Source organism: Gambusia affinis, linkage group LG14 (assembly GCF_019740435.1).
Source record: "Gambusia affinis linkage group LG14, SWU_Gaff_1.0, whole genome shotgun sequence".
In the NCBI taxonomy this organism is placed as follows: domain Eukaryota; kingdom Metazoa; phylum Chordata; class Actinopteri; order Cyprinodontiformes; family Poeciliidae; genus Gambusia; species Gambusia affinis.
The window spans coordinates 356,393-494,609 of NC_057881.1; the positions used below are offsets into that span (position 1 = coordinate 356,393).

Here is a 138,217-nt window from a genome sequence, read left to right on the forward strand (position 1 = left end):
GTTTTATTAGTCCAAGTTTTTCTCTAGTCTCTGTATTATTTCCTGTTCACCTGTATTCTCTCCGTTGCTCTCACCTGTAGCCAGTCACCTCACCAGCCCAGGTGATTTTTACATCTTCCCAGTATTTAAGCTGCTCTGTCTCAGTCAACTCACAGTCCGTCTCCTTACCTTCATCCCTCCCTGGATCACCCGTCCCCTTCGTGTCTTCAGTTTTGTTTTATTTTTGGATCTTTCTTGTTTACTGGACTCTTGACTTTGAAAGTGGACTTAAGAATCCAGGGAACAAGAAAGTGGACTTTGTCAATTTTCTTAATTAAATTCTCAAAACCATCTGATGTCTCTGGCCTGCTGCATTTGGGTCGACTCAACTTCAACCTCAAGACATCTCTGTCCTTTAACGATCCGTCAGCAATCAGCAAAGATCCGACTCCAACCGAGACCCGGATGTTTGTGTCTGGTTTGTTCTGGTGGATGAAACTGTGAAACCATGAAACCATGAAACTAACACTAATAACATTAATGATAATAATAATAATAATGATGATGATGATGATAATAGTGAAGATGATGACGGCAGGCAATCATGATTCACCTTCTGCAGGTTAATAACGCCTTCAGGCACAATGCGAGCAGAACCGGCTCAGCACCGGTTGGACCGGGTTCATGACGGTTCTGATAGGTTCTGTTCTGGAGAGATGAGGAACTTTCTGTCTCAGCTCCAACATGGCTGCGTTCTGGTTCTGTTTCACCGGGTCGGATTCATTAGGTAACAAAGCGGAGAGGCGCAGTAATTACAGTTCTGCTGGGGCGGAGTACGGTGGCTCGGCAGGTCCAGTAATTATCTCTCATGGAGGAGAAAATAAAAAGTTTACAAAGGCTGCAAAACGCAGGGCAGAAAAGGAGGGAGTTGCCATGGCAACCAGCATGATTATGGCAACCATCTGACATTATGATTATATTCTGTCAGAACCGATTCCTAAAGCTGTGATGATTTTAGCTGAAGACGGTTCTGTAGCTTTAAACGTTTCAGAACCGTTGCACTCCGATTTCAATCTGTGCCGTTGTCAGAGAAAACATTCGGTGGTTCCATGTGTACATACACTGCGATCAACAAAACTCTTCCCTTTTCCCCAGAAATTGTTGTCGTGTTTTACTGAATAAAAGCTGCAGGGAATCACTTCTCTCCTGACCAAACACTGATCCGCCCAGCGCTTCCAGGAGAGACCGGTCATTAATCAGGAAATTAGTTAAAAAGATTGTTTTTATGTAACAGAAAAACAGATTATTCAGAAACTTCTCAGCTGCCAGTCAGGGCAAGGCGGTTTCCAATTAGGGGCAACATGGGCAACCGCCCAGAGCGGCAGCTTGTGGGGCAGAGGTGATTCATTTCATGCTGCAAACAATTTTGGGCAAAGATTGATGAGTTTTTGAACTTGGACCCAAAACCTGCAATAAATGATATGCAGGCATAAACATTACCACCCCAAGCCATTAGAGGCAGTATCAGGCCCGAAAAGATGCGACTAAAGAGCAGATTTAGAAGATCACAGAAAGCTACAGAATTTGTTAAAAACAGTGAGCTGAGCTGAAGGAAATAAAAGAGAGAAGTTTAAATACATGCTGAGAGTGAAATTCCTTCCTAAAGGTGAAGATATATCACAGATTTCTAAAGGAAATAAAAACGTAAGACCACAGATAATATAGGAAATAGCGCCCCCTTCACTTCTGGAGTGCAATGGTCCCATTTCCATATAAGGTCTGAGACTGACAGTGGACCATCCCGCCCTTCCTGTTAGCTGCAGAGAGGTGGACTTGGCCTTTTGTAGTGTTTAGGTGTGTGTTATGTGTGTGTTATGCCGGTTTAATAAATCCCGTTTCGAAGAATCCTGAGAATAAATCAGATTATTTTATTTTTGTTTTATTGAATTAAAAGTTTCCTGTTGGTTTTTTCACTTATTGTCAACCTTCAGGACAAACAGGCGGGATGAGGTGAGGACAAACAGTCTCTCATTGGACGCTCTGAAGCCCAGGACTGCTTTGTCTGAGTCCAGGCTGGACACCTGTTGCTTGGCAACCTGTCCCACCTGGCGGCCCTGCTTCCTGTTGAACAGGACCGTTTCCACAGGCGACGGCTGTCGGTAGAGGAAGACGCGGCGCAGACACTCACACAGCGCGGCGAAGGAGAAATCTGGAGCGCAGGTGGAGAACTTCCTGTCCCTCTTGGACGCCTGGACGTAACCTGGGAGGACAGAGACAAGCTGAGGGGACAGAGACAAGCTGAGGGGACAGAGATGTCCTCCTGCAGCTTGCTGTGATCAGCTCTGACCATTGTGTCATCTTATTATTGATAACTTTTTATCTGATTTTAAAGTTTTTAATGCTCAGAGAAAATATTAAAAATATATTTAATCTGTTTTACTTCACATGTTTACATCAACCCAGAACAATCCATGCTTTCTGTTAGGAACACTTCCTGCTTCTTGTTTCCTAGGAGGGGCTGCAGGAGGGCAATGCAAACATCTGGTGTAAGAGCCAGAATCCCGACTCGGTTCTGCCAGGACAAACAGACCAAAACTCCAAGAAACTGGTATAAAAAGTCCAAGTTTCTGCAGCCAGAGCTTCATTAGTCAGAGAAGCAGTGAAGCTTTTCTGAAACATCTCCCAGATCTGCAGCAGAACCTCAGATCTAAATCCGACCCGCTGGGTTCCTCACCTAGGGCGTTGAAGGTGGCGATGTGCTCCCAGAGGTCGCCGGGTCGGTCCGGACGTGGCTGCCAAACCAGGGCGTCCACATCGTGACGCAGACAGAGACACGGCATCTGAGACGGGTCCACGTTCACGGAGAACAGGAACTGATGTCCACCCAGGTTCACCTGGAGGACGGAGACAGACAGACATCCGTCAGAGAGACGGAGACAGACAGACATCCGTCAGAGAGACGGAGACAGACAGACATCCGTCAGAGAGACGGAGACAGACAGACATCCGTCAGAGAGACGGAGACAGACAGACATCCGTCAGAGAGACGGAGACAGACAGACATCCGTCAGAGAGACAGAGACAGACAGACATCCGTCAGAGAGACGGAGACAGACAGACATCCGTCAGAGAGACAGAGACAGACAGACATCCGTCAGCAGTCCTTTGCTGTCTACTGATGCTCATTGTTTCACAGCGCTTGTTGTTAGCTTGTTGCTGTTCAGAGTTAAACTTGTAGTTGATCACAAATCAGTTTGATATTTTTCAGTTTTATTCTGAATCAGAGTAAACTAATGATGCTCAGTTATTGATTTAATTTGTAACTTAATAATTAATTAATTAAACATTGTGGATTTTATTGAGCAGACCTTTAGCTTTGAGCTAATTTCATATTCAGTTCTGTTTCCCCTCTCCTTGTGCTGCCACCTTATGGTGGTGGAGGGTTTGAGGCCCCAATGATCCTGGGAGCTCTGCTGTCTGGGGCTTCATGCCCCTGGTAAGGTCACTAAGGCAGACAGGTCCAGGTGAGGGACCAGACAAAGTGCAGCCTGAAGACCCTGATGATGAGAAACAACTTTGGACTTGGTGTTCCCTCGCCCGGACGCGGGTCACCGGGGCCCCACTCTGGAGCCAGGCCTGGGGGGGGCAATGATGGTGAGCACCTGGTGGCCAGGCTTTTACCCATGGAGCCCGGAGAGGAAACATGGCCCCCCCTCCCATGGGCCCACCACCGGTGAGAGGGGCCAACGGGGTCGGGTGCATTGTGTGATGGGTGGCGGCTGAGGGAGGGGACCCTGGCGGTCTGATCCTCGGTTGCAGAAGCTCTTGGGACGTTGAATGTCACCTCTCTGGTGGGGAAGGAGCCGGAGCTAGTGTGTGTGAGGCTGAGAGGTTCTGGTTAGAAATAGTCGGTCTCACCTCGACGCATGGTTCTGGTTCTGGAACCAGTCTCCTTGAGAGGGGCTGGACATACTTCCACTCTGGAGTTGCCCAAGGTGAGAGGCGTCGGGCAGGAGTGGGCATACTTGTTGCTCCCCATCTCTGTGCCTGTACGTTGGGGTTTACCCCGGTGAACGAGAGGGTAGTCTCCCTCCGCCTACGGGTGGGGGGACGGGTCCTGACTGTCGTTTGTGCTTACGGGCCGAACGACAGTTCAGGTTACCCATCCTTTTTGGAGTCCCTAGAGGGGGTACTGGAGAGTGCTCCACCTGGGGACTCCCTTGTTCTGCTGGGGGACTTCAACGCTCACGTGGGCAACGACAGTGAGGCCTGGAGGGGCGTGGCTGGGAGGAACGGCCCCCCCGATCTGAACTCGAGTGGTGTTCTGTTGTTGGACTTCTGTGCTGGTCATGGATTGTCCATAACGAACACCATGTTCAAGCATAAGGGTGTCCATATGTGCACTTGGCACCAGGACACCCTAGGCTGCAGATCGATGATCGACTTTGTCATCGTTTCATCAGATCTGTGGCCGAATGTCTTGGACACTCCGGTGAAGAGAGGTGCGGTTCTGTCCACTGACCACTACCTGGTGGTGAGTTGGCTCTGCTGGTGGGGGAGGATGCCGGTCAGACCTGGCAGGCCCAAACGTGTTGTGAGGGTCTGCTGGGAACGTCTGGCGGAATCCCCTGTGAGACTTTAACTCCCATCTCCGGCAGAACTTCGAACACGTTCCGGGGAAGGTGGGGGTCATGGAGTCTGAGTGGACCGTGTTCTGTACCTCCATTGTCGAGGCGGCTCATCTGAGCTGTGGCCAAAAGGTTGTCGGCGCATGTTGTGGCGGCAACCCTCGAACCCGTTGGTGGAAACCTTCAGTGAGGGAAGCTGTCAGGCTGAAGAAGGAGTCCTATTGGGCCTTTTTGGCCTGTGGGACTCAGAAAGCAACTGAAGGGTACCGGCGGGCGAAGCGCATGCGGCTCGGGTGGTTGCTGAGGCAAAAACTTGGTTGTTCAAGGAGTTTGGAGAGGCCATGGAGAAAGACTTCAAGGCGATTCTGGTCCACCATCCGGCGTCTCAGGAGGGGGAAGCAGTGCAGCACCAACACTGTTTACAGTGGGGATGGTCTCCTGCTGACCTCAACTCAGGATGTTGTGGGCCGGTGGGCAGAATACTTTGAAGACCTCAATCCCACCAACATGCCTTCTATTGTGGAAGCTGAGCCTGGGGACTCTGGGTTGGGCTCTCCAATCTCTGGGGTCGAGGTCGCCGAGGTGGTCAAAAAGCTCCTCGGTGGTCAAAAAGCTCCTCGGTGGCAGGGCCCCGGGGGTGGATGAGATCCGCCTGGAGTTCCTTAAGGCTCTGGATGTTGTAGGATTGTGTTGGCTAACGCGACTCTTCAATATCACATGGACATCGGGGGCAGTTCCCCTGGATTGGCAGACCGGGGTGGTGGTCCCCCTGTTCAAAAAGGGGGACCGGAGGGTGTGCTCCAATTACAGGGGGGTCACACTCTTAAACCTCCCTGGCAAGGTCTATTCGGGGGTTCTGGAGAGGAGGGTCCGTCTGATTGTTGAACCTCAGATTCAGGAAGAGCAGTGTGGTTCTGGTTCTGGTCGTGGAACACTGGACCAGCTCTACACCCTCAGCAGGTCCTGGAGGGTTCTGGGAGTTCGCCCAACCAGTCTACATGTGTTTTGTTGACTTGGAGAAGGCGTTCGACCGTGTCCCTCGGGGAGCCCTGTGGGGGGTTCTCCAGGAGTATGGGGTACTGGGCTCCTTGATACGGGCTGTCAGGTCCCTGTACGACCGGTGTCAGAGTCTGGTCCACATTGCCGGCAGTAAGTTGGGCTCGTTTCCAGTGAGAGTTGGACTCCGCCAGGGCTGCCCTTTGTCACCGATTCTGTTCATTACTTTTATGGACAGAATCTCTGGACCAGCCAAGGTGGTGAGGGGATCCGTTTTGGTGGCCTTAGGATCAAATCTCTGTTTTTTGCGGATGATGTGGTTCTTTTGGCTTCATCAGGTCGTGATCTGCAGCTCTCACTGGAGCGGTTCGCAGCCGAGTGTGAAGTGGCTGGGATGGCGATCAGTGCCTCCAAATCTGAGGCCATGGTCTTGAGCTGGAAAAGGGTAGAGTGCCTTCTCCGGGTCAGGGGGGGTGTCCTGCCCCAAGTGGAGGAGTTCAAGTATCTCGGGATCTTTTTCACAAATGAAGGAAGAAGGGAGCGGGAGATTGACAGGCAGATTGGCGCAGCGTCTGCCGTCAAGCGGGCGCTAAAGAGAGCTGAGCCAAAAAGCGAAGCTCTCGATTTACCAGTCGATCTACGTTCCCACCCTCATCTATGGTCATGAGCTTTGGGTCATGACCGAAAGAACGAGATCACGGATACAAGCGGCCGAAATGGGTTTTCTCCGTAGGGTGTCTGGGCTCTCCCTTAGAGAGAGAAGCTCAGTCATCCTGGAGGGACTCAGAGTAGAGCTGCTGCTCCTTCACATCGAGAGGGGCCAGTTGAGGAGCATCTGGTCAGGATGCCTCCTGGACGCCTCCCTGGTGAGGAGTTCATGTCCCACCGGGAGGAGGGGAAACCCAGGACACTCTGGAGGGACAATGTCTCTCTGCTAGCCTGGGAACGCCTTGAGATTCCTGGGAATGCCTTGAGATTCCTGGAGGAGCTGGAAGACGAGACTGGAGAGGGAAGACTGGGCCTCCCTTCTGAAACTGCTGACCCCACGACCCGACCAGGATAAGAGGAAGAAAATGGATGGATGATTTCTGTTTCCTCTAGATGCTAGCTAGATGGTAGCCTTTTCTGTTTCCTGAGGATCTTGATCGTCTCTCCGCTCAGCGACAGGCAGCAGGATGCAGCAATGCATCATGGGCTTTATTTCCATCCAGGGAATTTATATTGTTATCCATCTGTTTTACGGTCCAGATGTTTATGCTGAGATAATTCCTGGAATGACGAAGAGGAAGAAAGATGAAGGCTGATGCTATCTGACCAAACTGCCGTCATAAACTGGGTCAGACCAGATATGGACATCAGAACCGTCTGGACCTTGAGCAGCACCAGCCTGCCACCTCATGAAACACCTCAAAAATATTTTCTGATCATAAAAATGATTAAAAATAAAATCTGTCTGAATTTACAGAACACATTATCAGTTTTTATTAATAAACCCATCAGACTGGTTGAACTCAGTCCGACCAGAGGTACTGATGGACCTCAGAGGTTCTGGTGGGTTTCAGAGCCCATCAGAACCTGGCTCTGGTACCAGAACTGCCTGATGCTTTCAGAACATCAGCTCCTCTTTTAGACCAATCAGAAACTTTAATGTTTGCTCAAAGTCCGACTTGGCAGAGAAGGTTCTGGTCCTGGTTCTGCTTCTCTGTCTGCTGTTGTGCCCAGCAGATTAAGGTTCTGGCTACTTTCTGACCCAGATGCTGGCCTTCAGAACCGAACTGGGTTCGCTGTCTGACCCACCATGAATCAGGCAGATTTCAGTTTAACGTCGTGAGGCCCACAATGCTTGGCGGCGCCGACCCGGGATGCTCGTCTGAGTCCAGGTTTCTCGCTACCGGACCTCCCTCTGGTCCTGGTTCTGGTTCCCCGTCTGCTGTGAGTCCCACTGTTTAGAGAGAAATCTGGTGCTGGTCCAATTCAGGACTCCATCATCAGAACCGCCATCAGGCAGGTCCAGTCACTAGAACCACAGCCTGCTTCTGTGGTTAGGAGCCGCAGTCAGAACCCCTGGGGTCGGGTCGGCAGGTTCAGCTGGGATGAATCCAGAACCTGCATCTCATTACTGATCAGCTGCTGATCAATAATCACGTTTCTCTTCCTCATCAACCTGAAGATCAATAATCCTGGTATATTTAGTCACCGGACCGGACCGGAACACAAACGAGTTTAGAATTTCTAAGAATACTTAGAAACCAGGTTTCTGTTTTCTAGAAACTTTTCTTGGATCCGATTCCAGCCTCTTAAGAGACGGGAAGACTGAACCCATGGACTGGACCTGGTCTTGTTCAGGTTCTGGTTCAGTGACGTGCGGTGAGGTTCATAGCTGGTGAGGCTCTGATTTAATCATAATCAGATTTACAAATATAGACCCCCTGCATATTATTGTTTACATAAGGAAAATTCGCGCATGCGGACAACGCTGGAGGGCAAAAAGATTATTCTTCAACATGTCATCCTTAGCCGCGCTGCCGCCGTACAATAACTCCGTTACTTTATTCAAACGTGGACATGTAGATATTATTAATTTCGTGCTATGCTCCACAGAAAAGGGAAAATCTTTTAAAGTACAATTCGACACCACTTCTCTCTCGCCCTGTGTATCAGCGCAGCGCAGACTCGTTGCCATAGCAACTGAAAACGCGACAAAAAAACAACAACAACAACACTACTCAAAAATTTCCCACACAGAGAGCAGGACATTCAGTAGTATGATGGTGCAGTAGTTTGGTTTTAGGTTATGGTTTTTGTAATTACCTTAAAAATGACCATAATAAGTGATTGAAGTGGTAAGAGGAGAAAACTATAAATATACCGCTGCACTTTACTGTAGGGCTAGCTCCACGGCTAGCTCCATTATTAGCTCCACGGCTAGCTCCATTATTAGCTCCACGGCTAGCTCCATTATTAGCTCCACGGCTAGCTCCATTATTAGCTCCACGGCTAGCTCCATTATTAGCTCCACGGCTAGCTCCATTATTAGCTCCGCGGCTAGCTCCATTATTAGCTCCACGGCTAGCTCCATTATTAGCTCCATGGCTAGCTCCATTATTAGCTCCGCGGCTAGCTCCATTATTAGCTCCGCGGCTAGCGGACTTGTCCATGACTTGTCCATGGCTAACTCCCTGGCCAGCTCCAGGGTTAGCTCCATGGTTAGCTCCATGGCTAGCTCCTTTGCCAGCTCCATGGCTAGCTTGCTGTTACTGTCTCTTACTCTGCAGTGGAGTCTGAATGTCTGGGATCATGAGCTTCTAAGCATTCGAATAGGAAAATGCTAAAATTCAGTGATTTTGAAGAAAAAATAATCAGAATTGGTTAAGCTAAATGAAAAATAAATACTTCATAGTACCATCCACAGTGTAGCATAGCAACATAAATAATTGTATCATTATATTTTTCTATTATGACAGGTGAGGCTCTGCCTCACTTGCCTCCCCTGACCGGACGTCACTGGGTTCAGATCCTGGTCCTGTTTCAGGTTCTGGTTCTGGTCTTGTTTCTGGATCTGGTACTCACCACCTGGGTCGGACTGAGCGTCTCCCCGTCGAAGTGTGTGAGGCTGAAGCCGTCGTCGGGGAAACCGTCGCAGTCCTCCAGCTCCTGGGAGCTGCATGGCGGCTTTTCCTGCTCGCTGTTCTGGACACAGAGGAGGAGAATCAGCCGCCGCGGATTAGCATCAGTTAGCATATGAAAAAGTGGTTGTGCTAGAAACCGGCCGGGCCGGAGACCCAGGCTACTCAGAGTGAGCTGGCACAACGTTGCCATGGCGACAGCTTGATGCTGCGGATCATCTCTGCCTCCCAGGTCTATAACCGCCCTCCTGCTGCTCATCCTGAGCATGGCGCTGCTCCTCACCGGGTCCTCAGAGGTTAGGTGAGTCAGGCGGTCGTGGATGAGCGCTGCCTGCTGGTTGCTCAGCACCAGCTCCCCTGTCCTGTTCCCCAGCACCAGCTCCGGCCACATGGGTCCCTCACTGAGCTTCTGCAGGCTCACCTCCAGGCTGGGGGCAACACACACAGCTAGCACAGTTAGCTCTGTTAGCATAGTTAGAACACAAATTGCTGTGTTAACCAGGATCTGCCATGAACAGCACAGAGTAGAAGACAAAGAATCCTGAGCCCCCAGAGCCACATAAATTCGGTTCTAAAGTGGGGCTTGTCCCAGCTGCAGAACCTTTCCAGAACCAGAGGACTAAAGTCTCAGATCAGAGAAACTCATCCAGGCTTTAGTTTCTCTTTAGTGTTTGATTCCAGCAGCAGCGTCTTCTCAAGTCTGATTGGCAACCCGACGGTCCAGAACACTGCTGCTGGAGTTCTGACTAGAACCAGGAGCATGGCTCCAGAACCAGACATGGAGAAACCCTGAGTTCCTTTCAGGCGAACTCGGCTGGTTGGAGTTTGATGGATTATTGATTCATTTTTTATTCTGCCTCTGAAATGTAAACGTTTTTTATTTGTTGTGTTTTTATCACGTAAAGGTGAATTGACTTGTTACTGAAATGTGACGCTAATAAATGTGACACGACTCCAAATTACACCTCAGCGTGTCAGAGGCGAGAAGCACTGACAAAGTGTCCTCGGTGGAGCCCACCTACCTCTGGATGAGAGGGAGGTGGGCTACACCAACACTATACATAGCAGAAGCTAATGCTAAAGGGCTGTAGTAACACTATATGTAGCAGAAGCTAATGCTAAAGCGCTGTAGTAACACAACCTCCAATGGTCGAAAGAACTGCAGGTCCAAACAGTGACTGCTGGAACCCCACCTGTTGCTGTCGCTGATGGTCCAGGCGCTGGCCTCAGGGTCCACAGACGCGTACAGCTGACCTTCCACTATCGGGGGGCAGCCCCGAACCCCGATGCTCAGGCTGTCCGCCGTCAGCCGGAAGCTCACGTCCTCCTTGGCCACGCCTCCAGGAAGGCGGACGCAGACGGTGAGGTCCTCTGCCGTCTGCTGCCAGAAGTACAGCGGATCTGAAACCAGAGCAGACCGGCTCAGGCCAGAAGCCCAAGATAACAATAGGAACTTCTATAGTGGTGGCATTTGATTGCAATTTTTCATCAAGTTAATTTCATGGTCTGTGATTCAGTTTTAGGGGTCTTTTGTGGCTCTAGTGTCCCATATTCGAAAGTAGGCTGACAGGAAAGGGGGAAGTAGAGGGGGGAAGACATGCAGCAAACGTCGGCCGGGTCCGAGAATTGAACCCGCGACCGCCACGTCGAGGACTCAAAGCCTCCAAATGTGGGTTGCGCTATCCCTTACGCCACCACATCACGCCCAGTTTTAGTCACATTTTAATCAAAAACCATAAAATTGACAATAATGGGCAACATTTTAAATTCTAAACATATTTGTGCTGCTAATGTATCAAATAATTAAGTTAAACTCCAAATACATTTAAAGTTTTTAATCTGTTCTTCCACCATCGAGCTGGAGCAGAGGGTTCATTCTGCTTCTTCAGAAATGGATGCTGACATTAGCGTTAGCTGCTACATGTTAGGATTCAAATAATTTTCAAAGTTTGAAACGAGTTTGAAACGAGCAGCTTCTTTGAGACCCTGCCTGCTCCGATTTATGAAATAAAAAAACGATGGTGGCGGCTGTAAATGTGAACAATCTCACATAAAGCACTGAGCAGACATTTTACTTCTGAAATCCAGGGATTATGAAAACTGAGAGGTTACATATTAAATATGATCAGCAGATATTCTCCTGCTTCCTCTGAGCTGCTGAGTGAACAGGGAAAACAGTTTGGAGAAACACATTTCATTTTATTTCCTTTTTTGTTTTGTAAAATAAATCTAATCAAAATAAAAGTATGCCACACTTTTAAGATTCTATTTCAACCTCTGTGTTAATTTGTTTCGCAGATAAAATCAAGAAAAACAATAGTTTAAGGCTGGATCCAATCTGACCTCTGACCCAGTCTGACCTTTGACCCACCTGTCTTGTCCAGCTCGCTGAGCTCCGGTGGCGGCGGCGGCTCCACAGGTCGGCCATTGACGTGCGTAAAGACAAACGGTTTCTCTGCAGCCAGCATCAGCCCTTCACCCCGCGGTGCCACGGCGGCGTAGTGCGGCACCGACTTCCCTCTCAGGACCCTCCTCTTCCTCACCTCGTACTTCCTCTCCTGTCCTGCAGGTGGAGACCAGCACAAGGTGCTTTCAGCCATCTTTAATATCTGCTTTATTAATCAGAGCAAATGTCAGGAAGCTTCCTGAAAATCCCCCGTCTCCGCAGGGATGTTCTGGTCCGGCTCACCCACCGGATCCGGCGGCGCCGCCCACTGTGACCCACTCCAGGGACACAGAGTAGCCGCTTCCTGTGGACTCCAGCGGTTCCTTCTGCACACGCAGCAGCAGCACCTCTACGGAGTGACAGCCACCCTGAACGTGAGAGACGCTGTGCAGGATGGTGAACGGCTCCCCCATGTGGTCGCTGAACAGAACCTGCAGGAACCGCATGAGATAAAGGAAGTGAACTAAACCCAGAGACAGAATGTTCTCTATATCTGTGGTCCCCAACCTTCTTAGTGGAGCGGACCGGAGGGTGCGCGCCATAATGTTGGTTCAATGTTAGCCTGATGGTGCCCTTATGCCAGGCTGCTGCTAACTTGATATTAGCCCATTGTTTGCCTGATGCTCATACCTTAAGATGGTAGCCTTTATGCTAGCCCAATGTTTGCCTAATGCTAGCTTGACGCTAACCTGATTTTAGCCTGAAGTTGGCCTAATGTCAGTCAGATGTTAGCCTGATGCTATCCAGATGTAAGCCCAATGCTAGCCTCATGCTAACCTGATGTTAGCCAATGTTTGCTTGACGCCAACCTGCTGTTAACCTGATGCTAGCTAGATGGTAGCCTGATGCTAGCTTGATGTTCGCATGATGCTGTCTGATGCCAGTCCAATGTTAGCCTGATGTCAGTGAGATATTTGCCCGATCCAAGCCAGATGTTAGCCCTATGCTAGCCTCATGCTAACTTGATGTTAGCATGATGTTAATTTGATGCTAACCAGATGCTAGCCTGGTGCCAGTTCGATATTTGCCCGATGTTCGCCTGATGTCAGCCACATGCTAGCCTGATGCTAGGCTTATCTTCAGATCTATCCCAGGTCTTCCTCATGGTTCTGGTGCAGCTTAGTCCAATGAAGCTAGCCAACGTTGTACATGCTGAGATGAGCAGTTGGGGTTGCGACCCCTCCATCTGTCTCTCTCACCTCCCACCTGCAGGCTCCGCCGTCTCCCCTCCTGCCGGTGCGGAGGAGCAGCAGCTGCCCGGTGCCGTCAGACAGCGCCGCCCAGGTGGCCGAGGTGAGGCTGATGGAGGCGCAGAGCCGATCCTCGGCCCGGCCGGACTCGGAACCAAAGCTGAAGACCTCCTTGGGCTTCCCCAGAGCCGTATCCTGGAACCAGAACCAGAGCAGAGTCCAGAGAGGAACCAGTTCAGGACCGGTCACCGGACACAGATCATCTCTGCAGTAACACTTCACTCAGAACTCGGGCCTGACTGGAGCTCCGTATCCCAGCCATCCGGTCCATCAGAACCACCAGGCAGAGTCTAACCGGGTCACAGGAAGCTGGACCGTGATCCACTTTCCAGCTTAATCTATTCCAGATTTTCTTCTAGAAAGTTCAGATCAGAGTGGTGATGGTTCTGACCCAGTAAAATCTTCATAACCTTCTGGATTCAACCAGTTTCTCCATCCAAAGGGTCTCAGGGCGCCTCGCTCTGCTGGAGGACTTCCTGGTTTCTGACCAATCAGAGCCCAGAAAGCAGAGCCATGCCCACTCTGGGGAAAATGGACCCAGAGGTTCTGGTGCTCATCTGGAGAAGATGTGGATAATCTGGGTTAATAATCTGGTACTCCCATCAGAACCTCAGGAGCTCCTTCTGATTACAGCCTAAAGAACACGGCCATCAGAACCAGAACCACTGTGTGGTTCAGCTCTTCAAACAGGAAGAGCAATTTCAGCCTCCTGTTTACCTTTCATACATTTCATTAGGACCATTAGAGCATCTTTCACCATTTACCTCATTAAACTTAGCTTCAGTGTGATCAGCAGGCATGTTTTCTAATTACGTTGTGCAGAAAAAAATATTTAAAAACTGAGTTATCTTTCAGGTTTTAATATAAAAAAAAAATATTAGACTAAATAGTTTGACGCTGGTGTTAACAAAGTGCCTAAATATGATTTTAAATTAATTTTTTGTCAAGTTGGCATATGCAATTATCATTTTTCTGTGTAAAACACTACAAACACGACAAAGGACTGTTGATCAAAGGTAGGGAGGGATCAGGCACATCTATATGGAGGATTAAAAAGGACAAAATTAATACATTAAGTCATTAAATAAATTCACCATAAAATAAACTCTTAATCAGATGATTACATATGTCATTAAATAATTTAAATACACACTTGTAATATCAGACAGTTAATCAGATGTATATTTATTTATTTCGCACTTCCCATTTCTTAGCATGAGAAGCTAAACGCAGCGGCTGCCAGTCAACCAAAGGACGGAGTCGTGTTCACCGACTTCAACAGTCTTGCCTGTCAGAACAGAACCAGACTGACTGGTTCTGGTTCTGGTTCTGGTTCAGTCCTCTGCTAACAGCGCAGCCGAAGCAGAGGACACAGGATGATCACCATTTAGTCATTATCTCTGATTACAGACGGACATAAAAGCAGCTCCGCAGCCGACCTGGATCAGAACCAGAACTCATTTCCGTAATCACTGCTGCGATTATTGACGTTGTTATTACCTGACAGAGTCCAGACCCAACAGAACTTCTTCAGAATCCTTTAATTTACCATCATTAATAACTGCCTGCTGCATCGAGCCAGCTGCAGAGCAACAGCACCCCCTGCTGGACCCTCAGAGCAACAGAGCCTTCCCGCAGAACCGGAGTGGGTCAGGTCCAGTAAGCCGGTTCTGGAGGTGCAGAGACTCACCAGGGTCACGCTGAGGCTCAGAACCCGTCCTCTGGAGTCCACAAACAGAACGCTGTCCTGGTACCACGGGTCCAGCTGCAGGTGGTTGAACATGCCGAACGCCTGCAGGTGCTCCAGGGTGTAGTGAGCGTCCTTCAGCTGCAGCTCCTCCACCGCTGCAGCGCAGAGGACAGGACCGGTTAGACCAGGGGTGGGCAGTCCTGGTCCTGGAGGACCGGTGTCCTGCAACTCTTAGAGCCTCCCTGGTCCAACAACCTGAACGCAACAGCTGGTTCTCTGGAGAACCAGTCGGGTTCTCCAGAATCCTGCTGATGATCTCATTATGCGACTCAGGTGCGTTGAAGTAGAGAAACATCTAAAGGTTGCAGGAGACCGAACCTCTGGACCTGCAGGACCAGGAGTGCCCAGCCCTGGGTTAGACAGAACCAGAACCACGGTTCATCCTGACCCACGTCCAGTAGCTTCATCCAGACCAGAGCCATGAATGAATGGATGAATGGATGAATGAATGAATGAATGGATGAATGGATGGATGGATGAATGAATGGATGAATGAATGAATGAATGAATTAATGAATGGATGGATGAATGAATGGATGGATGAATGAATGGATGAATGAATGAATGAATGAATGGATGGATGAATGGATGGATGAATGAATGGATGGATGAATGAATGAATGAATGAATGAATGAATTAATTAATTAATTAATGAATGGATGGATGAATAAATGGATGGATGAATGAATGGATGGATGAATGAATGAATGGATGAATGGATGAATGAATGGATGGGTGAATGAATGGATGGATGAATGAATGGATGAATGAATGGATGGATGAATGAGTGGATGGATGAATGAATGGATGAATGAATGAATGGATGGATGAATGAATGGATGAATGAATGGATGGATGAATGAATGAATGGATGAATGAATGAATGAATGAATTAATGAATGGATGGATGAATGAATGGATGAATGGATGAATGGATGAATGAATGGATGGATGAATGGATGGATGAATGAATGGATGGATGAATGGATGGATAGATGACTGAATGAATGGATGAATGAATGAATGGATGGATGAATTGATGAATGGATGGATGAATGAATGGATGGATGAATGAATGGATGGATGAATGGATGGATAGATGACTGAATGAATGGATGAATGAATGAATGAATGGATGGATGAATGGATGGATGAATGGATGGACGGATGGATGGATGAATGAATGGATGAATGAATTGATGAATGTATGGATGATAGATGAATGGATGGATGAATGAATGAATGGATGGATGAATGAATTGATGAATGTATGGATGATAGATGAATGGATGGATGAATGAATGGATGGATGAATGACTTGATGAATGTATGGATGATAGATGAATGGATGGATGAATGAATGGATGGATGAATGAATGAATGGATGGATGAATGGATGAATGAATGGATGGATGAATGGATTAATGAATGGATGAATGGATGGATGGATGAATGAATGGATGAATGAATGGATGGATGAATGAATTGAAGAATGTATGGATGGATAGATGAATGGATGGATGGATGGATGAATGGATGGATGAATGAATGAATGGATGAATGAATTGAAGAATGTATGGATGGATAGATGAATGGATGAATGGATGGATGGATGGATGGATGAATGAATGAATGGATGAATGAATGGATGGATGAATGGATGAATGAATGGATGAATGAATGGATGGATGAATGAATGGATGGATGAATGAATGAATGGATGGATGGAGTTAAAGTCCAGATAATTCAGGTCGACCCACAAAGGGAAAAACTGAAAATATTTTGACGTTTGTGATTTGTTTTGTAGAAAAGAAATAAATAAAATTGTTTCAAATGAAATTTGTTATAAAAAGTTTGTAGATTTAATGTTGCAGCTGTTGGTTGTTTTTTTAAAATCTGATTTAAACTTTTTATTTTGCTTCATTCAAAGTTAACATTAACCTCTTTTAACCTCTTAGTGTCCAGAACCACAGCTGGTTCTTTGGTTCTGGACCAGAAAAGGTGGAGGTCAGGTCAGTTATGATCAATCTGCTCCAAACAGCAAATATGACGTCAGACCAGGTCTGGATGACGTCAGAGGTTGTTAATTGAGTCGATAAGATATGAACAGAACCACGATTCTGTTGATCTGGGCCCTGAGGAGGTCCGCAGAACCTTTTGGTCCAGTTAAAGTTTACTGGAAATTCTGGCAGAAAGTCTGGACCACCATGATCCGGTCCAGGTCAGACTTTATTCTCAGGTTCTAAATGTTCTAAATCAGGGGGACCCAGAGTGGGTTCTGGAGGTCCGGCGTCCTGCAGGTTTTATTCTCTCCCTGGTTTTACTAACAACCTTTCAGCGGGTCCACGTTTCCTTTCACTGGATCCAGGTGCGTTAAACCAGGGAGACTAAAACATGCAGGATGCCGGACCTCAGGGACCCACTTTGGACACCCGGGTTCTAAAGGTTCCGCTCAGCTGCTGTCGGAACCTCACCCGCGTCCAGCTCCACGGTGTAGGTCGGGATGGGGTCCAGAGACAGCCGGTAGCTCTCAAAGTTCGGGTCCAGCAGGTCTCGGTTCACCTTCAGACTGTAGTTCGCTGCGGCCATGACTTCCGTCCAGCCAGAACCCAAACAGAACCCAAACAGAACAACGATGGTGAAGCGAAAGATTCACGTTTTCCTGTTTCCACACGGAGCCCATAAGCGGCGGACCTCCAGGTGCATCATGGGAGGAGGAGTTCTTGATCTCTCTGCCCGGTTAAACGCGCTTTAACCGGGATTTTACATTTAGGACTCATGTGATGTATTTTTAACTTATTTCTGGGAGGAATATGCCAGCTATTGGACCGGAACCACAAGGATTCCGAATCTGTTCCCAGCGGAACCATCCAGCTCCACCTGCCCTGTCCGAACCGAGGGACGCTTGAGAGAGAGAGAGAGAGAGAAGCGGCTTCTGAACTCAGCACCGTCACACAGACATTATGCAAAACGTTCTTCCCCTTGAAAACAACCTGAAGGTGAATCCTGGAGCGACAGCAACAATTCTGGCTCATCCTGCCGCTGATCCACTGCAGGAGAGACAATCAGAGAAGGAAACATTTCCTCATCCTCATCATCCCATTGGTCAGACTGAGAACTGTTAACAGCAAACGCTCTGAAGGAGTCTGGAAGAGAGGCACAACTTTCTCCTTTCAGCCTTAACTCAAGTCTGCTGGATGATAGATTGTCCATCAGACTGGCCACAGACGGCTTCCCTCTTATCGTACCAGATGAGAGGAGCCGTTTCCAACCAGAGGCTCTTCAAAAACCCACATTGCAGGTGTTGAATGAGTCTCTCTCTCAGAGGGGAGAATCTTCCAAGCATTTAGTACAGACTGGTAGAAAGGAGTCAGACCAGTCAAATCCAAAGAACCTGTCTCAGCAACAACAGATGTTCATCGTCCCCTTCGTCCTGCTTTCCTTAGCAGAAGCCGTGATCCGTGACACGATGTCAATAAGTCCTTGTCCTCCCTCCTCCTCTGGTCGGTTCAGGGCTGCAGCTCTCACCCAGTGGCGTCCAGACCAGAAGAATCCACTAGAGCAGGGGTTTTCAAAGTATGAAAGGGTGAGCCCCCCTCCAAGGAGCACAATGCCTGCTGCGCCCCCCCCCCCCCCAAGACTCTAAGAAGGATTTTAAAGCCCCCCCTCCCCCCAGATTCTGCGTTACGGCTCTGCGTTTGGTGTCAGCGCAGCGCACAGATCTCCTCCTGCAGCTCCACAGCTCAGATGGCTGCGACACTTACCGTAATATTAATAATTATAACGGTGCTAACTTGCCATTATAACTATTGCCAACTACGGACACGTTCATTCGTGGCTGTTTTCACGTTTATTGCGCTGTTCATATTGGTCTCGATGTTTGCAGTTTTCTGGAGCGCAACGCGAAGCTCGACGTCATTCAGAGGTAATACATTAACTTGACATTAACAAAGACACAGCGGGACGGATCATCCTGGAAATGATGAACAAGGAGAGACTGACTAAAACTACCTTAATGACGGACAAATTCTGGGATTTATTATGAGTCTCTGCTTATTTCCAATGAGGAACTTCACGTTCAAAAATGAGCCCAAAAAGGCGCAACCAGCAACTCGTTAAATTTTCAAGCGACTTAAAAAAAATGAAGCCCAAAGCCGCTTATAATAATCAGACTTGGCGACAGAAACTCAAAATAGTTCCAGTTTTTCCACCAACAAAATGCGCATCTCCCTCCATTGTTTACATTTCTGTTGCATAGAGACGTCGGTCACTCGACAAGACGAGTAGAGGAAATACGATTCAATAACAAAAGAAGACAGTAACGCAAAAATGATTTTGATAAGTAACTGTAGTCTGACTACTGGATTTGAAATAGCAACGCGTTAGATTACTGGTTACTGAAAAAGTGGTCTGACCAGTCAAATCATCACTGGCCAAAACATCCTCTAAGGTGGGAAACATTTCCACTGATCCCGCTCCACGCGCACCCCACAGTACCAACTTTTTCCTAAATCCACAGAGTTGATCGTGTGCGTAAAAGACGTTTCTCTCACATCAGTAGACAGCAAGCAGATAGCTTTTCCGGTTTACTTTTTCCCTCGCACCGCGCCTCCCCTAAAGTGCTCTGGCGCCCCCCAGGGGAGGCGCGCCTCACACTTTGAAAACCGCCGCACTAGAGTCTTTAGGAGACGTTGTATGAGGGAAGACGGAGCCGTTAACAGTCAGTTTATGGCACAGCGCTGAAGCAACCAAGTTATTAACTACCAAAACTCTTCCCCTGTCAGATCGCTGAGGCAGCAACCGTTTCCAGTTAGATAATCTGGCACACACTCTCTCCATCACACCCTCCCAGTTTCTGTCCAGAACAGCATCTGTTCCTAAAAAACACCCAAGAATGTTGAACCCCGACCAACCCAACGAGTTTTACCTGGTAAAACAGGAGATCGTCATCTTTTAAACTGGCACAACTTTCCCCCAGTTTACTTTAGCTGAAGAAGCTTTTTCATAAAGCTCCAAACAATGTTGAAGACCCATAACTGGTTTTTAATAAAGATATTTATATCATCAGCTTGAACAGGGACTGGAAGAACCCGGCCAGTAAGCGTGGAGCGTACTGTGTGCAAAAGGTTGAACTACAATAGAGAACCAGTGTCCAGATGTGGGACAGTTTGTCCAATGTGTCTGTGAACCTTGACAGGACAAGTTCATCCTCCCCCAACTTTAACAACACAAAACACTTCAGCATATAATAAACCCAGTAAAGAAATAAACCTTCACCAAGTCCAAACTCTCCTAATGTAGAGAAGAGAAAACAATGATCAACACTGTCAAAGGCTTTTTCTGTTGGGTTCTGGGGTTTTGTTTTTCTTTGTGTGCTTCTTTGCCCACCAGATGGCACCAGAGGGCTTCTTACCTGGAGAGGCGCATCCAAGGTTCACGCAGCAGGTTCCAATCATCTCATTAACTCCTGGAGCTTAAAGAAACGGACTGCCAGCACTTCGGCGCCCGAGTGTTATCCTCTTCAGGAGATTCCCTCGTGACGCCGTGGGTCTTACCCACTGGATGCCCGAGCTCCACCTCTTCCGTTTATTCTCTCAGTCACTCCGCTCATCAGGCTCCCTTCAGATCCAAACTTACCTGTCCGCCCTCCACCGCAGTCCACCCCTCCCTGACCGAGGCCGCCGCTTCACTAGTAAGATCAGTCCAATCTGTTTCATCACTCCAGTTTCTGATTACCTAAAACTCACCACGTCTGGTTTGTTTTGTAGAAAGCCGATAACCCCGTGATTCATCCCCTGGACATCAAACCTGTGTATTTCAATAAACCTCCTGTTACTGGTCATCTGTCCTCCTGTTCTGTTCGGCATGTGGGCCAGGAAAATAGAAGCCACCATGACATTTTCCTGATCAAGTCTCTTAAAAGAAAAAGATGATCTTTGACATATTTCTCAGGTACACAATATGATTGATCTGTAAGTACAATAAATTCAAGAATGTTGTTCAGCCTGTTGGAAAACACGTTAGAAAATAACTTGTAATCTTCACAAAGTTCTTCCACAGAGTCGAGTCTCCTGTTACAGGGACAGAACAGCTTATCGACAGGATGATGGTGCGATCCCTGTTGATGTCCTGAAGCCCCTCCCACCAGTCCTCAAAATGTTGGTGAAGATCTGCAGGTAAACCATCTGAACCTGGACTCTGGCCAGAAACCATCTGTCCAGCCGCAGCAGTCGGTCGGTTCTTCCACTGAAACTCCAGCATCCAGAATTTGCCGATCTGCAGCGGTTAGCTGAGGAAGACCAAAGAGGTCCCAGGACACGGCCATGCTCCTTCATGATGCCGGGATCAGCAGTCAGCGCTCCGTCTGCACGGCGGAGGCGAATCAGCTGCTTTGCCCGGCTGACGCTCTCCAAATGAAAAAGAAAAAGATGTTGGGGCGTCCAGATCCTTAACTGTGGCAAACCGTGACCCACTAAAGCCCCTGTAGCCCTTTCATGTAAAAAACCACTTACCTGATCTTCCTTTAGTGTAAGCTGATCATTATTAACATCTGTTAATAAATTATTTTCTAACTCTTTAATCTCATTTTCTAAATTCTGAATCACGTTTTGAATTTTAGCTGTAGAATAACTTGTATACTGTTGACTAAAACTCTTATTCTCCTTTCCAACCTCCCAGCGTTCAGGTAAAGACTCTGATTCTGTTTTCCACAGTTACCAAAAACGACTAAAGTTTTGGCAAAATGTCTTTAAGTATCTTCATATTAAAATAGTTTCATATTAAAATGCCAGTACCATCCTGATCTAGAGTTGCTTGAAAAAGGAAAATCCAGGTAAACTAGTGATGATCAGAAAACCCAAGTGGAGAAATGAACCAGTTGGATCATCTATTTCTAGAGTAATGTGTGATATAAAGTCTGTCCAGCCGGGTCACTCTGACCCGTTTCCTGCTGATCTCCAGGTTTCATCCTCCAGCTTCACTGAGCTGCTTCAGAAGATGATGGAGGATGAGGTTCTTCTCTGGTTCTGTTGGAAACCTCCAACCCCCAGCACAACACACTCATTTGATTAGACTGCTGCAAAAAATAACACACGTCCTGAAAAATGTTAACCCTTTGATCTCCCTGCTTTGGTGCATAAACATTAATAAAACAAAAAAAGATGTTTCTGTTTCTACTCCAATCACCAGGACCCTTCCTGGGACTAACTCAGTACAAGAAACTATGTTAAGGTCCAAACCTGGTGAAAGTAAAACTGCTACAGCAGCAGATGACCTGGTCCAGGAGACCAAACATGTTTCTCTTTCCCACTCAAAGCCGCTCCACCTGGTCTGTCTGGTAAAAACACAACATCAAGTTTCTCTTGCCTCATCATCTCTAAACCAACCATCTGTTTCTGTGGATCCCTCCACCACGGATATTTAATGTCCTGATGTTATTCATACAGGTGAAAAAGAGAGAAGATCAGCCAGTTACTTTAATCAGGATCTGATTTCTGAATTTTCAACAGTTTTGAACCTTTTACTCTCCAACTCTCTCTGGATGTTTGTCATCTGCTTTTTCAAACGGAACCGTTTCTTTTCATCCAACATTTCAAAACCAAATATTTTCTGCACCGTTAATAAACTCTTGATACATTTTTCCACATCAGGAAAATAATCAAGAACTTTAATATGTTTTCCAAACGTTTCATCCAGAAACTCGTTCATTTCCTCCAGAGTGAACAAATCACCAGTGGATGTTTGTGAATCTGCGGCTGAAACTGAGTCGCTGTCAGACTCCAGTTCTTCTACCTGCAGGTGGAGCTGCAGCCTGAACCTCTGCAGCTCCACCTGCAGGCGACGCTGCTGGGCAGCAACACAACCAGCTGATCCGTTTCTCAGTCCACACTACCTCCATTTGAGGAGTCTTTACTTCCAGTTTTCCCAGTATGCTCCAGTTCAGACCACTGCTTCCCTCCCCACCATCAGAGCCAGCTGACGGAGGAAACAGCTCCACCCGTCAGCGACGCCTCTGCACTTCCACTCACCTCAACCAGCGCTTCTGGATTTCTGTGAGAATCCAGTTTACATCCAACATTCCCAGTCAAAACATTTCATGTTCCCAGAGCTCATAAAGATTCTTCTTCATATTTAGATTAAGATCATAAAATCCTCAACATGTTTCAGTTTATCAACTTTACATCCCAAACCAACAGTTTTAAACCCACTGGAGCTCTTTCTCCAACCAAACATTAGGAATGACCGGAGCGATAACCGGGCGGAGAGCGCCACCTGCAGGCATCTCCAGCTGCTGACACCCACTGACAACCAGCTGGTTCACAAAACACTTTTTAAAATATCACTGCTCCCTTATTCATTCTGGAAGCAGAAACTAAACTGATGTGACCAACTAGAATCACCGACTGCCAGCAGAACCGTTTCAACTGGGATTGTCGGATCAGGTTGGACCCGTAAACAGAGCAGCTGATAACTCTTCCTCCATTTTTATTTTTCTGCTAAAACTGGAAAATAAACCCCAAAACGTAGAACCAACGAGAGTAAAGATTATTAGATTATTAGAAAACCAATGCATAAAAGAGAGGAAAGAAAACGTAGAAACACTTTCACTCTATCAGACTGAGCGTAACACACTGAGAGGGGAAAGGTCAGGGTCAAGGTCAGGGTCAAGGTCAGGGTCAAGGTCAATGTCAGGATGTAGAAATGACTGGAAAGTCCCCACAAAGATAGCTAGAGACACGTGTGTGTGTGTGTGTGTGTGTGTGTGTGTGTGTGTGTGTGTGTGTGTGTGTGTGTGTGCGTGTGTGTGTGTGTGTGTGTGTGTGTGTGTGTGTGTGTGTGTGTGTGTGTGTGTGTGTGTGTGTGTGTGTGTGTGTGTGTGTGTGTGTGTGTGTGTGTGTGTGTGTGTGTGTGTGTGTGTGTGTGTGTGTGTGTGTGTGTGTGTGTGTGTGTGTGTGTGTGTGTGTGTGCGTGTGTGTGTGTGTGTGTGTGTGTGTGTGTGTGTGTGTGTGTGTGTGTGTGTGTGTGTGTGCAGCTCTCGTCCCATTCAGAGGGAAGTACAAACTTCAACTCGCCGCGCCTCAGGGATCTACTTCCTGTCTTCCACTTCCTGCTAATCTGATGTTCTGACTTCCTGTTGCGTTCTGGAACATGAAGTTCTGCTCGGAGTGGAGCCAGACAGTCTGACCCGCTCCTACAATAATCAAAGTTATGACAGAAATGCTGTTGTGTGACAGTAACCCAGAGCGGCAGGAATGCAGAGGGCGGCTCTGGTGAACGTCACTCAGTCAGTCTACTCTTCATCACCTGTCTGGTCTCCAGCAGCCACACCTTCCTCTTCCTCTTCTTCTTCCTCCTCCTCCTTCAACCTCCTCCGCAGGTTGAAGACCCCTGGACATGATGGCAGCCCACAGCATGATGCTGCCTCTACCGTCTCACAACTTTATTTACATGAAGTAATGAAATAAATATTTCATCATGTTTCATCAGGGGTTCAAAGTGGACCGATCCAATCCTGGTACTGATGGTTCTGATGGATCATGTAGTTTGGTGGATCCGGTTCTGGTCGGGTTCAGGAGGATCTGGGCCGAATGGATCCAGCAGTGGTCAGGAATCTTTTTTATTTCCGTCTTTTATCAGGTTGAATCGTTCAGCTTGTGCTGATGTGAGTTTGTCACTCAGTCAGTGGGTTGCCAGGTTGCCAGGTTTCCGGGTTGCCAGTTCCATTCCCACTCTAGCATGCAGCAGTTTGCTCTGATTGGTGTTTCTGGTCTTATTGTGTTCAGAGGATGATAAGTAATGGCTGACGGATCGGGATGGTTCTGGTTCTGTCTCAGCTTGTTGCTGCAGAATCTCCTCCAGAACCAGAAGTTCTGACGTTCCCACTGAACCTGCTGGACCGCGTGTCGGCCTTTTGACAGGTTCTCTGCTGATTGTCTGACGAGACGAACTGGAGAAACGTCTCATTACCTGCAGGACGGAAGAACCAGCAGACAATGGCGCAGAGCCTCTCTTTGTGCTGCTCTCTGCTCTTTGTGCTGCTCTTTGCTCTTTGTGCCGCTGTGTCCTGAGTTCCCATCGTCCTGCTGGCAGGACCTGAAGATCACCGGTTTAAATGCGTAACCAGTTTTTGTTTGTTGAACTTTAGAGTCAGAAAAACTTGAGCAGTAAAATCAAGTTTAAAGATGAGTAAATGACCCGGTTCTGATCGGGTCCGAATCCGGTTCCAGGATCTTTGAGCCTGGAGGAAAACAGCAACAACTTGGATGAACTGAAAAAATGATCCCCTAAAACTAAATTTAAAATCTACAAGAAAACAAGTTTTATTGTCTGAAACTAAAATGGTAAGTTAATTTAATGAATTTTGTAAAAATTTAGAAAACAGAATTTTTTTCTTCTCTCTGCAGTGATAGATAGATAGATAGATAGATAGATAGATAGATAGATAGATAGATAGATAGATAGATAGATAGATAGATAGATAGATAGATAGATAGATAGATAGATAGATAGATAGATAGATAGTTGTCTGATGATTTGCTGACTCAGCTTCCGGTCTGAGCTCAAGCCCCGCCCCCTCCCAGGTGAGGGGCGGAGCTTCAGCGCCTATAAAGCGTGGCTCACCTGTCCGGACGCAGACAGCGTCTCGTTTCTGTTTTCTCCTCCAGTTTGGCTCCAGGTGCGTTCAGGTGAGTTCAGACATATTTTCTCATCTTTCAGTCTCCGTTTGTCATTTTTCACTAAATTCTGATGATTGTTCTGTAGTTTTGAAAATGACAAATCGAAGCAGATTATCACAGATTAAAGAACTAGCTACTGTTCTCCCTGCAGGACGTTCAGGTGCAGCAGCAGGGAATTCCGGGAATTCTCCAGGATGGAGGCATTGTGGAGGCTGGCGGTGCTCCTCTTCATCATCTGGAGCTGCTGCTGTAAGAAACCACAAAGACGCCTCGTTTAATTCGCACAGATTATCACAGATTATCTGTCCGTCTCTCTCCAGGTGCTCAGAGGATCCTCTGGGTCTCCCCCCACACAGGAAGCACGGCAGGAGCAACGAGACTCACCATCAGCGGAGACGGTAGGTGGGGTGAGGAAGAGGAGGAGGAGGAAGGTGGGAGACCTTCACAGCCAGAATCAGATTAACCAGATCAATACTTTACTGATCTGATGCTGATTATCAGTAGAGAGGATCTTTGTACTGATACAGTCGTTGCTGCAGCTCTGGGGTGTCCAAAGTGAGGGGTGGGGGGCCATCTGTGACCTCTCTGTGACCCCTTTGTGACCTCTCTGTGACCCCTCTGTGACCCCTTTGTGACCTCTCTGTGACCCCTCTGTGACCCCTTTGTGACCTCTCTGTGACCCCTTTGTGACCCCTTTGTGACCTCTCTGTGACCCCTCTGTGGCCCCTTTGTGACCTCTCTCTGACCCCTTTGTGAACCCTTTGTGATCCCTTTGTGACCCCTCTGTGACCCCTTTGTGACCCCTTTGTGACCTCTCTGTGACCCCTTTGTGACCCCTTTGTGACCTCTCTGTGACCCCTTTGTGACCTCTCTGTGACCCCTTTGTGACCCCTCTGTGACCCCTTTGTGACCCCTTTGTGACCTCTCTGTGACCCCTCTGTGACCCCTTTGTGACCCCTTTGTGACCTCTCTGTGACCCCTCTGTGACCCCTTTGTGACCTCTCTCTGACCCCTTTGTGACCTCTCTGTGACCCCTCTGTGACCCCTTTGTGACCCCTCTGTGGCCCCTTTGTGACCTCTCTGTGACCCCTTTGTGACCTCTCTGTGACCCCTCTGTGACCCCTTTGTGACCCCTCTGTGACCCCTCTGTGACCCCTCTGTGACCCCTCTGTGAGCCCTTTGTGACCTCTCTCTGACCCCTCTGTGACCCCTTTGTGACCTCTCTGTGACCCCTTTGTGACCTCTCTGTGACCCCTTTGTGACCTCTCTCTGACCCCTCTGTGACCTCTCTGTTACCCCTTTGTGACCCCTCTGTGACCCCTTTGTGACCCCTCTGTGACCCCTCTGTGGCCCCTTTGTGACCTCTCTGTGACCCCTTTGTGACCTCTCTCTGACCCCTCTGTGACCCCTCTGTGACTCCTCTGTGAGCCCTTTGTGACCTCTCTCTGACCCCTCTGTGACCCCTTTGTGACTTCTCTCTGACCCCTCTGTGACCTCTCTCTGACCCCTCTGTGACCCCTTTGTGACCTCTCTCTGACCCCTCTGTGACCCCTTTGTGACCTCTCTCTGACCCCTTTGTGACCCCTTTGTGACCCCTCTGTGACCCCTCTGTGACCTCTCTGTGGCCCCTCAACTTGTTTTCTTGTGAGTCCAGAAACTTTCAGTCAGAGGAAAACTTCTGCATCCAGATCAGTTTATAATTCAATAAATACAAAAAATATTTTATTTAATGAACACAGGAAGTGTGACTCAGATCCTGTATTTCAAAATAAAACAGGTATTTCTGTTTGTTTCGTGATGGAAGATGATTTACACGTCATTTGTAAATTAATCTAACTGGTTTCATAAAAGTATTACATATTTCTTGGTTACTGTTGAATAAGAAAAGTAACAAAATTTTTGCAATTTTATTTTTTTAACCATAAAGTTTAGACCTCATGGTTCCGATGACAATAATCTCTGCACAGACGCTGAGCACACCAACCCGTTTGTTCAGTGAGGAGCAACAACAAAGATAATCAATCAATAAAACAATAATCACTTTGATTATGTCAGGTTTTATTCCTTTTCATCTTAAACAATCTGCAGTGGCGCGTTCCTCTGAAATGTTTCTGGGATTATTCATGGACTATTCTGCTGCGTAATCGCCCGGTTTGACCCGGTTTGACCCGGTTTGACCCAGCAGATCCGACCCCTTTTGATTCTTTAAACCCAAAGGGATCGGATCAGAACGAGAGGGTGTGCTCCAGAATATTTGTGTGGTTTTGCTGATCGGAGCAGAAGTTGCTGGTTGGATTCCAGGTTTTGCTCAGGAGCATCAGGTCCAGCTGGACCCTGAAGACGGGCGGTTCGGGAACCGGGTCATCCTGGTGTCGGACACGCTGTCGGTGCCCTGCGACGTGGAGAGAGACTCCACCCACCACCAGCAGATCCTCTGCTACACCAGGTACACACACCTGGACCGGGTCAGTTGTGAGACCATGTGACCCGGTCCAGGTTCCTCTTACTGTTTGCTGCTCCCTGACAGGGCGATGCCGGAGGATCAATACGTGGTTCATGTCAGCGTAGATGGCGTTCCCATTCCTGACAACAACATCTGCAATGGCAACTACAAACCGTACCACTGCAGTTTCTACGTACGTCACTGGTTCCCCCTATGGTTCCCCGTCCGGTTCCCCCTCTGGTTCCCCCTCTGGTTCCAGGTTCCCCCTCTGGTTCCCCCTCCGGTTCCAGGTTCCCCTCTGGTTTCAGGTTCCCCTCTGGTTCCCCCTCCGGTTCCAGGTTCCCCTCTGGTTTCAGGTTCCCCTCTGGTTTCCCCTCTGGTTCCAGGTTCCCCTCTGGTTTCAGGTTCCCCTCTGGTTCCCCCTCCGGTTCCAGGTTCCCCTTTGGTTTCAGGTTCCCCTCTGGTTCCCCTTCCAGTTCCAGGTTCCCCCTCTGGTTCCCCCTCTGGTTCCCCTCTGGTTCCCCCTCCGGTTCCAGGTTCCCCTCTGGTTTCAGGTTCCCCTCTGGTTCCCCCTCCGGTTCCAGGTTTCCCCTCTGGTTCCCCTCTGGTTCCCCCTCCGGTTCCAGGTTCCCCTCTGGTTCCCCCTCCGGTTCCAGGTTCCCCTCTGGTTTCAGGTTCCCCTCTGGTTCCCCTCCGGTTCCAGGTTCCCCCTCTGGTTCCCCTCTGGTTCCCACTCCGGTTCCAGGTTCCCCTCTGGTTCCAGGTTCCCCTCCGGTTCCAGGTTCCCCTCTGGTTCCAGGTTCCCCTCCGGTTCCAGGTTCCCCCTCTGGTTCCCCCTCGGGTTCCAGGTTTTACCTTTCTGTTCTGGTTCTGATCTACCCCTCTCTCCTTCAGACCCGTTGGTGGCGCACTCCGACCATCTACTCCCTGAGCCCGGTCACCGGCCTCCCAGGTATCATCAGAACCTGCTTCTGGGACCGACCCGGCCCAGTTCAGCCTTCCAGTTTCAGTAATGGGATGTGAACTGTCCTGCAGGAACGCTGGTGACGATCCGAGGCCGGATCTACTCCGACGTTTACGGGAGCAACACGGACCTGAGCTCCAGCGGCCTCAACGTCAGGTTCCTGAGGTGGGCACATCAATCTATAGCAGGGGTCTCAAACTCCAGGCCTCGAGGGCCGCAGTCCTGCAACTTTTAGATGAGCCTCTGCTGAAGCACCTGAATAGAATCATTAAGGTTCTGGAGAACTGATCTACACCAGGTGGAGGTAATTAAGCCATTTCATTCCAGTGTTTTGTACCAGAGGCACATCTAAAAACTGCAGGACTGCGGCCCTCGAGGCCTGGAGTTTGAGACCCCTGATCTATATGGTTTACCAACACACAGGGGTTAAAGGTCACCTCCTCCAAGCAAAATCTATCCCATAAAAAGTCTTAAAAGCAAAGAACATAAAACAGGAGAAATGATTGTGTACGTTGGTAAAACTGTGATGATAGAACAGCAGCGTTGTGTTAAAAAGCTGTGACCCCTGTGACCCCTGATGACCCCTGCAGGTCCTACATGGGGGCGATGCCCTGTGAGCTGCTGAAGCCCAACTCAGATGAACTGTAAGTGTTGAGGATGTTTGACCGGATCGTTCAGCAAGCAGCTGCTTTAGCTCAGTCTGTCTGTGTGAAGGTACAACCTGCAGCTGGACTCTGAAACGTCAAACTGGGGCTACATGAGCTGCAGGATGACCGGGACCTACATTGGTAAAATGCTGCCCTGACCTTTAACCTTTAACCTGGGAGAACAGCAACTCAGCAGGGTTTTATTTCCACAGGTCACCACAACATGAGCTACATCCTGGACGCTGATTATGGAAGGTAAGCCTCTGCTCAGGAGCTCTGCAAGATATTTCATTTATTAATGTCAGTTTCAAATTAAAAACTTATTCAGCAATATTTAGTTTAGGTCATAAACTAAATATTTATCTCCATAAATGTTAAGTGAGTAAGCAAACTATTTAGCTCCAAACGAAATATTTAGCTCGGAGCTAGCTACATTTATTTAGCTAATACAGAAGTGAATATTGTAGTACTTGTATGTTTCTGCTTATGTCAGCACTATTTCCAATGCTTGCTAGGTTGATCTGAGTTTAGGTGCGTTACTGTGCATTTATCTCGTTAACGGAACTCTGCATGCAGTGGGTGGTTGTTCCAGGGGAATGTTTGGTGGTGGGACTGTTTTTCTGTTGGATGCTCGCTGACTGGTGTGGACACGTAAAGTTCGTCTGCATCGCGATAGAGCAAATAAACCACCCAGCTGTACTCCTGTTCCGTTATCTTCATTAAAGAAGGATTAACATTATTCCCTCCTGGAGTGGTTATTATCCTGCACCTTTACAATCCATCCGCGGGCCCCGTTAACAATATTTAGCTAACATGCAAACTCACTTTCCGCTATCAAAATAAAAGTTGCATCTTGAGAAGTTCTATATAAACTTTGCTTTAAACTGAAACATCGAACAACAAATATAGGGAAAAAATGATGATCAAACTAACTATTCAGCTTGAAATTAAATATTTAGCTATTAATTGTTTTAAACTATGACATCTATAGTATGACTGAAGCAATTAGCTAACTCGCCGCTAACTGAATGTTTAGCTAACTCAAATGGAAATATTTCGTTGGAGCTAAACAGTTAGCTTTCTAACTGTTTAGCTGTTTAGCAATATTTACAAATATTGCTAACTAAACAGCTTGAAATTATGATATTTACAGACTAACGAATAGTATGTTAAAAGTATGAACCCTCATTTATTTTATTACTGGCTATCCATCCATCCATCCATTTTCTTTACACCCTTTTTCCCTAATGGGGTCGGGAGGGTTGCTGGTTCCTCTCCAGCTGCGTCCCGGGCGAGAGGCGGGGTCACCCTGGACAGGTCGCCAGTCTGTCGCAGGGCAACACAAAGACAAACAACCATGCACTCACTCACACCTAGGGAGAATTTAGAGAGACCAATTAACCTGACAGTCATGTTTTTGGACTGTGGGAGGAAGCCGGAGAACCCGGAGAGAACCCACCATGCACAGGGAGAACATGCAAACTCCATGCAGAAAGACCCCGGGCCGGGAATCGAACCCAGGACCTTCTTGCTGCAAGGCAACAGCTCTACCAACTGCACCACTGTGCAGCCCTATTACTGGCTAAATAATCAAAATTATTGCTGTTAATTTTTGACTGTTTAACTTTACAAACAGCAACACTTAAATTCTCATCTACAAACGGCAGCAATAGTTGTAAGCATTTCTCTAAAAGAATCAGTAGGATATAATTCAATAATAGCTCACTTGAAGACCAAATTGTACTTTAGTTGAAGCTTCAGAGAGCGGATGAATGACAGCATTATTATTAACTCCACAATGTTATCGTTGTTGTCACTTTTTAATCTTTACTCTTGTTACATTTCAGGAGTTTCCCAGAGAAGAAGCTGTTCTGGGTTTCGTCTTTGTCCAAACTCTCCATGTTCCAGACGTTTGCAGGTATGTTAGTGAGAAATGCAGCATCAGATTTCTGCTCCTCTGCAGCCTGCTTGCTGACTTCCTGCTGACTTCCTGCTGACTTCCTGCCCAGAGGTGACCGCCGTCTCCCCATCCCAGGGCAGCGTCATGGGGGGAACCCTGCTCACCATCCAAGGCCGCTTCTTCGACCAGACCGATGAACCCGCCAGGGTTCTAGTCGGAGGTAAATGTGACCGTCAGGGTGGAAACTTTTTAAAACGCTGTCTGAACCTGTTTTCCCGAAGAATGGCAAAACAAAATGTTCAGCATGACCAGATGAATGCTGTCTGTCTTAAAGTCATGCAGCGGAGATAATCCTTTTAACGCCACAAAAAGCACAAAGACTTCAGACAAAGGAAGGAGTCACAGATGAAAGGAAATAATGTGCTGTGTCTCAGAGACTCAGCAGACCGAGACGACAACTATTCAGCTGATTGTCCTTCATTCGCTGCTGCTCACAGCAGCTGGTGACTGACAACACAATCTGATTAAAATAATCCTTCAAACCAGAGAAAACAATCCAAAATGTACAACTACCAAAGATCTTTAATAATGATAATCAGAAAAATGTCTTTCTTTCTCAAAGTCAGATGGATGGATTAAAGGTGCAAAATGTTTCATTAGTTTGAGCTGGTGCTGATCACTACCAGCTCATTTATCTTTAGACGTTTTCTCCTGCTGTGGTTTCTGTCTGCAGGTCGGCCCTGTGAGGTCCACAGCGTGGCGGACGACAGGATCACCTGCAGGACGGCCGGACGGCCGGTGGACGACCACCAGCAGCTTCACCCAGGTGAGAACTGGTGAGGCTGATACCAGCTAGCATGAAGCCTGCAGGAATGTAATCTGCCATCAAAGTGTCAGCATGGATGGAGCAGAACAGCCAATCTGTTATCAGAACCACGAAGCGGAGCTGCTGGGTCACGCTCCGCTTCTCACAGTTTCACATGTCCAAAATACACAAGCTAGGATTATTCAGAGCAGGAAGGGCTTTAGCCCAGCAGCATCACGCAGGGCTGTTTTTGAAAACGAAAAGGTAGAAATCTGCCAGCAACAGTGGTTGTTGGTTTGTTCTTGTACTGCAGGATTTTCTTGAGATTTGAATGCAATTCAAATCATGCATAATTTCCCGCCAACAGTTGCATTCAGAAGTTTCCACGGTTCCGATGTTTCATCTTAAAGATAATTTGCCCACAGCAAATTAATCCTGGGTGGATTTTCAGCCATCCTTTGTTTTTACAAACATTTGGGTAAAATCTGCAGGATGTTTACGGGTTAAAACGGTCTGGAAAGGTCGATAGCAACACCAGGCTCTGCTTGGGGCTGATGATATGCTATCTGACAGATGAACCTTCCTGTTTGAGCAGATTGTACAAAACATCAACTCAAACTGTGGGTTTCTCAGATCCGGTTCCATCTGGGCTCCAATCGCCGCAGAGGATTCAAACCGTCGCCTCCTCAGACCAACAAGGGCGAGCTTCACGTCAACGTCTCAGTTTCAGCCTCCAGCCTGTAAAACCGTCAAGAGTTTCGCTGGTTTGGCTGCAGAAAACAAAACCAAACACTGAAAGAAGAGACGGGCAGAAAACACTGATAGAACACAGAAAATTATAAAGATAGAAACAAAAAGAAACATTGAAGCAGCAAAATGAAACTAAATCTCATCAGCAAAATACAAACTTAAAAACAATCAATAAAATTTGAATATTAACAGATAAATATGAGAGAACCAGGAGAAAACGGGATCAGACTGGAACCAGTTGACTTACAATACCGGGTCTGGACCTCAGAACCACAGGTAGAACCGGTAGCCTGAGCAAAGGGCTCTGATTGGATGGTGGAAGTAGAACTCACACATAATCAGGTTTTCTGATAATAAAGGATCGTTTCCTCATGAAAGAGGGCGGGGCCTAAAGCAGGACCCTGAGGGACGCCATGACTGATGACAAAAGAAGATTTAGTTTACATGTGAAACTGGAATGCGTCTGGAAAATCAGACTTGAAGCGGATCAGAACCACTTTTCCCTAAAATCAGATTGCTGGGATCTTTTATTTTGTTAAAGACCGGAGCATCCGGCAGTACTTCCTGGCTAGCGAACAGCCTGAGCCGGATTCTGTACCTGATGCTGTCCCGTGCGCCTCCAGGTGGGCGGGGCCTGAAGATGGACTTGTGGAGCAACAAGCTTCCGCGCTCCTTGGACGAGATCTGGAGCTACAACCAGAACACGAGTGGTTACCGGTCCCAGTGGATCGATTTTCTGCCACACGTTTTCCCCATGGAAGACGATCTGTTCGCCTCTCGGACCAGAGGCTTCCTCGTTCCGCCGCTCAGCGGAAACTTCAACATATACCTGCACTGTGACGACAGGTGTGACCTGTACCTGAGCAACTCCAGCCGGCCAGAAGACAAGGTAGCAGCTGCTGCTGATTCCTGACGCGAGGCGGCTTCACTTCCTGCTTTGACGTTCCCACTTCCTCTCTCCAGGTGAAAGTGGCTTTCCAGCCCAGATATGTCAGGGACTTCTTCCAGCTGGAGTCCCAGAAATCTGAAGTGCTTTTCCTGGAGAAAGGAAAACCGTGAGCATGACTTCTCTGCTGATGTGTCAGAAAGCGGTTTGTTCGTCTCATCCGCTGGTTTCCGTCTGCAGGTACTACCTGGAGCTTCTGCTGCAGGAATATTACGGCATCGCTTCGCTCAACATCGGCCTGTTCCAGGAGGAAAGTTCCTTCACAGCTGCGCAGTCGGACGACGCCATCAATGAAATCCAGAACATCGTCGCTGAATATGAAGCGTTTGACGAGGAGCAGGTACCGGATCAGGACTCCAGATCAGGACTTCAACTCTTTTAAATTTGCTCCCAGTTTCCAAACTGGAATTTTAAAAAACTTGAAATGTAAATTTACCAGTTTAATTCTTTAAGGTTTGAAAACATCAGTTCTGTTTTTTAGTCCTGTTAACAGTAAAAAGGAAATTCTGCTCCAGGCTCCATGTTGGTTCTGGCCCAACAGGAACGGCCGGTCAGTGGTGAACAAGGTTTCTCTGTGTATCATAAGACTGGCGGGCTGCCAGGCTAAAGGTTCAGGTTTACAAAGAGCAGCAAGAGCCAAAATGGACTTCAGGGTTCATGCTTCCTGAGTCAAACTGTTCTTCAGGGGGGTTAGAGGTCACAGGACGTCTCACGGCTAAACTTCCCAGATTACAGCCGTCGCTTCTTCTGATGTTCAGATCCTAAAGTCAAAGACAAACCGCAGGACAGAATCCGTCCTCTGGCTCCTTCCTTCATCTGAGCTCCTCCATGTCTCATGTCCGCCGTCCCTCAGGTGCTGACCTTTGACTCGTGGTCCTCTGGGGTCGCAGCTGTCCGGGAGGTGCAGGAGGTCAGCGTCAGCAGTGGCTGTGCCAGCCATCTATGTGGAAGCACCTTCTTCAGTCTGCGCTATGGGAACGCCCAGACCGGTGACCTGCGTGCTCCGCCGCCTTCTCGCCGGCCGCTCTGTGCCAGTGAAACTCCTGACGTTTTGGTGTTTTCTCCTGCAGGACCTGTCCCTGTGAGCGCCTCAGCGGAGGAGCTACAGGCGGCTCTGAACAACCTGTGGTCCATCAAACCTGACAGCGTCACCGTCACCAAGCAGGAGGACGCCCAGGGGTCTCACTACACCGTCACCTTCAACTCTGACAGAGGTGGGAGAACGAAGCAACTGGCAGAATGACAAGTTCAGGCTGCAGCATCACTAACAGCTCTAGTCGCTCCAGTTGGTCTGAATACGTTCCTGTCTGAGTGATCAGAGTTCAGTCAACATCCTCCAGCTCCTGACTGAAAAACAGAGACTGGCCTAGTCAAAGTGTTCAATGATATCCATATAAATACAGACTGTGGGAGAACCACAGTGCTGGTTCTGGTTCTGTTGGACCTCAGTGTTGACCAGGACATATTACTGAATCGACTGGAGAGTTGGGTCGGACTCTCCGGTCCAGAGATTAACTGGTTTGAATCTTACATAAAGAACAGGGATTTCTTTGTTTCAATTGGAAACTTCTCATCAAAGAGGTCAAAGGTCACATGTGGGGTACCCCAAGGTTCAATCCTAGAACCCTCTTATTCAATATTTATATGCTCCCACTGGCTCAGGTTATAACAGGAAATAATATCAGCTACCATAACTATGCAGATGACACACAGCTCTACATTATGATGTCACCAGGTGACCTTTGACCCCATCCAATCACTGAACAGATGCTTAGAACAGATAAATGAGTGGATGAGACAAAACTGAGGTTATTATTTTTGGACCTAAAGGGGAACGATCTAGTCATAGATCTAGAGTTGTAGATCTAGAGTTACAGATCTAGAGTTGTAGATCTAGAGTTATAGATCTAGAGTCAGTGCACAGCTTCAGTTATTACAACTAAAAACCAGCGATCAGCCTGAAACCTGGGAGTAGTGATGGACTCTGACCTGAACATTCAGAGCCACATAAAGACAGTTACAAAGACGGCCTTCTATCACCTGAAGAACATTTCCAGGATTAAAGGACTAATGTCTCAGCCAGATCTAGAGAAACTCATCCATGTGTTTATCTTCAGTCGTATTGATTATTGTAACGGCGTCTTCACAGGTCTGTCCAACAAATCAATCAAACAGCTGCAGCTGATCCAGAATGCTGCTGCTGGAGTTCTGACTAAAACCAGGAAGATAGAGCACATAACAGCAGTTTTAAAGTCTCTCCACTGGCTCCCTGTAGCTCAAAGAATAGACTTTAAAATCCTGTTGTTAGTTTATAAATCACTGAATGGTTTAGCACCACAATACATTAAAGATCTGCTGCTGTTGTATCAACCTTCCAGAACCTCTTAGGTTCTGGTTCTGGTTCTGCTCTGCATCCAGAACCAGAACCAAACGAGGAGAAGCAGCATTCAGCATCTATGCACCACAAATCTGGAACAAACTTCCAGAAAACTGTAAAACAGCTGAAACACTGACTTCCTTTAAATCTCAACTAAAAACCAACCTGATTAGGATTTTATTTAAAACAATAATCAATTACTAATTTACTGATGGAACCTGATTTAATGTCGTGTTTTGATTATTGATTCTATGTTTCATTGTGTTTCTGTGTTTGATTTGATGTAAAGCTCTTTGAAATGCCTTGATGCTGAAACATGTTATACTAATAAAGTTTGATTGATTGATTGACTGAAGAGGTTCCAACATGGAGAACTCAGCCAGACCTTCAGTGGCCTTCAGGCTGTGGTTGGATGGAGTTCCTCGGCTATGGAGGAATTTTCCTGCCATTATCCAAGAGCACACATGTTCATTCTGAAAATAGGATTTCATGTCTTTCTTCTCAAAACTTTTAACTCTTGTACACAAAACTTCTCCTGGTGCTCACACTTAGTCTCTGCTCGCTTTTGGAAACACCTTTTAACACAGTCGCCTGGCAACCTCTCAGCCAATAGAATGAAAGTGTTGTACTGGGTCGGTTTATTTCCTTCTAGCAGATGTGCCTGTGTGGCTACTATTGATTGTGGCAACATGCGCCACCCACTGGATGTAACTATGTTGTCTTTGGTTGGGTGCACAAAATTCTGCCTAAGAACAGTAGCTATTAGTGACCAGCAGCTGTTAGCAAATCAGTAACTCTGCTGGCGGATGTTCAGCGTAACATGGAGCAGAAAGCTGACATTGTTGTTTCTCCCTGCATCCAGTAGGTGGCGCAGGTTGCTACAATCGATAGTAGCCATACAGGCACACTTGCTGTAAGAAAACAAGCACAACATTTTCATTCTATTGGCTGAGAGGTTGCCAGGCAACCGTGCCAAAAGGCAGGTCCATGTTTTGCAAGCGAGCAGAGACCAAGTGTCAGCCAGAGAAGTTTTAAGTACAAGAGTTAGAAGTTGTGAGAAGAAAGTCATGAAATCTTGTTTTCAGACTGAAAACTCTTGGATTATGGCAGGAAACTTCCTCCATACTCTGCGCCCTGAAGAGGAGCTGAGAGCTTAATGTGTCAGATAGAAGCAGAGTCAGACATTCAGTCCGGACCAGAACATATCTACGTTTCCATCAGTTTGTGCTCAACTGCCATTTTAACCATCTAAGCTATGATAAAGGATTGAAACCTTTGTCCTCCCCTACCAGGTGACTTTGCCCCTCTGAACTTTGAGGTCTTCGGCTCGGACACCAACATCTCTGTCTCAGAGGTCACCAAGGGTCAAAGTAACATGGCGGCCTTCACTCTGAGTTGGGCCGGGCTTCCTGCAGCACCCGTCACCTTCAATGCCACTGCGTCCGAGGTCCGTACCTGTCCACCTGATGGTCGTCAGACTCAGATCTGGTCTCCATTTCGTCTCCTCTGAGACGTCTCTGGTCGTGTTTCTGGACAGGTCCAGTTCGTCCTGGAGGACCTGATGAAGGCTGATTGTCCCGCTGAGGTTCTGACCACTGAGGGCTCCAACGTCAAGTACTTCAACGACTTTGAGGACCCTGAGGTCAGTGGACAAAGTGAAGCAGTGTGTGACCAGGCGTGAGACCTGCTGACTCTGTCCAACTGTCCCTTGACTGACCTCTGACCTCCACAGTTCATCGCTGCTCAGAGTGGGACTCCTGAGGACCACTCCGGGTTCTGTGGGTTCTGGTCACTGAAGAACGCCGACGCTCTGTTCAGGGAAACCTTCACCAAAGAGTCCGGAGGACAGTATGGACCGGTGTCCTTGGACCAGCACCCCACCGTAAGACGGATGGACTTTGATCTGAACACTTCCTTCATTTGAAAAATGTACAAGAAAACAGTCAAATTGGCTCCTCGGAGGCTTAGATCGGAAAACGTGACAGAAACGTGTCTAAACCGTACCGAGTCTAGGAGAGACCCTGAAGTCCTCCAGGTGTCAGAAGCCTTTCCTCTGTCTCCCCAGCTCTGCTTTGCTTATAAAGGCCGTCTGAGGGATGAGATGGGGGTAAAGTTCAGCTACAGCGACCGCAGCGGTCAGACCCAGACCCAGACCTCCAGGATCAGCACCGTGTTCAGCAGCGGGGACAGGTAATGAGTGCGCAGGCAAAGAGGCTGTGATGCCTCTGTGGCGCTCTGAGGCTGATTGGTTTCCCCTCAGGTGGAGCTATAAGTGTGTTGATCTTCAGAGTGCCCTTCAGACTGCCGTGGTCGGCAGCAGGTTCCTCCTGCAGGAGCTGCTTCTCTACAGAGACGCCTCTGCCGCAGACTACTACGTGGACACAGTTCACATTGGGAAGACTCCGACTGCCATGGATGAGAACGGTATGGGTCAAACTTTCTCCGAGTTGAGCTGGTACGGAGTTAAACCAAACTGAGAGCTCTGGTCTTCATGAGGAACTTAGTGACTCATTTCATCTCCTGTTGTTTCCCAGCTGTTCTCCTCAGGAGAAGACCTCCTCCCTTCGAGGACTCTGGGAAGTCCATCCAATCGTTCTCTGTCACCAAACACCAACCAACCGCTTCTCAGGTCACCTACAGGATTGTTGCAACGCCGCTGGACTGCGCTTTCGACTTCCCTCTGATGGAGATCAGCTTCATGCAGGTAGTTTCTACTTGATTTCTGGTTGGTTTCAGGTTGGTGCCAGGTAGGTCTGTTGCAATGATAAATCATCTTAGAGCTGTCGGCCGATTGTCGGCCCATTTCCAAAACCTGAGAGATCACACATTAGCCGACAGAAATCCTAGGTAGAACGGTTCCATCGGGTTCCATCGGGTTCCATCAGGTTCCATCGGGCCGTGTGGTGTCCAACAATGGGCACAAAATAATGGCTACAAGTCCAGTGAAGTCATTTTAAAACCAGACATTAATCAATGCTTTACTACAATCTACCTGCAGTGCATGTGTCTCTAGTGTCAGCGTAACGTCCTGACTGAATGAAAATCATTAGAACCTTTTTATGTCACGTTAACAAAGAACAGCTGAAAAGTTACCGGGTTCATCAACTGGTACCAATTTGGCTCCAACTCCTCCCCTCATCATTTCTATATTCTTTACACCAAATGTTTTATAAACATTAATGTTGTTTCCACATATCATCTCCAATGTCCGCTGGACTTCGGGTTGCTCCGTGTCAGCTGTTTGGGATTCCCCTCTGTAATTTCCCCTCAGAAAGCAGGAGGAGAATCCGGCTTTCTGATTGGCTACCTGTCACATTCAACAGGCTGCGTTAAGCTCCCAGTGGGGAAAACCCCTGATTTAGATCGGAGCGCCACAACGATCTACCGTAACACACCACACACTACAGGATGATCGGTTATGAAACCACAAGAGACAATCTGAGAACATCAACGTTCTCAGATTGTCTTAAGGGGAAAATGTAGGAGTGAACTAACGTGTAGTGTGAACTATTGCATCAGGTAGTCGATGTTCCATCTTCTCTATTTAAATCTAATGATTACTGAAGGACAATATGGTTTACAGACTTCATAATCTGAACTCTTTTGGTTGAATCCAGTATTTATTTACACTTTGGTGTTTTTATTCATTTTTGTTAATGGAGACTGAGAATCCATTTTATTTTTGGATGTTTATTTTATCAGTTCCAGTGTTAAATGTTCTTTTGAAAATAAAGTGTATCTATCTTTGGCAGGAAATCACACGAATTATTATGTCATTTCCATTAAATCAGTGTAAAAAGGTCTTCAAACAATATTATTGTCTATCGCAATAATTTTTGAGACAATTAATTGTTCAGTAAAATTTGTTATAGTGACAGTGTTACGACTTGCTCAAGGTCATAACAAAAACGGGAGACCATGCAGTGGTTAAAGTGCTTAACAAGAAATATTTATTAACAAAAACAACAATGGATTGAGAATGTCGGTATCAGTGGTGTAATGTGAATGTTTGGATGTGGTGCATGAGTGCATATGGAAGTGTTGAAGTGCAAAAACAAAGACAAACTCAAATGTGCAGAAGGAGGGGAGCTGAAGTCTGGCACCAAAACACAACAAGCATCAAGCGGCAGAGCGGACGCCGAAGGCGACCCAGAAGGTGGAGACGGCCAGGTTTAAATGCTCTGTGCTCCAAATGAACTAATCAGCAGCACCTGTAAAGGGGAGGAGCACAAAGACAGACAACAAGGGACCTGCAACTCAGCCCATAAGGCCCAGGGCCGTAACAACAGTCCTGGTTGGTTTCTGCTTGCAGCCATTTTTATGTATTAGTATAAACGTTTAGTTCAGGGTGAGGCCTGCAGCAGCTTGTTTGGATTTGACTTGACAGAGGCCCTAAAACATCTGAAGATAGGCAGAACTGACATCTGATTATCTGATTTAGTAGAAAAAATGTAAAGATCATGTTTTGCGTAGGCCATAGACTGATCCTGACCTGTTCAGGAAGCATGATATGTCGGTCGGCTTTGATTTGACTTGCTGCTTCTTCTCTGTGTGTCTAAAGATGTCTAACAGCAGTGAAGACGTCGCTGAGTTTGTTTCTGGAGGCGCCACGGTCACCGTGACCCGGCCTCACAGAGCCACGCCCCCTCTGAGCGGCACCTTTGATGTGGAGGTGTCCAGCGGCCAGGCAGAAGGTAGCTGAGCGCCGACTCAATCTTCACTGATCTGTAGAGCGAGCTGGAAGTTCCCCAGACAAATCCTCTGTCTGACGCCACGTTCTTTAGTGAGAACAAAGATGGAGATTCAGAACAGGAACGGCAAATCCTGGAGGGCGTCTGAGCTTTTCTTCAGGTGTCAAACTGATGACAGGAGCTGGACTAGCGCCAGAACTTTAAACAGAAGCTGCACTTTAAATCATTTACTGACCCGGTTCTCCTCAGCAGATTAAATACAAACCCTTCATCTGTTCCTGGACTGAAAAAACATATCCTGTAATCGCAATGTGGTTCCTGCTAACCATGCTAAACATCTCTGCTAGTCCAACCATGCTAACCATGCTAAACATCTCTGCTAGTCCAACCATGCTAACCATGCTAAACATCTCTGCTAGTCCAACCATGCTAACCATGCTAAACATCTCTGCTAGTCCAACCATGCTAACCAGGCTAAACATCTCTGCTAGTCCAACCATGCTAACCATGCTAAACATCTCTGCTAGTCCAACCATGCTAACCAGGCTAAACATTTCTGCTAGTCCAACCATGCTAACCAGGCTAAACATCTCTGCTAGTCCAACCATGCTAACCATGCTAAACATCTCTGCTAGTCCAACCATGCTAACCATGCTAAACATCTCTGCTAGCCCAACCATGCTAACCACGCTAAACATCTCTGCTAGCCCAACCATGCTAACCACGCTAAACATCTCTGCTAGCCCAACCATGCTAAACATGTCTGCTAGTCCAACCATGCTAACCATGCTAAACATCTCTGCTAGCCCAACCATGCTAACCATGCTAAACATCTCTGCTAGCCCAACCATGCTAACCACGCTAAACATGTCTGCTAGTCCAACCATGCTAACCACGCTAAACATGTCTGCTAGTCCAACCATGCTAATCACGCTAAACATCTCTGCTAGCCCAACCATGCTAACCACGCTAAACATCTCTGCTAGCCCAACCATGCTAACCACGCTAAACATGTCTGCTAGTCCAACCATGCTAACCATGCTAAACATGTCTGCTAGTCCAACCATGCTAACCACGCTAAACATCTCTGCTAGTCCAACCATGCTAACCAGTCTATCCAAGCTAACCATGCTAACCAGGTATCTCCCCTGTGGCTCCAGGTCTCCCTGTGGACGTCAGCGCGGAGGATTTGAAGTTTGCCCTGCAGGGCGTCCCCAGGGTGGGCCAGGTGAAGGTGGAGGACCTGGGCACCTGCAGGCTTCCCAAGTGGAGGGTCACCTGGCTCACCAGGCCTGGAGCCCAGCCGCTCATGAAGGTCTGATTTGTCTGGGATGTAAAATCTGCCTGAAACACGAAGCCGGAGCAGGAACAACTTCTTAATTTCCCTCCAGGTTGACGACTCAGCGGTCATTGGGAACAACGTGAACTTTGTGGTCCAGGAAGAGGTGAAGGGAGGGCTGCTGACCCGGGGCTTGACCGGGGACTTTTTCCGGGTTTGGGAAGCAGAGCCGCAGGTACGGCCGGAGCTCACCTGGCTGTTTCAGCCTGTTTGTGTTCACCTACTGTGATCCGACTGTTGGGCCTTCAGGGAACGTTAAACTCTGATCGCTTTGACCAGCTGCAGCCTTTCAGAACAGGTGTGCTGCTCTGCAGGTGGAGGTCTACATCAACGGCATTCCCTCCAACTGCTCCGGACGCTGCAGCTTCCGCTGGTCGGAGGAGGAGACGCCGGTGGTGACGGGAATCAGCCCGACTCAAGGTGAGTCTCTGCAGCAGCAGGTGGGATCTCTGCGCTCCGGAGTCACATGGAGGATCAGGAAAACACGGACAGTGAGCAGATTTAATGCTGACTGGTCCTAAATATACTTTAAATTTTAAAGTAACTTTTTATTGGAAAGATAAAAAGTTTTTAAAAAAAAGAATTATGAGAAAAATATTATTATCATAATATTTTGAGAATATTGTGTGAGAGTGAGTGGACATAACACAAGAATAAAGTCATAAAACACATAAATCCTAACAGCCAAACTTCCTTCGGCTCCATTTTGGTTTCTCTTGATCCACCTTATAAGTTTACTTTGATTGGAAAATTTCTATAATTCCCAGATTTTTACCAACTCTTCCTGGTCCTCTTCAGAAATGTGAATAGAAGATCTTAGCAGCTTTACCAGTCAGGAAAGAAACTTCCACCTGGACTAATATTCCTGATCATTCCAGGATCTGACGGACTGAGAACACTGATCACTATCACTGGGACGGGATTCAGCTCGGAAAATGCTTCCATCATGGTGGGAAGCTCCAGGTGTGTCGTTGAAGAGGTCACAGGTGAGGAAACGCTTCCTGCAACAGTCGAGGAGCTACAGCTTCTTTTTGGCATGTTTGGACCTCGATAGGTCATCTGGAGTGGTTTGTTTCTGATTCTGTCTCCAGTAACTGAACTGATGCTTGATGTGTTCCAGCTTCCTCTCAGGTGTGCAGAGTGGGTGGAGCTAGCGCAGGAAGATACCCAGTGTCTGTTAACTTTCCGTCTCTGGGCGACGCACGCTTTGCCGCCAACCGCCTCCTCTACTTCACCCAGCAGCTCATCGTGTCTTCGCTCTCGCCGACCTCTGGAGGCGTTGCAGGTGTGTTGCGGCTGACTGTCGCTCACCTGGAGCTTCTATGTCTTCATTCTGCCTCTGACTTCCTGCCCAGGCGGCACCTTGCTGACGGTGAGCGGCTTCGGCCTCGGACACATTGCCACGGTAACGGTCGGCGGCAAGGACTGCGAGGTCGTCCAAGCAGGCGACACCGAGCTGATGTGCAGAACCCCAGCAGTAAGTTTTCACATCCGATGGGAGTTTCTCGGCTTGAGGAGCCGGTCGGTTTTTGTGGTTTGTGTCTGATGTCAGCAGCAGGTGAAGCTGGTCTGACTGACCCGATGCGTCTCCAGAACAGCTTCAGATCTAATCTGACAGAGAACTTAACCGTGTCTCAACATCACACAGTGAGACATGGAGTCCCACAAGGCCGACTGTTTGGTCCTTCTAAAGTTAGACCAGCTGCGTTACTATGATGTCTCTTCTTCCAGGGAGCTGCGGGGTCCCATGTTGTCACGGTAACAGTGGGAAACATGAGCCAGACTGCAAACGCCACCTTCACTTACGATGTTGACCTCACAGCTCAAATCTGGAGCCTGAATCCTCAGACTGCCTTTGTGACAGGTGAGTCCTGCTCTCTAGTGGAGGAGGAGGAAGAAGGCTTTAAAGCATCATGCTGCTGCTGCAGGCCAACAGGCCACCGCATCTTTGACATGAAAACCAAGCTGGCTTCACTTCTGAGTGAGAAGAAAGCTGCAGTTTCACCCGCCATCATTAAAGGAATTTCCCTTGCTTTATGAATGCTCTTTGTTTCTGTCCACCTGTCACTCTGAGCCACCTGGGAACATTTTGTTTCCATTGTTGTTTTGTCCTGCAGCTGCAATGTTGACCTGCAGGTTTCTGCCTTTTGTTTGTTCGTAATCCTGTAATAACAGCTGCTGCCAGCCAGCAGCACCACATGGCACCTTAATGTCAACATGGCGTTTAATGTCAACATGGTGCCTTAATGTCAACATGGCGTTTAATGTCAACATGGTGCCTTAATGTCAACATGGCGTTTAATGTCAACATGGCGCCTTAATGTCAACATGGCGTTTAATGTCAACATGGCGTTTAATGTCAACATGGCGCCTTAATGTCAACATGGCGTTTAATATCAACATGGCGTTTAATGTCAACATGGCGTTTAATGTCAACATGGTGCCTTAATGTCAACATGGTGCCTTAATGTCAACATGGTGCCTTAATGTTAACATGGCGCTTAATGTCAACATGGCGCTTAATGTCAACATGGCGTTTAATGTCAACATGGCGCCTTAATGTCAACATGGCGTTTAATGTCAACATGGCGTTTAATGTCAACATGGCGCCTTAATGTCAACATGGCGTTTAATGTCAACATGGCGCCTTATCGTCAACATGGCTCCTTAATGTCAACGTGGGATCTTAATAGAGCGATTAGCTTCAGAACCAGACTGATTGGTTTCTTCTTCTTCTGTTCAGGAGATCAGCTTCTCATCATCCAGGGTTCAAACCTTGGAGGCGTGAGTAACGACAGCACTGTGTTTGTTGGAGCGAAAGAGTGCGTCACCGCCCAGTGGAGCAAGACGAGGATCAGCTGCCGCCTGCCTGTGCTGCCCCCTGGTGTCTACCACGTGGAGGTGCAGGTGGGGAACAGAGGGTTCCCCCAGGCCAGGTATGCACACCGGTTCTGGTCCAAGCTCAACCTGCAGTACTAGCAAACTAAGACCAATCTTTATGAAGATATTGGAGAGTTTAGTTCAGCCAACCAGAAACATCAGCTCAAGGAAAAATCACTGGATCCAGTTTATGTTTAATTAATAAGTAACTTAAACGGTTTGCTTACAGAAAGTAGTTATTCGTTGGATTCAAGAGGAATGACGAGGTTCATGATCTTTTACTTTGGAGAAGTTTGGGTTCATCATCAACTCTGAAAATATTTAAATATTCAGGAAATGTAAACGAAGCCAAATTAATTTTAAATGAATTAGTTTTAATTCATTAACTGACACAATTAATGTTACGACAGTAATCCACATGAATGGCAAGAAGTGCTAGATTCTTGAAGTACGGAGGGATGAAGCATATAAGGAGAGAAAATGAGGTATGATGGAGATGGGAATAAGGGACCAGGATTTCTTTATACCAAATTTATTGAGGATAAATAATTTTTTTATGTAGTTTGGGAATATTTCTGAGTTCTTGTGTCCTGGACATCAGCAGTGAAACATCCTCGTACTGTACATCGCTCTCTGGAGCATTAGCAGCTTAATTCCCTAAAAGTTCTGCAGAATGCAGCCCAATGTTTGTTTTAATCATCACCCTGACTCAGATGGTTCCTCCTCTCTAGCATCAACACCAGCATCGAATACATCCTGGAAGTTTACAGCATTTCCCCGCTGACCGGCTCTTTGATGGGAGGAACCACGCTGACGGTTTCTGGTTCCGGTTTCAGCAACGACACGGCTAACATCCAGGTTTCTGTTGGTGAGTGTCATTCTGTATCGCGCCTGCTGCAGCAGCGATGGCGAGGTGACTGATGACCCGTCCGGCGCTCGCTGTGCGACAGGAAGCAGAGCCTGTGAGGTGGCGTCTGCCTCGGAGAACCAGCTGCTCTGCACCGTTCAGTCAGAGGAGGAGACGCACGTCGTCACCAACCAGGGCTCCCACCTCAGTACGTTCCCTCGCCATCCCCCTGGAACGAAAACCTTTTGGACCTGGAGCTCCGCAGGTCCAAGTGGGACCAAGGTGTGTGTCTGATATGTGTGTCTGTGTTGCAGCTTATGGATCGGGATACGCTTGGAGCCCGTCTTCGCTGCGAGTGTTTGTTGGAGACACAGTGAGGTGGCGGTGGGAGGCACCCGCCTTCCAGAGCGTCGGGTACCGAGTCTTCAGCGTTTCCAGTCCCAGCGGCTCCCAGTATGAAGGAGGAGCTCTGAACAGCGGCGAAGCTCGAACTGCTGAAGGTAGAAACACGAAAACGCAGAACAGATTCTGATGAGTCCTCACTGCTCCGCTTTTCCTTCCTGTCGTCCAGAATTTCCTTCTTTTGGAGTTTTCTTTTTCACTCCTCTGCTTGCCATCTGTCTGCCACTGTGACCCGGATCATCTCCATACTTCCTGCTCAGGGTTCTTCAGCTACCGTTTCACCGTCCCTGGTACGTACTACTACAGCAGCGGCTACGTCAGCGCCTCCATCCTGATGCAGGGAGTGGTGAAGGTCCTGAGTCGGGAGGACAAGAACGCCGACGTCTCAGTCACAGTGGGAGGCGTTGTGGCCAGATATCTGCCAGAAGGTAAATGTTAGAGACATAAAGAAGCCCCAGAGGAAGATGAGGAGGCTGATGATGAAGGTGTGGCTGCAGGTTCACCCAGAGTCTCCAGATCAGCAGCAGACTGCGTGGCGTCCACACGCTGCCCTCCAGCCAATCAGACTTCAGACAGTCTTTCCTTCAGCTTCTCCGCCTGCTCCACCCCCACCGTCCGCTCCATCTCCCCCAACCAGGGCTCCTACCACCAGCTGATCCACATCCAGGGACAAGGCTTCAGTGACATCACCTGTGCTAACGAGGTCAGCAGGGTCATGGGCGTCTACGGCAGGAACCTGTCCTCTTTAGATGGAGCTGCTCAGAGCAGCTCGAGTCTAATTAGGGCTGCGGCTCTGGATTATTTTAGAAATCAATGGAATAATCGATTATTTGACGATTAATTGTTTATTCTGGCGATTAATCATCCATCCTATGGTCCTGCAGGTGACGGTTGGCGGTGAGCCGTGTCACGTGACCAACAGCTCCTGGTCCGGAATCAGCTGCCGGCTCGGCTCCAGCTCAGAGCTTCCAGTCGGCGTCGCTCTGCCCGTCTCCGTCAGAGTCAACAACCTGGGCGCCGCCGTCGTCGCCGTATCTGATGAGTTGAAGCGTCGATTCGTGGTCCTGCCGGTGGTCGACTCGGTGGCGCCTCCTGTTGGCAGCACCACCGGCTACACCCGGCTCCAGATCGGCGGCTCGGGGTTTTCTGAGGGTGGCGTGACGGCGGCGGGCGTGTCCTGCAGCGTCGTGATGCTGAACTACACCCACATCCTGTGTGACACGGCGCCGTCGGCGCAGCGCTCCGGGGACGTGGTGTTCCACCTGGGCCAGATCCGGAGCTCCTGTTCCTCCCTCTGCTCCTTCAGGTTCTCCTCCGCCGACACTCCCAGCGTCAGCGGCGTCTCGCCCAGCAGCATCAGCGGCCCCACCGACGTCCTGATCTCCGGCTCCGGCTTTGGCAGCATCGTGGACGACGTGTCGGTCCTGGTGGGCTCCACGCCTCTGCGGGCGGTGGCAGTGAGCGACGGGAACGTGACGGTGCGGGTCGGCGCGCTGCCGGCCGGAGACCACCCGGTCAGGCTGCTGGTGAGGAGCAGAGGCCTGGCGTCGGGCCAGCCGACCCTGAGCAGCCGCCCGCTGGCCGCGCTGAGGCCCGGCGTCGGCAGCATAGCCGGGGGGACGCCGCTCGTCCTCACCGGGAACGGCTTTGCTCCGGGGAACACCAGCGTGGCGGTGGGCGGGAAACCCTGCAGCATCCGGGACGAGACTCCAGACACGCTGCTCTGCCTCAGCCCCGCTCACCCCGAGGGTCCGGCCGCCGTCAGCATCCAGGTGTTCGCCGTCACCTTCCCTCTGCTCAGCTTCAACTACTCTGCAGCCCACACCCCGGTGCTCAGCGCCATCAGCCCCCACACCGGTACATACACACTGGACCCACAGGAGCAGCGTCAGAAACGATCCACAAAAATCCAAAACGATTGCAATTAATCGAAATATACATTAATAAAATTAATATTTTCAATTCAAAAACCCATTTTGCTGATAACTTATTGTATTATCTGTTCTTCAGGTTAGCATTAGCTGCTACCTGTTAGCATTTAGATGCTATTTTAGGCTAGAACAGCTTCAGTGCTGGGCTAATGCCTTTTAGCACAACTTCAACAGAAACGTAGAGTTTCCATCGTCCAATCAGATCGTTCAGAAGCAGGATTTAACCCCTGGTGGACCAGAGAAGCTGCTGCTGTTAGGGGATGTAGCTTTGTGTCAGATTTACAGGCGTTCTAGAAACACGTGAATACAAAGGTTCCTGCTTGGGGTGTTTGTATGTTACAAAAGCTTAATTTGTTTGATTGTGTTAAAGATGTAAGGCATTAAATTTGTGTGATTAAAAATTAATGCTGGAAAGTCCTAGTCCAAACCAAACACCAACTTCAGCCTCTGAGCTGATGACCTCAGCTGAGCTGTTCTTGCTTCCTGCAGGGCCGAGCGGCGCCGTCATCACGCTCAGCGGATCGGGGTTCAGTTCCGACCCTGAGCTCATCTCCGTCACCATCAACGGCGTTTCCTGCAACGTGTCGGCCGTTTCCGACTCCCAGCTCCGCTGCACGACGGGAAGCAACCCGGGCGGCACCTATCCGGTCGTCCTGCACCACGGGGTCAAAGGTCACGCCCAGTCGGCAGTGGAGTTCACATACGAGCTGACGCTCAGCGGCGTGCAGCCCAACGAGGGTGAGGACGGAACCGGAGCGGAGACTGACGGTGGAACCAACCAGAGCAGGACACGTAAAACCAAGGAGGACAAAATCTAAAAACGGAGGCAGGAAATGAGAAGCCTGAGTAAAAAAGAACAGAATTAGAAGAAGGAGAATCAGTTTAGATGAGAAACCAAAGATGGAAATGAGTTTCAAACAAGAAGACCTGAAAAGGTCCGCTCTGCTCGCAGTTTTCTTAAATCAGTTTAGATTAAATCAGTTTAGATTAAACCGGTTTAGATTAAATCGGTTTAGATTAAACCGGTTTAGATTAAACCGGTTTAGATTAAACCGGTTTAGATTAAACCGGTTTAGATTAAACCGGTTTAGATTAAATCGGTTTAGATTAAATCAGTTTTGTTGAACTCTGACCTGTGTCTTTCTCTCGGCGCTGCAGGGAGTTTCGGCGGCGGCGCTCTGCTCTCCGTCTTCGGTTCCGGGTTCGATCCGATGGGCTCCAGGGTTCTGATCTGTGGCCGGGACTGTCCCGTCCTCAGAGGAGCGTCCTCGTCCTCCCGCCTGTTCTGCCTGTCTCCGCCCAACAACGGTCAGCTTCCACTGTTACCATAGCAACCCTCATGGCCAGAAGATCGCTCTGCTGCAGTCAAAAGGAGCCCAGTTCAGGGCGTCCAAAGCGTGGCGCGGGGGCCGTCTGCGGCCCCTGGACGGACCCTGTGTGTCCCTGACTTCCATCTCCGTCTGTCCTCAGGCTCTGACTCGGCGGTCGGCTGCCATGTTTCCGTCCTCAACCTGCTGGACGCCGTCAACGTCTCTCAGGGCTTCACCTACCGGGCCGCCCTGACGCCCGTCGTCTCCCAGGTGTCTCCGCGGCGAGGAGGGACGGCCGGCGGCACGCGGCTCACCATCAGCGGCTCGGGTTTCAGGTGAGAAGAGTTTCCTCAGCAGCTCTGTGATAATAATGACATTTATTATGTTGATAACATGATTATTATCATGTTAATATCTAATGAATATCATTTTTCTTATAATTTACTAATTTTGTTGATAATAATTTTGTCAATTATTTTTAAAATCTGTACATGCCACCCAAGACATTCCAAACCTGTTCTCTAACATACACTGACTAATTTAAAAAAATCTGAATGCTCTTCTCTTCCAACTTGTTACAATTTTAAATCTGTAAGCAAACTATTGACAGTCTGAAGCTCTACAGCCTCAAACCCAGTTCATCCAGACCTCCATGGTGAAATAAGACAATAATAACAATAACAATAATTCTTAATTTTCCAGATTCTAATCTGATGGGAAAAGTCAGCCTTTCCATGGTGTAACTATCTTCATTAGGTCGACCCGATCTTCCCTTTTAGGAGCTTCAGCCGTTTCCTACTGATGTTTATTTGCCTGCTACCATCATAATCCTGTACAAATATTTAGCAGCTGCTCTTCTTAACCTTTCCCTTCCTCTTCATGGATTCACCGATTCCAACTCCATTAATTTGATCTTTGAAACAGAGAGGACATGTCCTGTCCAACGTGTCCCCTGTCCCTCGTCTCTCAGCTCCAGGTTGGACGACGTCAACGTGACGATCGGCGGCTCGCCGTGCGGCGTTCAGTCCTCCAACATGACTCACATCGTCTGCGTGACGAGCGCCCAGCAGCGCTCCCAGGAGACGCAGGTCAGGGTCAGCATCGGAGACCGTGGCATCGCCAAGATGGTAACTGCACACACACACACACACACACACACACACACATGCACTAGCTGTGCAGGAGGAACCTTGTCTTCTGTGTGTCTCTGCAGGATGCGGCCAACTTCCTGTATGTGGACGTTTGGTCGTCCCGGTTCACCTGGGGGGGCCTGCCCCCCCCTGAGCGCGGCTCGTTGGCGGTGATTGCTAAAGGTCAGACGGTGCTGCTGGACACCAGCACGCCGGTGCTGAAGATGCTCCTCATCCAGGGTGGGCAGAGTTTGCGTTCCTCCGATGGAAGCAGAGATCTGCTCTGGGCTGAACCTGCCGCTCTCCCCAGGAGGAACTCTGATGTTCGACGAGGCCGACCTGGAGCTGCAGGCGGAGAACATCCTCATCACAGACGGAGGGCGGCTCCAGATTGGCCAGGAGGGGGCGCCCTTCCAGCACAAGGCCATCATCACACTCCATGGTCACCTGCGCTCTCCTGAACTTCCTGTTTATGGATCCAAGACGCTGGCCGTCAGAGAGGGCGTCTTAGACCTCCATGGTATGAACGCCCAGCAGGATTTATTAAAATGTTACAATAAAATAATAAAAACACATCTTTCAGTGCCATTACTGACCCTGGACAGCAGGGGCTGCAATTTGACCCTTTCTCCAAAGTTGCTGGGAATGTACTTACGTCTATTTTTAATATTTTCTAGCCTATTGTCATTATTCATATTACTCATATGAATTTTCTCTTTATAATAAATAATATAATAAAATCAAAATGTAGATTCAGAACAAAGTTTGATTATTTCTCATATGTCGCAGATTTTTTGCAGTTTCTCGCTTCCTGCTTTAGATGCTGCTGGTTCAATGCTCAGCAGAAATCTGCTGCTCTGCTCTGAAGTGTTGCATGAAGGGAAACTCTTAGACATTTACTCTCCCAGCTCCAGTTACTGGCAGTAATCTGAGTTTTCTAACCTCCAGCACCATCACAACTCATCCTTCTTTTCAAATGAGTCATTGTTGACGACCTATTTCTCCAGGTATTCCCGTTCCCGTCACCTGGACACACCTGGCCCAGACCGCCGCCAGCGGCTCCACCACGCTGACGCTGACGGAGGCCGTGACCTGGAAACCTGGAGAGGAGATCGTCATCGCCTCCACCGGCCACCGGTACGAGCGCCGCCCCGCAGGCAAATTTCTGGGCTTAAAAAACAACTAAAATCTGAACCAGTAGCCAGAAGGGTCAAAGGTCACCTCCAAACCTTCTGAGGTCTGTCATCCTCCAGAGAAGAATCTTATTCTCAAGATAATAACGTTATTATTTCTAAGAGCTAGAAAATTTATACAAAATAGTATAAAAAAATTAAAATTGAAAATAATAATAAAAAAAGATCAAAACATAAAGAAGGATGAATCCCAGATGAAAAGATGCGGATCAGAACAACCCGGCAGATTCAGCCTCTTCCCTCTGGAAGCAAGATGGCCGCCAGTCTGACATTAACAGAGCTGCACCTGATAGAGGACAAGATGGCTGGGACAATGTCCTCTGGACGGAGGGAACCAGGACGGAGGGAACCAGAGGGAACCAGAGGGAACCAGAGGGAACCAGACACAGCAGATAAACTCATGGTACCTGTGCAGCACGGTGGAGGAAGGTTGATGATCTGGGTTTGTTCTGCAGCCAGCAGTCACTGAATGGACCATGAAGTACTCTAGAGTCCAAAATGAATCCAGCAACTGAAGCCAAACTGGGTCACCAGCAGAACAAGGTGCTACAATAGCCTAGTCAAAGGCCTTAAGCAGGTAGAAGTGCTGTGGTGGGAGCAGAACCTCAATGAGCCGGTTTCTGTTTGCTCCTGTGTTCCATAGAACCCTCTGAGGTTCTGCTGAAGTTCTTATATCTTCCAGAGTGCGGTGCGGTGGTGAGCAGCCGGTTGAAATCTCTGATTGTGGTCTTCCAGACACAGCCAGAGAGAAAACGAGGTGAGAACCATCGCCGGCGTGTCAGCCGGCGGAAAAACTCTGACTCTGGCCAAACCGCTGACCTTCTCCCACCTGGGCGTGTCCGCCAAGCTGCCCGACGGCGCCGTGTTTGAGGCCCGGGCCGAGGTGGGCCTCCTCACCAGGAACATTGTGGTCCGAGGGTCCCAGAACCTCGAATGGAGCGACGAGGTCGAAGCGTGTCCTGACGGCTTCAACACAGGTGCCGGACCGGCCGGATCAAAGAACCTGATGGTCCGGTAAACCCAGTCCGATTGGGACCAAAACAGCAACCTGGCTTCTATTTCCAGCTGCAGTTCTCTTTCCCACTGAACTGAGTCCAACCAACCACACTGGACTTTCTGGGAAAACGAACTGGAGTGTGAACAAGTTCTGCAGCTGGTTTGGTTGGTTTGACGCAGTGCAGTCAGAAAGAGAACCGCCGTTGAAAATGGATCACATGTTGCCGTTTTGGTCCCAATCAGGCCAGGTGGGAAACAGCCTCAATGTTTCTGTGCAGACAGCATGAGTTTAAATTTGAAATGTTAGCATTAGACCTGGAACAGCCATCTTGAAAGTGCGGTTGGCATCTTATTGGGTTTTCTGGGCTGAATCTCGTCTTTTCCGGCCCTGCAGGTGAATTTGCCACGCAGACATGTTTCCAAGGCAGGTTTGGAGAGGAAATTGGCAGCGATCAGTTTGGGGGTTGCATCATGTTCCACGCTCCAAGGCCAGGAGAGAACCTTGCTCTGGGCAGACTGGAGTATGTTGAGGTAAAATGTCTCTAGAGCCTCCTGATTTCCTAACCTACTGTATAAATGCATGTTGGTCTTGGTGAGAATCAACTTTTCTGGATTTGGCAGATCTTCCACGCCGGTCAGGCCTTCAGGCTCGGTCGGTACCCCATCCACTGGCATCTGATGGGCGACATCAACTTCAAATCGTACGTCCGGGGCTGCGCCATCCACCAGACCTTCAACAGAGCCGTGACCATCCACAACACCCACCGGCTGCTGGTAGAGCACAACGTCATCTACGACATAATGGGCGGAGCCTTCTTCATCGAGGACGGCATCGAGACGGAGAACATTCTGCAGTACAACCTGGCCGTGTTCGTCAAACAGAGCACCAGCCTCCTGAACGATGACGTCACCCCTGCTGCCTACTGGGTCACCAATCCCAACAACATCATCCGGCACAACGCCGCAGCAGGAGGGACCCACTTCGGTTTCTGGTACCGCATGCACAATAACCCCGACGGCCCGTCGTACGACCCAAACATCTGCCAGAAGAGGGTTCCCCTCGGCGAGTTCTCCAACAACACGGTGCACTCCCAGGGATGGTTCGGTCTCTGGATCTTCCAAGAATTCTTCCCCATGAAAGACGGTCGCTGCACCTCCACAACCCCAGAACCCGCTGTCTTCCACTCCCTGACCGCCTGGAACTGCGAGAAAGGTGCAGAGTGGGTCAATGTTGGCGCCGTGCAGTTCGACAACTTCATCATTGTCAACAACGAGAAGGCCGGCGTCGAGGCCAAGCGCATCTTCCCATGGGCTGTGAGTGGCTTTGGGGAGGATGGCGGCGCCATGGTCTCCAACAGCACCATCGTGGCCCACATGGATGAACTCGGCCTGGGCGGCGATTACTGCACACGCCGGGGCGTCATCACACCGTTTGATGACGGCATGAGTGTCCTCAACACTCAGTTTGTCAACTTTAACCGCAGCAACTGCACGGCCATCGGCGTGACCTCCATCGATGGGACTTGTACAGATCGCTGCGGCGGCTGGGCTGTCAGGTTTGCCGGGATCCAGTACAGGAATTCCCCCAACAAGGCCGGATTCAGGTGGGAGCACGAAGTCCAGCTGGTGGACACAGACGGCTCCCTCACAGGTACACACCCCAGCCACTGAACCTCTGGTCCAACCAGCAGCTGTTCAGGGTTGTCATCAAGGCAACCACACCTTCCTGTAATCTGTTGAAGTGGTCTTCATCAATGTTTGGAGGTGTTTTATAGAATAATCTCTTTCGCAAAGGGTTTTCCTTCCCTGTTAAGCAGCTGTTTGACCTTCTGTCCCCCTTTGCCCAGAGCAGTTTAGTGTTGCAGCTTTCAGGAAATGCTGTCCATCTGCTGGAGACAGTCTGGCCTTCCTTTGGTCCTTGTCTGCCACCGTCTGGTCGCTGTGTTTAGATGTTCGGAGTTCTCAGCTAAAGCCCAAAGAAAAGCCTTAAAAGATCTTGAGAAACCTGGCAGAACGGTTGATGAAATCCACTTCCGAAGGATATGAGAAGGTCTGAGTGAAATACCAGGAATCATCCATTTGATGTTGTGAACTCCATGTTTGCAGGGAATGTGGACCATAAGGTGGTGCCGATGAGCAGCCTGCTGGACCCGGCCCATTGTTCCCACAGCGCCGAGTGGAGCGTGGGTTTCCCCGGAGCCGTCTGTGACCACACCGTCGACTTCCATCGCCTAGCGTTCAACAACCCCACTCCGACCTCTCTGCAGGCCAAGGATGTCATCTTGACCAACTCGCATGGTAGTGAGGCCTCAGCGTCCTGCTGGAGCAACTGCTGCTTTTTATTTGATTTCTTCACCAGGTTTACATCAGAGACCAACTGAGTCAAAGAGCAGCTCCATGCTTGTGTCTCAATGCTTATAGCAATAAGCTGAAGTGCAGCACTTGTCCCTAGATGTGCTTTTTAAGCAGTATATCTGAGAACTATTACAAAATAGATTGATAGCCATTAAAAATAATACAACATAATGCTGACTCCATATAAACGTCATACTGCCATCTGCTGGTGACGACTGGGACCTGCAGTGGCTCCAGTAACAGCTGCTGTTGTGTTGAACTTAGGCAGCAGCGTGGTTCCTTACCTGAAGAAGAGGATGACCCATAAGTTGGGCTGGATGGCACTGCTGCCGTCCGGACAGACGTACAACTGGCACTTTGACAACGCCGACCACATCACCAACATCACCTACGACGCCAAGTTCTACGGCTTCAAGGTAAAACCTGTTAAACCCGGTCAGAGGATGTGAGGCACGGCCCGCTCCGCCTGACGGCTCCGTCTCCTCTCCCACAGTCGGATCAGTTCGTCATCATCAAACACAACTTCACCCAGAGTCCCGACAGCTTCCACATCTTGGACGACAGGAACGGCTCATCCGTGGCGTTGAGCTACAGCGGCAACGACAACGGAGACTGGTTCTTCAACAAGACCACCAACGACCTCTTCTACCTCAGTCAGATACGTTTTATGACCTCTGACCTCTCAGTGCTGCAGATAATTCAAGCTCTCAAATGTTTAAAGTAGCATTCATTTTTTCAAAAGAAAAGTAAGCGCTAGCCACTGAAAAATTCAAGATGGCGGCCAGTTGTAAAGATGCCCACCATGGAGGAAATGTCACCTCAGTGAAATTAGTGAATATTTGTCACAGATGGATACTTTTGGTGCCAAATCATAAATAACTGGACTAAGAAACCATATTTACTGATAATAGTTTGACTTTTCAAGGTGTCACAATGGTTTCTCCAATTAGATGAATGTGCTTGGTCATTAGCTGCAGCTAACCAAAACGCTGTCACCAATCACTAAGCCATTAAACAAAAATCTTAGCTATGCTAACAGTACAGCGCTAAACACATTAAAAAATTAGCCAAAGCTAACGCTAACTATTAGCCAAAGATAACATTAGCCAAAGCAAATGCTAACCAGTACGTCACTTTCTCCATCCAGTTGACTGGAGTTGACTAACCTTTGGTAAAGTCTGCAGTTTCTGTAGTAAAGTTTAGTGAACGGACGACCTCAGTGCCTGATGTCTCTGGCTGTTCCTACAGTTTCCGGGAAGACGAGCCGGCGCCGGCGCCGCAGCAGCGTGGATCGCTCCATGACAGACGTCACGACTAACCTGGCCGTCCGCCGCTGCTTCTTCCATCAGTGCGTGGCTCCGGCTCCGGCCACGCCGGCTCCCGTCCCCAGCCGCCGACCCAACGACTTCCTGTAGGTCCTACTGGACCTCAGTCCTGCTTGGCAGACCAGAACCGGGCTGAGCTGGTTCTGCTTCAGTCTTTTTAACACAGTGTGTCTGTGTATTTCTGCAGTCTGTGGTCTGATGCTTCATTCTGGAAAAGTTCTGCGGAGAACAACTTCTCTGTGCCAGCAGATGGCGCCGATGCAGTCATCCCTTCAGGTACCGACCCGACCCGAACCGGCGTCATGGAAGGCTCTTCCTATGCAGTCAAAAAATATATCAGCCATCATTATTTAGTCTGTCCATCCATCCGTCCATATTTTCATCTTTTTCTGCTGAATCCAACCTTCATGTTTTTCCCTCATGACAGACGAAGCGACCCGAATGATTTGTACTTTTTTCATTGCGCAGCGTTACAGCAGCCATTAAAACTAAAAACTGGCTTTATTTCTATTATTAGAGTTAATAAAATTAAAACCTTTTTAGGTCCATGATGATGCGATTTAGAGATACAATTTATCTCTAAACCATTATTACCATTATTAAATCTTTGTTAAGAATTATTATCGACTTTCAGATTCCTAATAAATTCTGATGATCCTTCATTTTATTTTATTTTATTTTGTTACTGGTCCGATCAGTGAGACAGAATCTGAAAGTTTGTATCACTTAAAGGGATCTGATTATCGATCTGATTATTGATTGGATCAATCTGATCGATCGGTTCTCTCGACAGGGAAGTGGGTCGTTCTGGACCGAGACACGCCACCCCTCAGGAGGCTCACCATCTTCGGGGTTCTGGAGGTTCTGGACTCCCCGAACAGAACCCTGGTGATCGACGCCATCTACGTCTCCATCCAGGTTGGCATGGCAACCAGACTCCGCTCCGGATTTAAACTGGAACCGCTTCCGGCTCAGCAGCCGGACCCGATCAGAACCCGAGCCTGTTCAGTCCAGAGGAAGTGACGGCCATTGTGCCGGTGTTGTGCCCAGGGTGGCAGGCTGCTGGCGGGGTGGGACGGCGAGCCGTTCCAGGGTCGGCTGGAGATCCGGCTCCGAGGGAACCACGACTCGCCCGACTGGCTGCTGCCCGGCGGACCCAACCAGGGATCCAAGGTCCTGGGTGAGAAACCGGGCCGCAGCTCTGGACCTGCCGGGTTCTGGTTCGGTTCCAGATAAATGGAAGTCAAAAATAAATACTTAGTTTGGAGATAATTACTATCTAAAGACTCAATATTTAGTTCAAAGCTAACCCCTTAGCTAGCTCAGAGCTGTTAGCTAAACAGTTAGCTAACTGTGCTAACGAAACGGGTTAGTATTTGGTAAACTGAAAATTTAGTTTAAAATTGTGACATTTTAAAAAATAAACGAATGTTAGCTTTTGGCTAACCGGCTCGGCCCAATCTGTTCTGGTTCATAATGTTCTGCCTGTTTAGGATGTACAGCGGGCCAGAACCGGCCGGTCATGTGAAAGCGAAGCGTCACACTGACTCCCCTGTGGTTCTGTGGTTCTGCAGGTGTGTTCGGTACTTTGGACCTGTACGGTCGGCCTCCAGGCGTTTACCGCACCAAGCTGGCCGCCGCCGCCGCCGCCGGGTCCAACTCACTGGTTCTGGTGCAGCCCGTCGACTGGAAGGTCAGAGTGCCAGCTTTGTTCGCCTAGTTCCGGCTTCGGTTTCTGATTTCCAGTTCTAGTTCTGGTTCTGGTCCTGGGTCTGGTCCTGGTCCTGGTTTCCAGTTCTGGTCCTGGTCCTGGTTTCCAGTTCTGGTCCTGGTCCTGGTTTCCAGTTCTGGTCCTGGTCCTGGTTCCGGTTCCCGTCCCAGTTCCGGCTCCTGACTGCGTCTCTGGTTCTGTCCAGGTTGGAGACCAGGTTGCCGTCTCCACCTCCAGCTACAGAGCCTCGGAGACGGAGAAACGTCGGATCGCGGCCGTGTCGGCCGACGGCCTTGTCCTGACCCTGAACCAGCCATTGGACCACACTCACATGGGTCAGTTCCTTTCAGAACCTTTCACATGGTGAACCCTTTCCTGTGATTGGACCAGAAGCAGAGATCGGACGGTCTGCTGGTTTCTGCCAAGTTCTGGGCTCAGGTTCTAACAGGTTTTGGTTCTGGTAGGTGGTACCCACTCCGTCCCCGGGTCGTCCTTCTCCTACACACTGGCGGCGGATGTCGGCCTCCTGAGCCGGAACATCCGGATCATCGGCGAGGAGTATCCGGAAATGATGGTGGAGTCCTTTGGCGCCAGGCTGCTGGTGGGAACTTTCTCCAGCAGCGGAGTCAGCTATCGAGGTATGCAGCTTCTGTAGGCTTCTGTTGCGTGTTAAGCATCATGGCAACGACCTGCTAGCATCCTGACAACGACCTGCTAGCACCCTGGCAAGGACCTGCTAGCATCCTGGCAACGACCTGCTAGCATCCTGACAACGACCTGTTAGCACCCTGGCAACGACCTGCTAGCATCCTGACAACGTCCTGCTAGCATCCTGGCAACGACCTGCTAGCATCCTGACAACGACCTGCTAGCATCCTGACAACGACCTGTTAGCACCCTGGCAACGACCTGCTAGCATCCTGACAACGTCCTGCTAGCATCCTGGCAACGTCCTGCTAGCATCCTGGCAAAGACCTGCTAGCATCCTGACAATGTTCTGCTAGCATCCTGACAACGGTCTGCTAGCATCCTGGCAACGACCTGCTAGCATCCTGGCAACGACCTGCTAGCATCCTGACAACGACCTGCTAGCATCCTGACAACGACCTGCTAGCATCCTGGCAACGACCTCCTAGCATCCTGACAACGACCTGCTAGCATCCTGGCAACGACCTGCTAGCATCCTGACAACGACCTGTTAGCACCCTGGCAACGACCTGTTAGCACCCTGGCAACGACCTGTTAGCACCCTGGCAACGACCTGCTAGCATCCTGGCAACGTCCTGCTAGCATCCTGGCAACGACCTGCTAGCATCCTGACAATGTTCTGCTAGCATCCTGACAACGTTCTGCTCGCATCCTGGCAACAACCTGCTAGCATCCTGACAACGACCTGTTAGCACCCTGGCAATGACCTGCTAGCATCCTGGCAACGTCCTGCTAGCATCCTGGCAACGACATGCTAGCATCCTGACAATGTTCTGCTAGCATCCTGACAACGTTCTGCTAGCATCCTGGCAACGACCTGCTAGCATCCTGGCAACGTTCTGCTAGCACCCTGGCAACGACCTGCTAGCCTCCTGACAATGTTCTGCTAGCATCCTGGCAACGACCTGCTAGCATCCTGGCAACGTTCTGCTAGCATCCTGGCAACGACCTGCTAGCATCCTGGCAACGACCTGCTAGCGACAACTCATGATCAGATCAGGCAGACTTGAAGGAGACAGAACGGACAAACATGGAGGAAAATAGCTGGTTCACTGCACGTTCTGAAGCTTTTATGTAACTTTTAGAATTTCTTACAGCCCTTTCTGAACATTATATGGTACTTTATGAAACTTTAGTTCAAGTTTCAAAATTTTTTACAGTACTTTTTAAGACTTTCCAGAGCTTACTTTCAGGAACCCAGAAAATACTTCCCACTATCTAGAGCTGACTGATTGAACTTTCTGAGGAAGTAGAAAGTGTCGGTACTGGTCCGTCAGGATGAAGCAGAAAACCTTTGGTGTTTTTGGTGAATGCTGCCCTCAGTCTGTCCTCTCTTGCTCGTCCCAAAGGTAAAGCCCAGATCAAGAATGTGGAGTTCTTCCGCTCCGGCCAGGAAGGCTGGACCGACTACTTTGACCCGCGGTACTCTGTGACCTTCCTCAACCTGGGAGAGGTAGGCCAACACTCTGCTAGAAAGGAAACCTCAGCAGCAGATGAAATGACCGTCTCTTTTCCTCTGATCCATGAAGAGCCTCTGAAACCTCCCGTGCTCTTCTTCCCATTTTGTTCCTGTGAACTTTAAAACGATTCAGATCAGTGGTTCTCCAGACATTCAGAGTTGGTCTTTCTTTATTTCCTGCCTTTCAGGAGATAAAAAATGTTTTTTATGTGAAGGTTTCAGGGAACGACTCGTACATCCAGGGCTGTGCCTTCCATGACGGTTTCTCTCCGGCCATCGGGGTCTTCGGGACGGCGGGTCTGAGCATCGACGATAACATTGTCCATCACACGGTGGGCGAAGGTAATCCAGGGTAACAGTGGAGGGAATCACTTCCCGGTCCTCTGGAAGGTTGATGGCAATCCGTGTGTGCAGGAATCCGCGTTTGGGGCGATCGGATCATGCTGAGGAGGAACCTGGTGATGATGTCACTGTGGCCCGGATCGTATCAGGACAGAGAGGAAGCCTTCAACTTCCAGTGGAACGCTGCCATCGAGGTTCCCCCTGTCAAACAAACCATCAGCTGCTGGGACTTTCAGACATTCCCAACATCCCCAATGTGTTTCCGGTTGTCCAGGTGAGCGAGGGCTCTGGTGTGGTGCTGCAGAACAACATTGTGGCGGGATATGAGAGGGTGGCGTATCGCATCGACGGCGAGCCGTGCCCAGGTAAGGAACGCTCAGATCGTTTCCTCCCAGATCGTTTCCTCTTGGAGCTTTTCCCCTTGGATCGTTTCCTCTCGGATCGTTTCCTGTCGGAGCGTTTCCTCTCGGAGCGTTTCCTGTCGGATCGTTTCCTCTCGGAGCGTTTCCTGTCGGATCGTTTCCTGTCGGATCGTTTCCTGTCGGATCGTTTCCTGTCGGATCGTTTCCTCTCGGATCGTTTCCTCTCGGATCGTTTCCTGTCGGATCGTTTCCTGTCGGATCGTTTCCTGTCGGATCGTTTCCTGTCGGATCGTTTCCTGTCGGATCGTTTCCTCTCGGATCGTTTCCTGTCGGATCGTTTCCTCTCGGATCGTTTCCTGTCGGATCGTTTCCTCTCGGATCGTTTCCTGTCGGATCGTTTCCTCTCGGATCGCTTTCCTGTCGGATCGCTTTCCTGTCGGATCGCTTTCCTGTCGGATCGCTTTCCTCTCGGATCGCTTTCCTCTCGGATCGCTTCCTGTCGGATCGCTTTCCTCTCGGATCGCTTCCTGTCGGATCGCTTTCCTCTCGGATCGCTTTCCCGTCGGATCGTTTCCTGTCGGATCGTTTCCTGTCGGATCGTTTCCTGTCGGATCGTTTCCTCTCGGATCGTTTCCTCTCGGATCGTTTCCTCTCGGATCGTTTCCTGTCGGATCGTTTCCTGTCGGAGCGTTTCCTCTCGGATCGTTTCCTCTCGGAGCGTTTCCTGTCGGATCGTTTCCTGTCGGATCGTTTCCTGTCGGATCGTTTCCTGTCGGAGCGTTTCCTCTCGGATCGTTTCCTGTCGGATCGTTTCCTCTCGGATCGTTTCCTGTCGGATCGTTTCCTCTCGGATCGTTTCCTCTCGGATCGTTTCCTGTCGGATCGTTTCCTCTCGGATCGTTTCCTCTCGGATCGTTTCCTCCCCGATCGTTTCCTGTCGGATCGTTTCCTGTCGGATCGTTTCCTCTCGGATCGTTTCCTCTCGGATCGTTTCCTGTCGGATCGTTTCCTGTCGGATCGTTTCCTGTCGGATCGTTTCCTCTCGGATCGCTTTCCTCGGATCGTTTCCTCTCGGATCGCTTTCCTCTCGGATCGCTTCCTCTCGGAGCGCTTTCCTGTCGGATCGCTTTCCTGTCGGATCGCTTTCCTGTCGGATCGCTTTCCTGTCGGAGCGCTTCCTCTCGGATCGCTTTCCTGTCGGATCGCTTTCCTCTCGGATCGCTTTCCTCTCGGATCGCTTTCCTGTCGGATCGCTTTCCTGTCGGATCGCTTTCCTGTCGGAGCGCTTTCCTGTCGGAGCGCTTTCCTGTCGGATCGCTTTCCTCTCGGAGCGCTTTCCTCTCGGATCTTTCCTCTCGGAGCGCTTTCCTGTCGGATCGCTTTCCTGTCGGATCGCTTTCCTGTCGGATCGCTTTCCTGTCGGAGCGCTTCCTCTCGGATCGCTTTCCTGTCGGATCGCTTTCCTCTCGGATCGCTTTCCTCTCGGAGCGCTTTCCTGTCGGATCGCTTTCCTGTCGGATCGCTTCCTGTCGGAGCGCTTCCTCTCGGATCGCTTCCTGTCGGATCGCTTTCCTCTCGGATCGCTTTCCTGTCGGATCGCTTCCTGTCGGATCGCTTTCCTGTCGGATCGCTTCCTCTCGGATCGCTTTCCTGTCGGATCGCTTTCCTGTCGGATCGTTTCCTGTCGGATCGTTTCCTGTCGGATCGTTTCCTCTCGGATCGTTTCCTGTCGGATCGTTTCCTCTCGGATCGTTTCCTGTCGGATCGTTTCCTGTCGGATCGTTTCCTGTCGGATCGTTTCCTGTCGGATCGTTTCCTGTCGGATCGTTTCCTGTCGGATCGTTTCCTGTCGGATCGTTTCCTGTCGGATCGTTTCCTGTCGGAGGATTTCCTCGGAGTAGGGCGGCGTTCCGATCAACTCCTCTGCTCCCGCAGGCTTCCAGAACCCGAACGAGGCCTGGGTCCAGAACGAGGCCCACGGCGGTCCGTATGGAGTCTACCTCAACAAGGACGGCCTGGCCGGCTGCAGCTTCATCCGAGGATTCTTCGTCTGGAAGGCCTTTGACTTCGCCATCTACTTCCAGGTTGGGAAAACTCAGGATCCGGATGCAGGAAGTTTTCCGTCTCTCTCTAGTTAGTTTCTCATGATGTTTAATAGTTTCTGCTCTTCGTGCTGCTAGACGTTAAAGCCTCACACCAGGTGTTCTCCTGTTTTCTATCAGAAAAGTTCAGTTTAATAAAATATCATCAGTTCTTCAGTTTGTACTGGCAGCCATTTTGTTTTGGCTGTTTTTCAAGATCTGATCTAAAAATATGAAAACAGAAAATAAAGGTGAGGCTGAAATCCCAGGAAGCAGAATCATGATGTATCTCGTCTTCCTCAGGTCATCATGGACGTGGTGGTTTCCAACGTGACGCTGGTGGACAACGGGATGGGCATCATGCCGCTGGTTTTTGCCCCGCCCTCTCTGTCTCATGCCTATGCAGATAAGTCGGTGCTCGTTCAGGTGAGCTGCTCCCTGATTGGCTGACACCTGCAGCCGCTGCGGTCGGAGTTTGTTTTCTATTTTTTGTTTCTTCCCAGAACTCCCTGATTGTGGGCAGCAGCCCAGCCTTTAACTGTTCGGACACGTTGAGCTCCGACGACTTCAACGTCGCCACCACGTCTCTCCACCGAGCGCCCAGACCGCCACAAGGTGAGGCTGCATCAGAACGGGCGGCTCGGATCCGCTTCCGGCCCGGTTCTACCAGTTCGTCCACATTGACCCATCGAGCCGCCTGAGTTTCACCGACTGGCAGCTGATGAAACTTTAACTTTATGATTTTTTTAATCATAAAACTAATTCAATAATTAGCTTTTTGATTGTGACTTTAACGGTCAGTAATCAGCTGCAGAGGGAAGCAGTCGCCACCTGGTGGCCATTAACCAATCAGAAACAGACTTGGGGAACGTGAAGCACCTGCAGCTCAACAGCCAATAGGAAGCTGTTCCACCTCCCGTTACGGTTAAAATGTGGATCCAGACCTGGAGTCTTTGAGGGACCAGAGGTTGATGATGCATCTGGTTTCCATGGAAACATGCAGTGGTGTCTGATTGGTCGGTCACTGAGCCTATAGGAGCTTCTGCCGGGATTATTCCTAATGGGAGGAAAAGTTTCTGCCGTTCCCAGGTCTGGACCAGGACTGGTTCTGATTGGTTTTGTCTGGGTTTCAGTGGAACCACAATATTTACTGCAGATGGTTCTGGTTCTGTTGGAGGATCTGAGCAGGAAGACGCTCTGGCGGTCTTCTCACTTCCTGTCTCTCTTCCCGCAGGAGGTCGATCCGGAATCTGCTGGCCGACTTTCCAGTCCGGACACAACACGGCTCCGGAGAAACCGCATCACCTGAACATGAACTACAACGCCATCAAAGGCCTGATGACGGTCACAGGTCCGGCCCGCTAACCGTCCTGCTCCCGTCTCATCGGACTTCCTCCTCAGTCCCGCTTCTTCCGTTGCAGACACGACCTTCGTTGGTTTCCGTGACATCTGCTCCGGAGAGAGGAACTACGTGTTCATGACCAACCCTCTGAACGAGGACCTGCAGCACCCCCTGCAGGTTTCAGCCGTCAGGCTGCTGGACGGCACCGAGGACGCCCGGGTCTTCATTCACCGACCCGATGTGAGGTGAGTTCAGACCGAACCATCCGGTCCGGTTGGTGAGAATGGTACGTGACCTCTGACCTCTGGCTGAAGTGAACTCTGGTTGGGTTCTGGTTCCTGTTCTTCAGAGGCGGTTCTGGCTGCGTTCCACATTGTCCACTTCCTGCTTTAGCCCCGCCCATTTTTGTGCTTACGCAGAGACTTTGGCAAAGTGTACAACCCACAGTTCATTGCTGCATGTGACATTTTGAGTTAAACGGCGGCATTATGGGAAGGTTTTGTTTTTTTCTCCTGTTTGTAGAAAAGCTAAAGAAAATAGTTTGACTCATTGGGAACAAAAAGGTTTGAAATGATAAAATGAATGAAAATAAAAGATTACAGTCAAACTGAGGAAAGTAAAACAAAACGCTACAAATAAAAGACAAACTTTAAATCTTACATGTTAACATAAAGTTTAAGTTTCTGTGATGCTGCGGCGTTTAATTGCTCTCTAAATAAAATTATTTCACTTTAAAAATGGCTGTGGTTTTTAGAAATCAGTATTTGTGGATAAAACAGAAATTAAATCATTAATATAATTTAACTTTTCATCCCGTTAGAAGACTAAATTTTATTAGATTAAAACTTAGAGATGGAATCGATTTCTTCCTAACAAAAAACTTTTACTGTACATTTAAAATCATTTTTGTACTTCTTAGCAGAACAAACGCCTGAACTGCGACCAGTCTGCCATTTTGGATGTCCAAGTTACGACACAGTGGTGTATCATCTCAATTCTCAGATTTTGGCCATTCTGGGTAAATCCTACCAAAGCTAACATGCTAGCCTAGCGCTAGCAGCAGAAATGTCTCCTGGTCTTCAGCCAAAGACTAAACAGAAATCCTCCAACACTAAAATCTGACGCCTCCATCTTGTTTCCATCTGGTGAAGAAGGAAGTTGCTCTCAGTGTCTTCAGAGGTTTTTGTGTGGTTTCCTTCAGTGGTTGTTGGTGCAGCGCCCCCACAGGCCAGGAGGGGAACAGGTTGCTGCCAATCGAGCCGAGTCTTTGGGAATGTTGGGAATCTTTCCTGGATTCGTGGACTGATGTGGGTCTGTGTTTTTGCTCGTCAGCAAAGCGAACCCGGCTGACTGTGTGGACATGGACTGCGATGCCAAGAAGAAGAGTTTGTTGAAGGACTTGGACGGCTCGTTCCTGGGCGCCGTGGGGAGCGTGGTGCCGCAGTCCGAGTTCGAGTGGGGAGGAGACCCCCGCCGGGGGCTGGGCGACTACCGCATCCCCAAAGTCATGCTGACGTTCCTGAACGGCAGCCGGATCCCCGTGGAGCAGGTGGCGCCTCGGAAAGGTAAGCGGAGCGTCAGAGCGACCCGACCCGCCGAGCCTTCCTCTCACAGCTGCTCGTGGTGCGTTCAGGGGTCATCAGGAAAAACTGCACCTACATGAGCTCCTGGCAGAGCTACAAGTGCTTCGGCCTGAACTACCGGATGGTGGTGATCGAGAGCCTGGACTCGGACACGGAGACCCGCCGCCTGTCCCCGGTGGCCGTGCTGGGGGACGGCTTCGTGGATCTGATTAACGGTAAGGTTCTGGTGGTTCTTAAGGCCGGTCGGGCGGACGCCGGGTTTTCATCGTGTTTTGTCGGCGCAGGCCCTCAGGATCACGGTTGGTGTGCAGGATACACCTGCCAGCGCCGAGTGTCTCTGTTCCACAGCATCATGGCCACCGGACACGCCTTCGACGTCTACTTCACCGGCGTCAGCCCGCAGAAGCTCCGCCTCATGATGCTCAACTCTGACCCGTCTGAGGTCCGTTGGGTTCTGGACGCTCGGCTGCTTTCAGTTCTCTCATGTCTGACCTCCTGTCTCCGTGTCCGGCCCCCGCAGAGCGTCCTGGTGTCCGTCTTCTACTCCAACCCTCAGCGGCTGGACGTCTACGTGGAGGACCGGCTGGTCGCCCCGAGCAACGCCGTGTGGAACAACGACGGGTCCGACTACGTCCTGAGGGAGCCGGCGTTCAGAGGTGTGCTGTCGTTTGGAAAGATACCATCAAAATGAACACATATTAATGTGTTCACCATTAAATTCACTCATTTATAAATGTCAGTTTCAAACTAAGGACTGAAATATTTAGGGAATAAATTTAAATTTAGTTAAATTTGCCTCCAAATGAGGCAAATTATATTTCTGTCCATAACTTTACAAACAAATGGAGAGGAACAAAATATTAAAATGCCAGAAAAATCCGTTCTCATGTGCCAGAACTAATAGAATGACCTTTGACCTTTCCTCCATTGTAAGCTATGAATTATTGGCCAACCGTTTCTGTCAGGTTGGACAGTAACAGAGGCGTAGAGCTGAGGAACCGAAAGTAGAGTAACGATTCCAGCACTGAAGCTAAAGATGGACAGACGGTTCTGAGTGAGCAGGAGGTTCTGCTCAGGAGGTTCTTCTGCAGGAGGTTCTGCTGCAGGAGGTTCTGCTGCAGGAGGTTCTGCTGCAGGAGGTTCTTCTGCAGGAGGTTCTGCTGCAGGAGGTTCTGCTGCAGGAGGTTCTGCTCAGGAGGTTCTGCTCAGGAGGTTCTGCTGCAGGAGGTTCTGCTGCAGGAGGTTCTGCTCAGGAGGTTCTGCTGCAGGAGGTTCTGCTCAGGAGGTTCTGCTCAGGAGGTTCTGCTGCAGGAGGTTCTGCTGCAGGAGGTTCTGCTGCAGGAGGTTCTGCTGCAGGAGGTTCCATGCGGTCCAATCACAGCACACCGTCCTCTCCCTCCAGGTGAGTTCGTCCCTCAGATGAACGCCTCCATGGGAACCAACTTCTTTGACCGGGACTACAAGATGTTGAAGGTTCTGCTGAGAGGTTCTGGTCCGCTGGAGATCAGGACTGCCCCGGTTCTGGTTCTGGCCTTCAACATGCCCGCCCTCACCGAGGACCAGTTCTTTGGAGAAAGCCTGGTCCAGAACCTGGCTCTCTTCCTCAGAATTCCCGCCAACATGATCCGCGTCTCCCGGGTGGTGAGGGAGAGCGGCGGCGCGCGGCGCAGGAAGAGATCCGCGGGCCTGACGGTGGAGGTGGAGATCCGGAAACCTCCGGTCCAGCAGAGCGCCAACGGCACCGCGGGTCAGTGCTCCGGTAAACGGGTTGAGCGCTTCGAGGAACCCAGTTGGAATGACGTCTGCTCTTCCAGGTGAGGAAGACTTTCAGCTGCTGAAGAACATCGCAGACGATCTGGGTCAGGCGGCGCTGTCCGGGAACCTCAGCCAGTCCATCGGCTTCGACGTCTCCTCCGTGGGAATCACCCCGCCGCCGCCCGCGTCTTCGGACCCCGGCTGGAGTCAAGTGGGTCCGATCGGCCGGACCGCAGCGCCGGCGCCAACAGTTTAGCTGATTCACCTCGTTTCACCTGCAGGTGGCAGCAGAGAACGTGTCCAGAGAGGAACCCAAGGCGAGTTACGTGTCGAGCGTGTCGCGGCTGCTGCTGATCCAAGATCTGGTGGCCGGAGAGGCGGTGGGTCCGCTGCTCCTGCAGCCGGTTCTGATGGCCGTGGACGACCAGGTGAGGTCAGCCGCCACCTGGATCAGAACACCAGGACAGAAAAACCAGGGGAGAGACCAGCAGCTAGGTCTCAGCAGGATTCATTCATTCATTCATTCATTCATTCATTCATTCATTCATTCATTCATTCATTCATTCATTCATTCATAACTTTAATTTCTAAGACCAAACATCAGACTGCAGCACAACATTTTTATTTTCTCTTTATTTGTCCCTCTTTCATTTCCTGAAAGAAGCATTTTCTCTTTAAATAATTCTCTCATGTAGTTTTAATCTTTCACAGCACCGGCAGGAGAGCGCCCCCTAGTGGCAACCAGAACCATTTAACTAACAAAATCCAAAATAACCAACTGAACAAAAGAAAACAGTAGAACAGCTGCAGGCTGAGAGGGTTAGGAGGACAAAATGTATGGATACTCAGAAGAATCCATGCAGTTGAAAAAACTGAATTGACTAAAAACTCTGGACTTGCCAGCAGTTATGAACAGGTTCCTCCCCAACCCAGTAAGTTGCTCCTGGAGTTCTTGGTGTTGCCAACATAGCACTTCCTGTACCAGAACTGGCATGGGGCCCATAGCTGCTACTGCCGGTTAGCATTAGCTTTGTAAATTGTCAGAAAAACAACGGGGTGGTGGGAGGACAGAGATCAGCAGAAAAACAAATAAAAATCAAATAAATGCTGTTTATCAAATGATCAAAGTATTCTCAGATGATTAAGCTTCAGTTTTAGCTTGTTGAAGGATGTTTGGAGAATGCTTTTGTTCCACAGGGAATGTTTGATTATTAAAGTTTTTATTATTTTAAGGCATACAGCTATACAACCTCTCCCAAAAACAAAACAAAACCACCAGGTCAGCGCATATCAGTAAAATAAAAATTAAAATTTCACAAAAAAATATAAGTAAATAAATAAATAAAAATTGGCATTTACAAATATCCTCGATGTTAGCAGAAACATCCACAGTAAACAGAAATAATCACTCGTCAATACTTTCCAAAACTGCAGTTCATCACAGGAACTTGTCCCAGGATTGCAGAAGAGAAAAACCGTTCCAGGATTTTGTGAAGTTTTCTGTCATTATTTGTTCATATGACACCATTTCCAACATCAACTCCAACCAGTTTTTAATATTCAGAACAGTTGAAGATTTGTGAGGATTATTGGTCCCTCCCCCAGTCCCCCTGCAATCAAGGGTGCTCTGGTGTTTTGACATATTAGGCATCACTGGGTTTCCCCACAAATATCCACTTTCCAATGTGTTTTAATACGTCTTTCCAGAATGAGGAGATACATTTACACTCTCATATCACATGTATAAAAGTTCCTGGTTCTGTTTTGTATTTCCAGTATAAATTATTGGTGATCAGGCCCATTTTATGGAGCCTGGATGGGGTGAAATAAAATCGATGTACTATTTTATAGTGCATAAATTTCCCTCTCAATTCTTTAATATATTTTCCATTATTTGAAAGTTCATTCAACCATTCTTCTTCTAAAATGCAGCCAAGGTCCCTCTGCACTTTTACATACATCCTTTTACATACTGTTAAATAATTTATAAAATGTTGATGCCTTATATTTAATATCACTTGAACCCATAAATTCCTGTATTGGATTATCCTTATGTGTGAAACTGTCTTTAATAAAACCGTCTCTAATTTGTAGATATCTCCAGAAACTATCTTTTTTTAAGTTATATTTCTGCATGAGATCTGAAAAAGACATAAAAACCTCGTCTGTGTACAGATCATCCACAGTGAGTTTTCCCTTCACCAACCATTGTTCCCAGTAAACAGTTTTTCTTCCAATACAGATGAATGGATTAAACCACAATGTTACAACTGTTTTAAATGTCCACAGGGAATTTTTTACCTAAATTAATAAATTCCTCAAAATTCACTAGTTTGGTCTAAATATGCAAAAATATTCCAGCTGAACCCGGATACTTAATAAGTTGTAATAAATCTTAGAAACTGCCCGTGCGAAACTGCCCGTTACGACTGCCCGTTGGGGACTGCCCGTTACCGGGGAAACTGCCCGTTGCGGGGGGACTGCCCGTTCGGGACTGCCCTGCTATGGCGGGACTGCCCCGTTACCGGGGGAAACTGCCCCGTTACCGGGGGGGACTGCCCCGTTACCGGGCGGGACTGCCCCGTTACCGGGGGAAACTGCCCCGTTACCGGGGGAAACTGCCCCGTTACCGGGGGGGACTGCCCCGTTACCGGGGGAAACTGCCCCGTTACCGGGGGGGACTGCCCCGTTACCGGGCGGGACTGCCCCGTTACTGGGGGAAACTGCCCCGTTACCGGGGGGGACTGCCCCGTTACCGGGAGGAACTGCCCCGTTACCGGGGGAGACTGCCCCGTTACCGGGCTGTAACAGCAAGTCTGCCCGGTAACAGGGTTTGTGCTGATGTTTCAGGGTAACTGCGTCTCGGTGGGTGTGACCTCGCTCACCGTGACGGCCAGCCTGAAGAACGCCAGCGGCGACCCGGTGGGAGGACTGGGCGGTAACACCACCATCCGCTTCAGCAGCTGCTGGGCCATCTTCAGTGACCTCTCCATCCTGACCAGTGGTGAGTTAACCTCCAGACCCCTGACCCCTGACCCTACCGTACTGTATCCCAGTGTTTAAAAACACAAGTATAAAATATATAGATGTCGATTTAATGTCTTATTCTACAATAAGAGTTAAAAAGTAATAAAGTTAAAAATAAGTTAATAAATACGTTCATAAATATAGATAAAAAGTGCTAAAAATCTTTAAAAACTGTGAAATATGCCTTTAGTGATTGCTTTTAGTGACGGATTAAACAACCAATAGCTGGCCAGCCTGATTTCACATCAGCCAATGAGGTTGACTTTAACTGTGGGGTGAGATTCTGCTCAGATTGGGTCAGACGCCTGAGAGCTCAGAGCCGACGGTTCTGGAAGATCTTGTAGAATTTGATGAAGAATCTTGGAAATCGAAAGCTTCCCTGGTGAGCGGCTGAAGCCTGGAAAAATCCCCGTGTATCGTCGGAGCATCGGGCAGGATGTTTTTGTTATGGTGAACTCTTGGCCTGTAGGGTAACCAGAACTCTGATGGCGAGCGGCCCAGAGGACCGAGTGACCTGGTAGATGGTGACCCGACTGGTCACCAGCCGTGAAACAGTACATGAACATTTGACAGACACATCGACAAGACTGGATTATTTCTTTTGGTTTATTTTTTTCAAAAACGTGCTATTTTTTCTTATTTGTAAATGTGGATCCACAATTGTTCACTATATTAAATTCTACTGGTTCTTAGAGACGTCGTGTCTCTCTTGTCACATTTAGATTCCCGTGAATTTAAAATCTGCTGATCAGACCTGACTGTCTTTACACTCGTATAGTGTTGGTATTAGTCACTGCAGTAAATTAATGTGCCTACCATCTACTATTATCAGGTGTCTTTGAAGAAACCTTTCCTGTGGGTTACACTAATCGTCACGGTAACGGGCAGGGCTGCACCGATTGCAGTTTTTTGAAAAATTTTCTAAAAACAAGAAAGTTACCAGCTAGCAACAGTGCAGTGACTAGACATGACCTGGTGGGCGGGGCCAATATGGAGGGCGGGGCCAATATAGAGGGCGGGGCTAATATAGAGGGCGGGGTCAATATAGAGGGCGGGGTTAATATAGAGGGCGGGGCCAATATAGAGGGCGGGGCTAATATAGAGGGCGGGGCTAACCCGGTGCACCTCTAGTAACGGCCCGACTTCTCTCTGCAGGGGAGAACCTGACCATGGTCTTCACTCTGAAGGACTGGAGCGTCCAGTCTAGATCCTTCTCTGTGGTGGACGTCCCCCCCTCTGGCACCACCGAGAGCCCGCCCCGCCCCACCGAGGGCAACAGCGTGTTCAGCTCCGGCTCGGCCGTGTCTGCAGGCGGACTGTGTCTGATCAGCGTCATCTATGAAGTGGCCTGCTGCTCCACCAGCCTCCCCCTCTGCTAGAGCGCCCCCTGCTGGGAGCCACAGCTGCTGGTCTTCAACGTGTTTTCTTTGGGTTTCTTTGGTTTTCTTGTGTCATGTAGATCAACCCCATAATAACGGGTTCTGATCCAGTTTAGTCCCGGAAATCTAAACTCCTGAATCTGGATCAAGTTTTCAGGTTTCTAAAATCCTTTTATGGTTTTTTGTTTCTTATTTACGGCTTAAAATGAAGAAACTGACAGGAAATATCAAATCAAAGCTGCAATAAATGAACAAACGTCTGCATGTAATCAGTGATTCTGAAGGAAGAAATGAAGTTTCAACTCTTTGATTGTCTCAGATTAAATAAAGTCTTGCATAACTCTGGTTTGGTCGGATCAGCGTCTCTCTGTGGAAGCCATCCAGTTTTCTAGATGTTTGTCATGTAGATCAGCGTGTTTCCACTCTGGTCCACATCCTCTGCTTCAGCCCACGGTTTCATCTAACAGGTTTGGCTCAAGTAGAGGATCTGAAACGTCTGCCTGGAGGAGCAGAGACTGCAGATGCTCACTCACCTGCTCAGGTGTCACAGATCAACCCTGCTCACCTGGAGAACCTGGAGAACCTGGACCAGGAACTCTGACAAATGTTTATTAATGTCGAATCTGTCTATCGGACCTGTGAAGACGCTGCTGCAGGAATCAAAGCCACTAAAGAGAAACTAAAGCCTGGATGAGTTTCTCTGATCTGAGACTTTAGTCCTGGAAAAGTTCTGCAGCTTCCAGAAGGCCCACTATGGAACCCAAGGGTCAGGGGTCAGAGGTCAGCCTGATCTCTGGTTTACAGCTGGAACAACTGAAGTTGTGCATTGACTCTGGATCTATAACCCTTTATCTATAACTCTGGATCCATAACTCTGGATCTATAACCCTTTATCTATAACTCTGGATCTATAACTCTGGATCTATAACCCTTTATCTATAACTCTGGATCTATAACCCTTTATCTATAACTCTGGATCCATAACTCTGGATCTATAACCCTTTATCTATAACTCTGGATCTATAACTTTAGATCTATAACTCTAGATCTATACAGAGTTTCTCTGGATTTTGGACACAATGTCAAATAAATAATATTTATTAGAAGTCAATCTTTCGACTTTTGTGTAAATTTAATTTATATTTTTGGCTCATTTTGAGTTTTGAACCTTTTATTTTGAGCTGAGGAGTTTGCATGATTTAAAAGAATAAAATCAAATCCACTGAATATGTTTTAAAGTGTCATCACCTGTAAGCAAAACAGTTAAACATGAAACATTTCAGATGGAGAAAAGCTTTGATGAGAAAATGACCAAAGGAGATTCTGCTAAAAATCTGAGACGTTCAAAACAATGAAAAGAAGTTGATGGGATCTGAAACAAGAGTTCAAATCATTGGACAGTAAATAAATCCTGATTCAAATGTGACTCTGAGCTGCAGACGGCCGTTTTCCACCAACCATGAAACCCAACTGTCCTTCAACATGGCTGCCGGACTGGCTCCGCCTCCTGACTCACTGAGCGCTCAGTTTGCTCCTCTCTGCTGATTGGACCAAAGTTTGATCCAATTTGTGGTCAGGAATAAAAAAACGAACAATCTGAAGATGAATCCATGAATGTTCCTGGGGGGAGGTCTTCATCATCATCATCATCATCATCATCATCATCAGATGAAGGCTTTCAGTCTGGGCTCACAGGACAATAATCATCCTCATCTTCATCATCACCTAGCAACAGAGAAGCGTCAGCATCCTGCCGATGGACGTGTGAGGTCATCTCTCGCTGACCTTTACCTGAGCTTGGCTCCGCCCCCTTCCCTCTCAGCGCAAACTGGAAACCAGTGTTTGTGTAGGGTGGCGGGCTCCCAGCCCGGTTCTGACCCGGTTCTGATGTCACTGCAGACGACCCAGAAAAACATCCATGAAGTACAGAAGGCCTTCATGGCTGAATAAATAAATGGACCTGCTGACACCTGGTTACTCACGGACCCACCTGACCGGGTCGGGTTCTGGCTGGGAGTCACGTTTTCGTAGCATTCGCCAGACGAGGTGCTGGACGAGTCAAAGGAATCCTCCGAGATCCCGGATGTTCGACCGTCTGCGGCTGCGCCGGAGCCTGGAAGGTAAAACCAGGAAGCTGCAGCGTCCGCCCACCGGTCCGCCCACAGGGGGGCGCTGCAGCCTCCGTCCACCGGTCCGCCCACAGGGGGGCGCTGCAGCCTCCGTCCACCGGTCCGCCCACCGGGGGGCAAAATATTTCGTTTGTAAGCTAAACATTTGTAAAGAAATTCTGTTTTTGTGTTTAATGTCAATAATTCACCAAAATAAAGTCAAACCGAACTCTGATGCTCCAAGATCTTCAATCTTTTTGTTTTCCTTCCAGATTGAGAAGCTAATCAGAGACACGGATCTGCTGCAGCAGCTGGCTGCAGTGTTTCTGCAGACTGACTCACCTTCCTCACTCAGGCTGCTGAGAGCTGAAGGCTTTAGGTCTGTTCTGTATCTCTGAGAATCTGTAGAGAAGCTCAGGCTGCATCAATCTGACCACAAAGGCTGCAGCAGTTTCACTGCATCAGTCTGCAGAGGCTGAAACAAAGTGCAGCGCAGCTCCAAACCGCAGACATGTAGAATTGAAGCAAACGGCCAGAGACAAAAGCAGATCAGGGAACAGGAAGGTGTCTCACTGTGAAAGGTGGACATCCTGACAGACGGCTCACAGTCCGGGTCTCCCGGACCGCTGTCCGCTCTCCTGGTCCGGCTCCACACGGTCCTGGACTCGGACGGGACTTTGAGACGGAAACACACAGAATGAATAGACGCCACGTCCCGTCAGCGTTACAGCAGCTGCTGGTCGGAGACGCTCCGGACTCACCGGTGGCCTGCAGCGGGTCGGTTCCGGCTCTCACCAGGTTCTGGTTCACCTTGTAGAGGTTCTGAGGAGGATCGCTGGGCCCCGCCTGCTTGGAGCGAGTCTGCTGCAGGAGCAAGACTGCAAACGAAACACAGACAAGACTTCAGAAAAACACAAACTCAGGAGGACGAAATGCAGAAAACCAGAAATTTACGGAAATCAAAGCTTTCAGCAAGTCTGAGCCACCAAAGCATTTTTATTTTAACTGAATCTAAGAACATTATTTCATTCATCATAAATGGGTCTTTTTCTGTTTAATCAATCACTCTGACAATAATCAGTATTTCAGAGCTTTGGTCCATCTTCATCGTCTCCTCCTCATCGTCGCCCACAGGTTGTTCAAACCGTCTGCTCCGTTGTCCTCACCGATCTAAACTTTGCTAATGACGTTAAAAGCAACTTTACTGCTGGATTTGCTGCAGATTTGACCTTTAACCTACAGATGAGGAGGTGAGGACCTACCGTGCCGTCGCCTGTAAAGGCAGCAGAGAACCAAATTCAAGATGGCAAAAACAAGCAGGCCAAGAGCCAGAACCACCATGCTGAGACGTTCAGGCGACAGAACGCCGACGGGACGAGCTGGGAGCAACAGACCAACATCACAGAGGTCAGAACAGGTTCATAGTCCTGAAAGTCTGTTGATCTCTTTTAAAAAATAAAATTCAACTCTGAAATCTTCACCTGTGGTCATCAACTCAGTCACACCTTCTGTGGTTTCTCCAAAAAACGCCTTTGAATCTGCAGTGAAAACAGGAAGAGAAAAGATTCAAGCTTATCCAGAATGTTTAGCTTTAAGGTCAAATATTTCAGATTCTTTGTTACTTTAAGCAAACAGAGAAACTGATGGTTTAGAATGAAGAGATCCAAAAACTAAAGTAAAGTTAAAACAACTGGAGAAAAGACAGGTAGGATCTTTAGATGGTTTGATGTTTGGGGGAATGGAAGTTAAATCAGATGGGAATTTAACTTTGACCCATTCTAATATTTTTGTATCTTTAGTTTTCATTCATTTTTGGTGAAAAACATTTCAAATGATTGCAGCTCCTACCAATAATCCTCATCACTGCATCCACTACAGGACTTTGTGTCCAAATGTGGACATTGGCAGAAACACGTCAGCTTGGACAGTTCATGTCCAACAGACCAGATGTTTGATGGAAACTGACCTGAACACACCACACCGGCATCCTCTTTGTGTCCACAGATGGAGTTTTCCTGGACACCCGGACAGAACCACAGGTTCTGCTCGTTCCCGGTGCAGTTCAGCTCTTCTAGGTGAATCGGTCCGCTCCCTGGAGGGAACAATCCATTCTGACCCGTCACCCTCAGAGCGACCCCACAGTCCAGCTGTTCGCAAACCACGTCGCCATTATTCAGGTCCCATCTGTCGTCACACACCGTGCCCCAGTTCCCGTCCTTCCATACCTCCACCCGCCCGGCACACTGATCCTCGTGTCCCTTCAGCCGAACAGACTGATGACCTGAAGACAGAATGACCAGGATGTTAAAGCAGGAAGTTCTCACATGAAAACAACCCAATGATTGAATTGAGACACCATTGCTCCCATTGCTCCCAGTGAAGTGAAGGCTGTGTCTGGTCAGACGTAGTTTGGGTGGAGAATTGCCCGACTAGTGAGATGTGAAATAAAGTCGGAACGTAAAACTCGACTTCCTAACATCTGATCACGACACATTACTGGAACCACTGGACAATTGGGTCGGACTCTCCAGTCCAGCACTCAACTGGTTCCAGTCTGAACTGAAGAACTGGGATTTCTTTGTTTCAATAGGAAACTTCTCATCAAGAGGTCAGAGGTCACCTGTGGGGTCCAATCCTAAGACTCCTCTTACTCAATATCTAGACTGGCTCAGGATCTGACAAGTAATCAGATTAGCTACCATGACAATGCAGATGGTATGCCAGGTGACCTTTGACCCTGTCCAATCACTGAACAGATGCAGAGATCAGATCAAAGTGTGGATGAGCACATTATTAAAGAGGAGCTGTCTAGAGTTATAGATCTAGAGTCAACACACAGCTTCAGTTGTTACAGCTGGAAAATAGAGATCAGGTTGACCTCTGACCTGAACAATCAGAGCCACATAGAGCCAGTTACAAAGTCGGCCTTTAATCAGCTAGAGAACATTTAGAAAAAATATTAATCTGCTGTTGGATCAACCTTCCAGAACTCTCAGGTTCTGGTTCTGCTCTGCATCCAGAACCAGAACCACACATGGAGAAACAGCATTCAGCTTCTATGCACCACAAATCTGGAACAAACTTCTAGAAAACTGAAGAACAGCTGAAACGCTGAGTGCCTTTAAATGTTTAGAGTAACTTTTGAAAGCTAATAAATGGAGCGTAGATCTGGCTCAAGTGTTGAACCTCAACTTTTCAACCTTTTCCTGCTTTTCAGGCTTCAAACATAAAGATCTAAAACTTTTCATATTTTGTGAAGAATCAACAAGTGGGACACAATCGTGAGGTGGAACGAAATGTATTGCATATTTTAAAAGTTTTTAACAAATAATGTAATATTATTGGCCCCTTTACTGTCAGTGCAGCAAACTCACTGCAGACGTTCAGTGAGGATCTCTGAATGATCCATTGTTGTCCTGAATGACTGATGATGATCAATACAACCACCTGTGTGTAATCAAGTACAAATGCAGCCGATGGTCTCAGTTTGTGCTTAAAGCTCAGAGAGCATCATGAAGACCAAGGAACACCGGGAGACGTTTAAAGCTGGATTTAGAAACAGAAAGATTTCTCCAGCTTTAAACATCTCAAAGAGCCCTGAGCAGGTCATCATGTTGACATGGAAAGAGTGTCAGACCAAATCCACCGAGACCCGCCGTCCCTCTAAACTTTCATCAGGAACAAGGAGAAGATCAGAGATGCAGCCAAGAGGCTCATGGTCATTCTGGATCTACAGCTGAGGCGGGAGAGTCTGACACAGGACAACGACCAGCGGTTCTGTGTCCACAGGACAACAATAGTTAAAAATATCCAATAAATTTTGTTCCACCTCACGATTGTTGTTGATTTTTCACAAAATAATAAAAATGTAGATCTTTATGTTTGAAGCCTGAAAAGCAGCAAAAGGTTGAAAAGTTCAGGGGACTGAATACTTTCCTGCGTTTGATGGGCGTTGATGGTTTTGATGATGGCAATCGACAAAATGCCAAAAGCTCAGGCCTCCACCACCGTTTGTGTTTCTGGAGAATCAGGAAATCTCACCACAAACCACTTCTGTGAGCGCGATGCATCCTGGAGTAAACGTCTCTGAGCAGTTCTGTAGACGCTGGTCCTGATACACACAGTCCTGGAAGCACTTGTCTTTGGGAGGCAGGTTGAATTTATTCACAGAATACACTCTTCCACATTTAAGGTCCTGGCAGATCCACTCAGTCAGAGTGTCTAAAAAGTCCGGTGGGAGTGGAACCGCCTCCCCACTCCTGTCTCCAGGCATCCTGAGAGTCCACCTGCATGTGCTGCCGAGGTGATGAACATAAGGGTCGTCTGAGGGCACAGAGGGTCACAGAGCAGAGGATGAGGAGCAGGATGAAAACTGAGGAAACACTTAACCATCAACCACAGAGGAACAAATCTGGAGCAGAAATCTGCAGCAACCTGAACAGAGCGTCATCAGCGTAGCACGATAAACAGATGGTGATGTTCAATAGTCTCAGCAGAGCAGCAGAACATGTCCGGTTATCCAAACCGGCAGCAAAGCTTGTGGTTCGCATTCCTAGAGCTGATCAATTAAAGGCCATGAGCTCAAAGACAAAGCAGTGGAAACGATGCAGGAAGACGCTGCGATCAGAGGTGACCGACGAGCCAAATACATCTACAAGACAGGCCCAGGTCAGAGGATTCTACTGTACAATAAAGTTCTCTAAAACCACCTGGAAGACGGTCAAAACTGTTTCTTTGTTTCGATCAGATCCTGTTTCAACACGTCTCTGATTGTTAATTGTCTGTTTCCTGTAGCAGCCAAGCGACTTCCTGCAGAGACTCAAACAGACGGTTCTGGTAGTAATCCAGAACCTTTGGGCCCAGCAGTCAGGACTTGGTCAGCCTCCATTGATTCTGAAACGTTTGTTATTTTAACCTTTGACCTCTGCAGCTCTTTCCTCACCCCAGCACCATTTATTGTTATTATCATGAATTCATTGGACTTGATCAGCTGGTCCTGCAATAACAAACTGGAACCATTATGTTTTAAACTTGATCATATTGTGTATATTGATCAATTGATTAGAAAACCAATAGAAAACCAATGACACTCCTCTCTGACCGTGTCTCAGGATCAAGCTAAGAAAACTGCTTGAAACTTCCAGAACAAAATCAATATGATCAGAGAAGACTGATAAGACTGGGAAGGTTCTGAAGGCCCGGCCCGGTCGTCGGCGGCCCGGTCGTCGGCGGCCCGGTCGTCGGCGGCCCGGTCGTCGGCGGCCCGGTCGGTTCTGATAGTTGGTTCTGATATCAATAATCATTTGATCCTGATGTGTTAGAAGATTAAAGATTTGCTTCATTGTAAAAGTAGAACTTTACTAAGTGACTGTGTAAGAGTTAGATCTCTACTTTATTCTTATAAAATTACAAATTTAGTCTTATGTTTTCAAAACACACACACACACACACACACACACACACACACACACACACACACACAGATATATATAAATATATTTGGAGTTTTGTACACAGGAGGGTAAAAGGAGCCGATCACAGGCAGCACATCAAGATGGTCGGATCTCAGAAAAATGCAAGAAAACACAAAGTTAGTGGTTGAACTTTGAAGCCTAAAGATATTAAGACAAGCATGCAAATGCATTATTTTCTATATTTGATGAGCTACTTTGTGAAAATAATTCATTGCTCATGATTCTCCTCTACACTTTAGAAATCTGACAGAACCGTTAGTTGTTCTTGTCAAAGTGCGATTGTGTTTCCCTTCCTGTGATTCTGCAGGTAAAGTGAGGATCTGTGGCTGAAGCTGCTTGTCTCAATAACTGCAGTGTGTTTGGTGGGAGCGCTGCAGCTGCTGCATCACCCAGAGGCACTTCCTCAGTAGGTCACCCCACATCCTGCCACCGCCGCAGCATCGCACTGCACGGTGCTGCCTGACGCGGGCCGAACCGTCGGCACCAGAACAGCAGGATGTGAGTTTGGGTCTCTGTCAGGAGGAAAGGCTGCAGATCAACGTCTTACTCACCGTCCATGTCTTCAGGTGCCACTTGGACCCCACGATCTGGAGTGGAAGCATCAAGAAGAGCTGAAATGATGAATAAAGGGAGTTTAGTTTTTAATTTAAGAGCACCATTGTGAAGCAACAAGCTGCAGAAACACACAGAATATGTAAAACAGAGACCTGGATTTAAAACACGTTTCAGTTTGCAGTCGATGGAGGGGAAACTATCAGAGCCGTCTCACCATCCACCTTTAAATAGCTTTATTTTTAATTTGTCATTGTTTAAAACTCGACTAAGATCCAGATCTCACATTAGAAACGGTTTAAAAGCAGCGGCAGAATCACGTTTTTAAGAAGCGCTCAATAAACTCCAAAGAAATGAGATCTGGAGCCGATTCCATCTCTCAATCGCTAATCACGAAATACGACTTGGTTTTAAAGGCTCACAACTCGTTTTCCACACGCTTTAACAAGGAAACTGACAGAAAAGCAGATATTTAGAACCTGGAGAGCAACAGATGGATTGGTTTCGTCTCGTCCAGATTCTGAACCAGCTTTTGGAAACCAGTTGAACTGCATTGTAAACAGATTGTAAAAAGTTATTTAATTTGTCCAGAAATAAAACCCTGGAAGAAAAAACTGAAATTAGACGTAGATATTTCTAAACAAGCAAACGTTTCTAATGCTTGAATTATTTCATGGAAGATTATTCAAATTACAGAAAAAACACAATGAAGAAGAAGAGCTGAGATCAGATAAACATTCGGAAAATCCATCTGGTAACAGATAACAGCTGTAGTCCTGCTGCTTCCAGCTCTGCCTTTCAGCGTGTGAATGTGAGCTTTACCTGGAGACAGAGAGCTCAGCTGGAGGATGCAGAGGAACTGAAGCAGCTTCATTCTGCTGTCACAGCCAGGAGATGGTCCTCCACGGGAACTTCTTCTTCTCAGGCTGAACTCTGCATCGCAGCAGGAAGTGACACATCAGAGGCTCCAACTCTCTTCTTCTGCTTTCAGAAACAGCTGGACATGAAAAACTAAATCATTGGCCGCAAGAAGGAAACTTTACTGTGAACATTCAGGTCTAATAGCCATAAACCATTAGTTTCACCGTAAGACCTGGGAATACAATATTGTTGTTATTGTGTAAATCAATTACTCATAATACTGGTGGAATTGTAAATAGCAATAAATTCATTAATTTCCTTATTTGCTTGTACCCCTTTTTGTTCATGTTGCATTTTAGATTTTACTAGGGTTAACTTCCTGTTCGATGCTTTTATTGTGAAGGGGAAGCTTCCGGTTTAACGGTTACCACAAATACAGCTTAACGGCAACCGAAAGACCGAGGACAAATTGGAGCTAAAATGTTTCGTGTTGCTAGCAGCCCGTTTTCTAGAAGCACACGGTCTGGGTAAGATGTTAGGAAGGTCACGTCTCAAGTATTATTTTACTAAAACTGTGCATCTGTTTAATTGTATGTTAAAATAAGAATGTATTTTTAGATTGTAACCGTTCAAGTTGTAAATGTTATTTTTTAATTAGGTAAACGGTCAGACTAGGCTGAAGGATTTTATTTTGCGGTATTTTTTTTATGCATACTTTCCCAGGTCTTACAGTGAAACTAATGGTTTATGGCTATTAGACCTGAATGTTCACAGTAAAGTTTCCTTCTTGCGGCCAATGATTTTGTTTTTCATGTCCAGCTGTTTCTGAAAGCAGAAGAAGAGAGTTGGAGCCTCTGATGTGTCACTTCCTGCTGCGATGCAGAGTTCAGCCTGAGAAGAAGAAGAAGAAGTTCCCGTGGAGGACCATCTCCTGGCTGTGACAGCAGAATGAAGCTGCTTCAGTTCCTCTGCATCCTCCAGCTGAGCTCTCTGTCTCCAGGTAAAGCTCACATTCACACGCTGAAAGGCAGAGCTGGAAGCAGCAGGACTACAGCTGTTATCTCCAACATGAGGTTATTACTTTGAGCTTCACAGTTCATTTGGAATCTGTTTTATTTAGGATAAAAATTTCCTCACAATATTTTATTTCTGTTTAGGTTTGGTTTAAAGAACAAAAATAAAGATATATATATATTTTATTGATTTTCATAACTTTATGTAAACATCAACAAAATTAAACAAAAACAACCCACCCCAAAACAACAAGGAGCACTGCAAAGTCCACATAAAAAATAAAAACATACATACATACAGCCCACATACACAAAATACAGAAGTCATAATTCAAAATAGTCACAACTGTCAGACAGCCAAATGAGTGATATATTGAATGTAAGAGAAAAAAATAAGAAAAATTACAGCCTCTGTAAAAAGGATTGCAGTGGGGCCCAGATCCTCCAAAATGTGTCCGACTTTTGATGAAGGTCATGAGTGAGTTTTTCAACTGAGACAATGGCAGAAATCTGTGAAATCCACATATCACCTGTAGGGGCCTGTGATGCTGACCATCTCAATAGTTTACATTTCTTGGCCAGAAATAAAAGGATTGCAAGCAGATGTTTAGTGTCTGCATTCAGTAGAATGTCTGAAGCAGGTTAAAGAGACAGAAGGAGGGAGTTAGTGAGAACTGTTTACCAATGATCTCTTGTATCATGAGATGAACTCTTTTCCAGAAAGTTTGAATACAATTGCAAGACCAAAATAAGTGAATAAATGTGCCCCTATGTATTTTGCATCCTCCGAAGGCGAACAGGTGTATAATAAGTTCGGTAGAAGAATTTAAAGTTCTGCTCATGTAAAGAAACTGAGGTGGAGTTGGGGAAAACCCCATCACAGATTTCTTCCCAATCTGCCAGATCAAACGTCAGTCCTAGGTCACGCTCCCACACCAGCTTCATAGCATCATAACCTGAAATAAAGATATTTTAAGGTCAGATAGCTCTGATAGTTTCCCTCCGACCTCAAACTGAATAATGAAGCTCAGCGTGTTGCTCTTGATTTAAATGTTGTGGGTGTTTCTGGAGCTTACTGCTCCATGCTGCTCTGAAATTAAAAAGACAAATCTCCCTTTTTATTGTTTCAGTTCTTCCTGATGTTTTCACTCCAGACCCTCTGACAACAGAGACGCCTGAAGAGTTTGACTGTGAGTATAATATTGGTGTGGTTCTTGGCCCAGGGCTCCAAGCAGGCTGGGGCCGCCTCTGCCATCAGGTTTGGTGGTGAAGAGACAGAACCAATGTGCAGACAGCCATTGATGAGAGGCATTAGGGAAAATTTAATCAGCAAAACTTAGGAGCAGAAAAAAACACATGGAAGAGAAAAAAGACCTGAAAACAGAGAATCTAGCAGTGAAGAGCGAAAAATCAAGAGGATCAGATCAGAGAAATGAGGATGATGAGTGAAGATTACTGGAAAACATGTCAAGACCTTTTATAGCAATAATAAACCAGTGGACTGAAGAGAATATGGCAAGACCTGAAGTGAAGAACAAACAGTTGATCATGATAGGAACAAATTTGAAACACAACAATAAAGTATGAAGTGGACCTGAAGGAAAGAACCAATACGGCAGAAACTATGAAGCAGAAATCAGGGACAGTTTTCCACCGCTGCATCGGCTCCGCCGGGTCTGTTACTGGGAAACTGTTACAACCTGAAGAGCTTTTTCTAAGGACGTACAAACAACTTCCAAATAAGAATGTATTTACATAAAAGACATTTTGTTTTATTTGCAGAATAACAACAAACATCACAGTAGTTTGGGCTGAAAAGGCCTTTTCAAGAACTTTCCAGGTTCTGCAGGGAAGGCAGAAGATACGACAGCAGAACTTCTGGTGTGGATTTGATACCTAAATGCCTGTCAGTTTTTTCATATTTAATCTTCATAGATCTAAAAGACCTGGAATAAAATACTGCCAAACAACAAAATACTTTATTATCACAATCAACATTTTTGTTTAGAAACAATTTAACAGTAATAAAGATCTGCTGCTGTTGTATCAACCTTCCAGAACCTCTCAGGTTCTGGTTCTGGTTCTGCTCTGCATCCAGAACCAGAACCAAACGAGGTGAAGCAGCATTCAGCATCTATGCACCACAAATCTGGAACAAACTTCCAGAAAACTGTAAAACAGCTGAAACACTGACTTCCTTTAAATCTCAACTAAAAACCAACCTGATTAGGATTTTATTTAAAACAATAATCAATTACTAATTTACTGATGGAACCTGATTTAATGTCGTGTTTTGATTATTGATTCTCTGTTTCATTGTGTTTCTGTGTTTGATTTGATGTGAAGCTCTTTGAAATGCCTTGATGCTGAAACATGTTATACTAATAAAGTTTGATTGATTGATTGATAATAAAACTCAGATCAGGGAAATGAGGGAAACTCAGCTTCCCTTAACATTAGGAAAATAAATTCTTTTTTAGGTAGAAAAGGAGAAACCATAAAAAAATCTAATAAAATATAAAATAAAAATTCTCACCAGACATCTTTCTTGTTTGGTTTTGTTTTTTTCAGTTCTTAGGAAAAACAATAAAGAAAGGAATCTTCTTCCTTTCAGTGCAGTTCTGTTTGTCTGTAAATAAACAGAGTGTAAAAGTATCTCAACATAAGGTGAAGCTCCGGTGTGGGTGGAGGGTTCAGGGGACGTCTGTGTCTCTGCAGCGCTGCAAGGAGTCGGACTCTGGCAGGCTCAGGTCCTGTGTTGTCCAACTCTGTGGATTCCTCCAGCATGTCTTCAACACCAGCCTGAGTCCATGTGACTCCAAGGACTACAAGCCCCGTGGTTCTGACCGCCCACATCATCACGTCCCGGAGCAGCTCTGCTCTCTGCTCCAACCACACTGGGGCCCCTTGCAGTTTTCCTACCAGCCCACATTGGAGTTGAGGATGCCATCATCTTCCTGTTGAACTGTGTGTACACTCCCCTGGACCAGCCGGCGAGCACTGTGGGAATTACGTTCTTTGACTTCTCAAGTGCATTCAGCGCCATCCGTCCGGCTCTGCTGGGTGAGAAACTGACGGTGATGCAGGTGGACCCCCCCTTCTGTCCTGGATTGTGGACTGTTGCGTCCAGAAAGGGCACAACATATTTGAGAACAAGGAGGCAAGAATGACGGTTCAAAAATGATTTTATTTTTAAAACTTTCTTGGAATTTTCTTTTGGTTCAGCTGCGTAGATTTTCTGTGAAGAAAAAAAGAGTTAAATACTCTCAGTTCCCCGTGTCCCACAAAAAGTGAGAAAAAACAAAACCCCAAAAGCATGAACAGAAAGATGGACCTGGTGAGCCGATCAAACAGAACAAAACGGTACCGCAGGGGCCCGACCCTGTACAGGGCCGTCCAACCACGGGCTGGTACCGGACTACAGGAGAAAAGAAACTACTGCAAAAAGAGAATCATAAACAGGACAACCTCCACCAGGCCAAAATCACAACGAAAACAGCAACCAAACAAAAAACCACCGCATGGCCGGCTGGAGACGTCAGCAGCTGGAGACGTCAACAGCTGGAGACGTCAACGGCTGGAGACGTCAACGGCTGGAGACGTCAACGGCTGGAGACGTCAACGGCTGGAGACGTCAACAGCTGGAGACGTCAACGGCTGGAGACGTCAACGGCTGGAGACGTCAACGGCTGGAGACGTCAACGGCTGGAGACGTCAGCGGCTGGAGACGTCAACAGCTGGAGACGGCTGAACGCTGGAGACGCCAACAGCTGGAGACGCTAACGGCTGGAGACGCCAACGGCTGGAGACGCAGCGGCTGGAGACGTCTAACGGCTGGAGACGTCAACGGCTGGAGACGTCAACGGCTGGAGACGTCAACGGCTGGAGACGTCAACGGCTGGAGACGTCAACGGCTGGAGACGTCAGCGGCTGGAGACGTCAACGGCTGGAGACGTCAACGGCTGGAGACGTCAACGGCTGGAGACGTCAACGGCTGGAGACGTGCGCACCGTCAGGACACATCGCCGGTGGTGGAGTGAGAGGAACATTGAAAACCAGACCAACAGCCACAACTTTGGTAATCAAATCAATTACCAAAACTAAGATGTGATCCAAACTCCAACATATATTAAAAACAAAAAGTCATTCAACTAAAGTGTATAAACAAAACAATCTAGAAAAATATACAGAAAGAGTTACTTCATTGTAATTTACTCTGCATCCATTTATAGTTTATTTATAGATTGATATATTTGCACGCTTGTTATTTATACTCAGTCATTTTGAATTATCTCAGCACTCTTAGGTAAATATAGATATGTGTGTCTATTATAAAAATGATCTCCTATGGTGTATTTGTGTTATTAATAATTAATATGTTAGATGGGGCAGTTGCCTTGAAGCAAGAAGGTCCTGGGTTCGATTCCCGGCCTGGGGTCTTTCTGTCTGCATGTTCTCCCTGTGCATGCTGGGATCTCCGGTTCTCCGGGTTCCTCCCACAGTCCACAAACTGTCAGGCTAATTGGTCTCTCTAAATTCTCCCTTGGTGTGTGTGTGTGTGTGTGTGTGTGTGTGTGTGTGTGTGTGTGTGTGTGTGTGTGTGTGTGTGCGTGTGTGTGTGTGTGTGTGTGTGTGTGCGCGCGCGCATGCACGTTTGTTTCTAATATCTTGTGGGGACCATTTTCCTGACATATACCACGTTGTGGGGACCCTCTGCTCCTTGTGGGGACTGAAGCCTGGGCCCCACAAGGGGAAACGCTGTTTTTGGGTCAGAGGTCAGATTTAGGACTAAGGTGTGAATTGAGTTTTGGTTGGTTAGGATTAGGATCAGGGAAAAAGTAAAGTTTAGACTGTAGAAATGAATGGAAGTCAATGGAAAGGCCCCACAAAGACAGCTGCACAAACATGTGTGTGTGTGGTTGTTTGTCTCTGTGTTGTCCTGTGACAGACAGGTCACCTGTCCAGGTCACCTGTCCAGGTCACCTGCCTCTCGCCCGGAACGTTGGCTGGAGAGGCAGCAGCTCCTCCTGACCCCAGGAGGATCAAGGTGTTAGAAAATGGATGGATGGACATTAGATGAAGTACTTGAAGGAATAAACATTTTCCTCAGGGATCAATAAAGTATATTTTTTCTGTCTGTCCTAGCTAGTTTGGCAGTAAGTACTACAGTTAGTATCACTGATACTTGTGTCAGAACTAGGTAAGAGCTCATTCTAAGCTTGTGGCTTGTTTATTGTCATTGTAACAACTCCATAGCAACTGCCTACCAAGATGGCTGTCAGTTACAAAGTTCCCAGAAGTTATATGTTTTAAAATCCTTCAGGTTGCTGCAGATTTCTGCTCCAGATTTGTTCCTCTGTGGTTGATGGTTAAGTATTTCCTCAGTTTTCATCCTGCTCCTCATCCTCTGCTCTGTGACCCTCTGTGCCCTCAGACGACCCTTATGTTCATCACCTCGGCAGCACATGCAGGTGGACTCTCAGGATGCCTGGAGACAGGAGTGGGGAGGCGGTTCCACTCCCACCAGACTTTTTAGACACTCTGACTAAGCAAATCTGCCAGGACCTTAAATGTGGAAGAGTTCACACTGTGAAGAAAACCACGGCGCCTGTCAAAAGCAAGTGCTTCCATGACTGTTTGCTCCGGGACTGGCGTCTACAGAGCTGCTTGCAGACGTTGGCGGCTGGATGCCTCGTGGCCACGGAAGTGGTCTGTGGTGAGACTTTTCTGATTCTGCAACAACATAATACGTTTGTGTTGTTTGAAATTATTTTAATATTTTATCATTTAAACGATGAAACTGAACCCGTTTATCCTCAGACAATAAGCCAACAGAAAATACAGAAAATAGAAATAAAGGATGTGAAAACCTCAGTCCAACAATCATGTTGCTCAGTTTGAGTCTCATAAAGATGAAACTCCTGGTCTGAATGAATCTATTTATTGTCCCTAAAGAGAAACCAGGGCTGATCAGACAGTTTGATTATTGATCAGGTGTGGAGACAATCACAGGTCCATCAGTAGCTGCATCCAGGTGAGCCGCTACCTGAGGAGAACATGGAGCCATTGATCAGAGATCAGATTGATCAGATTGATCTGCTGGTTTATCAGCGTTTAGATTCATCCAGACTGATCATCCTGGAGCTCTGAGCAGAACTTACAGCTGGACCGGTACCGGTCCAGCTGGACTCTGTAAATGTAACTTGTGCTCCTGATTCCTGGGTTCAGGATGAAGATTTAAATCCCGGCTGAACGCTCTGCTGCTCTGGAAGATCTTTATGGTTTATTTTATTAGGATTTTTTTGTCTTTAAAATGAATTATTTTATTTTTGTGAGGTTACCTTATGTCCCCTAAAAGCACCTTTTAAATAAACTATATAATTATTACTATTATAAATACTTATACTGCTACAAACAAGGCCGTTGCCATGGTTGCTGCTTCACGTGGCGACAGGCCTCCAGGTATGTTACACTGTGGAAGGAAAAAAATCAACAAACTTGGCTGTACAATAATCAAAGCTGGTTTATTTGGCCTCCAGCATCACAGCACAGTTCAAAATGGCAGCTTCCCCATCAGTCAGTCTCTGCTACAGCCAGCAGTCCACATATACACTGGTTATCCCACCTTCTAAATTTACCCCCAGCCAACGTGACCGGCAACAAACGAGGCCTGGCATTGCACGGGTCACATGACTGCTTCATTTTGTGGTTCGGTTTTCAAAATAAAAGCGTGATGATCCGCTGCTTGATCGCATCAGAGGAGTATTTGTCTTCATAAGTGGCCGAAATAAAAGGAACCTTTTATAGTTCGTGTGTTTTAATGATTTTGATGACGGCACTCATCAAAATGTAATGTTTGTTACCAGTTTTCTCAATGGTTGATTGTGGTATATTTTGTGACTTTATATTTATGTGTTTTTATCATGTAAAACATTTTGACACTGCATCGTTGCTGAAATGTGCTACACAAATAAACCTGATTGAAAAGGAGCCAGCAAGAAGAAAAAATCTGACATCAGGGAAAACTGGAGATGATTCACAAGATTCTTAAATAACAATTAAAACCTTCACTTCCAAAATTTTCACCTTCTTGAAATTTCCACTATTTCTTTGTTCTGCAAAAATATATCAGTCTTGCACAACAGAAACAGACTTAAAGCTGTTGGAAAAGTAAAATTCTGGCTGATGAGTAAAAATATAAGGGATCAGATCAGAGAGACAATAGAAATCCAAGAAAAAGAACTTTTGAAGAATTTTAGTTTTTCATGAGGCAAATCAAAACTCAAAGAAAACTGTCTGCCCCAACAAGCTGCACTCCAAGAACACTAAAACATTAAATGTCTACTGTCAAATCAGCCACTGACAGTCAACATATACCAGGATTGGCTACAAATCATTTTAATAACTAAAAAACATTAGTTAAATAGGATTTAATTGACTCTCCTGTTACTAAACGTGAGTTTGACAAAAACTTTGTGACAATGTTGCATTTACTAATTGTTTTTAAATATGTCTGTCTGAGTGACAGGCTGTCACAGCTTCAACAGCTGATGTCACTAGTGAGAAATGAATGAAGCATCGAGTGATGAACTTTTGGGCAAAGCAATGGGCCGGAAGCTTCACTGCTTCATGAGGCTTCATTTGGCCATCACTACCTCCAGGACTCCCAAGGCGTTCCCAGGCCAGCTGAGAAACATAGTCCCTCCAGCATGTTGTGGGTCTACTGGGACAGCGGCCACTTCACTGTAGATGCTGGCTATCTGCCGGTTGACCTCCTGCTCCATCTTTCCCTCATTAGTGAACAAGACCCTGACATACTTAAACCCCAGCAGAAAAAGTGAGACCCCAGGAGTGGCACTCTCCAGTACTTCCTCTAAAGACTCCAAAAAGGTTGCATAATCTGAACTGCTGTTCAGCGTGTAAGCACAAACAACCATCAGAACCCATCACCCCCACTTGTAGGCGGAGAGAGGCTACCTTCTTGTTCACTGGGGTGAATCCCAAAGTACAGGCACCAAAATGGGAGACAAACAAGTATGCCCACTGCTGCCCAGTGCCTCTCATCAGGGGCAACTCTAGAGTGGAAGAACGTCCAACCCCTCTCAAGGAGATTGGTTCCAGAACCAGACCCATTTGTTGAGGTGATACCGACTATTTTTAGCTGGGATCTCTTCACCTCACACACCAGGTCAGGCTCCTTCCCCACCAGACAGGTGACATTCCAGAGAGCCAGCTTCTGAAGCCAAGGGTTGGATTGCCAAGGTCCCTGCCCTCAGCCACCACCCATCCCATACTGCGTCTGACCCCTTTGGACCTTGTCCCCTGGGGTCAGCTGTTGACCCCATGGGAAGGGGGACCCACGGTGACCTGTGTCTGGGCTTGGGAATACTGCTTCCAATGATAGCGAGCATCATAAGTGGTCTTTGGGCTGCACTATGTCTGTTTCCTTGAGGACCTGTCTGCTTTGGGTGACCCTACTAGGGGCCCCTGACAGCATAGCTCCTAGCTTGACTGGGACACTCAAACCCCTCCACCATGATAAGGTGGCAGCCCATGGACAGAGTCTCTAAATGCAATTAATAAAATTTTCTTGACAAGAACACTGGGTTAAGGGACAGGCCACATGCAGCTTGATGCATGATGGATTCCTGGGGAAAATAGAAGATAATGTGTCTCTCCATACTGTCTTGATTTTTGATAACAAGATATCTGCGTTTTGGACTTGGCGGTTACCTGGCATAAGATGTCGGCAGCTGTTCTGACCATTATTAGGTTGCCTGGCTAGTGTGAAGGAGTATAGTGGATACTAGACTCAGATGCTATGCTAACAGAGCCACAAGCTGTATGTGATTCTTGCAGAGTGTCACAGGCCAGCTCCGGACCCTGGAGCGCTCTGGAAGGATGGGAATAACCTTGGAAAAGTTTCTAACTGGACTTGGTGGGATTGACCTACTAATTTGACTGATTGGAATCGCTGTTGAGATAAAACAGTAAGACTCTAAGGCAGACCAGAAGTTAACAGAGTCAGCCTGACTCAAAACAACTTTGGCTATCTGAACTGGCTCCCCTTGCTGTTAGCTATCATGGTGAGAGCAAGCGTCTGTTGCCTCAATGCACAATAGAAATGATTGGAGAGGAAGCAGCGCCATCTCCTGTCACCTTGTGAATGTTACCTCAGTTGCCTGCTGTGCTCTGGTACCCCACTGCAGAGTGCAGCATAAAGCCCAGTGAGGAGGCGCGAACTGGGGAAATGGCTTAAAAGCTGAACATGACAGCTGCAGTCAGGGAGCACTTGGGACGCAAACTGAATGACTGTTGAGAACCGGTGAACCGGTGAACCCATGAACCCGGTGAACCTGCCCAGGACAGCATCATGAGACAATGGTCTCAAAATGACAATATTATCGTTTATCATTTCTGAGACAATTAATCACACAGCAAAATGTATCGTGACATGCCTCGCTGGGAGGGCTGGTGCAGTGTTCACAGACTTGTGTACAATGCACATACACATCTTCATGGCTATAAACACACACACACACACACACACCCTCAACTCACTGGCTTCACTGGCCACTTTTCAGTGAAATCATTGGGTTGTTTTCATGTGAGAACTTCCTGCTTTAACATCCTGGTCATTCTGTCTTCAGGTCATCAGTCTGTTCGGCTGAAGGGACACGAGGATCAGTGTGCCGGGCGGGTGGAGGTATGGAAGGACGGGAACTGGGGCACGGTGTGTGACGACAGATGGGACCTGAGAGAAGCCAACGTGGTTTGCGGCCAGCTGGGCTGTGGGGTCGCTCTGAGGGTGACGGGTCAGAATGGATTGTTCCCTCCAGGGAGCGGACCGATTCACCTAGACGAGCTGAACTGCACCGGGAACGAGCAGAACCTGTGGTTCTGTCCGGGTGTCCAGGAAAAGTCTGACTGCGGACACAAAGAGGATGCCGGTGTGGTGTGTTCAGGTCAGTTTCCATCAAACATCTGGTCTGTTGGACATGAACTGTCCAAGCTGACGTGTTTCTGCCAATGTCCACATTTGGACACAAACTCCTGTAGTGGATGCAGCTTAAGTTGAGCTTTTTGTAGAGCCCTGCTCAGGTTACATTCGCACTGCAGCCTGAAGTGACCCATATCCGATTTTAAAAAGTGTTTCCTTTTACCTCAATGCGACTTGTTCCTGATCTTTTCATGACGGATCAGATTTTTTCCAGTGTGACTCAGACCACCTGGATATGTGGTCCTGAATCCCATACATATCGGATCTTTTCAAATGTAACCCGTCTGTACGGGCAGGTCGCTTTCATCCAACCCGAACGTCTTTCATACTCGACAAACGTCACTGTTCTGCGTCCTGATACGCGCAAGTGGGAAAAAGGAAACGACCACCGTGGCGGAACCGTAATGAGGATCAAGTTGTTGATGTGCTGCTCCGGTTGGACATCAACTTCAACTCTGTAAGCTAAGCTCCACCGTTAGCATCTCTGTTTACTTCCACAAACACTGAGCACTTCTTCTGTTATGGCGGTTGGCAGAACACTGCGCATGCTCTACGAGTGACGTTATTGCGCCCTCTACTGCGCATGCGGGACACTTTCAGGTCGTTTGCAGCTCACTGGAGATCACATACAAGTCGCTTTTCTTAGTGTGAACGGCCACAAAGAAAACCAGATTGAGCATTAAAGCATGCAGGGAGATTGTAGCCTTATTCTTATTTCAGTTTCTATTTTTTTTAAGCTTTACAGAATCTGAACTTTGAAGAAAATCCTTGAATTTAAATCTAAATGTTACAGATTAACTTGAAACTTTTCTCTGCCTGTTTTTCTTGCAGTATCTAAGGCGTCCTTCGGAGTCACCACAGCAGGTGTGACTGAGTTGACAAGCATGGGGTTACAGTTTTTATAATTTTTTATAAAAGAGAGACTAATTGAATTTTTAAGAATATCAGCTGTATCTGTGAATGTCTGAATATATCTGATGTCTGTCTGTTTCTCCCAGCTCCTCCTGCAGCCACCCCTTCTCTAGAACATCTCTGCATCATATCTCTGTCTATTGCAGTGCTTGCTCTGGCCATCCTGAATCTGGTTCTCTGCTGCCTTTTCTGTCACTGCCACGGTAGGTCCTCATTTGCTCACCTGGTAAACATCTGTAGGGGAAAAGACCTGCACTAAATCCACCAGTAAAGTTAGTTCTAACGTTGTTTGCAAAGATCCGGGCAGTGAGGCCAGCACAGCCGTTGGTTTGAAGAACCCGATGATCGTAAATGTGTGGTCGATGAAGTGGAAACGAAGATGGACCAAAGCTTGAAGAAGCATCGATTCCACAATTGTGATTTATAGATCACACTAATGAGGAATAAATATTAATCTAAAGTCTGGCATAACAATGAATAAAAACTTTAAAACAAAAATAAACCACTTCTCACTTCATATTTATTCTAAATATTATTCTAATATCTAAAATATCGTAAAAAGTTTATTATGCTGTGTGTCATCAGCAATGATGCCATAATTATCTGGTCCAGGGGAAGGGCAGAGTTCATGTAAAGGTCAGCGGTGATGACGTCACATGACCAGCAGCAGATCCACCGTCATGCTAACATTTCTCTCTTGTCCTACATGATGACAAATCAGGGAGACTCAGCAGCTGTCGTTTAAAATGAGCATCTGAAGCTTGAAATCCTTCCCCATGTAAATCATTCACTTCTGATCTGTAGACAGTAGAACTGTGATTTCCTGGTTTCTCCTGTTCTGACGCGTTTTACAGAAACTCTGTAATTTTAGTTAGACTGTACCTTTTATTGTTACTCAATGTTAGTAACGCCCTGTCTTGTATCACTGTGGGATAGTGAGAAACGTCATTTCGATTCCCTTGTATGTCAGGACATGTAAGAGGAATTGACAATAAAGCTGATTGATTGATTGATTGATTGTATGTATGTGAGAGAGAGAGAGACACATTTCCACTCTCCAGGTTCCACTCCACCCCCTTCGGCCATTTCTGTAGTTCGGTAGCAGCGATTATCTACCGGCAGAGAAACTTTCGACATATTGGAACCAGAGTCTGACCCAGAGCAGCAGAACCGAGCATTCACATGAACGCATGGCAGTGATGGTGTTTCTAGATTGACTCCCTCTGCAGCCACACCAACTACCTACAATAGGGAGCGTAGTTTAACAGCCCATGCATGTCAGATAACTCTTCACATATTAATGCTACTGTAACCGGATCCCTTCTGCGTTGTGCTGGTTATTGGTAATTAGTCAGGCCGTGACTCGGTTTGGCTTTCTTCGATTTATTCTGACAAGTATTAAAAAGAAAAGCAATCGTTTAACAAGCTGCCCGCTCCAAGTCCTACACAAACAAAAATACATAACAGAAATTAACTTAATAAATCTATAAATAAACTGGAAGTATTTAGATAGGAAATAAATAGGACACACCTCTCCAGCAGGACAACATGACAAAAGGGGAGGGCCTAAGGGACGCAAACATTTTAAAGACAAAACCATAAAAGAAGAAATAAAAAGGAGGGGCTACCGTTCTTAAAGTAACACGTTCAAAACAATGACAGCTTTTCGGTCAGGTAGAGAACAATGATAGAGAATACAAACAACCAAAAAAAGAAGACATTTTGTGTAATTATAACAACCAGGTTACACTACCACAGTATGAAAGCATTAAACCAAGGACGTCGCCGAATGCATTTGGATCATTTTTGTTCCCCCAAGACAAAACCAGCAAAACTAATAATTATATCCAAAGCATGCAGAACAGTTGTATCCTCCAGGAGGAAGCTAGCACACGGTGCTAACAGGAGGCTCAATGCTGACCAATGGCCAGGACGTCATTACCAACACAGCGTTCATGTCTAAAATTAGCTTTGCTGTCACTTTAGCGTTATTAGCAGCTTAGCACTTCGCCGTGTTCCTCGTTTCCATAGAGAAGGAACTGACCCTCAATCAGACCAAGTCTTTCAGAAAATCCCTCTTGGTATCCTGGCGGAGGTTCCTGAAACACTCGTCCTTCAGGTCTCCAAAAACCGACTTGAGTTAATACACGCATTACTGAACGTTTTAAACAGATTTAATCTCTTATAAATTCTGCAAATGTTCCTGCAGTTTCTCTAATTAAGTTAAAATCTTGTGTCTGTGGTTTTCTTCCTTATTATTACTTTAAATTATGTAAATAACCTTCGATTAACACTTTTAGTTGCTTGTATCCCGCTTTTGTCTTTTTCGCCTTATAGTTTTAGCTATGGTTTACTTCCGGTGTGGTGCTTTTATTCTGAAGAGGCAACTTCCTTTTTGGGCTCTTTACGCGTTCTGTTTCCGCGTTTGGCGTTAAATGGCTCTGTCCCTTCCAGTGTATTGAAAATGTCATTTTCCACTCGGTGCTTGCAGGGCTTGTCCAAGGTAACAATTAATGATGAACATCGATCCGAAGCCCCAACAAGTAAGTTGGAGAAAGGTTTTAAGATGTTCGCCTCGTTATACATTCACAGACACGAAGGTGAGTTTTACTGTCTTTAAACTTTGTGGCTAACATTAGCTTTAGCTTATGCTAGTAGGCAATATTCTCGGACATTTTTCTTATATAAATGTGATATTTAAGTATCTAAACATTTTAATCCATTCTAAAGGACAATGTTTTTACCTTATTTTGTACTTATTTATTGTTGTTAGTGTTAAACAGAGGCCAAGTAACGGTGATTTTACGGTTCGGGCTTTTTGCTTCAGAAGCATGAAGAAACACAACAAGCCCACAGCTTAACAGTAGAGCAGCTCTGGTGTCAGAGTTCAGCTGACTGTTCAGGCTCAAAGTTGTTGCTTTTAGAAAAATATGGCCGTGTTCCTTAAGTTCTCTGTGTTATTTCGATTTATTACCTTTGGATGTTTCTTGTGAAGAGCTTTGATAGGACGGTGTTTACAGCTGTGTGTTCAGGCGGATCAGTTCCTCTGCTGTCTGGCTCTGGTCTGCTCTCTCATTCCCATAAACTCGCTCTTTCAGGGTGAATACGGAAGTGATTCCATGGAAATAACACAGAAAGCTCCTGTATTTACCATCTGTATAGTTTTAGACTTTAGAAGCTGATCTGAAGTGAAGTGAAGGCCGCAAGCTTTGCTGTGCAGTGTTAGCTTTAACTGGTAGCAACGGACATTTACAAGCCACTGTTTTGTTAATTCAGGATCGCTTGGAAATCTATGAAATCTTAAAACCCCATTATATTAGGAAGACAACAATATTCATATTATTGCTTTATTTGCGTTTGAAATATGACTTTGCTTTTTCTAGCTGCCATGGTAACTCAAAGCGGAAGCAAGAAAGCCGCATTTCGCCCATGGGTATATGACGTCAGCGCCTTACGCGCAAAGAGCCGAAATGCAGCTAAAAGACAAAGAAGTGTTGTAAGGAAGCTGATAAAATGTAGTATGTTATTAGTGACCCCTTTAGTAGAGGCGAATGTTGTGCATGAAGGTACATTTGTTTCACAGTCATTCAAACAAAAACTAATCTCAATTCAAAAAAATAAATTGTGGTCATAACTTTTGGAATTGTAATGAATTTTTCTTAAGTTTTGTTTTAAAATAAATTTTTTTTAAGATCAGAATCACTCATTTTCTCTCATGAAATGAAAAAAGTTATTTGTAAAACAAAGTTATTTGCACATGTCAGAAATCTTTGGTTGTGATTCTCTTTGGTTTTGATGCTTCCTCTTTTTGGTTAAACTCAGAGTTTTGATTGCTGGAAACATGAATGTCTCCCTTATGTTTAAGGGTTAGGGTTCTTTCAAGACGAATGTGTCATGAAATGATGGGTGTAGGTAGTGAGGTGAGGATGGACTCGACCAGACTCGAGTTGGTTGCACAAGTGAGTTTTAATGAAGATCTCAGGCAGATAAAACCAGGAAGCACAGGTGAAACGAGAAGAAGAAACTAACGGGGATGACAGACACAGAGACAACCACAACAAGGATCTGGCGGGGAGCAGGTGACACAGCTGGGTTAAATACACCAGGGAGTAATCAGGGGACCAGGAGACACAGGGACAGAATTAACTGGAAAACTCAAATCACCACAGAACGATGTAAGACAGGGGTGGGCACTCCTGGTCCTGGAGGGTCGGTCTCCTGCAACCTTTTGATGTTTCTCTACTTCAACACACCCGAATCCCATAATGAGGTCATTAGCAGGACTCTGGAGAACCCGACCGGTTCTCCGGAGAACCTGCACTGAGGAGGAGATTCTGCTGTTGGATTCAGGTTGTTGGACCAGGGAGACTCTAAGAGTGACAGGACACCGACCTCCAGGACCAGGACTGCCCACCCCTGATGTAAGACATGTCCCTATTGGCTAGCGCTGACTGAAGTGGCAGACTCTGACCCCCTCCCACCTCTGTACTGAACCGTGACCAAATAACATATTATAAGCCACAAATTCAGGCCTGTCGATCATCTCTGGTGTTGTTCCATCACCTAAGGAAGGCTTCTTCCATCTCACTGCTAAAGTATCTCCTGCTCAGCTGAATTTGTTAAAAAGGTACAGCTCTAGAGTTTGGCGTCACCTGAAAAAATTAATTTTCGAAAGAACCACAAATCCAATGAGTTGCAACCCGAGTAAAAAATAGACTCAAGACATGGCAACCGATGGTATTTTTCATTAAAATCTTTTACTCAATTGAGAAATGAGTAGCTCTGGACTTGGTCATTGTGTTGACAATTGATAACATTAATAATAAAACATTGCATCCGTTTTTCAGATTGTTTATTTTCCCAAAATTCCTGACTGAATTCAAAGCATTGCTGCATGTGTGGCACGATAGTCACGTGATTTCCAATTCCTATCCGTGGTGACCTTATTAATACAAACCGTCACAAAGGCCAACGCTCTGGTAGCTTATCAGTTGTAGCATCTTGTAGAAAAACTTGTTGCTAGAAAACCAAACCTCTCTATTACTTTTCTTAAAATTATTTATTGTTGTTATTGTGTAAATCAATTACTCATAATACTGGTGGGATTGTAAATAACGATAAATTAATTAATTGCTTTATTTGCTTGTACCCCTTTTTGTTCATGTTGCATTTTAGATTTTACTAGGGTTAACTTCCTGTTCGATGCTTTTATTGTGAAGGGGAAGCTTCCGGTTTAACGGTTACCACAAATACAGCTTAACGGCAACCGAAAGACCGAGGACAAATTGGAGCTAAAATGTTTCGTGTTGCTAGCAGCCCGTTTTCTAGAAGCACACGGTCTGGGTAAGATGTTAGGAAGGTCACGTCTCAAGTATTATTTTACTAAAACTGTGCATCTGTTTAATTGTATGTTAAAATAAGAATGTATTTTTAGATTGTAACCGTTCAAGTTGTAAATGTTATTTTTTAATTAGGTAAACGGTCAGACTAGGCTGAAGGATTTTATTTTGCGGTATTTTTTTTATGCATACTTTCCCAGGTCTTACAGTGAAACTAATGGTTTATGGCTATTAGACCTGAATGTTCACAGTAAAGTTTCCTTCTTGCGGCCAATGATTTTGTTTTTCATGTCCAGCTGTTTCTGAAAGCAGAAGAAGAGAGTTGGAGCCTCTGATGTGTCACTTCCTGCTGCGATGCAGAGTTCAGCCTGAGAAGAAGAAGAAGTTCCCGTGGAGGACCATCTCCTGGCTGTGACAGCAGAATGAAGCTGCTTCAGTTCCTCTGCATCCTCCAGCTGAGCTCTCTGTCTCCAGGTAAAGCTCACATTCACACGCTGAAAGGCAGAGCTGGAAGCAGCAGGACTACAGCTGTTATCTCCAACATGAGGTTATTACTTTGAGCTTCACAGTTCATTTGGAATCTGTTTTATTTAGGATAAAAATTTCCTCACAATATTTTATTTCTGTTTAGGTTTGGTTTAAAGAACAAAAATAAAGATATATATATATTTTATTGATTTTCATAACTTTATGTAAACATCAACAAAATTAAACAAAAACAACCCACCCCAAAACAACAAGGAGCACTGCAAAGTCCACATAAAAAATAAAAACATACATACATACAGCCCACATACACAAAATACAGAAGTCATAATTCAAAATAGTCACAACTGTCAGACAGCCAAATGAGTGATATATTGAATGTAAGAGAAAAAAAATTAAAAAAATTACAGCCTCTGTAAAAAGGATTGCAGTGGGGCCCAGATCCTCCAAAATGTGTCCGACTTTTGATGAAGGTCATGAGTGAGTTTTTCAACTGAGACAATGGCAGAAATCTGTGAAATCCACATATCAACTGTAGGGGCCTGTGGTGCTGACCATCTCAATAGTTTACATTTCTTGGCCAGAAATAAAAGGATTGCAAGCAGATGTTTAGTGTCTGCATTCAGTAGAATGTCTGAAGCAGGTTAAAGAGACAGAAGGAGGGAGTTAGTGAGAACTGTTTACCAATGATCTCTTGTATCATGAGATGAACTCTTTTCCAGAAAGTTTGAATACAATTGCAAGACCAAAATAAGTGAATAAATGTGCCCCTATGTATTTTGCATCCTCCGAAGGCGAACAGGTGTATAATAAGTTCGGTAGAAGAATTTAAAGTTCTGCTCATGTAAAGAAACTGAGGTGGAGTTGGGGAAAACCCCATCACAGATTTCTTCCCAATCTGCCAGATCAAACGTCAGTCCTAGGTCACGCTCCCACACCAGCTTCATAGCATCATAACCTGAAATAAAAATATTTTAAGGTCAGATAGCTCTGATAGTTTCCCTCCGACCTCAAACTGAATAATGAAGCTCAGCGTGTTGCTCTTGATTTAAATGTTGTGGGTGTTTCTGGAGCTTACTGCTCCATGCTGCTCTGAAATTAAAAAGACAAATCTCCCTTTTTATTGTTTCAGTTCTTCTTGATGTTTTCACTCCAGACCCTCTGACAACAGAGACGCCTGAAGAGTTTGACTGTGAGTATAATATTGGTTGGTGGCTTTTCCACTGGACGTCTGCTGTTCTGGTTCCAGTGGTCGATGTCAATCATGTGAATCTCATTAACTATGTTTTCAAGGTGGATTGTTACTGAACACTATTCAGGCCAGACTAAAACCTTTTTCAGTGAGCAGAAGGAGAAAAGTTTGAGAGAGCAGACTGAATATTTGAGAGCAGAAGTTTTGAGTACAAACATTACAAGCTTTGAGAAGGAAACTTGTAATGAAATCCTGCTTTCAGACTGAAAATGCATGCTCTCAAATTATGGCAGAAAAATCCCCCATACGCTTCCCAGTTCATAAAAAGTTTTGTATCATTCCATCATCTTGAATCCATCACGCGTCTGTAAAATAGCCGACTATATTTAGAGGTTGTTCCTGTTGTTGCCGTGGCGCCGCCATTTTGGCACTCAGTGAAGTATCGGCGCATTGATCCACCAGAACTCGCTGAATACCAAACGGATTTTCAGGTTTTCTTGCTAACTTTATTTCAAAATCTTATTCTTAAGAAAAATATGTTCGGTTTTTTAAAATAACAGTAATAACTTGGCTTATTTAGCCGGTCATAGAGGAAAATCTGAGGATTCATTTCCAATTTTTTTTTTCACCTTGTTCCAAGCTAAATATTTAGGAAACGTCTTCGGCTTTTTCAGAAGTTTCCTAACATGCAGAGTGTGTCAGTAATTTTAGGAAGATGTTCTGCTGAGACTATTGAACATCACCATCTGTTTATCGTGCTACGCTGATGACGCTCTGTTCAGGTTGCTGCAGATTTCTGCTCCAGATTTGTTCCTCTGTGGTTGATGGTTAAGTGTTTCCTCAGTTTTCATCCTGCTCCTCATCCTCTGCTCTGTGACCCTCTGTGCCCTCAGACGACCCTTATGTTCATCACCTCGGCAGCACATGCAGGTGGACTCTCAGGATGCCTGGAGACAGGAGTGGGGAGGCGGTTCCACTCCCACCGGACTTTTTAGACACTCTGGCTGACCAGATCTGCCAGGACCTTAAATGTGGAAGAGTGTATTCTGTGAATAAAACCACACCGCCTCCCAACATCAAGTGCTACCAGCAGTGTCTTATCCGGGATTGGCGTCTGCAGAAGTGCTTACAGGTAGAGATGGCAGACTGCATCGTGACCACAGAAGTGGTCTGTGGTAAGACTTTCCTCATTCTTCAAGAAAAAATGAATTTGTGTTTTCAAATGGTCTTAAAATGAGGAAGATTGGGATGCGGTGGTGCAGGGGTAAAGCACAATGCACCTAGGGAGGCCTCAGCCCTCGACGCGGCCATCACAGGTTCAAGTCCTGGCCTGATTGCCTTTGGTGCTCATCTTCCTCCTCTCTCAGTTCCCACTTTCCTGTCTGATCAAATAAAGGCTACAAAACCTTTAAAGCTCCAAACTCCAATCCTCAAGGGCTGCTGTCCTGCAGCGTTTAGATGAGCCTCTGCTGCATCACCTGAACAGAATAATTGGGTCATTAGAGCTCTGGAGAACCGACCCACACCAGGAGGAGGTTATGAAGCCGTTTCATTCCAGGGTTTTGTACCTGTGGCTCATCTAAAACCTGCAGGACGGCGACTGGAGGCCTGGAGTTTGACAGCCCTGTTTAAAGGATCCACAGATAGTTGCAACAATAGACTTTATACTACATGTAAAAACGACACAGTAAGAATACTTTGCACTGTTCTATTTTTATAAATTTCAATAAAATATTGTCACAGGAATGTCGCCATCTTGTTCATGCTGCAATGCATTCTGGGTAAATGACGTGTAATGGTCCAACTGCCTGGCTCCTCCAGCTACAACAGTGATGAGTAACGTTATTAAACCTTTTTAATTGAACCGAAGCACATTGAAACCGATCAGCACTAGAAATAACAAGAGGTGAAGATGAGGAGCAAGCAGAGGAAGAGGAAGAGTTGGCCGTAGGAGCTGCTGCTGCCTTCAGGTTCATAATGAAACAATGAATGAGACTCACCTGGTCGGACTGTGTGGTCCGGTTAGTGGTTCTGTAGCTCCGAGTCTCCTGGCCTTCGTAGTGCCGCTGGTACTACTGTTCCCTCAGAGCTCCGTCAGCTTCAACGCTGTCAGTCTGATGTCCCTCCCATCAGCGTTTTTTGCGCTGGTCGCAGTGGGGTTTAAAATCAAATCAAACTTTATTTGTATAACACATTTCAGCAGCAAGGCATTTGAAAGTGCTTTACATCAAATCAAACACAGAAACACAATGCAACATGGAATCAACAATAAAAACACAACATATTCAGATTCCATCAATAAATTTATAATTGATTACGTTTCTAATAAAACTCTAAACAAGTGGGTTTTTAGTTGAGATTTAAAGGAAGTCAGTGTTTCAGCTGTTTTACAGTTTTCTGGAAGTTTGTTCCAGATTTGTGGTGCATAGATGCTGAATGCTGCTTCTCCTCTTTTGGTTCTGGTTCTGGGGATACAGAGCAGAACCAGAACCAGAACCTAAGAGGTTCTGGAAGGTTGATACAACAGCAGCAGATCTTTAATGTATTGTGGTGCTAAACCATTCAGTGATTTATAAACTAACAACAGTATTTTAAAGTCTATTCTTTGAGCTACAGGGAGCCAGTGGAGAGACTTTAAAACTGGTGTTATGTGCTCTATCTTCCTGGTTTTAGTCAGAACTCCAGCAGCAGCATTCTGGATCAGCTGCAGCTGTTTGATTGATTTGCTGGACAGACCTGTGAAGACGCTGTTACAATAATCAATACGACTGAAGATAAACGCACGGATGAGTTTCTCTAGATCTGGCTGAGACATTAGTCCTTTAATCCTGGAAATGTTCTTCAGGTGATAGAAGGCCGTCTTTGTGACTGTCTTTACGTGGCTCTGAATGTTCAGGTCAGAGTTCATCACTACTCCCAGGTTTCTGGCCTGATCGCTGGTTTTTAGTTGTAATAACTGAAGCTGTGCACTGACTCTAGATCTATAACTCTAGATCTATAGCTCTAGATCCTCTTTAGGTCCAAAAATAATAACTTCAGTTTTGTTTTTGTTCAGCTGGAGGAAGTTTTGGCACATCCACACATTTATCTGTTCTAAGCATCTGTTCAGTGATTGGATGGGTTCTGAGTCACCTGGTGACATCATAATGTAGAGCTGTGTGTCATCTGCATAGTTATGGTAGCTGATATTATTTCCTGTTATAACCTGAGCTAGTGGGAGCATATAGATATTGAATAAGAGCTTTGTGGATAAAAACTGACGGCACGACATTTATTTTTGGCTCATTAAGGCAACAATCACCTATTGGAGCCTTTATCAGTTTTCCTCATACAAATGATTCAAAGACTTCTGGAGAAAAATGTTGAGGACACAAATGTAGATCCTTCAGAAGTTGTTTGGATTCAGTGTTGTTCAGCAGCATGTAAAGGACTTACATGCTGCAGTCCTTTCTGCAGCCATGACCCTCTGGAACCACCTGGAGACATCCTGGACAGGTGTGGACAGCTTCCCCCCACCGAGTCCACTGGGCTAACAGTTCCTCATCATGTTGATGCTTAGACATCAATGGATGTCCCATATTGTCAGTCAGGACTCCATGTGCTGCTTTTTCTCTCATCTGGTTTAAATCTCAGCAGTGGGACTTGACCTCTAACAGAACCAGAACGTGGGGATCCGTCAACGTCTTTACAAACGTCTCCGTCTCATTAGTCCTCCAAACAGACGCTGATGCATCCTCAGGACAGATTTCACTCAACATGATTCATTAAAAGAACAATTAATAAAATTATTAGCATGTTTTCATGTGAGAACTTCCTGCTTTAACATCCTGGTCATTCTGTCTTCAGGTCATCAGTCTGTTCGGCTGAAGGGACACGAGGATCAGTGTGCCGGGCGGGTGGAGGTATGGAAGGACGGGAACTGGGGCACGGTGTGTGACGACAGATGGGACCTGAATAATGGCGACGTGGTTTGCGAACAGCTGGACTGTGGGGTCGCTCTGAGGGTGACGGGTCAGAATGGATTGTTCCCTCCAGGGAGCGGACCGATTCACCTAGAAGAGCTGAACTGCACCGGGAACGAGCAGAACCTGTGGTTCTGTCCGGGTGTCCAGGAAAACTCCATCTGTGGACACAAAGAGGATGCCGGTGTGGTGTGTTCAGGTCAGTTTCCATCAAACATCTGGTCTGTTGGGCATGAACTGTCCAAGCTGACGTGTTTCTGCCAATGTCCACATTTGGACACAAAGTCCTGTAGTGGATGCAGTGATGAGGATTATTGGTAGGAGCTGCAATCATTTGAAATGTTTTTCACCAAAAATGAATGAAAACTAAAGATACAAAAATATTAGAATGGGTCAAAGTTAAATTCCCATCTGATTTAACTTCCATTCCCCCAAACATCAAACCATCTAAAGATCCTACCTGTCTTTTCTCCAGTTGTCTTAACTTTACTTTAGTTTTTGGATCTCTTCATTCTAAACCATCAGTTTCTCTGTTTGCTTAAAGTAACAAAGAATCTGAAATATTTGACCTTAAAGCTAAACATTCTGGATAAGCTTGAATCTTTTCTCTTCCTGTTTTCACTGCAGATTCAAAGGCGTTTTTTGGAGAAACCACAGAAGGTGTGACTGAGTTGATGACCACAGTGTTAGTCTATACAAAACAAATCAATAGTTTTAGGAATATGAGCTGATTCTGTAAATCTTCATACATTTGATGTTTGTCCATTGCTGCCAGGTCCGAAATTCATTCGTCCTGCAGACAGTCTGACTTCGCAACATTTCAGCATCATATTTCTGTCTATTGGACTTGTTATTCTGGTTCTGCTGAGCATGGTTTTCATCCGCGTTTACTGTAATTGGCACGGTAGGTCCTCACCTCCTCATCTGTAGGTTAAAGGTCAAATCTGCAGCAAATCCAGCAGTAAAGTTGCTTTTAACGTCATTAGCAAAGTTTAGATCGGTGAGGACAACGGAGCAGACGGTTTGAACAACCTGTGGGCGACGATGAGGAGGAGACGATGAAGATGGACCAAAGCTTGAAGACGCGTCGGCTCTAAAATACTGATTATTGTTAAAGATCACTAGTAATTATAATAAACATTTATCACAAACAAAAGGCTAATTAAAAAAATTAATAAAAACCATCAAATGAAAATAAACCATTTCTCACTTCATGTTTGTTTTAAATGTAATAATATCAATCATCCATCCATCATCCATCCATCATCCATCCATCATCCATCCATCCATCATCCATCAATCAATCATCCATCATCCATCCATCCTTGTCTCTAATGGGTTCAGGACGGTTCGTTTAAGTACATATAATGGAATATTTACTGAATGAAATTCATCAGGCGAAACAGCATTTTACTGCCGATGATTTTTTTAAAAAACATTCAAAAAAATAAACATTATGAGGAAAACAAAGAAAAATAGAATGTTTACCAATATTGGCACCTTTTGCTGCAAATCAGTATGGAAACCCACTTTGGTTCACCTGTTGCAAATCACAAAGAAAGATCATTTGTGATGAACTGCCTCCACATGTGACATGAATTAACCAATCAATGATCATGTTGGTGCTTTAAAAGCCATCTGTTAGTCCATCTTCACATGTGACAATGGTAAAGACAAAGGAGCTGTCTGAGGACACCAGGAATGCTATTGGGAAGCACAAGACCTCCAACGGGTATGAAGCCGTCTCCAAAGATCTTGGTATGGCAATGACATTAAAGATCTATCTATCTAATGGTGCATAATGTTATTAAGAAGTTTTCCAGGCAAGGCTGGAAGGGAAGAAACGGACTGTTTTAAAATGACCAGCAATGAGTCCTGATCTCCATCCAATTGAAAATCTTTGGGTGGAGATGAAATCTGCTGGATTTACGTTTTGATCAACAATGACTTGGAGACTTGGTTTATTTGGCGGTTGCTAAAAATGATTGAGAGCAACCATGAGGCTTATCAATTCACTTTTCTCTAAATCTAGATTTGAGCCTGAAGCTTTGGAAAATACGTCCAGAGTTTGGATGACCAGTGAGATCTGGCCTTTGATTTACAATCAGTGGCGTCATCTGCTAGCTGACTCATCATAATATTCTGGTTCCTAATTTGCAAACCCTGAAACCTGGAACTTGTTATGAAGATAACTCAGAGATGTGCGCTAAACGCCAAACCCTTTTTATGGTAGATCTTGGACATGTCCATCATTCAAGGAGACAGTACATCTATTAACTTCTGTTCACTGATTCTGATTGACCCCAAACATTTTACTGCAGAGCTGTTTAAATGTTTGAAAAATAAAAACATATTTCACTGAAGCAAAGAACAAATTGTTCTACACAAAAATGTTAAGTGTTTCTAAATGTTTTATCAGTAGTGGGAGTAACGTTTCTGATTTTTTTTTTAGGTTCGATGCTTTTATTGCGAAGGGGAAGCTTCCGGTTTAACTGTTACCACAAATACAGCTTAACGGCAACCGAAAGACCGAAGATAAGTTGGAGCTAAAATGTTTCGTGTTGCTAGCAGCCCGTTTTCTAGAAGCACACGGTCTGGGTAAGATGTTAGGAAGGTCACGCATTTTGTGACTATAACTGATTTGCTTAATTTAATGCTAAAATTCAACGTTATTTTTTAAGTAGCAAACGTAAACGGTTGAGTTTACACCAGAGTAGACCTCTGGTGTTTTGGGTCCCTGCTCTCACGGTGAAACCGAGGGTTTATTGGCATCAATTCAAATTCAAAGTTACATTATTGATCCCAAAGAGAAATTGAATATTATTAATCCATCAGTAAAGTGTCATCCTTCATTATGCTGCAAATTATTTTCTTTTTTATGTTCAGCTTGTTTTAAAATTATTTTTAACACATGTTTGAGTCCAATCTGCAACCGTCAGTTAAAATGTGAACCAACAACTTTATTGACAAAACCAGAAATTAATGAAACGTTTTTGAGCAGATTTGCTGTCATTTATGTTTTGCAAATGTTCCTGCAGTTTCTGTAATTCACTTCAAATCAATCTCTTTGGTTTTCTTCATATTATTAGATAGATTTTATTGCAGACTCAAAGAGACCCCCAACCATTCAGGAGGCAGTCGTACCAATGTCTCTCAAGGACAGACGAGTATCTTACTGCACTATATTTAACAGGATTATTCCTTTATTAGACTCGTTTAAACGGTAAATAAATTAATACATAAGCTTTCTCCAAACAGCAATCACAGAGCTGAATCTAGCAGTTGAATGGTTCTGCTCCATCTGGGCTTTTTTTAACAAAATCGTAACGCATCATAATAAAACCTCTTCACTCTCTGGAGGCTGGCTTCGTTAGTTACTGTGCTGCATACGATGATGTACAATATGAACTAAACAAGTTCAGTTTGACTTCATCAGAACAGAATCCAAACTTACGGAGCTCATTCGGCTGAGCAGATTCAAACCTGATGCTAAATGTCCCCACCAGCAGATGGACGGTCCACCAACGAATGTCCAAGATGTCTGACTGGATTTGAGACGTTCAGTAAGATCCCAGACAGCTTGACATCAGGGAACGCCCTGATTTTGTCCTTTTCAGTGCGACAGATCTAATGAGACTTTGGATGGTTTGAACTGAACATCATGTCGTTCACTGTAAGCTGAAGACACATTGAGCAGCTTCTGAAGAAGCTGAACTTGGACTAAACCCACTAAGTCATCAGTACACATGAACTGATTTGTAATTGTATCTCCAACCATGCAGCCAGTTCTACACAGGGTTAGCTGCTTGGAGGGCTCATTTGTATAAAGATGAATCAATGAAAAGCTTCCTTCTCTGACTCCATTACTGACACAAAAGTGTGCAGACACACAGTTGTCCCATTTGACCTGCAGTTTGGTGAGCACACCAGCAGGACAGACATCTTACTATGTGCACAGCAGCTTGGCACATCAGTTATTGCTGCCAATGATTTTGTTTTTCATGTCCAGCTGTTTCTGAAAGCAGAAGAGAGTTGGAGCCTCTGATGTGTCACTTCCTGCTGCGATGCAGAGTTCAGCCTGAGAAGAAGAAGAAGTTCCCGTGGAGGACCATCTCCTGGCTGTGACAGCAGAATGAAGCTGCTTCAGTTCCTCTGCATCCTCCAGCTGAGCTCTCTGTCTCCAGGTAAAGCTCACATTCACACGCTGAAAGGCAGAGCTTATAAAGGAACATTTCACACAAAATCCACTTTTTTAGCCCATAAATATATTTTGTACTTTGAGTGTCTAAGTGCAAACATTGTCTTCTTTGCTGGTGCTGTGAAGACGTCTTTATATTCTTTTTGCGTTAGACTTTTCAGTCTGAATTTTTTTCCGTTGCCTGTAACCTTTTCTTGTTGTGGAAATGCTGAACAAGGTCATGACTTCCAGCTAATCCGTTTGGAGAATCGGCCATTTTGTTTCCTGGCGGTGATTTTGTAGTTCAAGTTCAGTTGTGCTGAAGTTGCAGGTAAGCGAGTCTAACCGTTCAGTCACGTGTGTATTAACACCCTGGAGTCTCACATCGCCGCGGCATCAGAGCCTCTTCTGGTTCATGTCAGTTTCCTCGGGAATGTTCCCACATCAGAGGGGAAAGTCGGTTTTTGGAGACCTGAAGGACGAGTGTTTCAGGAACCTCCGCCAGGATACCAAGAGGGATTTTCTGAAAGACTTGGTCTGATTGAGGGTCAGTTCCTTCTCTATGGAAACGAGGAACACGGCGAAGTGCTAAGCTGCTAATAACGCTAAAGTGACAGCAAAGCTAATTTTAGACATGAACGCTGTGTTGGTAATGACGTCCTGGCCATTGGTCAGCATTGAGCCTCCTGTTAGCACCGTGTGCTAGCTTCCTCCTGGAGGATACAACTGTTCTGCATGCTTTGGATATAATTATTAGTTTTGCTGGTTTTGTCTTGGGGAACAAAATGATCCAAATGCATTCGACGTCCTTGGTTTAATGCTTTCATACTGTGGTAGCATTAATATGTGAAGAGTTATCTGACATGCATGGGCTGTTAAACTACGCTCCCTATTGTAGGTAGTTGGTGTGGCTGCAGAGGGAGTCAATCTAGAAACACCATCACTGCCATGCGTTCATGTGAATGCTCGGTTCTGCTGCTCTGGGTCAGACTCTGGTTCCAATATGTCGAAAGTTTCTCTGCCGGTAGATAATCGCTGCTACCGAACTACAGAAATGGCCGAAGGGGGTGGAGTGGAACCTGGAGAGTGGAAATGTGTCTCTCTCTCTCTCACATACATACATACAATCAATCAATCAATCAGCTTTATTGTCAATTCCTCTTACATGTCCTGACATACAAGGGAATCGAAATGACGTTTCTCACTATCCCACAGTGATACAAGACAGGGCGTTACTAACATTGAGTAACAATAAAAGGCACAGTCTAACTAAAATTACAGAGTTTCTGTAAAACGCGTCAGAACAGGAGAAACCAGGAAATCACAGTTCTACTGTCTACAGATCAGAAGTGAATGATTTACATGGGGAAGGATTTCAAGCTTCAGATGCTCATTTTAAATGAACAAGAGTAGTTCTCTCTTTTATCTCAATGGTGAAAATACTAGTTTGAGCTTCAATGTTAATCAGGAGTCTTTGTATATTTTTTTTATTCAGGATAAATTTTCCAGCTTTTCCTTTAAACATTTTATTTCTCTTGACGTTTGCTTGGTTTAAAATCAAAATAAAGCTTCTTAAAGGTGGAGGTGAGACACCTTTGTGATGGGTGGCGGCTGAGGGAGGGGACCCTGGCGGTCCGATCCTCGGTTGCAGAAGCTCTTGGGACGTTGAATGTCACCTCTCTGGTGGGGAAGGAGCCGGAGCTAGTGTGTGTGAGGCTGAGAGGTTCTGGTTAGAAATAGTCGGTCTCACCTCGACGCATGGCTCTGGTTCTGGTTCTGGAACCAGTCTCCTTGAGAGGGGCTGGACATACTTCCACTCTGGAGTTGCCCAAGGTGAGAGGCATCGGGCAGGAGTGGGCATACTTGTTGCTCCCCATCTCGGCGCCTGTACGTTGGGGTTTACCCCGGTGAACAAGAGGGTAGCCTCCCTCCGCCTACTGGTGGGGGGACGGGTCCTGACTGTCGTTTGTGCTTACGGGCCGAACGACAGTTCAGGTTACCCACCCTTTTTGGAGTCCCTAGAGGAGGTACTGGAGAGTGCTCCACCTGGGGACTCCCTTGTTCTGCTGGGGGACTTCAACGCTCACGTGGGCAATGACAGTGAGGCCTGGAGGGGCGTGGTTGGGAGGAACGGCCCCCCCGATCTGAACTCGAGTGGGGTTCTGTTGTTGGACTTCTGTGCTGGTCATGGATTGTCCATAACGAACACCATGTTCAAGCATAAGGGTGTCCATATGTGCACTTGGCACCAGGACACCCTAGGCCGCAGTTCGATGATCGACTTTGTCATCGTTTCATCGGATTTGTGGCCGTATGTCTTGGACACTCGGGTGAAGAGAGGTTCTGTCCACTGACCACTACCTGGTGGTGAGTTGGCTCCGCTGGTGGGTGAGGATGCCGGTCAGACCTGGCAGCCCAAACGTGTTGTGAGGGTCTGCTGGGAACATCTGGCGGAATCCCCTGTGAGACGGAGCTTTAACTCCCATCTCCAGCAGAACTTCGAACACGTCCCGGGGGAGGTGGGGGACATGGAGTCTGAGTGGACCGTGTTCTGTACCTCCATTGTCGAGGCGGCTCATCTGAGCTGTGGCCAAAAGGTTGTCGGTGCTTGTCGTGGCGGCTATGGTGTTAATGTTACGCATGGTTAAAGACTACAAATGGCCACCTGTGGTGACATCATAAAGGAGCGTCAGGCTCAAGTAGTCCAGGTGATGCTGATTGTTATAATGGAGCCCATGCTGGAAGTTTGGTGATCCCGAATAAACCAATAACGATGATGCAGTTTGGCTCAGCACGTTCTTCCTAAAAACACGACAGCGGCAACCCTTGAACCCGTTGGTGGACACCTTCGGTGAGGGATGCCATCAGGCTGAAGAAGGAGTCCTATCGGGCCTTTTTGGCCTGTGGGACTCAGAAAGCAGCTGATGGGTACCGGCGAGCAAAGCGGCATGCAGCTCGGGTGGTTGCTGAGACTAAAACTCGGTTGTGGGAGGAGTTTGGAGAGGCCATGGAGAAAGACTTCCGTACAGCTTCGAGGCGATTCTGGTCCACCATCCGGCGTCTCAGGAGGGGGAAGCAGTGCAGCACCAACACTGTTTACAGTGGGGATGGTGTGCTGCTGACCTCAACTCGGGATGTGGTGGGCCGGTGGGCAGAATACTTTGAAGACCTCCTCAATCCCACCAACATGCCTTCTATTGTGGAAGCTGAGCCTGGGGACTCTGGGTTGGGCTCTCCAATCTCTGGGGTCGAGGTCGCCGAGGTGGTTAAAAAGCTCCTCGGTGGCAGGGCCCCGGGGGTGGATGAGATCCGCCTGGAGTTCCTTAAGGCTCTGGATGTTGTAGGGTTGTGTTGGCTAACGCGACTCTGCAATATCGCATGGACATCGGGGGCAGTTCCCCTGGATTGGCAGACCGGGTTGGTGGTCCCCCTGTTCAAAAAGGGGGACCGGAGGGTGTGCTCCAATTACAGGGGGGTCACACTCTTAAACCTCCCTGGCAAGGTCTATTCGGGGGTTCTGGAGAGGAGGGTCCGTCGGATTGTTGAACCTCGGATTCAGGAAGAGCAGTGTGGTTCTGGTTCTGGTCGTGGAACACTGGACCAGCTCTACACCCTCAGCAGGTCCTGGAGGGTTCTGGGAGTTCGCCCAACCAGTCTACATGTGTTTTGTTGACTTGGAGAAGGCGTTCGACCGTGTCCCTCGGGGAGCCCTGTGGGGGGTTCTCCAGGAGTATGGGGTACCGGGCTCCTTGATACGGGCTGTCAGGTCCCTGTAGGACCGGTGTCAGAGTCTGGTCCACATTGCCGGCAGTAAGTTGGGCTCGTTTCCAGTGAGAGTTGGACTCTACCAGGGCTGCCCTTTGTCACCGATTCTGTTCATTACTTTTATGGACAGAATCTCTGGACCAGCCAAGGTGGTGAGGGGATCCGTTTTGGTGGCCTTTGGATTGAATCCCTGCTTTTTGCGGATGATGTGGTTCTTTTGGCTTCATCGGGACGTGATCTGCAGCTCTCGCTGGAGCGGTTCGCAGCCGAGTGTGAAGCGGCTGGGATGGTGATCAGTGCCTCCAAATCCGAGGCCATGGTCTTGAGCCGGAAAAGGGTAGAGTGCCTTCTCCGGGTCAGGGGGGGTGTCCTGCCCCAAGTGGAGGAGTTCAAGTATCTCAGGATCTTGTTCACAAATGAGGGAAGAAGGGAGCGGGAGATTGACAGGAGGATTGGCGCAGCGTCTGCCGTCAAGCGGGCGCTGTACCGGTCCGTCGTGAAGAGAGAGCTGAGCCAAAAAGCGAAACTCTCGATTTACCGGTCGATCTACCTTCCCACCCTCATCTATGGTCATGAGCTTTGGGTCATGACCGAAAGAACGAGATTGCGGATACAAGCGGCCGAAATGGGTTTTCTCCGTAGGGTGTCTGGGCTCTCCCTTAGAGAGAGAAGCTCAGTCATCCAGGAGGGACTCAGAGTAGAGCTGCTGCTCCTTCACATCGAGAGGGGCCAGTTGAGGAGCATCTGGTCAGAATGCCTCCTGGACGCCTCCCTGGTGAGGAGTTCATGTCCCACCGGGAGGAGGGGAAACCCAGGACACGCTGGAGGGACGATGTCTCTCTGCTGGCCTGGGAACGCCTTGAGATTCCTGGAGGAGCTGGAAGAAGTGGCTGGGGAGGGAAGACAGGGCCTCCCTTCTAAAGCTGCTGACCCCACGAACCGACCCGGATAAAGACGAAGAAAATGAATGGATGGTGAGACGGCTCTGATAGTTTCCCCTCCATCGACTGCAAACTGAAACGTGTTTTAAATCCAGGTCTCTGTTTTACATATTCTGTGTTTCTGCAGCTTGTTGCTTCACAATGGTGCTCTTAAATTAAAAACTAAACTCCCTTTATTCATCATTTCAGCTCTTCTTGATGCTTCCACTCCAGATCGTGGGGTCCAAGTGGCACCTGAAGACATGGACGGTGAGTAAGACGTTGATCTGCAGCCTTTCCTCCTGACAGAGACCCAAACTCACATCCTGCTGTTCTGGTGCCGACGGTTCGGCCCGCGTCAGGCAGCACCGTGCAGTGCGATGCTGCGGCGGTGGCAGGATGTGGGGTGACCTACTGAGGAAGTGCCTCTGGGTGATGCAGCAGCTGCAGCGCTCCCACCAAACACACTGCAGTTATTGAGACAAGCAGCTTCAGCCACAGATCCTCACTTTATCTGCAGAATCACAGGAAGGGAAACACAATCGCACTTTGACAAGAACAACTAACGGTTCTGTCAGGTAAAAGCAGGAGCTAATTTTAGTTCAGTTTTCCATCTTCAGGTCTGTTCTCCTTCTCTTGTCCTCCATCTTTCCCTGTTACATTAGCATCTTCTCACATCTGGATGTTTCTGTTTGCTGCTCCTGAGAAACATTGGTATATATTTTCTAGAAAGCAGTTGGTTTTTATTGCTTTCTACATAAGTGGTGCTGTTTGAAAGTGAACCAGGTCAATAAATGTTAATGTCTTTGATATGAAAGTCAATGTCTTGATTAGTAATTTTATAACCTTTGAACCTACCGCCTGTTGAACACCGGCAGTAGTCGACTTGGGTCAGTGGGCAGAAAACTTCCAAGTCCACCTCAGGTCCATCAGGATGTCTTCCACTGAGGAAACGGCGCCTGAAAAACTTTGGGTCGAGCTCTCCAGTCTCCGGTGCTGAGGTCACTAAGGGGGTTTAAAAACTCCTCTCTGAGATTCACCCAGAGTTCCTTAAGGCTCTGGATGCTGTAGGGTTGTGTTGGTTGACGTGACTCTGCGATATTGCTTGGATTTTGGGGGCGGTTTCCCTGGATTGGCAGACCAACTACACTACAGTGTAGTTGGTCACAGGGATCATCCCTGTGTGATGAAGCGAAGATTGAAAGTTGTGATTCGTCTGTCCATAGAACCTTCTCCCAGTCTTTAATAGTCCCATAGCCTCTTTGTCATATTCTGACATCTTAGCAATGGCTTTCTTGTTGCAACTTGCTTGGTCAAACCTGCAACTCCAACTCTTCTAATCAGAAGTATCGCAGTAATTTCAGTGGTCACTGAAATTACTGCAACCACTATTAAGCTGTGCTAGGAGCTGTCGTCCACCTGTCAGGCTAGCTGTTAACTCTCAGACACTTGTCCTTTGTTTCAATCCTTGCTTTGGGTCTGCCAGACCTCTTCCTGTCAGAGTTTTCCCCACTGAGAATAGAACTACACTTTTAAATGTCTGTCGTTAGAATCCATTTTTATTCACTACCTGATCAGATCTCTTTCCTATGCATTCCTTGAGATGAAGAAATCACTGCTGCAAACTTCACTGACAAACTTCCCCTTGCAATAAACCTCTGAGCTGTAGATAAGCACTGATCCCTGCTATAAAAGACCTGAATCTCGACGCCTTGTCTTTGAAGTCCACCTCCAACTGAAACTGCAGAGCTCTGAATCTTTTCCTTGTAACCTTCTGGGCACTAAGAAGATTTGTTTCGAAACCTTCAAAGTGTTCACTATAAAGCGGTCTGCAAACCTCACCTTAGAGATGTGAAAGTCTCTTGATGTGTCTATCTGCTGAGCCCTGCCGTGGTAACCTCTATGAGGTCAGTTCACGGGGTCAGCGGCCTAAGCAGGGAGACTCGGACTTCCCCAGCCTCCTGGTCCAGCTCCTCCAGGAATGCCAAGGTGTTCCCAACGGGGAAACATTGTCCCTCCAACATGTTCAGGTCTTCTTTTGAGCCTCGTCCCAGTGGGACCTGAACACCTCACCAGGGAGGCATCCATCCTAACCAGATGCCCGAGCCACCTCAACTATCTCCACTTGCTGTGGAGAAGCAGCGGATCTGATCTGAGTCCATCCAGGATGATTGAGCCTCTTTCTCTAAGGGAGAGCCCAGACACCCTACGGAGAAAACTCATTTCGGGGACTTGTATCTATGATCTCATTCTTTCGGTCATGATTCAAAGCATGTGACCATAGATGAGGGAAGGAATGTAGACTGACCATTAAATCGAGAGCTTTGCCTCTTGACTCAGACCCTCCTCTTCAGAAACCCTGAATAGACCTTACACAGGGTTACGGTTGGCTTTGTACGCCATTAAGTAGGTAAAAGGATGGTTCCACACTGTGTGGCACCAACTGTCAAACATGGAGGGGGAGGTGTGATGGTCTGGGGCTGTTCTGCTTGTACAGAGTGAGAGGCACCCTACCACAGCAGCGTCATGCAGTACTCATGGTCAAGGTTCACCCATCAGCAAGATAAAGAGCCAAAGCATACAGCCAAGCTCTGCCAGAACCACCTTGGGAAAAGCCTGAGTGGCCAGCAGAGTCTCCAGATTTGAACCCCATGGAGCTGGTTTGGGATGAACTGGACAGAAGAGTTGATCCAAAGCAACAACAGCCACTCATTCATGGGAACCTTTGCAACAAATATGAGAAGTACCTTCTGATTTTTGTAAAAAGAATCCACGAGTTGTTACTGACAAGTCAAAAGTTTAAAATGGTAAGTGGCTTGAACTTGTATAGTACTTTATCAAGTCCAGAGGCCCCCAAAGTGCTCCACACTACCTTCAGCCACTTGGTCATTCACATGGTGACGGCGGAGAGCTACTAGATGGCAGTTACAATCTGACAGAGGCCAGGCCGCCATGCACCGGCGCCCCCTGTTGGGTCCTCTGATATCACAGCAGCAGGCAAGGCGGGTGAAGTGTCTTGCCCAAGGACATAATGACAGCGCCGGACAGAGTGGGGCTCAAACCAACAACCCACCAATTGTAAATAAGTAGAAGAGAAAAAATTATGATCTATGAACTGATTCCATGATTTTTTTATTACTCCACCTGCTTATTTGTTCTATGGTTTCACTTCCGAGTACCTGGCAGTTCATCCCTTTCAGTAAAAAGCTTGAAACATTGGGCTGTTCTCAAACTTTGGACTGGTAATTTACGTTTCCCAACAATTGTTCCTGCCTAATCCTCTTGGGGGAAACTAACTTTTTAGTAAATTTTTTTATGAACACGAACAGTTTTGACCGTCTTCCAGGTGGTTTTAGAGAACTTTATTGTACAGTAGAATCCTCTGACCTGGGCCTGTCTTGTAGATGTATTTGGCTCGTCGGTCACCTCTGATCGCAGCGTCTTCCTGCATCGTTTCCACTGCTTTGTCTTTGAGCTCATGGCCTTTAATTGATCAGCTCTAGGAATGCGAACCACAAGCTTTGCTGCCGGTTTGGATAACCGGACATGTTCTGCTGTTCTGCTGAGACTATTGAACATCACCATCTGTTTATCGTGCTACGCTGATGACGCTCTGTTCAGGTTGCTGCAGATTTCTGCTCCAGATTTGTTCCTCTGTGGTTGATGGTTAAGTGTTTCCTCAGTTTTCATCCTGCTCCTCATCCTCTGCTCTGTGACCCTCTGTGCCCTCAGACGACCCTTATGTTCATCACCTCGGCAGCACATGCAGGTGGACTCTCAGGATGCCTGGAGACAGGAGTGGGGAGGCGGTTCCACTCCCACCGGACTTTTTAGACACTCTGACTGAGTGGATCTGCCAGGACCTTAAATGTGGAAGAGTTCATATTATGAAGGAAATTGTTGCGCCTCATGACAGCAAGTGCTTCCAGGACTGTGTCTACCAGGACCAGCGTCTACAGAACTGCTTAGAGACGTTTACGGCAGGATGCAACGTTACCACAGAAGTGATTTGTGGTGAGATTTCCTGATTCTCTAAGAAAATAATACATTTATGTTTGAAACTATTTTAAAATGACGAAAATTCAGTGGTGAGGCTTTAACTTTATGAAATGTAACCATATTGATATTGTAACAGTTGAGGAACTCTAGGGACTGGAGTCCCTTATCTAGAATCTCCAGAATCAGGAATTTCTAAAGTCAATCATTGGGTTGTTTTCATGTGAGAACTTCCTGCTTTAACATCCTGGTCATTCTGTCTTCAGGTCATCAGTCTGTTCGGCTGAAGGGACACGAGGATCAGTGTGCCGGGCGGGTGGAGGTATGGAAGGACGGGAACTGGGGCACGGTGTGTGACGACAGATGGGACCTGAGAGAAGCCAACGTGGTTTGCGGCCAGCTGGGCTGTGGGGTCGCTCTGAGGGTGACGGGTCAGAATGGATTGTTCCCTCCAGGGAGCGGACCGATTCACCTAGACGAGCTGAACTGCACCGGGAACGAGCAGAACCTGTGGTTCTGTCCGGGTGTCCAGGAAAACTCAGACTGCGGACACAAAGAGGATGCCGGTGTGGTGTGTTCAGGTCAGTCTGATGGAGTTCACCCTGCAATCTGTGGATCGCTGGTTTGATTTCTGTTCTACAGCCCTTGTTTGTATCGTTGGGTAAGACTGATGTTGCTCAGAAAATTGCTGCCTTGCTCCCGTTAACCTGCCCCAGGGTAGCTGTAGCTTCACTCCAGTATTCTCTATCACCAGCATGTGTGTACAGGTCAGCTTGAAACTTTTCTCTTCCTCTGTTCTCTGCAGAATCTAAGGCGTTGTTTAGAGTAACTACACCAGGTATGACTGAGTTGATGAATTTTTAGCAATATCAGCTGAGTCTTTGAATCTTTTAAAGTATTTGATGTTTGTCTGTTGCTCCAGCTCCTCCGTCAGTCGTTTATTCTCCAGAACATATCGCCATCAAATTGCTGTCTGTTCTAGTGCTGTGTTTTGCCATCCTCAACATGTTTCTCTGCTGCCTTTACTTCAAACGCTCCTCTCCTGGTAAACATCTGAATCTGTAGCAAATCTGTCATATCTGCAAAGAATTCAGCAGTAAGTTTGTTCTAACATTGTTTGTAAAGATGAGCGAGGTGAGGAGAAGAGAGCAGACGGTGGTCTGAAGAACCAGGTGGTTGTGAGGGAGTAGACCATGAGGTGGAAGTCCTGAAGATGGACCAAAGCATGAAGAAGCACAGACTCCAAAATCTTATTATTGGTTTAGACCACAAGTAATAAAAGGAATACATGTTTATCACAAGTAGTCTAATTTGAAAGTAATTAATAAAAACTGTAAAAGATTTTGCATTATCATCTGGGGCATCAACCTGCTGGATCATAGATGATGATGATGGATAAAGATGATAAGTCTGGTGGGTTTATTAGTCAGTTTTCCCTGAGAAAACTGACTAATAATTGCCTGGTGGTGTGATGGATGATAATGATTGTTCCCTTGCCTGGACGTGGGTCACCAGGGCCCCACCCTGGAGTCAGGTGGGGCACGCTGACGCATGGCTCGAGATGCCATAACACCTCAAGCCATGCGTCCTTGAGAGGGGCTGGACATACTTCCACTCTGGAGTTGCCTAAGGTGAGAGGCGTCCGGCAGGAGTGGGCATACTTGTTGCTCCCCATCTCGGCGCCTGTACGTTGGGGTTTACCCCGGTGAACGAGAGGGTAGCCTCCCTCCGCCTACGGGTGGGGGGACGGGTCCTGACTGTGTGCTTAGGCACCAAACAACAGTTCAGATTATGCACTATCTGAGTCCTTGGAGGGGGTACTGGAGAGGTAAGGTAAAGGTGATAATTTTTATATAGCACATTTTTAGCAACAAGGCAATATGAAGTGCTTTACAGGAATTAAAAGGAAATACAAACAAAATAAACCAAAGGAAAGTGCAAAAGAAGAAAAATAATCCAATGTTGATCCTCCTGGGGACTCCCTTGTTCTGCTGGGGGACTTCAACGCTCACGTGGGCAATGACAGTGAGGCCTGGAGGGGCGTGGTTGGGAGGAACGGCCCCCCCGATCTGAACTGGAGTGGTGTTCTGTTGTTGGACTTCTGTGCTGGTCATGGATTGTCCATAACGAACACCATGTTCAAGCATAAGGGTGTCCATATGTGCACTTGGCACCAGGACACCCTAGACCGCAGATCGATGATCGACTTTGTCATTGTTTCACCGGATCTGTGGCCGTATGTCTTGGACACTCGGGTGAAGAGAGGTTCTGTCCACTGACCACTACCTGGTGGTGAGTTGGCTCTGCTGGTGGGGGAGGATGCCGGTCAGACCTGGCAGCCCAAACATGTTGTGAGGGTCTGCTGGGAACGTCTGGCGGAATCCCCTGTGAGACGGAGCTTTAACTCCCACCTCCGGCAGAACTTTGAACACGTCCCGGGGGAGGAACACAGGACTCCCGGAGAACCCCCCCACAGGGCTCATGGAGTCTGAGTGGACCGTGTTCCTGCCTCCATTGTCGAGGCGGCTCATCGGAGCTGTGGCCGCAAGGTTGTCGGTGCCTGTCGTGGCGGCAACCCTCGAACCCGTTGGTGGACACCTTCAGTGAGGGAAGCTGTCAGGCTGAAGGAGTTCTATCAGGCCTTTTTGGCCTGTGGGACTCAGAAAGCAGCTGATGGGTACCGGCGGGCGAAACGGCATGCGGCTCGGGTGGTTGGTGAGGCAAAAACTCGGTTGTGGGAGGAGTTTGGAGAGGCCATGGAGAAAGACTTCCATACGGCTTCGAGGCGATTCTGGTCCACCATCCGGCGTCTCAGGAGGGGGAAGCAGTGCAGCACCAACACTGTTTACAGTGGGGATAGTCTCCTGCTGACCTCAACTCGGGATGTTGTGGGCCGGTGGGCAGAATACTTCGAAGACCTCCTCAATCCCACCAACATGCCTTCTATTGTGGAAGCTGAGCCTGGGGACTCTGGGTTGGGCTCTCCAATCTCTGGGGTCGAGGTCGCCGAGGTGGTCAAAAAGCTCCTCGGGGGGGGGGGGATGAGATCCACCTGGAGTTCCTCAAGGCTCTGGATGTTGTAGGGTTGTGTTGGCTAACCCGACTCTTCAATATCGCATGGACATCGGGGGCAGTTCCCCTGGATTGGCAGACCGGGGTGGTGGTCCCCCTGTTCAAAAAGGGGGACCGGAGGGTGTGCTCCAATTACAGGGGGGTCACACTCTTAAGCCTCCCTGGCAAGGTCTATTCGGGGGTTCTGGAGAGGAGGGTCCGTCGGATTGTCGAACGTCGGATTCAGGAAGAGCAGTGTGGTTCTGGTTCTGGTCGTGGAACACTGGACCAGCTCTACACCCTCAGCAGGTCCTGGAGGGTTCTGGGAGTTCGCCCAACCAGTCTACATGTGTTTTGTGGACTTGGAGAAGGCGTTCGACCGTGTCCCTCGGGGAGCCCTGTGGGGGGTTCTTCGGGAGTATGGGGTACCGGGCTCCTTGATACGGGCTGTCAGGTCCCTGTATGACCGGTGTCAGAGTCTGGTCCACATTGCCGGCAGTAAGTTGGGCTCGTTTCCAGTGAGAGTTGGACTCCGCCAGGGCTGCCCTTTGTCACCGATTCTGTTCATTACTTTTATGGACAGAATCTCTGGACCAGCCAAGGTGGTGAGGGGATCCGTTTTGGTGACCTTAGGATCAAATCTCTGCTTTTTGCGGATGATGTGGTTCTTTTGGCTTCATCAGGTCGTGATCTGCAGCTCTCACTGGAGCGGTTCGCAGCCGAGTGTGAAGCGGAAGAAACAAGAGGCTGGGGAGGGAAGTGGCGTTCTTCAAGTCTTCTCTTCGAGCTGATTATTCCTCATTGGTTTTAAGGTCAGCTTGGGAATGCTGTGGAGGGAGAAGAGGCTGGAGCCACAAGAGAAGCAGACGAGAAACCATAGGTCAAGGCTCAGACATTCCGAATGAAGGCTGGATTATTTTGGTCACCATGAAGTTCATCTGTTAGGTGGCTCACAAATAAATCCCTGCTGCAGTTTGGAGCGCGCTCAGTTGGTTGTCATTGCAGCTGTCGACGTCCTTCCTGTGAGAACATCAGGATGTGTTTAAAGGGAAAACCTGATCAGTTCAGCGCTGGCCAGTAGGGGGCGCAGCTGTGAGAACAAAACCAGGCAGGTGGAAGGAGAGCAAGGAGAGGTGAGTCCATCTGACCCGACCCGCTGTCTCCTGCAGGTTCTGAAGAGCAGACTTCTGACCTGTGTGGAGCAGGTCAGAGGTCACAATATAAAAAAATATATAAAATATTGAAAAAAAAATGATCAGGACCTCATTAATATCTTTATTGATGCTTATAAAGGTAAATCTTATAAGAGGCTGTCCAGTCTATATGTGCTTAGAGAATAATATAAAAACATCTACATTATTTATTAAAAATACATGGGAAAGAGAGGCTAACATAACGATGAGTGGCTCCACCACCACCAGCTCAGGACACTGGAGGGAACTTTCATGGATAAATATTGTTAGGTGTTTTATAACAAAAGAACATTTTCTCAGACAGCAGAGCTGAATCTGGGACATCTGTAACAATGTGAAGGCTGCCCATCGATTCATTCCTACTGGCTGAAGGGAGCCAAAGAGACAAGAGCAATTCTTGGTTTTGAAATTGAACACAATTTTAAAATTATATATCTAAGTAATAACCAAATGAACTCAACACTCAGGATAAGTATCTTCTGAAAATACTACTGATAGCAGGAAAGAAATCAATAAGAAGGAAGTGGCTCAGTGGGAGCCCACAGACACTGTGACCGGTCAGCAGACTGTAGAAGAAATGTGTGAAATGGAAATGCTTACCTTCTCCTTCTCCCCCCAGGGCCACCGCTGGTCTGGAGCGTTGGCCTTTGTTACTGTCTCTGTTCTGCAGTCAAAGCTTTTCCTCTGACTTTCCTCTCCGGCCAGCAGGTGGCGCCAGATGGGCGGTGGATTTCAGGATCGGCAGGTTTTTAGGTGTTGGGGTTCATCCATGTCCGAAGCTACGGAGGACCAAACCTGACATTTAAATCTCTATTTTTTGATTTTACTGTTCCTTACCCATGCATCTTCATCAGAAATGTGTTTTTTTTTTCCTTATTTATGTAATTCTGCCAAAAAATTTATATTTTCTTTTGCGTTTTTCTTAAATCACCATTTCCATCAGGAAATGTATACATTTTGATTCATCTCTTCCTTATACAAGCTTTTGTTCTTTTGTCATCAATCAAAAGTTTTTAAAGCTTTTAGAAAAAGTAAAGAGTTTTTACTTACATATTCAGACAGAACGAACACACACACACACACACACACACTTAAGGATTTAAAACAGTGAGATGCTGGCCAGCTGCTTTGTTTGAACACTTTATTTTATAAAACTGCTGCATGTTTTCAGAAGTAGAGCTTGGCCATGGCCTGAAGGAATCTCTTCTTCCTCTTCTGGGCCGCCAGCTGCAGAACCTCCTCTGGGTTGCTGCTGTTCAGCTCCGTCTGTCCGATGGCCTTCACCTGGACAGGTGGAGCAGAGCATCATCACCCTCACATTTAAATCAGTCTGCCAGGGGAAAGTTAAAGCTCAGCTAAAAGATTTCTGTTGTCCAGGTTGAGAACAAACAGGGAAAATGATCAGAAACTTGTCCTGGGGTTTCATCCTTACGGGTCGCATCACTGCAGACGAACCGATTTAAAACAAAGTGGACATGAAAATGTGCATCAACTCTGAAACTCACCGTGTTGGAAACCAAAGGATCTGTTGACAGATGGAGGTGAATCTGCACCATTTGATTCCCTCAGACAGGAAGTGGACCCTGAGGTCCACTTCCTCATACGCATTTAAAAACGCAGCATTTAAAAACGCAGCACGATACGAGCCTTCGCTGCTGAGCCTCAACTTCATGGGAACACAGAAGGTCCAGAAGGACCAAAGTGGATGTTCGTCTCCCCAGCTTTATTTTATTACCCCAGATTAAATCATTAAATCGTGAAGCAGTGCCAGTGATTAATCACTGATGGATGAATTCTGCCTGAAGCCTCTGAGGAACAACGGGACTCTGTGAAGGTGTTTGTGTTTCTGGCCAATCAGAGGCTCAGATCCTGGTGATGTTTGGACCTCTGTAACTTTCTTCTTCTTCTGTTATTTTATTCCTCTGCTGTGCAGTCATGGCACCGCGTCGATCACGTACTCTGGTATTGTGATTGAAAGGCAGCAGATCCTGAAATAACTGACCAGTAGGTGGCGTTCATATCTGGACTGCCACAGCGCCACCGGCTCCCTGAGACAGAATCGTGGCTCCGCTGTGCAGTTTGAAGATGGACAGAGAACCCTGACCCAGAACTGGAACCTGGGAACCTTTTGACTGAACCTGAGCTGCTGGTCGGTACCATCAGATGAGGATGAAGACTAACCAACTGTGGCTTTAAATGTTTTTACCATGCAGCGGTGCTGGTCATAAAACAACCCTGATCATCAGCTGGGCTGCGTAAAGGAACGCTGAACTTCCCAGCTTTGCATCGACCTTAGTGGTGAAATGTGTCTGTAGAACCCGACCAGGCTCTCAGGTCCAGCTGTGGTTCACAAAGGAAAATGGCTGCTGGCGCGCGTATGCTTGGTTTTAAAAATCGGAGTTTAACCTTAGTACCGATCCTGGGCGACTTACAGCGATCTGCCTCTTCTCCGTCTCGCCGCGTTTGTGGTGAATATCTGAGCTCAGACTCAGGAGGAAAACCGGGTCAAGCGGCGGCCGCAGGGGAAGGTCCGGCTTTCAGCAGAAAGGATACGAGTCAGGTACTCCAGGATGGTGACGTCCCAGATGTAGTCGTAGAAGGAGTCCATGGCGTCGTGGCTGTGGAAACATCCGTTAGAAACGCCTCAGAGGGAACCATGGCAACCAGGTGAGCTTTACCTGTTCTGCTCCTGGAGAGCTTTGAACGCCGTCATGTAGTCGACCTCTCGGAGAAACTGGCACAGAACGGCAACCTGGGCACGAGAGGAACAGACGGAGTGAACTTTGACCCTGATCGCACCTGCAGGCATAAAGCTGCTGTGACCTCTGACCTGTGTGTGGCAGTTCATCATGGAGCAGCACTTGATCATCCTCTTCAGAACCTGCAGGAGACAGCGGGTCGGGTCAGACGGGCTCACCTCTCCTTGCTCTCCTTCCACCTGCCTGGTTTTGTTCTCACAGCTGCGCCCCCTACTGGCCAGCGCTGAACTGATCAGGTTTTCCCTTTAAACACATCCTGATGTTCTGGTTCTGAGCCCTCAGCATCACAGGTCCTCCACTAAACTTTTCCAGTTTGTTTCAGAACCTGGAGCGTTTGTAGCAGAGTTTGAGTTGAACTTCCTCCCAGAAACCTGCCTGCATGTTTCAGTCAAACCCCGTGGCCAACCCAGTAGAGGGGCCACCAGTAGTCAGACACACGGCCAGTTGGCACACAGTAACAGCAACTGGCCGTGGGTTTCCCCAAGGAGACGGTTTGCAAATGGCCGCCCTCTGCGATGTGTACAGATTGACCACAATGTAACCAAATGGCCCAAAATGCCTCCAACCGAGGCTTTCTGCCCGACATCAGCAGCTGCTACTGCAGGTGTGACGTTTCACCTGGTCTGTGTAGACGTCGGGAGGAACAGGTTTGGTGAAGAAGTCTGAGCAAACGGCTCCAGCCTGCAGGTAAAAGCTGAGTGCGGCCGAGTACTGATTGGTCACTGCAAAGAGATCAAAACACAGATTCCTCTTAGCAGCAGGGCCGCAGCAGTGCCGCAGCAGTGCCGCAGCAGGGCCGCAGCAGTGCCGCAGCAGTGCCGCAGCAGTGCCGCTCACCAAAGTAGATGTCTGCCTGCGTGACGAGCCAGGCCTGGTTGTTGGGGTTCAGCGTCAGCGCGTAGGACACCAGCTCTTTGACGGTCACAGCCACCGCCTCCACGTCCACCGCCTGGATGCTGCGCAACACAAACACTCTGGTCACTGACAGCTGCTCTGAGGAGACAGCAGGGGGCGCTGCAGGGACTCACTTGGGAAGAGAGGATGGCCAGATGGAGAGATGCTCAGCTGTCACTTCGTTCACTATGTCATCCTGAGGAGAAATGATTGGAAACATAAACTGACCATCCTGAACTCGGCAGATCTGGCGGCAGGTTCAGGGACGCACCCGGACGATGCTGTGGAGTCTCACAAACAGCGAGATCAGCGTGGTCAGCACCAGCGGCTCCTGGGAGGACGAGGACGGTCAGAGCCCAGAGCTTCACACTGAAATGTTTCTGAAGGTCGTTACTCACTCGGAGTTTCTTTATGAAGGTGATGAATTTACTCCTGGAAGGGAAACGGAGCAGAATGATGCGACTGAGACGGGTCCGAACGGCCGGGCACTGCGGCCCGATGCCGACTCACCGCTGCAGGATGCCCAGAGACGACTCGCGCTGCTTGATCAGACCCAGGCGGCCGTCGCTGCTGCGCTTGTGCTGGACGGAGACGCTGCAGATCTGCACCACCACCTCCCACAGCTCCTTGGCCGTGCGCCGACTCTCTTTAGGACCTGGGAGCTCCTTGCAGGTGGAGGCCAGGAGCTGGCCCAGCTTCAGAACCAGAACCAGAACCAGAGAACATCATGACACCTAGGCCTTCGTCAGTCGGAGGGAGCAGCAACATGCAGCGTTTTACCTTGATGTACGGGTTGTTCATGACCAGAGACGGAGGAACCTGCAGCGTCAGGTAGTCGTTCTCCCTCCAGTTCAGCATGAAGGCGACACATTCCTCCCCGATCACCTGACGCAGGGGAACGTCTGACAGAACCAGGAGAACCTTCAGCTCACCACCACACTGACCCGTTTGCTCCTGTTCTGGTTCTGATCGGGATCTTTCAACCAGTAAAAAACTGAAACTCAAACAGGTGGAGCGGGAATAATCTACAGGGGAGGAGCCAATAGGGGGAGGAGTTAAAAGGAGTGGACCTTACCAGAGGGGCCGCTTTTCATTGGCTGATGCCCGTTCTATGTGATCACGTGATTGGCCGTCTCACAAACTGCTTCCTGTTAGCTAAGTACAGCATAATAGCAGCACTGATACAACTTCTACACCTTGTAGCCTGTCTGCTACAGTCTTATGTTAGCTAAACAGATCAATATGCAACGTGTATCTGACTCACACTGAAGATTTTATTTTAGCAGAAAAGGTTTTGGACTAAACTGTTCCTCCTGTTAGCCTCTCTAGCACCAAGTACAGCTGGTCAATCAACCATCACTGTGTTCAGGGAACCAACGATTAATAATCCAGAAATAAACTTGATCTCATAACGGACTGAATGTTTTGTTTTTAACGTAATCTTTGCTTGTCTTGCGGGGCGCAGGCGGTTGCCATGGTAACAGGTGTGTTTAAACTACAAAGAGAGAGAGAGTAAAAAGGTAGGAGTGGTTCTGAGTTGATCACCTGTTCGGGTTATTTTACCTTTGTTTACCTTTGCTGTGGCTCATTACAGCCGCTGTAGTTTCTAAACGTTGGACTAATTACCTCGTTCCTTTGTGATTATATGTCATTCATAACAAACATCAAGTAGAACAAATAGATTTCATTAAAGGTTAACAAACAAATGGCTTCTAATTATGTGAAATTAAATGAATTATATCCCAGCTTCAGAAGATTTGCCTTTACCTTTCCAGAGCTCTTTGGTTCCTCCTATTGAGGTCAAAGGTCAGATCTACCATAACCGACTGACACCTGCTGGCTTCAGGTTTGCAACCAGCTTGTGACTGAAAAACCAGTAACCTCCTCCCAGTTGATGACATGAACTTGTTATTTCCTCTGTCCATTCTAGTAGCTGATATGTTGTGAAAATCCGCTAGAAATGAAGCACTAATGGAGTCATGTTTCCATAGAAACAACGTGAGACTTGTGGTCACGTGGGTCGGTTGTGGGCGGAGCTTGGTAAGGAGGAGTTAAAGAGAGGAGCCGATAGGAGGCGGAGCTAAAGGGGAGGAGCCTGTCGTGTTTTTTCTGTGAAAATCTCGACGGTTTCTGCTCTGAACCAGAAACTCTTCAGGATCTTCCAAACTGACCCAGAGCTCCGTTTCTCTCCTGAACCATTACTAATTACTAAGCAACTGGACCCGACCAGAACCAGAACCTGCAGAGGCGCCATCTCACCGTGGATCCTCATCTCCAGGTAACCTCTGACCCGGCTCACCAGGTCGGGCGGCGGTCGCTCCCGGCTGCCGTCGGCTGCGGCGGCTTCGTGAGCGCGTACGTCCAGCAGCAGCGTCTCGTTGAGCATCACCTGCCGCAGCTTCGGAGAAAACTCTGTGACGAGCTCCAGGCAGGCGGCGAACAGCTGGCGGGCCGGGCCGAAGTCCTGCAGGGACACAGAACCGGTTCTAGAAACCTGATGGATTAAATCCCAGGTAATCCAGGGTGTTTGGGATTAAACCTTTATGGAGATGCAGTGCAGAGCTTTGGCCGTCAGGATGTAGACCAGATCTCGGGTCAGGCCGTCTTTGATGGCCAGGACGGCGCCGACGTAATCCGGAGGAACCTCCCACTGCGGAGAGACGGCAGCTGATTGGTTCAGAGGTTACCGTTAACAACCAGGCGGAAAGGGGGGAGGGGGGGGGCTGACCTTTCCGTTGACCCTCCAGAAAGGTCGCTCCGCCAGGCCGTGGAGCTCGATCAGGATCTGTCGGATCCGCCGCGGGTCCAAGGCCCGGATCAGCTGCTGCTCCAGCTGGCCCACGTTGACACTGGCCGAAGCTGCAGAGCGAGGAGAACCGGATCAGAACCAGAACTATGCTAACAGAACCAGAACCGGCTCCCTACCTGGGATGTCGTAGAAGGACGGAAGCGGCTTGGCGCTCAGGTCCACTCCGCCCTTCTTCCTGGTCGGCTCCATCAGAACCTTGCGGTCGTCGTCCCTCAGCAGCTCCAGGAACAGCGGATGAGACGTGACGGTCAGAACCAGAACCCGGTCCTCCAGGTTCTCACACAGAGTCCTGCAGGAACATCAGAGACCCGGTCAGAACCACCACAAAGTTCTGCTCCGACCGCTTCTAGTTCCTCCAAACCGATCCGAGCTCGGCAGGAACCGGAGAGTGTCCGGTTGCTATGGTGATTCCCAGGGTTCTGACGGAAACGGCGGAGCCGCAGCGGTCCAATCAGTGGCCTCACCTCAGGAAGGCGGCGGTGTTCCTCCGGGCCGTCGGCCGGTCCCGGTCCAGGGAGCGGGAGGACACCTGCAGCGGCAGACAGCAGCGCCGTTGGATCGCCGAGCGGCAGGAAGGAGGGAATGTGAAAACCTGGACCCGGTACCTCCAGCAGGAAGTCCACCGTCCGTCTGCCGGGCTTCAGCAGCAGCTGCTGGAACCGGACGCTCAGAACCTCTCCGTCCAGAACGTCTCGCACCGCGTTGCACACACACAGCTGGCGGCACACCGGACCCAGACCCGACTCCCTGCAGAGACACACTGAGTCGGACCAGGACCAGACCAGGACCGGACCGGACCGGGAACCTGGACCGGACCTCAGTGTGACCCAGATGTGATGGCATGTAGATAAACAGCTAGGGAAACCCACAGAACCTTTGAATCGGAACCTGATGGCCCGGTTAGAACCCAAACCCAGCAGAACAAGCGGCTCTGAATGTTTGGGATTCCTTTCAGATCCGGAGCAGATGGTTCCGTCTGCAGAGGAAGAGTCGGGTCGGTTCTGAACTCACCCCTGCTGGACCCGGTACAGCAGCTCCCTCAGAACCGAGCGCCTGAAGTGGGTCGGTAAGCTGCGGGCGGCGTTGTCCCTGATGAAGGCCTCCACCACGGCCTGGAAGCAGAACAGTTCAGACCGAGACCCGGTCCGGCCCGGGTGGTCCGGTCCGGCCCAGCAGAACCCACCTGATAGTCCTGGTTCCGGATCAGGCTGTTGATCCGGTCGTAGCGGGTCGTGTGCGTGTCGGCCGGGTCGCCGTCGCCGGTCAGAGCCTTGCAGGCGTTCCAGTAGCCGGCCAGACGCTTCTCGTCCAGGCGGACGTGGACGGCCTGGTCCAGCTGGGACGGAGACAGGTTCTGGTTCTGGTTCCGGTTCTGGAGAACGGAGCGCTGTGCGGCGGCCTACCTTCTTCAGGAGCTCCTTGGTCATCCTGAAGTGGTCCCGGGCCTTCTGATAGGCCGGCTGGTCCGTGCAGCCCCGCTGGAAGAAGATGGCTCCCAGGTCGTAGTGCACCTGGAACAGAGGTCAGAGGTCAACCCGGCCCACCACCCCCTGCCAGAGCGGCGGCGGCGGCCGGGCCGTCGCTCACCTGGCAGTGCAGCTCGTCGGCGCCGATCCGCAGGCCAGCGGTGGAGGACTCGGTCTCTCCGTTGGCGGCGGCGGCGTCGGAGCCCAGCAGGTCCAGCGTCCGCAGCGTGTGGACGTAGAAGTCCTTCTTGAGGCGCAGCGCGGCGTCCAGGACGCTGACCGAGTCGGCCGCCTGCTCCTTCAGCTGACAGGAGACAGGCTGAGCTGCAGCCAGCGGACTCACTCCACACATCACGGCTACTCACCACGGCCAGGATGTTCTCCGTCAGCTCCTTCTCCTGCTGCACCACGCTCAGCCTGCAGGGGGCAGCAGCTTTATCAAGGTCCTAACAAACTCATGTTTTACTTCACACAAAATCATTTTATTAAATCTGTTATTGTGACAATCGGACAAAAGTTTGTCACATTCTGCAGTTTTAATTTTATCACTTCAATTAGTTTTAAACAACATTAGAAATAAACTAAAAATTCACAGAATTCATTTGAAAATAAGAAAAACATTTTCTTGGCTAAAGCTTTCAGTGAACTCTGGACCGTTTGATGCCCAACATCAACATGCTGTTACTTATTAAGGTTAATATGTTGATTAACTAGGGACTAAATGACTAATGGATCATTTACAGGCGACTGGAGGAACAGATTTATCTCTTGGTTTCATCTCAGATTAAAACCTTCAGATTAAAACCTTTTTATTGAACAGTTTTGGCTTCTTTAGCAATTTTTTTACAATCCACATTTAACCATTCTCAAATAATTAAAGTTTTATTTATAGGAGAACTTCACAAAAAATCTAAATTAAAATGAGGAACGCTGAGAACCTTGAAGTTGTTTGGTTTTAAAACTAAGGAAATATTTGATCTTTCACCAGATCAGCATCAAGTCGCCATCAGGATTTGACCTGGATAACTGGAGCCAAACGTTTTACATATTTTATGTGTTATTATGATTTATTGTCATAATTTAAAAACTCAAACAAATCTCTTATTGTGGTCCTGATACTGGAGGTTTTGCTGCTGCATTAAGAGATGAGTTTAATCACCCCGTCGTTACAGGAGCCAATCAGCTGCAGCTAGTTCTGTTCATCGGTTCTACCAGTAGAAACCAACCAGGTTAAACCGTCACTGAGATGCTTACATGTTCATCTGATGAGGTCCTGGTTTGTTCTGCTTCTCCGGAAAGCTGCTCAGAACGATGGTCCTGATGGCCCTGCACCACAACAGCACACATTTCACCTGGAACCACGACAGAGGCCGACGGCCGGAGCCGCTCCTCACCAGCGGTTGTAGATGATGACGGCCATGGCGGTGGTGGGCGGCAGGGTGGACAGGTCCAGCTCCACGTGCTTCACGCCGGCCGGAACCTTGCTGACGCACAGCAGCTCGTTCAGCAGCATGTTGACCACCGGGATGGTCAGTCTGGAGGAACAGAACCCAGACCGTCAGCCAGAACCCGAACCAGAATCAGAACCAGAACCAGAACCAGAACGTACCCTCTCTCCAGGCTGTCCAGGTCCCACTTCATGTGAGCAGCGACTTTCAGCGCCAGCAGCTTCAGGGTCCGGTTCCTGCGGTTGTCTGCCGGCGGCTGGACCTGGTTCTGTTCGTTCACCGACGGCTTGGAGGCCTGCTCCAGGAACTGGACGATGAGCTGGACCGGCGCCGGGTCTGTTGGACGGGACACGGCGCCTCATTTCGTGACGTGAGCCTCGGACCCGGCAGAACCAGAACCGGGCCGCTGCGGCGCGGAGCACTGACCTGGGCTGGCTTTCTGCAGGTGCGTCTCCAGCAGGCCGCCGTCCAGCAGGAACTCGAACCAGGACACCTGCAGCGGCGAGCCGGGCCGGCTGCCGGCCACCGCGGCGACCCGGTCCGCCGCCTCCGCGCTCATCCCGCCCTGCTGGGACGACCAACACATGGGACTGGACCTGGGGGGAGTCCGGACCGACCCGCAGAACCAGAACCAGCAGACTGGAGGGAAAACTCATCGCTACAAAATAAAACTGTTCCCTAAAGGTTTTGCCTCACATGTATATTCATGCATAACTTTACGCTGTTTTTAATAACTGCACTCACTCATTCATTCGATGCATTTTGTTTCACCTTTGTCTCAATCTACGTGATCCCACCTGAATCTCCTCACCGTGGGACAAGAAAGGATCTTTATTGTAAAAACTGTGAAATGTCCCTTTACATCCAACCTCATCTTTATGCGCAAACTCTGGTTTTTAAGTCTTCCTCGTTATTCATGTAGCCGCAGCCAAAATGACTCAGATATGCAGAAGCTTTTAATATCTGTTTAGAAAATGAACGTTTTAATGAGAGCGCAGCTTCATTCTCCTCAGGGATCGACAGCTCAGCTCTACGGGAAACTTTCACATCAAACTGTCTGCCTTATTTCTGTGTCTGACTATAAACCCGGATATCAACCGAATGAGAGCAGCATTAACTGTAATCCGGCTTCATTTTTAAGCGGATATGGAAGAACAGAGAAACGAGCAACAGCAGCTTTGTGTCGCCAACATGGCGCCGAAGCGCTTCATTTTCTCTGCTAAAGTCCAACAGAAACATTCCGCCTTACCTCCGCGGACCCGACCGAACAGCCAGAGCCTGAAGGATCCGAAAAGTGTGTAAAAATGTTAAAACAGCCGGCTGGAGCAGCTACACGGACCGATTCTCACAGTTCATGCTGCGGCTCGACATCTCTGCTTCCGGTTCCGGTCTGTCACCAAGGAGACGCAGGTTGCGCGGCTCCGGCGCATACTTATGCGCCGCTCGGGAAACTTTAAAAACAGTTCCAGCGATATAATTTATAGTTTCATAATGAACTGAAATTTAGAGATAATATGAATAGAGAAAAATAAATGTATTAAATTTTATAATTGAACTGAAATAAACAGAAAATATTTCTGCGATATTAGCTTCTCTCCATGACTTCGTTGGAGTTAGGAAGAAGACAGATAAATTCTGGGAAAATTATATCTGAGCAGGAATCTGACAATAAAACTTTGTTCTCATGACTGCAGAAGAACCAGAAACAAAACATCATGATCAGATCAGTGATTTAATCCTGAGAGTCTCAGCTCAAATCTCACTGTAAGGCAGAAGGACCGTCGCTGTTTGATACAAGCAGCATCAAATCATTTTTAGATCAAAATCCCTGAAAGCAGACCGTTCATGCAGCAGGTGGAAAGGCGAAGCAGCAAATCCAGAAAATAGTAAAACATTCAGAAAATGGTTTTCTGTCCAATAACTGCATAAAAATAAAATATTCCAGAGGAAAATCTGCAGCTAAGCCGATTAAAGGGACAAAATGTTCATAGTTTGAATTTGTGAAGCATAGACAGAAGAAATAAGCCAGGATTTTGTTATGTCATTTATAATATCGTTTCATTTTGCTCAGTAGTTCCTGATCAAATCTGCAGACTGAAACCCCGCCACAGCAACAGGAGTTAAAAACAACGGGGTTGCCATGGCAACGCCCTCCCCTCCTGGGGTAAACAGAACCGCCCGGTCCACTTTGGGTTTGGGACTGAATGAGTTCTAATTTAAACCTTGATGAGACGATCCAGAACCAGAACCTCCTTCAGATCTCTCCAGGTGACCTGATGCTGTTACCGCGGTAACGGTGGCAGAAACATTCAAGAAGTCTGCGAATGACAAAAGACAAACAAAATGATGGCCAAAAAAACACGACATCCACTGGATCACATGACCAAATGATCACATGATCCCATTCCTGCAGGGCAGAACCACTGGACCTGGATTTCTCCACGAGGAAGAAGACGGATCCAAACAGGATCCACTCTGTGGGTGCCGCCCGTCGGTCCGTTAAATTTTCCAGGTCAGCAGATCTTCAGGTTTTCTGAAGATCGACTCGTTGGACCTCAGTCCAGTTCCTCGCCATCTTCAGGTCTGATTTTTTTTTTAAATTCTGACCTATAACTTTTGCACAGAACCATGTCTGTGCTGGACGTTCCCACTGCAGAACCTGACCGACCCAGAGCTTCAGACAATCGGAACCAGCTGTGACTTGAGAGAGGACCAAAGCGCCTCTTCTGCCACCATGTGGCCGTCAGCAGTACTGCAGCCAGGACTCCAGAACCGGTCCAGAGCCGGCGGGCGGTCAGTACTGGAAGGAGATGACGGGGTTCACCCTGTAGACGTGGTACGAGCGGTTCCAGAACACCCGGGTGAAGTAGTTGGTGTAGGGGGAGTAGTTCATCTTGACCTCCTGGCAGAAGCGGCCGTGCTTAGAGAAGGAGACCGTCTGGGACCTGGCCGCCTGAACGGGTCAGAACACGCAGCTGGTGAGCACCAGGAGGCGTCGCGGGGCCGGGCCTGCGGCGGGACTCACCTGTCCGTTGGCGGCGTCCAGCAGGTCTTTGACCCGGCAGCCCGTCCTCAGCTGGACGTCGCTGCAGATGGACTCCTCCACGACGACGTAGGCGGTTCCGTGGGCCGCCAGACGCTTGTAGACATCCTCGGCAGACATCATGGCGTACACCTGGAAGGTCTGAGGGACACACCCATCGAAGGGTTCATCACCAGCTACCGTCTGCAGAAAGCTTCACATTTAGACCACAGCTAACGTTTAGAAACGATGTTTCATTTGTTCAAACATGCCAGAGTTTATGTGACAATCTGTGAATTAAAAAAATCAAGTTCCTTCATCTTCTCCCAGGGTGAACCAGAGGCGGGTCTTAGTGCTGTCAATCACAATCTTGTGTGGCACTGCTCATCCCCCTCTCTGCTACACTGCAGCTAGCATAGCTAGCATGCTAAGGCTAGTTAGCATGGCCACCAATGACACCAAGTAAATGGTCTGGAGTGCATGAGATTGACTGACAACGCTAAGCCCCGCCCCTGGCTCTGATTGGTTGTTTTTGGAGCATTTCGTTAGCAGTAGCTCAGGAGATCAATCTTTTCAGATTATCTCATAAACTGTTACAACCTGGAGACCGTTTGATCTGAATAATATTATAATAAAAGTTACAAACAGCAGCTGTAAACGTGTTCAACCTCCCTGACCTGGGAAAGACAAAAAAACATCTCATTCTACCAGGCCAGAAACTTGTTGATCTGTATGAAACAGGAAGTAGGCGCCACAGACAGGAAGTCGTGAGCAGCAGTTTCTTTCTCCAGTTTAATCCAGATCTTCTGGCTCTAGATTATAAAATAATCTGAACTCACATCTTCGGTTCTCCTCAGCAGGTCCAAGTCGGAGTAAACGGGTAAACTGGTGACGACGGAACCAGAACATAGTTTGATGGTTCCCAGTAGAACAGGGCTGCCGGCGAACACGGCCGGAGCCTGAGACCTGCAGAGAGACTGGGTTACTGGAACCAGAACCGGAACCAGGACCGCCGTACAGAGAGTCCAAAGGAAGCACCTGATCCAGGCGATCAGCTCCATCAGGTCCGGGTCGTAGATCTCCTGCAGGTCGGCCAGCTCCGCCAGAACCCGCGGGTAGAACTGCAACGGGAAACAGCCGGCGGTGGATGCTAGCATTAGCATTAGCATGCTAACCCCTCAGGCCAGGTTCATATTTCCCATCAATCAATCAAACTTTATTAGTATAACATGTTTCAGCATCAAGGCATTTCAAAGAGCTTCACATCAAATCAAACACAGAAACACAATGAAATATAGAATCAATAATCAAAACACAACATTAAATCAGGTTCCATCAGTAAATTAGTAATTGATTATTGTTTTAAATAAAATGCTAATCAGGTTGGTTTTTAGTTGAGATTTAAAGGAAGTCAGTGTTTCAGCTGTTTTACAGTTTTCTGGAAGTTTGTTCCAGATTTGTGGTGCATAGATGCTGAATGCTGCTTCTCCTCATTTGGTTCTGGTTCTGGGGATGCAGAGCAGAACCAGAACCAGAACCTGAGAGGTTCTGGAAGGTTGATACAACAGCAGCAGATCTTTAATGTATTGTGGTGCTAAACCATTCAGTGATTTATAAACTAATAGTATTTTAAAGTCTATTCTTTGAGCTACAGGGAGCCAGTGGAGAGACTTTAAAACTGGTGTTATGTGCTCTATCTTCCTGGTTTTAGTCAGAACTCCAGCAGCAGCATTCTGGATCAGCTGCAGCTGGAGGATTGATTTGTTGGACAGACCTGTGAAGACGCCGTTACAATAATCAATACGACTGAAGATAAACACATGGATGAGTTTCTCTAGATCTGGCTGAGACATTAGTCCTTTTTTTTTCAGCCACTGTAATTTCAGAATGACGGCCATTTTTCAAGATGGCCACCGTCTTCGAGCGTTTTAAGTCATAAATGTTGCCCATTTTCAGGACTTGGCTGAACTTCATGCCACATCGTCTGTTTTCCGCTTTGGTCCTCCTTCATACAACTCGTTTTTATCTGTTAGCAGTTTAGCATTAGCAAAGCAAAGTTTCTTTTTTTACTGTTGATTTTAGCGTGTCCATATGGCAGGGTTAGGGTAGTGGCAGCCATCTTGTTTGATACCAAACACAACACACATAGTTGGAAATTTTAGTCCCAAAAGTGAGGGCGGCCATGTTGAAAAATCAAAATATTATCTGTAAATATTATTTCTATGGGTTACAAATGTTAACAGCAAAAGTATTCATCTGTGATAAATGTTGGCCATTGACGACCATCTTGGAAAATGGCTTCAGTGAGGGAATCTGGGTGGAACCGTTGGACCCGGACGGATCCAGAACCAGGCGGACCTTTCACGAACAGAACCTTCTCCCTGCAGGAACGTTTAGTGAGTGTCGGATTCTCACCTCCCTCCACAAGCTGAAGCCGATGATGGTTGGAACCGCCGTGCTCAGGATCAGAGACTGGACAGAAAACAACAGCAGAGGCTCAGAACCGGAACCGGACCATTTATGGATCCTCAGCACGGCACCGAGCGCCAACGGCTGAAACAGGAAGTCAGACTCACAGCTGTCCTCAGACGTTATGCTGACATGAAGAAAGGAGTGTGAAGAAACAACACAAGTTTCTATGAACTGTCTCACCATTTTAATAACATGTTGCCATGACAACAAAGAATAACAAAGGGCTTAAAAAACCCTTTCTTAAAGTTTAGTTTCTTAAAGACTTCAGCTCCTTTACGTTCTAAAGCTTTTGTTGCATTAAATAAATATACAAAAATATCACAGAGAGCCTGAATGCATCATGATGAAATAATTAATATTCACTGGAGTTAGAGGTGATATTTATTCATCCTGATTGGTCGATACTGACCAACACCACCGGATGGACAGACTTCAACCTGAGCCACTTGAACAAGGTCATCCAGAGGTCAGGAGAACACACACCGAACGCCGTGAACATGCAGACGTACGGCGTCCACAAATACTTCACCCTGCAGGACAGACAGAGGACAGAGACATCAGGACGGACAGAGACATCAGGACGGACAGACACATCAGGACGGACAGACACATCAGGACGGACAGACACATCAGGACGGACAGACACATCAGGACGGACTGACCCGTCGAACAGCAGCGTCAGGACGCCGAGCAGCAGGGTGTGGAGGAGGTGATAGGCGACGGCAGGTTGCTCTCCGATTCGCCCGTCCTCCAGACTGAGGCTGCTGCTGATTGGCTGGCCGCTGGGCGGGCAGACAGGTAAAAGCCATCAGGGCGACTTCACAGGAAACTCAACCAAAAGGTCTTCCTGTGCGTTTTGCCACCAACAGAACAACATCGCAGCAGGAAGCCGATTTATTCTGCTGGAAAACTGGATTTAAAATCTCCAAAATCAAGATTCCTCACAAAGGTCTCTGATGACATCACAGCTCTTAAATTCATTTTTATTAACTAAACCACCTGTTGGAGAAGTTTGCTCTTTGGGACCTTAGGTTAGAAACCGGATCAGAACCAACTGGACTGACGTTCTTCCTACCTGCTGTGATGTCATCGACCCAACGCTGCAGGTTCCCCTTTACCATCTGAAACAACTGGCAGCCTCCATGTTGGACAACTCCCAACCGCTAAAAGGTTCTAGTTTTGGCTCAGGCCCGGCTCACCTGACCCTCCTGAAGGCGGCCTGCAGGGCGGACAGCAGACAGACGGTCAGAACCAAGATATAGAAGGGCAGCAGCGAGGTTTGGGTCAGCCGCAGGAAGAGGTCCTGGCCCGGCGCTCGCAGCGCTTCCTGGCACAGCAGGAAATTGATGACAAAGTCTCTGAGGAGGAAGAGCAGAAATGCTGTGAGAGAAGATGGACGCCATGTTGGATGGATCAACAGGAAGTGTTCGACTCACGCCGTCGAGTTCAGACCCAACTTGGCCTCCAGGACCTGCAGGGTGAAGTCGGCGCCGCTGGCCGGTAAAAGCTTCTGGAAGGGAGAGAGGCCATATGGACGAGAGCAGCAGCAGGGGGGCAGTGAGGGGTAGCAGAGGGCAGCAGGGGCACTGAGGGGTAGCAGAGGGCAGTGAGGGACAGCAGGGGGCAGTGAGGGACAGCAGGGGGCAGTGAGGGGCAGCAGGGCAGTGAGGGACAGCAGGGGGCAGTGAGGGACAGCAGAGGGCAGTGAGGGACAGCAGAGGGCAGTGAGGGGCAGCAGGGGGCAGTGAGGGGCAGCAGGGCAGTGAGGGGCAGCAGGGCAGTGAGGGGCAGCAGGGCAGTGAGGGACAGCAGGGGGCCGTGTGGGGCAGCAGGGGGCAGTGAGGGACAGCAGGGGCACTGAGGGGTAGCAGGGCAGTGAGGGGCAGCAGGGCAGTGAGGGGCAGCAGGGCAGTGAGGGACAGCAGGGGGCAGTGAGGGGCAGCAGGGCAGTGAGGGACAGCAGGGGGCACTGAGGGGTAGCAGGGCAGTGAGGGGCAGCAGGGCAGTGAGGGAC

At 47.7% G+C, this 138,217-nt stretch overlaps 7 protein-coding genes and 1 long non-coding RNA gene across 25 annotated transcripts in view; 4 read left to right on the forward strand and 4 right to left on the reverse strand.

Moving 5' to 3' along the window:
- Positions 1-1,881: 1,881 nt before the first annotated feature.
- On the reverse strand, positions 1,882-17,369 carry nudcd1 (NudC domain containing 1). 2 transcript variants are annotated; one of them, XM_044138834.1, is made up of 10 exons: positions 17,151-17,369; positions 14,616-14,770; positions 12,875-13,060; positions 11,923-12,106; positions 11,601-11,792; positions 10,423-10,630; positions 9,513-9,657; positions 9,174-9,288; positions 2,714-2,873; positions 1,882-2,239 (listed from the first exon to the last, which is right to left on the reverse strand). In XM_044138834.1, the coding sequence occupies exons 1-10, from the start codon at positions 17,263-17,265 to the stop codon at positions 2,164-2,166; spliced, it is 1,536 nt and encodes a 511-aa protein (XP_043994769.1). In that variant the 5' UTR covers positions 17,266-17,369; the 3' UTR covers positions 1,882-2,163. The 2 variants fall into 2 exon arrangements, with proteins under 2 accessions (XP_043994769.1, XP_043994768.1); XM_044138833.1 differs by having other exon boundaries at positions 9,174-9,293.
- Positions 17,370-19,101: 1,732 nt separating this feature from the next.
- LOC122843796 lies at positions 19,102-21,256 on the forward strand. Its single transcript, XR_006372776.1, has 3 exons — positions 19,102-20,368; positions 20,445-20,628; positions 20,726-21,256. It is a non-coding gene; the product is annotated as an uncharacterized LOC122843796 (long non-coding RNA).
- Positions 21,257-25,325: 4,069 nt separating this feature from the next.
- Positions 25,326-72,677, forward strand: LOC122843797 (fibrocystin-L-like). Of its 2 annotated transcripts, XM_044138836.1 has the most exons (77): positions 25,326-25,361; positions 25,504-25,601; positions 25,673-25,750; positions 27,654-27,798; positions 27,880-27,988; positions 28,690-28,747; positions 28,831-28,924; positions 29,350-29,403; positions 29,474-29,547; positions 29,619-29,661; positions 31,254-31,324; positions 31,416-31,526; positions 32,040-32,132; positions 33,485-33,750; positions 33,825-33,916; positions 33,988-34,147; positions 34,661-34,796; positions 34,878-35,021; positions 37,477-37,631; positions 37,722-37,826; positions 37,917-38,066; positions 38,250-38,374; positions 38,445-38,608; positions 38,719-38,888; positions 40,746-40,878; positions 42,036-42,190; positions 42,267-42,389; positions 42,529-42,634; positions 43,093-43,200; positions 43,335-43,499; positions 43,570-43,691; positions 43,946-44,078; positions 44,958-45,150; positions 45,826-45,962; positions 46,045-46,149; positions 46,256-46,441; positions 46,604-46,771; positions 46,841-47,046; positions 47,228-48,200; positions 48,764-49,012; positions 49,433-49,582; positions 49,745-49,919; positions 50,555-50,711; positions 50,798-50,954; positions 51,025-51,234; positions 51,722-51,851; positions 52,643-52,884; positions 53,298-53,434; positions 53,525-54,554; positions 55,010-55,201; positions 55,523-55,674; positions 55,752-55,911; positions 56,507-56,669; positions 56,771-56,859; positions 57,377-57,501; positions 57,634-57,763; positions 58,158-58,276; positions 58,500-58,629; positions 58,759-58,932; positions 60,352-60,455; positions 60,677-60,803; positions 60,876-60,997; positions 61,078-61,168; positions 63,101-63,249; positions 63,550-63,672; positions 63,750-63,861; positions 64,481-64,597; positions 64,668-64,833; positions 65,921-66,153; positions 66,222-66,386; positions 66,456-66,613; positions 66,692-66,827; positions 67,574-67,918; positions 67,986-68,137; positions 68,208-68,354; positions 70,777-70,930; positions 72,109-72,677. In XM_044138836.1, exons 2-77 carry the CDS (start codon positions 25,547-25,549, stop codon positions 72,330-72,332), a joined length of 12,561 nt encoding a protein of 4,186 aa, XP_043994771.1. In that variant the 5' UTR covers positions 25,326-25,361; positions 25,504-25,546; the 3' UTR covers positions 72,333-72,677. The 2 variants fall into 2 exon arrangements, with proteins under 2 accessions (XP_043994771.1, XP_043994770.1); XM_044138835.1 differs by having other exon boundaries at positions 34,661-35,021.
- An 807-nt stretch (positions 72,678-73,484) lies between these two features.
- LOC122843801 (T-cell differentiation antigen CD6-like) lies at positions 73,485-81,408 on the reverse strand. Of its 2 annotated transcripts, XM_044138843.1 has the most exons (12): positions 81,289-81,408; positions 80,466-80,525; positions 78,482-78,763; positions 76,407-76,721; positions 75,922-75,978; positions 75,703-75,819; positions 75,202-75,318; positions 75,014-75,115; positions 74,783-74,842; positions 74,323-74,445; positions 74,124-74,225; positions 73,485-74,057 (listed from the first exon to the last, which is right to left on the reverse strand). In XM_044138843.1, the coding sequence occupies exons 1-12, from the start codon at positions 81,338-81,340 to the stop codon at positions 74,011-74,013; spliced, it is 1,434 nt and encodes a 477-aa protein (XP_043994778.1). In that variant the 5' UTR covers positions 81,341-81,408; the 3' UTR covers positions 73,485-74,010. The 2 variants fall into 2 exon arrangements, with proteins under 2 accessions (XP_043994778.1, XP_043994779.1); XM_044138844.1 differs by lacking the exon at positions 74,783-74,842.
- A 314-nt stretch (positions 81,409-81,722) lies between these two features.
- LOC122843802 (scavenger receptor cysteine-rich type 1 protein M130-like) lies at positions 81,723-93,764 on the forward strand. Of its 8 annotated transcripts, none has more exons than XM_044138847.1 (8): positions 81,723-81,854; positions 82,147-82,327; positions 83,471-83,530; positions 87,775-88,056; positions 91,991-92,305; positions 93,172-93,204; positions 93,399-93,455; positions 93,526-93,764. In XM_044138847.1, exons 2-8 carry the CDS (start codon positions 82,276-82,278, stop codon positions 93,645-93,647), a joined length of 921 nt encoding a protein of 306 aa, XP_043994782.1. In that variant the 5' UTR covers positions 81,723-81,854; positions 82,147-82,275; the 3' UTR covers positions 93,648-93,764. The 8 variants fall into 8 exon arrangements, 6 of the variants coding, with proteins under 6 accessions (XP_043994782.1, XP_043994780.1, XP_043994785.1 ...); XM_044138845.1 differs by having other exon boundaries at positions 93,339-93,455; positions 93,526-93,763; XR_006372779.1 differs by lacking the exon at positions 93,526-93,764 and adding an exon at positions 92,637-92,797 and having other exon boundaries at positions 81,724-81,854.
- Positions 93,765-98,454: 4,690 nt separating this feature from the next.
- Positions 98,455-121,245, forward strand: LOC122843803 (deleted in malignant brain tumors 1 protein-like). 4 transcript variants are annotated; one of them, XM_044138853.1, is made up of 8 exons: positions 98,455-98,595; positions 108,241-108,415; positions 113,304-113,363; positions 116,826-117,107; positions 117,356-117,670; positions 117,895-117,927; positions 118,012-118,134; positions 118,215-118,384. In XM_044138853.1, exons 2-8 carry the CDS (start codon positions 108,364-108,366, stop codon positions 118,277-118,279), a joined length of 930 nt encoding a protein of 309 aa, XP_043994788.1. In that variant the 5' UTR covers positions 98,455-98,595; positions 108,241-108,363; the 3' UTR covers positions 118,280-118,384. The 4 variants fall into 4 exon arrangements, with proteins under 4 accessions (XP_043994788.1, XP_043994789.1, XP_043994790.1 ...); XM_044138854.1 differs by lacking the exons at positions 108,241-108,415; positions 113,304-113,363; positions 116,826-117,107; ... (2 more) ...; positions 118,012-118,134; positions 118,215-118,384 and adding exons at positions 98,888-99,065; positions 100,210-100,269; positions 101,163-101,444; ... (2 more) ...; positions 105,007-105,135; positions 105,218-105,430 and having other exon boundaries at positions 98,462-98,595; XM_044138852.1 differs by lacking the exon at positions 98,455-98,595 and adding an exon at positions 106,706-106,829.
- A 1,215-nt stretch (positions 121,246-122,460) lies between these two features.
- On the reverse strand, positions 122,461-132,121 carry ints8 (integrator complex subunit 8). Of its 2 annotated transcripts, none has more exons than XM_044138838.1 (28): positions 131,959-132,121; positions 131,136-131,277; positions 130,871-131,045; positions 130,656-130,796; positions 130,516-130,587; positions 129,627-129,678; positions 129,383-129,565; positions 129,199-129,306; positions 128,979-129,131; positions 128,807-128,907; positions 128,401-128,542; positions 128,260-128,324; positions 127,912-128,084; positions 127,715-127,845; positions 127,526-127,636; positions 127,246-127,450; positions 125,767-125,888; positions 125,497-125,681; positions 125,385-125,418; positions 125,258-125,317; positions 125,121-125,182; positions 124,930-125,048; positions 124,711-124,814; positions 124,164-124,214; positions 124,012-124,085; positions 123,887-123,951; positions 123,766-123,809; positions 122,461-122,617 (listed from the first exon to the last, which is right to left on the reverse strand). In XM_044138838.1, the coding sequence occupies exons 2-28, from the start codon at positions 131,266-131,268 to the stop codon at positions 122,501-122,503; spliced, it is 2,982 nt and encodes a 993-aa protein (XP_043994773.1). In that variant the 5' UTR covers positions 131,269-131,277; positions 131,959-132,121; the 3' UTR covers positions 122,461-122,500. The 2 variants fall into 2 exon arrangements, with proteins under 2 accessions (XP_043994773.1, XP_043994772.1); XM_044138837.1 differs by having other exon boundaries at positions 131,136-131,274; positions 131,959-132,120.
- Positions 132,122-132,422: 301 nt separating this feature from the next.
- Positions 132,423-138,217, reverse strand: part of LOC122843800 (probable C-mannosyltransferase DPY19L4) — an 11,116-nt gene continuing 5,321 nt past the window's right edge. For 2 of the 4 annotated variants that reach the window (XM_044138841.1, XM_044138840.1), the window contains exons 11-19: positions 137,640-137,713; positions 137,403-137,561; positions 136,866-136,985; positions 136,613-136,733; positions 136,147-136,203; positions 134,770-134,852; positions 134,571-134,697; positions 133,735-133,893; positions 132,423-133,662 (exon numbers count right to left, since the gene is read on the reverse strand). In XM_044138841.1, the coding sequence (XP_043994776.1) occupies positions 133,504-133,662; positions 133,735-133,893; positions 134,571-134,697; positions 134,770-134,852; positions 136,147-136,203; positions 136,613-136,733; positions 136,866-136,985; positions 137,403-137,561; positions 137,640-137,713 (1,059 nt within the window). In that variant the 3' untranslated portion in view covers positions 132,423-133,503. The remainder of the gene's footprint in view (positions 133,663-133,734; positions 133,894-134,570; positions 134,698-134,769; positions 134,853-136,146; positions 136,204-136,612; positions 136,734-136,865; positions 136,986-137,402; positions 137,562-137,639; positions 137,714-138,217) is intronic. The other 2 variants (XR_006372777.1, XM_044138842.1) reach the window with 2 other exon arrangements.

Coding starts and splice junctions, on each gene's coding strand:
- ints8 (XM_044138838.1), bottom strand. CDS start 131,268: ATGAGCGCGGAGGCGGCGGACCGGGTCGCCGCGGTGGCCGGCAGCCGG. Junction 129,132..129,198: donor CCAAGGAGCTCCTGAAGAAG/GTAGGCCGCCGC, acceptor TCTCCGTCCCAG/CTGGACCAGGCCGTCCACGT. Junction 124,086..124,163: donor TGATGAACTGCCACACACAG/GTCAGAGGTCAC, acceptor TCTCGTGCCCAG/GTTGCCGTTCTGTGCCAGTT.
- nudcd1 (XM_044138833.1), bottom strand. CDS start 17,265: ATGGCCGCAGCGAACTACAGTCTGAAGGTGAACCGAGACCTGCTGGAC. Junction 10,631..11,600: donor CAGCGAGCTGGACAAGACAG/GTGGGTCAAAGG, acceptor CTCTGGTTTCAG/ATCCGCTGTACTTCTGGCAG. Junction 9,294..9,512: donor ACCTAACCTCTGAGGACCCG/GTGAGGAGCAGC, acceptor CTCTGTGTCCAG/AACAGCGAGCAGGAAAAGCC.
- LOC122843797 (XM_044138835.1), top strand. CDS start 25,547: ATGGAGGCATTGTGGAGGCTGGCGGTGCTCCTCTTCATCATCTGGAGC. Junction 25,602..25,672: donor CATCATCTGGAGCTGCTGCT/GTAAGAAACCAC, acceptor GTCTCTCTCCAG/GTGCTCAGAGGATCCTCTGG. Junction 48,201..48,763: donor CGCCATCAGCCCCCACACCG/GTACATACACAC, acceptor TGCTTCCTGCAG/GGCCGAGCGGCGCCGTCATC.
- LOC122843801 (XM_044138843.1), bottom strand. CDS start 81,340: ATGAAGCTGCTTCAGTTCCTCTGCATCCTCCAGCTGAGCTCTCTGTCT. Junction 75,979..76,406: donor TGCCGGTGTGGTGTGTTCAG/GTCAGTTTCCAT, acceptor TTTTCACTGCAG/ATTCAAAGGCGTTTTTTGGA. Junction 74,843..75,013: donor CAGGATGTCCACCTTTCACA/GTGAGACACCTT, acceptor GCTTCTCTACAG/ATTCTCAGAGATACAGAACA.
- LOC122843803 (XM_044138853.1), top strand. CDS start 108,364: ATGAAGCTGCTTCAGTTCCTCTGCATCCTCCAGCTGAGCTCTCTGTCT. Junction 117,108..117,355: donor TACCACAGAAGTGATTTGTG/GTGAGATTTCCT, acceptor TTCTGTCTTCAG/GTCATCAGTCTGTTCGGCTG. Junction 117,671..117,894: donor TGCCGGTGTGGTGTGTTCAG/GTCAGTCTGATG, acceptor TGTTCTCTGCAG/AATCTAAGGCGTTGTTTAGA.
- LOC122843802 (XM_044138845.1), top strand. CDS start 82,276: ATGAAGCTGCTTCAGTTCCTCTGCATCCTCCAGCTGAGCTCTCTGTCT. Junction 83,531..87,774: donor GACGCCTGAAGAGTTTGACT/GTGAGTATAATA, acceptor CTGTGCCCTCAG/ACGACCCTTATGTTCATCAC. Junction 93,205..93,338: donor CTTCGGAGTCACCACAGCAG/GTGTGACTGAGT, acceptor TGTTTCTCCCAG/CTCCTCCTGCAGCCACCCCT.